Here is a 144,179-nt window from a genome sequence, read left to right as displayed (position 1 = left end):
TCTCTAAGCAGTTTACACAATCAGCATATTGCTCTCACCCCCCAGCAAACTGGGTCTTCATTTTACTCACTTTGGTAGGATGGAAGTCCAAGTCAACCTTGAGCCAGTGAGACTCGAACTGCAGAACTGCTTGCAGCTGGCAGTCAGCAGAATTAGCTTGCAATACTGCATTCTAACTACTGTGCTACCAAAGATCTTGGTGGTGGGGTGGAAGTTCCTACCCAAGATGGAATTTTTTAAAAAGGCAGGAGTCAAAACCTTTCATTTAAACAAAAATCTGGTACATCTAACTTACAGAATCAAAATATAACCATAGAAATGTGCACTAATATGATGTACTGATAAAACAAGACCATCAGCAAAAGGAGAGGCATCCAAGGGCTTAAAGCAAAAAAAATAAACCAGAAGGTAGATAGAGAGTAATAGCTTCAGTGCTCATCTTAATTCAGAGTTCTTCTATTTGATTGTGCGATGACCCCAATCTCCAGCAGAAACATTGTTAAACAATAATATTCTCATTTTTCCAAATTTTATAAAAGCTGCTGTCACGTCAAAAAGATAAGTACTAAAAATGCTTATATGCATAAGTTTCCACAGACTTTATATTACAGAAACCACTCCAAAAGTTTATAATGACGGATACACATAAAAGCACCAGAAATCAAATCTATGAGCTGCAGAGCAGCAGCTGCATTGAATGAGGATGGAATTTTTAAAAAAGAAAGAATCTGGGAAAGCCAGAAGAGAAGAGATTAGCATTTAGATTAGCATTTAGACTTATATACCACTTCACAGTGCTTTACAGCCCTCTCTAAGTGGTTTACAGAGAGTAAACATATTGCCCCCAACAATCTGGGTCCTCATTTTACTGAACTTGGAAGGGTGGAAGGATGAGTCAACCTTGAGCCTACTGTGATTCGATTTGTCAAACTGCTGGCATTTGGTGATCAGCAGAAGCAGCTTGTAGTACTGCACTCCAACCACTTGCCAACTGTTCTGTCTGGGTCACTCCGGAAGCCAAAACCAACCCAAAAAGAGAAGCCAGACACACTGGTAAAAGGCAAAGGCAGTTTTATAAAATTCAAGAAAAACACAGGTAACAGAAAATGTCCTTACAAACAGGAAAACGCTGTATCTTCAAATATATCCACGAAGGCAAAAGTCCATGCAGCAATACAGGATTCTTGCTGCCAAGACGAGGCTGTAGATAGCAGACCTACACCTCCCACGGGTCTTCCAAACTGCTGGGCCACAAGCCAGGAACAGAGACGCCGAGAACAAAGCAGGACACCGTAACTCCAACTGATAACACTCCACATGGCTTCAAGGGCTTGCCTGCCTTTTAACCCTGCTAAGGAGGACCACACCCAAGCCCAGCTGTTCCTAATTCAGTGCTGATAATACTTCTTTAATTGTTCCTTTCTTTGATCTGAACATCTCTGTCGCATGTCAATGATGGCTTGTGCTTCATCACCTAATGACTCCAAGCTACTGGCTGAGGAGAGGGCCCCCCCCCCCGGGGCTCTCATGCTGTTCTCCTTCGTCCCATTCCTCACTTTCCTCTCCCCCATCTGACTGTTCAGCCCCCTCCTCTTCGCTGTCATCCTCCTCCGGGCATGGAGCCAGCAGAGACACAGCCGGTGCCTGAGCAGCCTCAGGCTGAACCACAACACCAACGAAGCTCGTAACATCCCTCCATCCCTCAGAGACCTACGACCAACAAGTCTGAAGAAATCTAAAGCAGACATTGCTTTGGTCATCTCTAGTTTAGTGAAAAGAAGGACTAGAGGAGAAATGATAGCAGTCTTCCAATATCTTAAGGGGCTGCCACAAAGAAGGAGGAGTCAATCTATTCTCTAAAGCATCTGAAGGCAGGACAAGAAGCAATGTGTAGAAATTATTCAAGAAGACCACCAATCTAGAACTAAGGAGTAATTTCATGACAGCCAGAACAAATTAATTAGTAGAATGACTTGCTTCCAGAAGTTCTGAGTGCTCACTGGAGTTTTGAAAAATAAGTTGGACAGACATTTGTCTGAAATGGTATAGGGTTGCCTGTTTGAGCATAAGATTAGATTAGATGACCTTCAATGTCTCTTTTATTCCATTCTGTTACTCTGTTGAAATGGTGTTCAGCCGGTTTGGACCAATTCAGGCAAACTGGTAATAGCAATAGCATCTAGACTTATATATAACTTCATAGTGATTTCACAGCCCTCTCTAAGCAGTTTACAGAATCCTCATTTTACCCACCTTGGAAGCATGGAAGGCTGAGTCAACCTTGAGCCAGTGATGAGATTTGAACTGCTGAACTACAGCTAGCAGTTAGCTGAAATAGCCTGGAGTGCTGCACTCTAACCACTGCACCACCCTGGCTCCTCTATCAACTGGGTGGACTGCCCCTCCCCAGAAGAGAAGAAGAGAAGAGAAGAAGAGACGAGACGAGAAGAGAAGAGAAGAGAAGAGATAGAATAGAACAAACCCTGTCTTATTTATTTATTTATTTATTTATTTATTTATTTATTCTGAACCCTGACATAAGTGCTTGGCCTTATTGCCATGCATTCAAAAGCCCAGTTGGGTTTATTATCAGGATATGTCTTATTTTGGGGGAAACAGGTCAAATAGAATGTGTGTTCTGTGAATCTCCTAGCAATGTCCTACTGCTGGTATAAGACTTTGTGCTTCAACTCTACTCTACTCATGGATCTGGTTCCTAAGGTATGGTACTTAGGGGAAAGATAGACCAAATTGTACATGAGTTAGTTGTTCAAATGCTTTTCAAGGGAAATGGTGTATTGTAGCAAAATGACCTCTCCAGCCCATTTCTCCTAAGTAATGCATTCAGTAGAAGACAGACAGCAAAGAGATGTTTGTTTGTTTGTTTGTTTGTTTGTTTGTTTGTTTGTTTGTTATATATTTGTCATACAAGTATAGAATTATAGTTTGTATTAAAATAACAAAGTATAAAGAAGTGATAAAAAGGATAATAGGCTAGAAGGTCAGGTATGGTAGGCACAATAGTGTACTTATGCATGCCCTTTACAGACCTCTTAGAAAAGGGGAGAGGTCAACAGTAGATAATTTAAGGTTGAAGTTACATGAGATGCTGGTGAAAATAACCTCTGGTCCTGGTGAAATCAAGGACTGTGCAGGAATTCTAGACACGTAGCCCAGGAGGCTGAGCCAGATAACTAATTACTGCTCAACTGAGCAAGTATTATGGGGTGGTGGGAGAGGAGCTTCAGATCTGAAGGGGGTCCAAGGCACAAGGACACAATGGCCCTGGAGGAGTTTCAGACTGCAGGCAAAATTGGAGGAAGAAGGTCCTGACTCTACAGATAAAACTCAAGACCGATTTAATTGGTAAGTGCCGAAGTAGCAGAAATATCTATTTGCCTTTGTGGTCTTCAAGGGTAATTACTTCTGATATAGCTATCTTGCTAATTATCTACAATTTTACAGATTTAATAAGAGAGTGAAAGACACGCAACTACTTATAAAATTGTTTTTTTTTAAAAAACCTTAAAACCTTGTCATATCTCTTGTCATAATAATTTGGAATGTGGGAAAATTGCTGCTTTGTAATCTCCCTAAAACTATGAGGAACTTTGCAGCAAATGTCTCTGAGAACACTATTTAAAAAGCAGAAGAAATTCCATCTTATGGCATGTGATGTACTTGCAGAAGAGCCATCTGGGGTTGCTTCATTACAATTATTATTATTTTTTTGACCTTGAGGGACCTTTGGCACAAGCCATTATTTCCTTCCACTCCTGGCAAAAGAGATCAGCAAAAACGGAATTGTGATGCATGTTGGTAATACAATACAACCTTTGTTATGTAATTCTTATTTCTGTAACACCCACCCTGTCAGAGTTGCGTTTGGAAGCTTACGGGTTAGACGCAGAAAAATTACCAGGAACTGGAGACTTTGAAGAACGAAGGAAATGCAGCAGGAATTGTTTTGAAGAAGTTTTACTCTTCTTTGTATCAAAACTATATTCTCTATTTTCTATGTACAGAACACAATACTATCGTACTATACAACACTACCACTAACTGCAGACCACTAACCAACAACGAACCACTACAGACCAACCACAATAGCCTAGCTCTGTTAAAAAAGTGCTATTGCTCAATAATTACAGCTCAACGTGTTGGAAATGTAAAAACACTTAAGGCACCTTCTTTCACCTATGGTGGTTATGTCCAGAGACAAGAAAATACTGGAAAAAAACAAATAATTGGTTGTGTCAAATAACAAATACAAAAATAAAATATACGCCAGAATTTTTTCTATTGGGTATTATGAGAGGTAACTATTCTAAAAATGTAAAATATTTAAGCTTGCATATTACAACAGCTGCAAGGATTGTATTTGCACAGAACTGGAAAAATCCACAAATACCTGAAGACAATGAGATCATCAAGAAAATATATGACTGTGCAGAGATGGACAGATTGACAATGGAACTTAATAATCGAAAAGAATCGGACTTTTATGAAACCTGGACAAAATGGTACCAATGGACGCATTATTTGCTTTTACATTAATTCTTATGGGAAAAATTGCTTCTACTTACAAACGTTTCTGCTTAAGAACCTGGTCACGGAATGAATTAAGTTCTTAAGTAGAGGTACCACTGTATTTAAAATACCCAAGTAGAGAGGACCATTGTTGCTGAGCAAGCCTCACATGTGATTCTCTGGATAGAATTAGAAGTCTTTGTTTCGAGAAAAATTAGTTGCACTTAACAGCTTTGCGGATTTCAACCAACCTGCCAGTCCCCTCCCTAGATTCATTCTGATTAAATTTCTCACTTGACAATAAGATGCTTGGGCAGAAATCATCCCCTGACTATTTGTGAACAAAATATTTTGCAGCTGGTTCTCCACAGCATTGTTGAATCAGGTGCTGTTCTCTTCTCTTCACACACCTCCCAACACCCATAAACCCAAATGTCAGGTTTAAATCTTGGTGAGTTATGATATTGTGTTTCAGTCTTGGAAGGGATCCCATCTGACCAGAAGGAAGATTTTCTCCAGAGGTTGCTCACATTGTAATGCATCACTTTGCAATGGATGTCAAGTTTCCCACTTAGCAACCGTTCTGCGTTGATTCGGTTGCCATGATAACCAGGTGTCCCATTGTGGCTCTGTCCTGGGTCCAAAAGCAAACTAAACGGTTGTAATTTTAGTTTGTTCAGTCTTATAATTCTGGGTTAGCTGGAGAAGAGGAGAGGAGAGAAGAGAGAAGGGGAGGGGGGGAATAGAGATATGTAGGGGAGGGGAAGGGAGAAGGGGGAAGGGAGAAGGGGGGTGAAGGAAGGGAAGGTGAGGGAAGGGGAGAAGAGAGGAAAGGAGAGAAGAAGAAAAGAGAAGAGAAAAGAAGAGAAAACAGGATAAAGGAGAAGAGGACAGAGAGGAGAGGAGAAATAAGATGGGGAGAGGGGAGGAGAGGGGAGTGGAAGGGAAGGGAAGGGAGGGAAGAGAAGAGAAGAGAAGAGAGGAGAGGAATGTTAGAATGTCTAGGTAATATAATAAACCTTCAACAAACTTTAAGTAGAGTTAATATAGCAATGAGGGTTAGTCAGTCAATGAATCAGACTTAGTACAAAATCAAATAATATTATTATATACAGATAGGCAAAAACAATAATAGTTACAGAGTCCAATATCATACCCATATAATCCTAATAATGGTTTACAAACCAGGTTATCACACACAGCAAGTATACACACATCAAATATAAATCTCTCTAGTACAAACTCCCCCAAGAGTAACCTTGTTGGCTCCCTCTTGTGGCCAACCAGCACATGTCTCTTAAAGGTACAGTCTTAAACTTACATTGTTAGCCTATGTATTGAAACACCCAACATATATCCATACAGTATACTAACAGGAGAAGAGAGGAGAAGAGGAGAGGAGAAGAGAAGAGGAGAGGAGAGGAGAAGGGAAGGGAAGAGAAGAGAAGGGAAGAGGAGAGGAGAAGGGAAGGTAAGAGAAGAGGAGAAGAGAAGAGAAGAGAAGGGAAGGGAAGAGAAGAGAAGAGGAGAGGAGAAGAGAAGGGAAGAGAAGAGGAGAGGAGAGGAGAAGAGAAAAGAGAAGGGAAGAGAAGAGAAGGGAAGAGGAGAGGAGAAGAGAAGAGGAGAGAAGAGAAGAGAAGAGAAGGGAAGGGAAGGGAAGGGAAGAGAATGGAAGAGAAGAGGATAGGATAGGAGAAGAGAAGAGGAGAAGAGGAGAAGAGGAGAAGAGAAGAGAAGGATATTCCTTCACATTACACCCCCCAAGCCCCCCCCCCCCACATTAAACAGCTTTAAGAAGAAACCAAAAAGATACTGTCCAAGCCCTGATATCCTTACTTACTAAGGCTCTGGTAATGAAGAAAAACAAATTTCATAACACCCTCAATCTATGGGACTATTAGTGTTCTCCACTAATAAAGCAACTGATAAACTAATAAAACAAATTTATTTTTCTTTAATGCCTGTGTTCAACTCTACTTGAGTTGAAGCCTGCATCTGGGACTGTTTCCCAGCTTCCACAGAGCAATCACTGGAAGGTTTTGGCAGCTGCTGTTTAGAGATGTTGGTGGAATCGAAGAGGCCCCCCTGCAGGCATCTCAGGAGGGTTGCAGAGCTAAATGCCAGGATTTCTTCCCCAGCGTCAATTCTTCCACAAGCAGAAGAAAGAACATTCAAGGACTGCCCAGCTTTGGTTCTCTAATCCCAAGGATATTGTTGGAAAGCAAACCAAGGGCCAGACACAGGGTGTTTTGCACACACAACTCATTGCTGGAAGAAATGTCCTTTGGATTCATTTGAAAAGTGGGGAGAAAGACACTGGGAACATTGTAGGTGATTGGAAAGACGGTTTAATGATGAACAGGATCACAAGGCTTGAGATCCTGGGTAGAAAAGGAAAGAGATGCTGGGGGTACCTGGGTTTTATGGCCTTTCTTGGGTTTTGAATTTGAGCTTGTGTTCTGATTGGTTGTCAGACTCCCATGAGGCCATACAGTGGCAACTATATAGGCTGCCCTGAGTCCCAGGCTTGGTTGAACCTTGCTAGGTGCACATGCATAACAGATGGACTATTTTTTGACCATGATTTGAGCTGACTGATGTCGGAGGAGGGTGAAGATTAGATTAGATTAGATTTATTGGATTTATATGCCGCCCCTCTCCGCAAACTCGGGGCGGCTCACAACAATAATAAAAAAACAATACATAATAACAAATCCAATGCCCACCAATCCAATCACAATTTAAAATTAATAAACTCACAAAAACAGTCCCAATAAATATAAAAAACAGGCACACAATCAATCAGTCAAATGGCAAAAACAACATGGGCAAGGGGGAGATGTTTTAGTTCCCCCATGCCTGACGGCAGAGGTGGGTCTTAAGGAGTTTACGAAAGGCAGGGAGTGTGGGGGCAATCCTAATCTCAGGGGGGAGCTGGTTCCAGAGGGTCGGGGCCCCCACAGAGAAGGCTCTTCCCCTGGGTCCCGCCAGACGGCATTGTTTAGTCGACGGGACCCAAAGAAGGCCGACTCTGTGGGACCTAACCGGTCGCTGGGATTCGTGCAGTAGGAGGCGGTCCCGAAGATATTCTGGTGCAGGGTGGAGCATGCCAAACACTTAAAAAGGTGGCAGGAGTGCTGGGTGGTTGTTGCAGACAATATTATTATTATTATTATTATTATTATTATTATTATTATTATTATTATTATTATGTCAGTACAACACAGCAAACAAGATCACTATGCTGGATTTCGTATTTCATCACCAGTCAGGCGCTTCCCAAGCACCTAGGACTGCGTGATGTAGCAGCGAATTCTGTTTGCCGATCCTAGTAAAGCGGCCTTTTGCAATTGACAGATGGAGATTTTGTCAATTCCAATGGTTTTCAAATGTCCGCTGAGATCCTTTGGCACTGCGCCCAGCGTGCCAAGTACCACTGGGACCACTTTCACTGGTTTATGCCAGAGTCGTTGCAGCTCGATTTTTAGATCTTCGTATTTCACTAATTTCTCTAGCTGCTTCTCCTCAATTCTGCTGTCTCCTGGGACTGCGATGTCGATGATTCATACTTTCTTTTTCTCCATGATCACAATGTCTGGTGTGTTATGCTTCAGAATTCGGTCAGTCGGAAGTCCCACAGTAGTTTTGCTTGCTCATCTTCGACCACTTTTTCGGGCTTATGATCCCACCAGTTCTTTGCCACTAGTAAATGGTAGTTCCCGCACAAGTTCCAGTGGATCATCTGTGCCACAGCATCATGTCTATGCTTGTAGTCACAGCATCATGTCTATGCTTGTATTCTTATTCTTATTCTTATTCTTTTATTCTTATTCTTATTCTTATTCTTATTCTTATTCCTATTATTCCTATTATTCCTATTATTCCTATTATTCCTATTATTCCTATTATTCCTATTATTCCTATTATTCCTATTATTCCTATTATTCCTATTATTCCTATTATTCCTATTATTCCTATTATTCCTATTAATTATTCCTATTATTCCTATTATTCTTATTCTTCCTATTCTTCTTATTCTTCTTATTCTTCTTATTCTTCTTATTCTTCTTATTAATATTATTATTATTATTATTATTTAGATTTGTATGCCACCCTTCTCCGAAGACTCGGGGTGGCTCACAAGATACAATATAAAACAATGCGTACAATCAAATCTAATTAGTTAAAAACTACAAGCTAAAAATAGTTCTTTTGGACTGAAGAATGTTCTTTTGGATTGTTGAAGATTGCTAGTTCATGCTAGAAGGCGTTGGAATAAAGAAAAGAGCACACAAGTGGTCGAAGCTTTTCTTTTCTACTGCTCTTCTGGAACCTGACACTGTTTTGAATTTTAATAACATGAAATTCGTGTATTCTCGCCAAAAGAAGAGAAAATGATCTGATCTCTTACTGCTTCTTAATTTGAAACTGCAGCAGCTGTGGGGCAAAGGGACTTTTCTATTTCTCTTCTGATTCTCCTGTGCATAAACTGTCATCCGTTTCCAGGGGCTGATTTATAAGCAGAGAAGAAACCACACCTAATGAAATACATCTTAATAAAGACATCTCTTTCACACCAAGACATGTTTCTTCCTTCGTTATGGAAATAAATATTTGAACAAACACTCGGACAGTGGTTAACCCACAAGAAGTAAAAGACCTTGGAATACTAATATCAAATGACCTAAGTGCTAAAGCCCACTGCAACAATATCACCAAAAAGGCTTCTAGAGTTGTTAACCTGATCTTACGCAGCTTCTGCTCCAGCAATCTCACACTACTCACAAGAGCCTACAAAACTTTTGTCAGACCCATACTTGAATAGAGCTCATCTGTCTGGAACCCATACCACATCTTGGACATTAACACCCTTGAAAACGTCCAAAGATATTTCACCAGAAGAGCCCTTCACTCCTCCACTCGAAACAGAATACCCTACGAAAATAGACTAACAATCCTGGGTCCAGAAAGCTTAGAACTACGGCGCCTAAAACACGATTTAAGTATTGCCCACAAGATCATATGCTGCAACATCCAACCGGTCAATGACTACTTCAGCTTCAACCGCAACAACACAAGAGCACGCAACAGATTCAAACTTAATATTAACCGCTCCAAACTTGACTGTAAAAAATATGACTTTAACAATCGAGATGTCGAAGCGTGGAACTCATTACCGGACTCAATAGTGTCAACCCCAAACCCCCAACATTTCTCCCTTAGACTATCCATGATTGACCTCTCCAGGTTTCTAAGAGGTCAGTAAGGGGTGTACATAAGTGCAATAGTGTGCCTTTCGTCCCCTGTCCAATTGTCTTTCCTTTATCTCATATATCATATATATTTTCTTCCTTTCATATATCTTCTCCTCTATTTTTACATATTATCTTTATATATATTACTTCATGTCTATTCTGTTCCATATGTATTGTGTATTGGACAAATGAATAAATAATAATAATAAAAAAATAAGCACCCAAGTTCCTTCAGAAGGTTGCTTCGAAATGTGAGGATGACTGTAAAGAAGTCAATTGCCCAAATTCCCAGTGGTTCGGAGCAGTGAAGGACACCCAGCTCACAGATGAACATCCATATCATATACCAAAATATCCTTCCTGTTAATGACTACTTGACCTTCAACTGCAGCAATACATGAGAACGTAATAGATTCAAACTAAATGTAAACCGCTCCAAACTTGACTGCAGAAAACACTCAAATATCATCCTAGATCTGAATGAATGAAACATTCTCATTGAATACTTTGTTCTGTACAAAGTTGAATGTGCACAACAGCATGTGACATTGATGGTCAATCAGTGTTGCTTCCTAAGTGGACAGTTTGATTTCACAGAAGTTTGATTTATTTGGAGATATATTGTGCTCCCTTTATTTTTTTGAGCAGTGTATATTCTAACAGCGGTTTGAAATCATTACCTAGAAGATTTTATTGAAGCAACTTGAGAATAATGAAGCCTAATCAATGCATTGGAATGACTAGTGCATTCTGGAGAGCTCTCTGCAATTGAAAACCTTCGTATTTTTTAAAACCAGGGTATGTGCTGGTCTTATTTAAGGGGGCTCGCACATGCCCCAGGAGTTCACAGTGAACATTCAGTGCTCCCCTCCCCAAAAAACAGGGTTTCAGTAACCATGGAAACAAATAGTGACATCCTAAATGAGTTATACTTTGTGCGTCTGGAAGTAAAAATGGGAAGATGCACATATGTTGAAATCTAAGCTTAGAATTACGTTTTAGTAATGACGACCACTTATGTTTGTTTTTAGACTTCTCATAATGGTGGGCAATATGACATTTTGATTGCATTTCGTCCGTGCCAGGAAGGATATTTCAAAACCCATTTGCAACTAAATTTGATGACCCTGCTTTAAATGCATTAAATTGCATTTGAACAAGTCGTTTGGCTGGCATCTCAACCCAGCGCACAATTTAATTTCATACAATTCTTCCTGCACTGGCTAAATAATATTTTGATCGCCAAGCAGAAGTAATTAAAAGCATGAGTGTAACTGCATTTCTTTCCTTTAAAAAAAAAAAATTCCCTTTCTCTACCTTTATTAGTTCTGCAAAGAAGTCAAGGCTTTGATCTTCTGCTTTGGTTATTCCCTCAGTCCCAACACAATCAAAAGAACTTCTGAGAAAATATATGAAAATATTATTCTTCTTTTGTGGGGGAAAGGCTTACCTAGTAAACAAAAATAATTTAGATAATTTAAATGATTAAGGAACAGTTATTCTGTAATTTTAAACATTCATTGTAAATTGAAAATTAATTTTAAGAATGTAAATGTATATGTTAAATGGAAATGTACACAGGATGAAATAGTGAGATGCAAGAAGTTTCTGGCATTTAAGACTTAGAAGAAAGAAAATAGATCTTTCAGATCTGCCTCAGTTAGGTTATTTTCACTTACTAACAATAAAAAGTTCCTAGAAGTTCTGAGTCTGCACTAAGAAAGATCCTGGATCAAAAGAGCTAGAAACTTGGCGAAAAGCATTTAGACTAGACTAGACTAGACTAGACTGGACTGGACTGGACTGGACTGGACTGGACTAGGGTAGAATAGGATCATAGGATAGGAATAGACTATTTATTTTATTTTATTTATTTATTCATTTGTCCAATACACAAATACAAAGGAAGAAAAATAGACATGTAGTAATATATATAAGGGTAAAAGTGAACTTAGAGGAGAGGATATATGAAAGAAAGAGAATATATATGATAAGTGAGAGAAAGGAAAGATAATTGGACAGGGGACGAAAGGCACACCAGTGCACTTATGTATGCCCCTTACTGGTCTCTTAGGAACCTGGAGAGGTCAATTGCGGAGAGTGTAAGGGAGAAATGTTGGGGGTTAGGGGTTGACACAATTGAGGCTAGGCTAGGCTAGGCTAGGCTGGAATGGAATGGAATAGAATAGAATAGAATAGAATAGAATTCTTTATTGTCCAAGTGCGATTGGAGACACAAGGAATTTGTCTTTGGTGCAGATGCTCTCAGTGTACATAAAGAAAAAAAATATATGAATCAAGAATTATAAGATACTTAGTCATAGGTTACTAACAAGGAATCAAATCATAGTAGGAAACAAATAAAACAATATAAACTGTAAAGATACAAGTATGAGAAGAAGAATAGTAATACAGACTTCATAAATAATTTGACAGTGTTGTGGGAATTACCGTATTTTTCGCTCTATAAGACGCACCTGCTGATAAGACGCACCTAGTTTTTAGAGGAGGAAAATAGAAAAAAAATATTTTGAGCCAAAAAGTAGGCTAAAATATTTATTACAATAACACTGCCCTAGGGGAATTGGGAAAATATACAAACAAGCCCCCCTCTCTCTTTCTTTCTATCTCTCCCTCTTTCTCTCTACCTTTCTTTCTCTTTCTCTCTCTCCCTTTCTCTGTCCCTCTCTTTCTTTCTCTGTCCCTCTCTTTCTTTCTCTCTGTCCCTCTCTTTCTTTCTCTCTGTCCCTCTTTCTTTCTCTCTGTCCCTCTCTTTCTTTCTCTCTGTCCCTCTCTTTCTTTCTCTCTGTCCCTCTCTTTCTTTCTCTCTGTCCCTCTTTCTTTCTCTCTGTCCCTCTCTTTCTTTCTCTCTGTCCCTCTCTTTCTTTCTCTCTGTCCCTCTCTTTCTTTCTCTCTGTCCCTCTTTCTCTCTCTCTGTCCCTCTTTCTTTCTCTCTGTCCCTTTCTTTCTTTCTCTCTGTCCCTCTCTTTCTTTCTTTCTCTCTGTCCCTCTTTCTCTCTCTTATCTCTCCTTCTCTCACTCACTCTCTTTGTATCTCTCTCTTTCTCTCTCTCCTTCTCTATCTCTCCCTCTTTCTTTCTCCCCCTTTCTATCTCTCCTCTCCCTTTCTCTGTCCCTCTATTTCTTTCTCTCTGTTCTTCTCTTTCTTTCTCTCTGTCCCTCTTTCTTTCTCTCTCTTCTCTCTCCTTCTCTCACTCACTCTCTTTGTATCTCTCTCTTTCTCTCTCTCCTCTATCTCTCCCTCTTTCTCTCTCCCCCTTTCTATCTCTCCTCTTCCTTTCTCTCTCTTTCTTTCTCCCTTATTTTTTCTGTTTTTCTGGTGTGGGCGGTTTAGGGCCCCTCAAACCCCGACGACCTCGCCCCCGGATCCTGTCCGGGACAGGGCAGCTTCCTCTGACAGGCGCCCCGCGGGGCCGAGGGGGCTCAGCAGGAGGCGCAGCGGCGGGCGGAGAGAGGGAAGGGGGGGCAGCGGCGTCCCTCCTGGCCTTGGCGGGCCGCCCGACCCTCCCCACCTCCTGCAAATGCGGCGGGGGGGAGAGCGAGGAGCCGGCTCCGGCGGGCGCGGGGCTTGGCTGGCTGGCTGGCGTGGGGAGCGCTGCTGGTGGTGCGAAGGGAGACCCTCCTCCGGGAGGGAGGGGGCCAGGCAGCAGCTAGCCAGCCGAGTTCGCAGCCAAACTTTGCACAGGCGGCGGCCGGCTGCGAGCGACTGGCTGGGTTTTGGGTCTTAAGCGATTCCCGTAGCCTTCCCAAAGGCTCGGAATCGCCAACGCTCCTCCGGTGCCGCTCCGCCTCCTAAACCTGCGGGGTGGAGGCATCCCCCGGCCCAGCACTTCCGGAGGCCGAAAGGCGCGGCTCTCTTCGGGGTTGGGAAGAGGAGAGGCGGCGACAGAGGCGGCGGTCTCCAGATGAGTATATCGCCGCCGCCCCCCTCTGCTCCAGCGCCTCCCCCCCCCTCCCTGCCTGCATCTTCGCTCCATAAGACGTGGCTGATTTTTCATCCTACTTTGGGATGAAAAAAACTGCGTCTTATGGAGCGAAAAATACGGTAGTTTAGCAGAGTGATGGCATTTGGGAAAAAGCTGTCCCTCTTCTGGTGTGCAGAGCCCTGTAGTGTTATATATAAATATAACAGTGCCTAAACAGGACAGCGTAATACTGGGGAAGGCGAACCCACCTGAAGATTGCTACTACCAGTTCACCTGAACCAGTCAGAACCAGTTGAATACCACCTTTGGACCCTTCCCACTCTGCGGTTCTTCCATATATCATATTTAGCCCTTGAGCTTTTCCAGATCACCCCTAGCAATTACTGTCAACCTGAAAGATGTTTTACATTTTAAGCTGTCAAGCTTGTTTACATGGGTCTGTCATTTCTGGTGCTGCAGAAAGGAAACCGCACTGCCTCTCCTTCTCTCTCCTCCTCATCCCACCCCACGCAGTCTGATTATTTCATCTGCAGTTACAAGCCTGGCAAGACATGGTGTTGCTAATTATCTCTATTATTATGCCCTATTAATACCCTGAGAGACATTTGGCTGCTCATTCGAAGTAGGCGTCGAGCCACCCAGAACAATGCAGGCACAATCAGAAAGACAAAGTCCAGGGAGACAGGATCCTTTCCAAGAGGCTCCCATTTGGCTGTCCCAAAGGTGATTTTTTTTTCTAAAAAAAAGAGCAACTGAACATTGATTCTTCTGTTTTGTGTGTTTTCTGTGTGTGTGTAAACTAAAAGGTTTATACCCTCTCAGATAGGGTCCGCAACTTGGGTGTCCTCATAGATCCACAGCTGAGGCTAGAACAACATCTCTCGGCTGTGGCCATAGTTCCTTCTAAGCTGAGCAGTGAGCAATCGTTCACTTAAAAATCATCATCAACTCAGAGTTTTTCAAACCTGCCCAGAAGCTGAGAGGGAAAGAGTGAGAGGGAAGGAGAGAGAGAGGAAGAGAGGAAGAGAGAGAAACAGATAGAAAAAAGAGAGGAAGGAAAAGAGAAAGAAAAAGAATGGGGGTAAGGAAGAGAGAAAGAAAATCAAAATCTAGTTTGAAACTAGCTCAACTATTTAAGTGGCATTTTGATATTGATAGAGTTGCCCTATTATGAGCTCACTGTTATAGACACACAGTACAGTATTTTATTTTGAAATTTTCTGAGGCAAAACAGGGTGAGTTTTTTATTTGTTTGCTTGCTTGCTTGCTTGCTTGCTTGCTTGCTTGCTTGCTTGCTTGCTTGCTTGCTTGCTTGCTTGCTTGCTTGCTTATTTATTTATTTATCTATCTATCTATCTATCTATCTATTTATTTATTTAATATTTCTGTGCCGCCCAGTTCCGAAGGGACTGCCGCTCAGACACTATACTTTTCCGCCCACCCCCCAAAAAAATTAGAGGGAACACTGGCTGTGGCTAGGGGGGCTTTTGCACAAGTTCATCTTGTGGCCGGGGGTGGGCTACCCTCCCTGTGGTTTTCCCAATCGCATGCATTATTTGCTTTTTCATGGATTCCTATGGGAAAAATTACTTCTTCTTACAAACTTTTCTACTTAAGAACCTGGTCACGGAACGAATTACTTTTGTAAGTAGAGGTAGCACTGTAACTTGAAGGACAGCTTAGGTTAAAAGCATATAAATTCTGAATCCAGAGCATTAATTCTCACTGCTGGAATTTCTCCAATTATTTCAACTTTTTGGATTGATATTCCCACAACTATTAACGTGACTTTTGACTCAAAGATGCATATCTTTCGCTTCATCAAATCCCGGGAGCCTGAACCTATTAACTGTATACCATAAACTCAAACTCACATTACTTTCTTAACTCTGTTTATTGTCTTTTTCTCTGTAATCTTTTTTCTCTTGATTAGTTTGATGTAGGAGTTGAACTGCCGGTAGAACTGTTAAAAAGCTAATAAAATGAGATTGTTAAAAAGCTATGTGAAGATATGGAAAGCACAGCAGTGACCAAGGACTGGAAAAAAATATCAATTGATATTCCAATCCTCAAATAAACAGTGCTAAAAATAACATTTAAACCAACCTACAGTTCTGCTTATCTCAAATGCTGATGCTCAAGATTTTGTTAACTGATTTCCACAGTATGAGGATTGAGAACTGGCAGATGCTCCAGCTGAATACAGAAGAGGCACTTGAGATAACTGCTAACATCTCATGGAAAATGGAAAAAGTGAAGGGGCTTCAAAAAGAAATCTATTTTTGACTTTTGATTATGCAAGGGCTTTTGTCAGGGTAGACCAGAACTGCTACCAAAAGCCCTTAAAGACACACATTCAATACTACATCGTTGAAGGCATAAGAACATAAAAAGGCTCGACTACTGTAATGCTCTCTACATGGGGCTACCTTTGAAAAGTGTTCGGAAACTTCAGATCGTGCAGAATGCAGCTGCGAGAGCAATCATGGGCTTCCCTAAATATGCCCATGTCACACCAACACTCCGCAGTCTGCATTGGTTGCCGATCAGTTTCCGGTCACAATTCAAAGTGTTGGTTATGACCTATAAAGCCCTTCATGGCACCGGACCAGATTATCTCAGGGACCGTCTTCTGCCGCACGAATCCCAGCGACCAGTTAGGTCCCACAGAGTGGGTCTTCTCCGGGTCCCGTCAACTAAACAATGCCACTTGGCGGGACCCAGGGGAAGAGCCTTCTCTGTGGCGGCCCCAGCCCTCTGGAACCAACTCCCCCCAGAGATTAGAATTGCCCCCACCCTCCTTGTCTTTCACAAGCTACTTAAAACCCACCTCTGCCGCCAGGTATGGGGGAATTAAGATTCCTTCTCCCCCTAGACCTTTACAATTGTATGTATGGTATGCTTGTATGTATGTTTGGTTTTTTATATTAAGGGGTTTTTTAATTCGCTTTTAGTATTGGATTATTACTGTATATTGTTTATGATTGCTGTTAGGCGCCCCGAGTTTTCAGAGAGGGGCGGCGTATAAATCCAATAAAACTAAACTAAACTAAACTAAACTAAAAAGAGCCATGCTGAATCAGTCCAAAGCCCATTGAGTCCAGCATTCTGTGTCACACAGTGGCCCACCAATTGTATATTTATTTTTTATTTATTAGATTTGTATGCCGCCCCTCTCCGAAGACTCGGGGCGGCTCACAACAGTAAAAACAATATTATAACAAAACAAATCTAATATTAAAAGAAGCATATAAAACCCTATAATATATTTAAAAACCAAACAGCACATTCGTACCAAACATGAAACAAAATATAAAGAAGCCTGGGGGGAAACGTGTCTCAACTCCCCCATGCCTGGCGGTATAAGTGAGTCTTGAGTAATTTACGAAAGACAAGGAGGGTGGGGGCAGTTCTAATCTCCAGGGAAAGTTGATTCCAGAGGACCGGGGCCTCCACAGAGAAGGCTCTTCCCCGGGGGCCCGCCAAATGACATTGTTTAGTCAACGGGACCCGGAGAAGGCCAACTCTGTGGGACCTTATCGGCCGCTGGGATTTGTGCGGTAGTAGGCGGTTCCAGAGGTACTCTGGTCCAATGCCATGTAGGGCTTTAAAGGTCATAACCAACACTTTGAATTGTGACCGGAAACTGATCGGCAGCCAATGTAGATCACGGAGTGTTGTAGAAACGTGGGCGAATCTGGGAAGCCCCACAATGGGGATCTTGAGCAGGAAGAGAAGGCAAAAGCTTCCCTTTCCCTTGACTCCCAACAAATGGTACCCAAGGGAATCCTGCCTGCCTCAACCAACATAGAGGTGGTACTTGGACATCTGTTTCAATTGGCACTGGCTGCTGATTAGTTTCCGGTCACAATTCAAAGTGTTGGTAATGACCTATAAAGCCCTACATGGCATTGGACGAGAATACCTTCGGGACTGCCTTCTGCCGCATGAATTCCAGCGGTCAATTAGGTCCCACAGAGTTGGCCTTCTCCAGGTTCCATCGACTAAACAATGTCGTCTGGCAGGCCCCAGGGGAAGGGCCTTCTCTGTGGTGGCCCCAGCCCTCTAGAATCAACTCCCCCCCAGAGATTAGAACCGCCCCCACCCTCCTTGCCTTTCGTAAGTTGCTGAAAACCTACCTATGTTGCCAGGCATGGGGAAATTGATTCCCCTTGGCTGTTCTGTTTTATGTATGGTTTGTTTGAGTTGTATGATTGTTTTTAATTAAGGGTTTTAAAACTGTTTTTGCTTTTAACATTGGATTTGTATATTGTATTACTGTTGTGAGCCGCTCCAAGTCCTTGGAGAGGGGCAGCATACAAATCTAATAAATTATTATTAATAATTATTATTGACATAAGAAGAGCCATGCTGAATCGGGCCAAAGCCCATCAAGTCCAGCACTGTATGTCACACAGTGGCCCATCAATTGTACATGGGTACCCAAGGGAATCCTGCCTGCCTCAACCCAACATAAAAGCGGCACTTGGACATCCGTTTCAATAACCATCGATACACTTGGCATCCATGAATCTGTCCAATCCTGCCTTGAAGCTATCCAGGCTGACAGCTGTCACAACCTCTTCTGGAAGTGAATTCCATAAATGACCCTCTGGGTGAAGAAATATTTCCCTTTATTTGTTCTCAACCTACAACAGTTTTGCTTACTGTCTCCTGCTTGAGCAGGGGGGTTGGACCTCCCTGGCTGCTTCCAATTCTGATATTCTGTATGACCTCTAGATCAGTGTTTTTCAACCAGTGTGCCGTGGCACACTAGTGTGCCGTGAGACATGGTCAGGTGTGCCGCAAAGCTCAGAGAGAGAGAAAAAAACAAGAGAGAAAGAAAGCAAGAGAGAGAGAAAAAAACAAGAGGGAAAGAAAGCAAGAGAGAGAGAAAGAAAGAGAGAGAAAGAGAAAGAAAGCAAGAGAGAGAGAAAGCGAGAGAGAGAAAGAAAGAGAGAGAAAGAGAAAGAAAGCAAGAGAGAGAAAGCAAGCAAGAGAGAGAAGGAAAACAAGAGAGAGAGAAAGAAAACAAGAGAGAGAGAGAAAGAAAGAAAGGGAGAGAAAAAGAAAGAGAAAGAGAGAGAGAGAAAGATTGCAAGAGAGAGAGAGAAAGAGAACAAGAGAGAGAAAGCAAGCAAGAGAGAGAGAAAGAGAGGGAGGGAGGGAAGGTGGGAGAGAGAAAGACAGAGGGAGGTAGGGAGGGAGAGAGAGAGCAAAAAAGAGGAAGGGAGAAAGAAAGGGATGGAGAGAGAGAAAAAAGAAGAAGGGAGAGAAAGAGGGAAGGAGAGAGAAATAGAGCGAAAGGGAGGAAAAGAGAGAGATAAATTTTTTTGTCCAAACTTTTTTTAGCCGCCCCCCCTCCCCACTCAATGTGCCCCATATTTTTGTAAATGTAAAAAATGTGCCGCAGCTCAAAAAAGGTTGAAAATCACTGCTCTAGATCAATGTTTCCCAATCATGCTAGCTCAGGAATTCTGGGAATTGAAGTCCACATGTCATAGAAGAGCCAACTTTGCCTACCCCTGGCCTAGCATGTCTCCTGTATACAGTCCATGTCTCACTGACATACAACAGGGTAGTTAGCACTATTGCTCGGTAGACTTTGAGCTTTGCAGCACTGGCAGAGAATCTTGCTGAACAACTTCCTTAGATTCCCAGAGTGACGAACTGAACAAGTGAATATCGGGAACCAAAACGGGTTTATGTGTGAGAGAGAAGGAGAGTCACAGGAAGGTGATCAGCCAAGCAGAAAGGTGATTTTGGCTTCTCTTAACTTAAAAAAAAACAGCCTCCCTGCCAAAGTGGCTCTTCGGGACAAGCTTACTTAAATCAAAGCAGAGAACATACGCTAGGAAGAATTCTGTTTTTATTTATTTGTGCCTTTATTTTATTTTCCTTTTCACGTTGCCAACATGTTTGATACACTTACGTTCCTAATGAGCGGAATTCTTCACAAACGCCTCCAGACAACAAATTAGAATTCAGTAATCAATGATCCCCAAAAGTCTGAAGCAGGCAGGAGATGCAGATACCTCCGAACTCGGAAAATAATTTCGAGATTACAAGAATCTCCTGCATTTAGATGCTTTGACTGCCTTCTTCAAACAAGCCTTCCCCACTTTGACCCCTTGATTTGCCTCTGCAATTACAGCATCCGGACTCTTGGTGTAAATTTTCTCTTAGGGTTTTTTTTTCCTCAGCTGAGGCCTTCTTTTCCAATTTGCTGGAAAATGGCAGTGAGAATGAGTCTGTGAAATGCTGCAGAAGAATGTTTTAGTGAGAAGCAAGTTGTTGAAGGGAGTAGTAGTAGTAGAATAGAATAGGATGTTTATGTTTGTTTATTTAGATTTGTATGCCGCCCCTCTCCGCAGACTCGGGGCGGCTCACAACAAAGTGCAAAAAATACAATTTATAACAAATCTAAATTTCTACTAAAAACATTTAAAAACCCCATTTCTAAACACACATACATACATACACACATACCATTCATAAATTGTATATGCCCGGGGGAGATGTCTCAGTTCCCCCATGCCTGGCGACACAGGTGGGTCTTAAGGAGCTTGCGAAAGGCAAGGAGAGTAGGGGCAGTTCTAATCTCCTGGGGGAGTTGGTTCCAGAGGGTCGGGGCCGCCACAGAGAAGGCTCTTCCCCTGGGGCCCGCCAACCGACATTGTTTAGTTGACGGGACTCGGAGAAGACCCACTCTGTGGGACCTAATTGGTCGCTGGGATTCGTGCGGCAGCAGGCGGTCTCGGAGATATTCTGGTCCAGTGCCATGAAGGGCTTTAAAGGTCATAACCAACACTTTGAATTGTGACCGGAAGTTGATCGGCAGCCAATGCAGACTGCGGAGTGTTGGTAAAACATGGGCATACCTAGGTAGGCCCATGACTGCTCTCGCAGCTGCATTCTGCACGATCTGAAGTTTCCGAACACTTTTCAAAGGTAGCCCCATGTAGAGAGCATTACAGTAGTCGAACCTCGAGGTGATGAGGGCATGAGTGACTGTGAGTAGCGAGTCCCGATCCAGATAGGGCCGCAACTGGTGCACCAGGCGAACCTGGGCAAACGCCCCCCTCGCCACAGCTGAAAGATGGTTCTCTAATGTGAGCTGTGGATCGAGGAGGACGCCCAAGTTGCGGACCCTCTCCGAGGTGGTCAATAATTCCCCCCCCAGGGTAATGGAAGGACAGATGGAATTGTCCTTGGGAGGCAAAACCCACAGCCACTCCGTCTTATCCAGGTTGAGTTTGAGTCTTTTGACACCCATCCAGGCCCCAACAGCCTCCAGGCACCGGCACATCACTTCCACTAGGATAGGATGGAACGGAATAGAATGGAATGGAATGGAATGGAATGGGATGGGATGGGATGGAGTAGAATAGAATAGAATAGAATAGAATAGAGTAGGATAGGATGGGATGGAATGGAATGGAATGAAATGGGATGGGATGGGATGGGATGGGATGGAGTAGAATAGAATAGAGTAGGATAGGATAGGATAGGATAGGATGGAATGGGATGGGATGGGATGGAATAGAATGGGATGGGATGGGATGGGATGGAGTAGAATAGGATAGAATAGAATAGAATAGAATAGGATAGGATAGGATAGGATGGGATGGGATGGGATGGGATGGAATAGAATAGAATAGAATAGAATTCTTTATAGGCTAAGTGTGATTAGACACAGAAGGAATTTCTCATTGGTGCATATGCTCTCAGTGTACATAAAATAAAAGATACATTTGTCAAGAATTATGAGATACAACACTTAATGACTGTCATGGGATACAAATAAACAATCAGGAAACAATCAATATTAATATAAATCGTAAGCATACAAGCAACAAGCTACAGTCATACAGTCTGAAATAAAAATGGATGATAGGATTTATAAAATAATATTTAGGCTGAGCCGGTCAGAATCGAACTTTTGGCAGTGGGCAGAATCAGCTTGCAATATTGCATTCTAACCACTGCACCACCATGGCTCTTCTTAGAATTAATTATATTTAAAGATACCTTGAATGTGTCTACTGTAGCAGAACAGAAATACTGTGTGAAAGTGGAACTGTATCACAAATGGTTTGGGGCCAGCAGGAGGCATAATCCATCTCGTCCTATCCTGTCCCATCCTCTCCTCCTCTTCTTTGTTTCAAATTAGATTTACACAGGCCTGGAGCATCTTTCAGAGACCAAAGCCACATCTTCCAAAGATGTTTCAGTCTCTCCTATATCAGATTAGGTCAATCATATGGCAGGATCAGATAGTCCAGAAACAGCAGGCATCCGATACAATTTGTACTTCACATTCATATTATTGTCTGCAGCTGTTATGATTCTACAGTAATCTCAGTGGTGTAATCCATTTCTTTTACTATCAGTTCTGTGTGTATGGTTTGGTGGGCGTGGCAGGGAAAGGATACTGCAAAATTCATATTCTCTCCCCACTCCTGGGGTAAGGATATTGCAAAATCTCCATTCCCTCCCCACTTCTGGGGCAGTGAAGGGCTGCAAAAAAATTTACTACTACACTGTGGGCGTAGCTTATTTTGTGGGTGTGCCTTGCCAGGCATGTGACCAGGAGGGAGTGGCTTGACTATCATGTGACCGGGGTGGCTTAAAGGTCATATGTCTGGCTTAAAGGTGGAAAATTTGACGTCACTCATGTCAAGGGTTTGGGTTAGGGTTAGGGTGCCTGGCCTCTCCTTGCCTCAAAGAGATATAATCTCCCTATCTATTTACTATTACTGAACATCCAAAATATACCATTTAATTTATGTATCTATGCCATATGTGTACATACATATTACACACAGGCACACAAAAATATATATTATCTACTATATAAACTTTATGTGTATGTACACACACACAGACGCATGCACAGCTCTTCTAAAATTATACACTTTCAACTGCGATAGGAAAAATATATCCAGAGCCCAGAAGGGAAAACAAGAAAAAAATTCAATATTTTTTTACTGGTTCTACATACCTGACTAAAATTTTTCTTCGGTTCTGCATATCCGACCATACCGGTCCTGGGGGAAGGATGTTGCAAAATCTCTACCCCATTCCTACCCCATTCTGAGGCCAGCCAGAGATGCTATTTGCCGGTTCTTTACTCAAAATTTTCACTACTGGTTCTCTGAATTACTCAAAATGTCCACTACCAGTTCTCTGAACTACTCAAAATGTCCACTACCGGTTCTCTGAACTACTCAAAATGTCCACTACCGGTTCTCTGAACTACTCAAAATTTCCACTACTGGTTCTCTGAACTAATCAAAATTTCTGCTACTGGTTCTCTGAAATACTCAAAATTTCCGCTACTGATTCTCTGAACTAATCAAAATTTTTGCTACTGGTTCTCTGAACTACTCAAAATTTCCACTACTGGTTCTCTGAACTAATCAAAATTTCTGCTACTGGTTCTCTGAAATACTCAAAATTTCCGCTACTGGTTCTCTGAACTACTCAAAATTTCCACTACTGGTTCTCTGAACTAATCAAAATTTTTGCTACTGGTTCTCCAGAACCTGTCAGAACCTGCTGAATTTCACCTCTGCTATACTTGTATGTTCCTTTCATTACCTTTTTAAATGATAAAATGCTCATTTATTCTCTCTCCCCCCCCACCCTCCCTCTCTTTCTCACACACAAATACACACACCCAAACAAGCACGCACATGCACACAAACTGTCCATAGCTACCAAAGAGCTAACAACTTACCAACTTGTATTTTCTAAGAGGAAAGGAATAGTAGAGAAATAACGGGCCTTTCTCTGTAAGACTTGATGTTACTAATTCTTTCTGTTAGGACAAGGGATCAACTCCTACCTTTGATTATGCTAATCTCACCTCCTCCTTAAATTAACTAAAATTAAACTGGTTGAGGGTAAGAAGCAGAAATACACAGTGTTTTGTTTTGTTTTAAATGAAGGCATTTGAGCAGGTGGCTATTTATATGAATTGTAACTAAGCCTCTCTGGGTCTAACCTGAATATTAGAACATATCCACCAACTGGGCCTTTTGTTAAGTCCTTTCCTCTCCCTTTATTTTAATAAAATGTCTACCTTTTAAAGGCAGAATTGCTAGTTATTAAAATACCATCTGTTACAGCACAGAGGAATTGTAATGACTGTGAATGTTTATTATCTCATCAGAAAAGATGGGGAAACGTCTGTATTCTTTGTTCAAAGGAAGATTATATATCTGAAGAGAAAAATATGCTAATGGTTTTGGAAAAACCGTGAGCACAATCCAGCCATGTAGCTTCATCCTGATAATTTATTCCCGAACAATACCATTTGTCCTTATTTGGAGAGTTTTAATGAGTTAGAAGCAAGTTACATAATATGAGAACAATACTTCTATATAAATCACAATGGGAAAAAATGCACAGTAGTTTGGGGACATTTAACAGTGTGTTCATAGGAAACAAATTATTATTTAAAATATCTAAGACATGCCAGCGAGTTTTGAAAAAGCACAGAGATGAAAAATGTGTAAGTATCCAATAGGCAACAGACTGGTGACTTTATTATAGTAATTTTCTGCAGAACATTAGCCATTAGCTGAGTCCTCGGAGAGGGGCGGCATACAAATCCCAATAAATAAGTAAGTAAGTAAGTAAGTAAGTAAGTAAGTAAGTAAGTAAGTAAGTAAGTAAGTAAGTAAATAAATAAATAAATACTCAGATTGTGCAGAATGCGGCCGCGAGAGCCATCGTGGGGCTTCCTAGATTCGCCCACGTTTCTGCAACACTCCGCAGCCTGCACTGGCTGCCGATCGGTTTCCGGTCACAATTCAAAGTGTTGGTAATGACCTTTAAAGCCCTACATGGCATTGGGCCAGAATACATCTGGAACCGCCTTCTACCGCACGAATCCCAGCGGCTGATAAGGTCCCACAGAGTTGGCCTTCTCCGGGTCCCATCGACCAAACAATGTCATTTGGCGGGCCCCAGGCGAAGAGCCTTCTCTGTGGCGGCCCCGGCCCTCTGGAATCAGCTCCCCCCAGAGATTAGAAAAGCCCCCACCCTCCTTGTCTTTCGCAAACTTGTTAAGACCCACCTTTGGTCGCCAGGCATGGGGGAGTTAAATTATTCTTTCCCCCAGGCCAGTACAAGTTATGCATGGTATGTTTGTGTGTTTGTTCGGTTTTTTATAATAAGGGTTTTTTAGTTGTTTTATTAAATTGTATTGTTACATGTTGTTTTACATTGTTGTTAGCCGCACCGAGTCTGCGGAAAGGGGCGGCATACAAATCTAAATAATAATAATAATAATAATAATAATAATAATAATAATAATAAAAAATAAATTCTTAATAGAACAGAATAGAATAGAATAGAGTAGAGTAGGATAGGATAGGATGGAATAGAATGGAATGGAATGGAATAGAATAGAATAGAATAGAATAGAATAGAATAGAACAGAACAGAACAGAATATAATTTTTTATAGGCCCAGATGGGGGGGGGGAACACAGTGGAGTAGCAAAAATGGGGCTCCACCCCAGAGCACCCAATTTGCACTGAAAGATGTTGAAAGAAAATGCATAAGCCACGCCCACAGTGTGGTAGTAAAAATTTTGGTAGCCCTTCACTGGCCAAGTGTGATTGGACACACAGTCTTTGGTGCATATACTCACAGTGTACATAAAAGAAAAGATACATTTGTCAAGAATCATGAGGTACAACACTTAATGATTGTCATAGGGTACAAATAATCAATCAGGAAACAATCAATATTAATATAAACCGTAAGGATACCCGCAATAAGTTACAATCATACAATCATACATGGGAGGACATGGGTGATAGGAATGATGAGAAGACTAATAGAAATCGCCTTAGTGAATAGTTTGACAGTGGTGATGGAATTATTTGTTTAGCAGAGTGATGGCATTCAGGAAAAAAAGCTGTTCTTGTGTCTAGTTGCCTTGGTGTGCAGTGTTTTATAGTGTCATTTCGAGGATAGGAGTTGAAACAATTTATGTCCAGGATGCTAGGGGTCAGTAAATATTTTTACTCCCCACCTTTCGACTCGTGCAGTATACAGGTTCTCAATGGAAGGCAGATCGGCAATAATTGTTTTTTCTGCAGTTCTCATTATCCTTTGAAGTTTGTGTCTGTCTTGTTGGGTTGCAGAACCAAACCAGACAGTTATAGAGATGCATATAATAGACTCAATGATTCCTCTGTAGAACTGTATCAGCAACAAGTTTGAGCTTCCTGAGTTGGCACAGAAAGAACATTCTTTGTTGTGCATTTTGGTTAATGTTTTTGATGTTAGGTGACCATATTAGGTCTTGAGATATGATAGAACCTAGAAATTTGAAGGTCTCTACTGTTGATACTGTGTTGTCTAGTATTGTAAGACATGAAGGAATGGGGAAGGGTTCTGCTAAGATCTACCACCATTTCTACAGTTTTGAGTGTGTTAAATTGTAGATTGTTCCGGTTGCACTGCTAAGCTGGTTATTCAACCTCCCATCTGTATGCAGCTTCATTGTTGTCCCGAATGAGACCAATCACGGTCATATTATCTGCAAAATTCTGAAGTTTAACAGATGGATTGTTTGAGATGCAGTCAGTGGTATACAGTTTATAGAGAAGAGGTGAGAATACACAGCCTTGGGTGGCTCCTGTGCTAATTGTACAGGTATCTGATGTGATTTTGCCTAGCTTTATCTGCTGCTTCCTGTTTTTTTAGTAAACTTCTGAACAATGTTGTCACTAAGCTAATTGTGTTCGAATTATAAATACAGGTTGAGACCATGATGGGGCTGCTCCTTATTTCATGTAAGGTAGAACAGAGCCTGGATGTCTTTATGGTGGTCCTGATTATGTTCTGTTGAAATCAACCATACTTACAATAAATGACTGAATGGGTTTTTGAGAAATGGAGACACCAAGAAAAGTGGGGTTGGGTGGGATTGATGAATTTGTCAGAAAGAAATAAGAAGTTGGCAGAGCGAAGGACACTACATGAATTGGCACATGAAAGCAAACATGGTTTGCAAAGCTAGAAAGCTATGGAGAAATCTAGTGAATACAATTGATCAAAATTGGAATTAGTTACATTTCTGCCTTTATCATCACCTTCTCCTCTTTCTTTCTTTCTCTTTCTCCTCCTCCTCCTTCTCTTTCTCTTCTTCCTCTTCTTCCTCCTCCTTTTTCTCTTTCTCATCTTCCTCTTCTTCCTCCTCCTCCTCTTTCTCTTTCTCCTCCTCTTCCTCTTTCTTCTCTTTCTCTTTCTCCTTCTCTTCCTCTTTCTCCTCTTCTTTCTCTTTCTCCTCCTTCTCTTTCTCATCTTCCTCCTGCTCCACCACCTTCTCTTTCTCCTCCTTCTCCTCCTCTTCCTCTTTCTCTTTGTCCTCCTCTTTCTCCTCTTTTACTGCTTCAGCTATTGAGGAAGATACAAAGTTAATTGATGTTGCTATAGTGTGTCTTTGATGTTGTCTCTCCATCTTCTTCTTGGTCTGCCTCCTGTTCATTGACCTTCTCTGCTTTTTAAAAATATGCCTTGCATTGTATGAAATCCCACAACATCTTCTCGAGATGAGAAAATCATTCTATCTGCTGTTTTTTGTATGTAATTTAAGTTTGGTTTTATGCCAATTCTTTCTCCTATGGTCTCATTTCTGATATTATCCCTTCTGGTTGTTCTGCCGGCGTGTCCCAACCGCTCGTAATTACAGGGTAATTAGTCCCAAACAGACACATACACCACGATAGAAGGAAAACCAAAAGTCTTTATCAACAGAAAAGCAGAAAAAACTCCCTTTTTAAATGTCAAAGGGATTTTCTGGTACACACAAGGCACAGGTTAAATGCAATCCAATTTCTCACCCAGTAACTGGGAAATTGAGTCCAATTCCAAAGTCCAGAAAATACACACACAGTCTTGAACAGGGAAACAGAAAATCACGATCTTGATGAAACTATGAATCAGATAAACTTCCACGAGGCTAAACCAGCACGCTGCTCTTTTTATCTGTAGCACTAATTACAGCAGCCCCACCCAACCACAGGTGGCCTCACTTATCTCCTGTAATAATCCTTCAGTTGTTTTCTCCTGTGCATCACTCTACGCATGTGTGGGTCCATCATAAGTTCTTGTTCAGAATCCAGGGATGATAAGGATGATTGATCTCCTCCTGGGCTGTCTGCCAAACTCCCCTCTTCTCTGTCACTCACGCTTCCTTGGTCAGATTCTATCGGGAGCAAAACAGACCTGTGGCATGTGGATGTTTCCCACACATCCACATCCACATTTCTTGGGGCAGGAGCTGGGCCAGAGCTAACCACACTGGTCAATTCAGCAGAGGCGGCGAGGAGGAGCACGAACCTCCCATACACCCGGTGCGAGGCTTCCTCCCATACTGCGCCAGAGAGAGAAACCCAGGGGGAATGGCAGGAAACTGGCCGGGCCTTCGTGCCGCTCTCAAATTTTCCTGGGAAATTTTTCCAGGCTCAGGTTCTTAAGTAGTAAATGGTTCTTAAGAAGAGGCAAAAAAATCTTGAACACCTGGTTCTTATCTAGAAAAGTTCTTAAGTAGAGGTACCACTGTAAATCCCCCAGGACAGAGTTGGGTTGCTTCTAGTTAGGACCAGTTTTACATACTGGTGGCGGAAATGTCCAACCACTTGCAAAAACGGTAGCAATGGCTGCGTGCAGTGAAGGGCCACTTGTCTTACCTCCTACCAGTGCACCCTCCAAGGCTGTTGGGGTGCACCCATGCCCATCGGTGTGAGATTTGGCTTCTATGCATGCTCAGAAAGCAAAATCTCACACAAGCAAGATTTTGGCAATTTTCACCAATATTTTTGCTTCCACACATGCGCAGAAGCAAAAAATAGATGAAAATCACAGAAATCTCATGAGCACAAGCGTCCTCATGCAAGGTTTCACATGCTGCACATGTGCAGAAGCCAAATATTGTTCGGGGATCCATGGGGGCACATTGGGGGCATGAAGTTGCACATGCACCCCGAAATTTAATTCCGGGAGAGAGCACCTGACGGCACTGGCTTTTCCCACCATGTCTATGACCCTGAACCAGTTCTCCAGTTGCTGTGGCTGACAAAAAACTTTCTGCATGTTTGGTCGAGCTCTCTGATAGAATCCTCCCAAAAATTCACAGGTACAAATTTGAGACCCACACACGTTTGAAAATTCAAAACAATGTTCTTTATAATGAAAATTCACTTAAACCAAGCCCTCTTTTGGTATAACAAAAAGCACTCGTCTCCAAACAAACTGGTAATTTGTACAAGTCCCTTATCAGTTCTGTGATACTTAGCTTGCAGCTGTGAGGCAATTCACAGTCCTTCTTCTTTCACAAAGTGACACACACTTTGCCCTGGTTTAGTTTCAAAGCGGGGAAAAATCAGCACACAAAAGGTCAAAGTCAGTAAAGCAGTCACGAAACACAACGATCAGATAATCCTCCACAATGGCCAAACCCACAGGCTGCTATTTATAGCAGCCTCACTAATTACCACAGCCCCACCCAACCACAGGTGGCCTCATTTTCTTTGATAATAATCTCTCAGTTGTTGCTGCCTATGCATCGCTCTCCGCATGCGTGGCTGTATCATTAACTCTTGTTCTGAATCCAAGGAGGAGCTAGATAATTGATCTCCTTCTGAGCTGTCTGCCACCCTCTCCTCCTCCCTGTCACTCATGTCTTCTTGGTCAGAGGAGCCTTCATCAGCAGATTCCACCGGGGGCAAAACAGGCCTGCAGCATGTGGATGTCTCCCCCACATCCACAGTCCTTGGGGCAGGAGCAGGGCCAGAGCTAACCACAACACTGCCCATGCACAGAGGCTTCCATGCATGCACAGAGGGTCATTTGCACGATGTGACTGAGGCACGCATGGGAGCAAAGAGTGTGCACATGCAGAAAATGTGCACTTCCATCGCAATCCAAACCGGTAGGGAAGGTAAAGGGAAGCCACGTCTGCTTCCGGAGCCTATGATTCAATTCAGCCACGCTCACCAAGATTCATCAAAATCAGTGGGTCTGGTGATTTATTATAAAATTGGATCTAATCCACGGCCATCTATCACTGAGAATTTTTATGCCTTTTCTTTCTCTGGGGCTATTCAAATTGAAATATACTTGAAGGAAAAAGAATTACTGCTGCTGCAACAACAATAAATTAGAACGCTCTATGAATTACAAACCTACTTCTAATCAAATCTGGCTGTTTATACATAACAATACATTGTTGGAAGGTGGCTGCTGGGGGTTTGCAGGGGTTTGGGAGACATTCTACAGGGTGCGTTCCAAAAGTAATGCAATTGAATTTCCTGTGCCGCTCCTATTGGTCAGAGTGGGATCGAAGCACTTGGAGTAGGGGGGGGGACACTAAGCTTTGCCATGAAACCAGTCTCAGTGCTCTCCAAGCTGTGGAAGTGGCAGGACGTCAGTTGTTATAAACCTCTGTGCGCCGACCGTGTCACGAAAGAAATGGAATCGACGATCGAGCAATGTTACGTGATTAAGTTTTGTGGGGGGACATGATTGAAACATTTAAATATATTAAAGGGTTAAATAAGGTCCAGGAGGGAAGTGTTTTTAATAGGAAAGTGAACACAAGAACAAGGGGGCACAATCTGAAGTTTGTTGGGGAAAAGATCAAAAGCAACATGAGAAAATATTATTTGACTGAAAGAGTAGTAGATCCTTGGAACAAACTTCCAGCAGACGTGGTAGATAAATCCACAGTAACTGAATTTAAACATGCCTGGGATAAACATATATCCATCCTAAGATAAAATACAGAAAATAGTATAAGGGCAGACTAGATGGACCATGAGGTCTTTTTCTGCCGTCAGACTTCTATGTTTCTATGTTTCTAAACTGAAATTGAACCTGATTATTTGGAGAATGTCATCATTGGTGATGAAATCTGGGTTTTTGAATATGACCCAGAAACAAAACGCCAAAGCTTTGAGTGACACACCGACCAGTCCCCCAAGCCCAAAAAGACAAGGATGAGCAAATCAAAAGTATGCCGCCCCGAGTCTGCGGAGAGGGGCGGCATACAAATCTAAATAATAATAATAATAATAATAATAATAATAATAATAATAATAATAATAATAAGTGAAAACAATGCTCATTGTCTTTTTTGACAGTAAAGGAGTGGTCCATAAGAAGTTTGTTCCTCAAGGACAGACAGTTAATGTTGCCTACTATATGGATGTGCTGGAAAGACTCCAAAAAAGAGTCATCAGGATGAGAAAAGACATCTCCGCTACTTGGCAACTCCATCATGACAATGCGCCTTGCCACAATGCGCTACGAGTCCATGAGTTCCTGGCCAAACACCAGGTGTCAACATTGCCCCACTCCCCCTATAGTCCTGATGTTGCCCCAGCAGACTTCTTTTTGTTCCCTCAGATTAAGGCAGCCCTGAAAGGAACCCGTTTTTCGTCCAATCAGCAGTGATGAAGACCTTGCGAGAGGTCCCCAAAGACGCCTTCCAGGGTGTGTACTGGTCACGGCAGAGTCACTGGAAAAAATGTGTAGAGGCCCAAGGACAGTACTTTGAAGAATTTTAAGTGTTTGTGCAAATCTGTTCAATAAATTACTTTTTTTAAAAGTGCATTATCTTTGGGATGCACCCTGTAGTTAAGATTCTGTGCAGTTAGGAGAACCCTCAAATCCAATTCTTAGCTGGTCCCACCCACTAGCAAAATCTTGTGAAGGGGATGTTCATGCACGAGAGATTTTGGCGATTTTCTGCTTCCGCACATGCACAGAAGCAAAAAAATTGTTGAAATCTCACATACATGTGTGTCCCCTCTTGAGATTTTGCTTCCTGCCCATCAGTGAAGGGCTGCAAAAAAATTTAATACCACACTGTGGGCGTGGCTTACTGTGTGGGTGTCTTGATGGTCATGTGACCAGGTAGGAGTGGCTTGACAATCCTGTGACTGGGGTGGCTTAAAGGTCACGTGACTGGGTGTAAGTGGCTTACCGACCAAGATAAGTTTTCAAATAGGTGCTTGGACTCTTTTTCAGTTGATTAAGTCACATTATTTGAATAGCCACAAAAAGGACAAATGATAGACAGCATGATTTGTTGAGGAGCACAGGAACATTTTAAGGTTTTTTACCGAACCCACAAGGTTTAGTAGGATAACAGACTAGGCAAGCAGCTCAATTTTCTTCCATTGCTATAAAAGTTCAGTTCTAGATCAGGATTAAAATGATTAAAGCGTTTATGGGTAAAAACATACGATTTAATTATTTCCTATTTTAAAAGTAATTTAGGATCACACTAAGGTACTAGAGAAAGAAAGACAATAAAAAAAACTATTAAAATCTTGCTCGGACGCATGCAGCACACGCTGGAAATACTGATAGGAACCCAATACGGCACCCACCCCACCTGTCCTGTCCCAGGAGTTCCCACAGGACTCATTTTGGATACAGGTAAGTGCAGGATTTGCAGGGAGGGTTAAGGAGGGTGAAAAATGGGCCTAACAGAAGTTTGGGAACGCTGGAAATGGGCCTGTTTCCGGCCTCCAGAGGGCCTCCAGAGCCTGGGGATGCCGTATGTCAAGCTGGACATCAGAGTCTGCACCTCAGTTAGCATCCCTGGCCTCCTTGTTGTTTGAACCACGGGCATTGCAGCAGGGCAGTGGGTGGGGCCTTCGACGGAGAATTCCTGGGCTCTGTTGCCTGGCAACAGAGAAGTTGGAGACCTTGGGGTGGGTGAGAAATGCTTTGAAAAAGAATTTAAGCAGCTGCTAAGAAGGCAAAGGCATCAGAGCTCCATTTGGAAGCGAGAGTCCACACCGGCTCCTTGTTTACAAAAGACAACAATCCACCGTAATCCCCAAAGCCCACCGACCAGTCAACCGCGAACTCTACCCACGTCTCTTGAATCCACGCAAATGAGGAGAAGCAGAAATATCCATCTTCTCAAATGCCGCCTTGCAATTGCTCTTAGTCATCCTTCCCATTTTTGTCAGGTGCATCTGACAAAACATCCTCCCCTCACCACCACAACCCCCCCCCCCAATAAAGTAGAATAACGAATTTATTTTGCCTTTTTTTCTTGAAGAGATTCAGTCCTTTTAGAGGCAGTTCGGGACTTCAATAAGATTTCACCTTGTATGAATCATGACAATTCCTCTTTCTTTAAGAATAGATGTTTTGTTGTTCTTTATATGACAGGGAGTAATATTTCACTTCTTTGTGATGGGAAGCTGCCAGTTAAGGGAAAATATTTTATATACCCTTTCCCATCAATGCTCCTGGGCTCCCCTGGCTTCTTGCAAGTACAGTGGTACCTCTACTTACGAACTTAATTCGTTCCGTGACCAGGTTCTTAAGTAATAAAGTTTGTAAGAAGAAGCCACTTTTCCCATAGGAATCAATGTAAAAGCAAATAATGTGTGCGATTGGGGAAACTACAGGGAGGGTGGAGGCCCTGTTTCCTCCCAGGAGATTCCTAGAGAGGCCCAACAGAGGTTTCTCCCCACCTTTTCTGGCCCTCCTTCCTCCCAGGAGCTTCCTAGAGAGGCCCCACAGAGGCTTTCCCCTGCCTTTTCTGGCCCTGTTTCCTCCCAGGAGCTTCCTAGAGAGGCCCCACAGAGGCTTTTCCCTGCCTTTTCTGGCCCTGTTTCCTCCCAGGAGCTTCCTAGAGAGGCCCCACAGAGGCTTTTCCCTGCCTTTTCTGGCCCTGTTTCCTCCCAGGAGCTTCCTAGAGAGGCCCCACGGAGGCTTCTCCTGCCTTTTCCGGTTACAGTTTTAGAGGCTCGGGTTTGTAAGTGGAAAATGTTTTTTGAGAAGAGGCAAAAAAATCTTGAACACCCAGTTCTTATCTAGAAAAGTTTGTAAGTAGAGGTACCACTGTATACAATTATAACAGTGTTCCAATTTTTGAGGGGTTTCCATAAGGAAGAAGGTATTTACCTATTCTCCAAAGCACCTGAAGGCAACATAAAAAACAATGGTTGTAAACTAAACAGGGAGAGGAGCAACTTAGAATTTAGGAGAAATTTCCTAAAAACGAGAACAATGGGGCTACCTTTGAAGAGTGTTCAGAAACTACAAATTGTGCAGAATGCAGCCGCGTGAGCGGTCATGGGCCTTCCTAGGCATGCCTATATTTCTCCAACACTCCACGGACTGCATTGGCTGCCGATTAATTTCTGGACTCAATTCAAAGTGTTGGTTTTGACCTATAAAGTCCTACATGGCATTGGACCAGATTACTTAGAGGATCGCCTTCTGCTGCATGAATCCCAGCAACCGGTTAGGTCCCACAGAGTCAGTCTTCTCCAGGTCCCATCAACTAGACATTGTCATTTGATGGGACCTAGGGGAAGAGCCTTCTCTGTGGGGGCCCCAGCCCTCTGAAACCAGTTCCCCTCAGAGATTCGTACTGCCCCCACCCTCTCGCCTTCCATAAAAGTCTAAAGACAAATTTATGCCACCAGGCTTGGGGCCATTAGACTCTACCCCCTGGCCGACAAAAGACACGTATGTTGCTGTTGAGTGGGTATGATTGATTTTTAATGGGGATTTAAGTTTAGATTAGTGGGTGCATATTAATTGGATTTGTATTGCATTGTTTTTATATATATTGTGAGCTGCCCTGTGTCCTTGGAGAGGGGCAGCATGTAAATCCGATAGATAGATAGATAGATAGATAGATAGATAGATAGATAGATAGATAGATAGATAGATAGATAAAATAACTAGCGGAATGGTTTGCCTTCAGTAGTTGTAAGTACTCCATTACTTTTAAGAAGAAACAGGGCAAACACTTGTCTGAAATGGCAAATGGTCTTCTTCTTGAGCAGGGGGTTAGACCAGAAGACTTCCAAGGTCCCTTCCAACTCTGATATTCTGTTAATATGAGTGGTTAGGACTGTATGCTATTTCTGCTGACTGCCATCTGCCAGCAGCTTGGCAGTTCGAGTCTCACCAACTCAGCTTTCCATCTTTCCAAGATGAGTGAAATGAGAACCCAGATTGTTAGGGCTGACTCTGTAAACTGCTTAGAGAGGGCTGTCAATTACTGTGAAGCAGTACAGAAGTCTAAGTGTTATTGCTAATGCTATTCTGATTCCCTGGGATCCAAAAATTCTTTTTTCTGTTCATTGTCCTCAGAGAAGGTAGGAGCTAAGACACATAAATCCCGCTGTATAGAGCACTGGTGAGACCACATTTGGAATACTGTGTTCAGTTCTGCAGACCTCACCTACAAAAAGATATTGATAAAATTGAACAAGTCTGAAGACAGGCTACAAAAATGTTGGAAGGTCTTGAGCATAAAACTTATCAAGAAAGACTTCATGAACTCAATCTGTATAGTCTGGAGGACAGAAGGGAAAGGGGGGAAATGATTGAAACATGTTCAGTTCTGGAGATCTCACCTACAAAAAGATATTGATAAAATTGAACGGCTCCAAAGACAGGCTACAAAAATGGTGGAAGGTCTTAAGCGTAAAACTTATCATGAAAGACTTAATGAATTCAATCTGTATAGTCTGGAGGGCAGAAGGAAAAGGGGGGACACGATCAAAACATTTAAATATGTTAAAGGGTTAAATAAGGTCCAGGAGGGAAGTGTTTTTAATAGGAAAGTGAACACAAGAACAAGAGGACACAATCTGAAGTTAGTTGGGGGAAAGATCAAAAGCAACATGAGAAAGTATTATTTTACTGAAAGAGTAGTAGATCCTTGGAACAAACTTCCAGCAGACGTGGTAGATAAATCCACAGTAACTGAATTTAAACATGCCCGGGATAAAACATCCTAAGATAAAATACAGGAAATGGTAGAAGGGCAGACTAGATGGACCATGAGGTCTTTTTCTGCCATCAGACTTCTATGTTTCTATGTTTCTAAATGCTAAAATTTTTGAAGCCCACTTCTGTACTCAGGGGTGGGCTATTGCCCGGACGTAGAGGGGGTAGTGAAAATGGAGCTCCACCCCAGAGTACCCAATTTGCACTGAAAGATGTTGGAAGAAAATGCAGGACGTCCTGCATAAGCCATGCCCACAGTGTGGTAGTAAAAATTTTGGTAGCCCTTCATTGCCTGTACTAAATACTATAATCATGACTCAAATCAAACATCACCTTCAGTTTTAGACGTAGGTGAAAATGTAATCCAAGGTCCTGTTCGGTTTTGCATTTTTCTTCTCAGTGGGCTCTGCCTATTGACTAATTAACACAAAGGTCATCGTTCTCATTTCAGAATACCAACAGATCATTAAAATAGCATGTCTGTTATTATGTTGATAGATGTAGAAGCTAATATCAAGGGAGAATTTTCCATTTCTCCTTCACCAAGGCTATAAACAATCTTCATAAACTTTAACAAGAGCATAATTTACGGAACAATGTGTTCAAAGTGTGTTTATTCCCTTGTTCTGAAGGATGAAGAGGAAGTATGAAGGTATAAACAGAACTAAACAGAGCGGGCTGGGTCTGAGTCTACCAAGATAATTTAAAAGCAATGGGGATGTTTTTTTCAGAGTTTATCCTAGGATGGGGAAATCTATCAGATGTCCTTTGGAGACCATCAATGAGAAGATCAGTCTTATTGGACAATTGGCTTACCTTCTAAGACAATAAATCATAGGAGAGAGCTCCATAAGGGGTAGTATTGCATTTAGAAAAATGAAGGCAACTCTAGATGTAAGATGAAGTCTAGAAAAAGTGCAGAGAAGATTGACAAATATGATTAGGGGACTGAAGGCTAAAACATATGAAGAACGGTTGCAGGAACTGGGCATGGGTAGTTCAATGAAAAGAAGGACCAGGGGAGACATGATAGCAGTGTTGCAATATCTCAGGGGTTGCCACAAAGAAGGAGTCAAGTGATTCTCCAAAGGACTTGAGGGTAGAACAAGAAGCAATGTGTGGAAACTAAACAAGGAGAGAAGTAATTTAGAACTAAGAAAAAATTTCCTGACAGTCAGAACAGTTAATCAGTGGAACAGCTTGCCTCCAGAAGTTGTGAATGCCCCAACACTGGAAGTTTTTAATCAGATGTTGGATAACCATTTGTCTGAAGCAGTTTCCTACATCAGAACAACTCTTATTTATTTTTTATTTATTTGTTTGTTTTGTCCAATGCACAATAATACACAATGAGGGTTATAGAGGATATAATCAGGTAGAATGTATTAAAGGGGGGATAGAGGAGAAAATAAAGGAGTGAAATATAACTATGAGAGAATAGCAGAAAAAAAGATATAGGTATAGAAGAGAAGATATAGGAGAGACAATAGGACAGGGGACGGTAGGCACTCTGGTGCACTTATGTACGCCCCTTACTGACCTCTTAGGAACTTGGAGAGGTCAACCGTGGATAGTCTAAGGGTAAAGTGTTGGGGGTTATGGGATGATACTACAGAGTCCAGTAGTGAATTCCACGCTTCGACAACTCAATTACTAAAGTCGTATTTTTTACAGTCAAATTTGGAGCGGTTAATATTAAGCTTGTAACTGTTGTGGGCTCTTGTGTTGTTGTGATTGAAGCTGAAGTAGTCTTAATGTGTGTTGAAGGTTTTGTACTGAGACATACTGACATGCACTATAATGCATACATGAGTGCCCACACCCATAATTCAATGCCTGGGGATGGCAAAAGCAGCTTCCCCCATCCCCCAGAGGCCCTCTGCAGGCTGGAAATGGCCTGTTTCCCAACTTCTGGTGGGCCCAGTAGGCTCATGTTTCACCCTCCCCAGGCTCCAAAGGCTTCCCTGGAGTTGGGGGAGGGTAAAAATGCCCTCCCCCGTCCCCCTGGAGGCTCTCTGGAAGCCCAAAATGCCGGTCGGCACACACATGCACGTTGGAGCTGAGCTAGGGCAATGGCTCACGTGCCAGCAGATATGGTTCCGTGTGCCACCTGTGGCACCCGTGCCATAGGTTCGCCACCACTATTGTAATCTATACCATTTCAGACAAATGGTTTTCCAATCTCTTCTTTAAAACTCCCAGTGATGGGTTTTTTCAACCACTAGCTTGCCTGGGGTACTAATTCCTATAAACTTATCTACCTGGAAACGTTTGTCTTTTCTTCTTTCTTGTTTTATGTTCTGAAAGTATAATTCATGTGCTTATCGTAAGACTAACAGTAAATAACAGAATCCCCAAACTGATTTTAGAGTGAGGAACATCTAATGGAAAAATTGAATAAATTGATTACACTTTTAAAAAAGCTCTCCTTTCTCTCTTTAGATGTGTGTTTGTTCATCAGGAACAGACAATGTTAGTTCATTCAGTTCTTGTACCTTCAATTCATTTTTAGGTGAAATTCTATTTTTTCCCCCCTGCAGTAAATGAATAGTTATGAAGACTGAGTGAATATGACACAGAACTGTGAAATGAACCAGTTTGTTAAGAATTCCTTAAAAACAACACAAACAGTTATTCATTGAGACTATCCAGTTGTTGAATAGATTTTAATTGTTCGGTCTATTGACCCTGATGTGTATTTAATGTGCAGCGTATTTATCAGAATGTTAGCAATCGTAGCGTGGGAATGTCTGCACATCGAATTATGTTTTCTTAAGAATTCATTCCTGATGCAGTGTGTGTATGTATAACGATATTTTTTCTTTTCTTTTTTTACAACCCCATAGTCTTTTTAATTCGGGTGGGCTTGGATTGATTGAATGGATCTGAGCATTTGCTGGCTGGACGCCCTTCCTGATGCCAATGTGGAGTTTGTAGCAGATTCTTTTTCTTTGTGCCCTGACAGAGAAACAACTGCCACTACCTTGGATTGAACTATCAACCTTCTGAATGAGAGGCAAGCATCTTCACCATTAGGCTATCACGCTCCTCATGTATATATACTGATAAAGGAGAAGATTTGTAGCTCACGTTTGAACTGCCCCCACCCTCCTTGTCTTTCACAAATTACTTAAGACCCACCTATATCGCCAGGCATGGGGGAACTGAGACACCTCCCCCAGGTTTTTATATTTTATGTTTGGTATGTGTGTGCTGTATGGTTTTAAATGATGGGGTTTTATATGTTTTTTAATATTAGATTTGTTCCACTGTACTATTGTTTTTTATTATTGTTGTGAGCCGCCCCGAGTCTTCGGAGAGGGGCGGCATACAAATCTAATAAATTATTATGATTGTGATTGTGATTGTGGTTGTGGTTGTGGTTGTGGTTGTGGTTGTGGTTGTGGTTGTGGTTGTGATTGTGATTGTGATTGTGATTATGATTATGATTATGATTATGATTGAAATGAGAGATTGTTGGTGCCCTTTAATCTTGGTTGTTTTCTTGTGGATGTTTCATTACCCAAACCAGGCAACATCATTGGTGCTCTCTCCCTCCCTCTCCCCCTCCTCTCCCTCTCTCTCCCTCTCCTTGTCTCTCTCCCCCTTTCCCCTCCCCTCCCTCTTTCTCTCCCTCTCTCCCCCTCCCTATCCTTCTCCCCTCCCTTCCCTCTCTCTCCCTCTCTCCCCCCCTTCCCCTCCCCTCACTCTTCCTCTCCCTCTCTCTCCCCCTCCCTATCCCTCTCCTCCCCCCCTCTCTTTCTCTGTGTTTCTGAAATTAGTGTATTTTTCAGAGTATAGGATGCACCTTTTTCGCCCATAAAAGAGGCTGAAAATTTGAGTGCATCTTATACTCTGAATGTAGCTTTCTACAAAGCTTTTTTCCCCAGCCCTAACAAGGTGCTAACAATTTTCCCGGCTCTTTATGGCTTGTAGGCTTGTTTCATTGCTACTCCCTCTGAAGAAGATTTTTTTCCGCAGCCCTAACAAGGTGTTAACAATCTTCCCAGCTCTTCTGTCTTGTAGGCTTGTTTTCATTGCTATTCTCTCTGAAGAAGGGTTTTTTAAAAAAATATATACTTTATTTATAAATATAAAGAAAAAGAAAAAGGGGAGTAGGGAGGGAAGGGAAGGATGAACAGAAGAGAAAGAAAAAAAGGGGGGAGGTGGGGAAGGGGGATACACAATCGAGAAATTTGGAAAAGTAATAACATTGTACATTGTACATTATAAGTCATAGCACATATATTTCTTAATATCGTTATTGTATTTCTTAAACAGTATAAATAAACAATATCCTTACTAATATCAACTATATCTTAAGTTATAATAATGAATCTTACGTCTCGTTTCAATAATTTATCAATTTCTAATATTTGTATATATCTATATACGTTAGGTAATAGCAAATAAATGAAAATATTTTATAAATGTGAAAAGTAAAGACAAAAAGGTACGAGATTAGTACAGAGGGGGGTTGGTAAAGCGAGGGGGGGAATAAAAGTATGAAAAGAAAAAAGAGAAAATGTGAGAAGAAAAGAAATCGGGTTTTTTAACAGCTCTAACAAGGTGCTAACAATTTTCCCAGCTCTTCCTGCTTGTAGGCTTGTTTTCATTGCTACTCCCTCCAAAGAATGTTTTTTTTCACAGCCCTAACAAGGTGTTAACAATCTTCCCAGCTCTTCCTGTCTTGTAGGCTTGTTTTCATTGCTACTCCCCCTGAAGAAGGTTTTTTTTCCCCCAGCCCTAACAAGGTGCTAACGATCTTCCCTGCTTGCAGGACTTTTTCATTGCTACTCCAAAGAAGATTTTTTTTCCAGCCCTAACCAGAGGATAAAATAATGTTCTGAAGCTGACCAGCCTAAGGACGCTAGCTAAATTAATACCTGGTAGGTAGATTTTCTTCCCCTATTTTCCTCCCCCAAAATTAATACGGTATTTTGCTACATCTTCTTTCTGAACACTGAAAAATCTAGGAAGTGAGATGCCGCTGCCCAGAGAACCCTTTCCACAGGGTGTTCAATTTTCCTACTTCTTTTTCGCACCAGATTCATCAGCCAGCTGTCATTTGCAAGCAGCCTTCGGCTCCTCGATGCGATGACGATGATGGGGACACAATCAGCCATCATTATCTTCCTGTGCTCTTCTATTGAACCGAGCACTTTGTAATTACTCTAGGCCTCCGTTCCACATCTTTCCAATGCCATTGATGGGATTAATGAATATCCCTAGGAAAAAGGAAAAAAGGAGGAGAAGAGGAAGCGCTCATCGTGTTCTACAGACGGGCCAAAATCCCAGGAGTAATTAAGCTTGTTTCTTGTCGCAGCAGATGTGCAGAGCTTTTTGCTGAATACTGAGCACACCAGAAGGAATTCGGAGGGAGACAGAGCAGCGGGCATGGATGGAAATGAACATTGGGACATGCTACTCGCTTGTAGGAACACAGAGGCAATTGATGTTGTGGTAGCTCCTGGTTGACCTCTTTCTTGTTTGTTGTTGGTTTGTTTGTTTACTGATTGACTGATTGACTGATTGACTGATTGACTGATTGACTGATTGACTGATTGACTGATTGACTGATTGACTGATTGACTGATTGACTGATTGACTGATTGACTGATTGACTGATCGACTGATCGACTGATCGACTGATCGACTGATCGACTGATCGACTGATCGACTGATCGACTGATCGACTGATCGACTGATCGACTGATCGACTGATCGACTGATCGACTGATCGACTGACTGACTGACTGACTGAATGAATGATTGACCGACTGACCGACTGATCGACTGACCGACTGACCGACTGACCGACTGACCGACTGACCGACTGACCGACTGATCGACTGACCGACTGACCGACTGATCGACTGATCGACTGACTGACTGACTGACTGACTGATTGACTGACCAACTGACTGACTGACTGACTGACTGACTGATTGATTGATTGATTGATTGACTGACTGACTTACTGACTGACTTATTGATTGATTGATTGATTGATTGATTGATTGATTTGGCAAATCATTCCCGCAACACTGTCAGACTTTTTACTACATCTGCACCTCTATTTCTACTAGTTTTTTCTCATCACTCCTATCATCCTTTTCTTCCCACTTAGGACTGTATGACTGTAACTTGTTGCTGGTATCCTAAGATTTTTATTAATATTGATTGTTCCTTCATTGCTTATTTGACCCCTGTGACAATCATTAAGTGTTGTACCGCATGATTCTTGACAAATGTATCTTTTTCTTTTACGTACGCTGAGAGCATCTGCACCAAGACAAATTCCTTGTGTGTCCAATCAAACTTGGCCAATAAAATTCTATTCTATTCTATTCTATTCTATTCTTTCATTCGATTTCTATGCTGCCCTTCTCCTGAGACTCAGGGCAGCTCACAGGAAACTTATGCAAAACACGCTAGAAATCTACAATAAAATCTACGTTAAAATACTGTCTTAAAACTCCAATGCTTAAAATTAATCTATCACATCTATACATCATTGGGCAGGGCTAGATATTAGCAGCCCAGTGGCCTCAACCTGTTGGCAAAGTTTACGTAGGATGATCCTCCCATGACCTTACTTTGGGCAAACCAATTGTTAAATTAAATCACTCACACACACAATTCCCCCCACCCCCCAGGGTGATGGACGGACAGATGGAATTGTCCTTGGGAGGCAAAACCCACAGCCACTCCGTCTTATCAGGGTTGAGTTTGATCCTGGGTGCCGCGCTGCAATGGAAAAATAGGTAATGGAGTGGCTGGCACGAGGGGAGGAGGAGGAGGAGAAAAAGCAGGAGCAGGATGAAGAATGAGGGAAAGCGGCCATCTCCTTCCCTCGCAATGGCTGCTCTGTTGCCTGTTTCTCCTTTGCAGGCTATAAATTTTGCTGTACAGCGCTCAGAATTCACTTCAATAGCAGATTTGATAGAAGGTCTAATTTAACAACCGGTTTGCCTGAACCAGTCTGAACCAGCTGAATTCTACCACTACAGCTGGTGCTTTTGCATTCCTATGGCTGCTGCTGCTCCATGTTGTAGTCGACTCCTTTCTCTAATTTACTGTTAATTGATCTGACAGTAAATTCAGTCAAAACCAATGCCACTCGAGAATTGCACTTTTTTACTGCTATATTCTTCCTTTGGCTATGGGGAGGAGCTTGGAGTAAATATACCGCAAGAGCGGAAACTTCCTCATTAAATACACTGCTCACAGTCACTCATGTCCTCATCACCTCGAGGCTCGACTACTGTAACACTCTCTACATGCGGCTACCCTTGAAAAGTGTTCGGAAACTTCAGATCGTGCAGAATGCAGCTGCGAGAGCTATCATGGGCTTCCCTAAATAGGCCCATGTCACACCAACACTCCACAGTCTGCATTGGTTGCCGATCAGTTTCCGGTCACAATTCAAAGTGTTGGTTATGACCTAGAAAGCCCTGCATGGCACCGGACCAGATTATCTCAGGGACCGCCTTCTGCTGCACGAATCCCAGCGACCAGTTAGGTCCCACAGAGTGGGTCTTCTCCGGGTCCCGTCAACTAAACAATGTCACTTGGCGGGACCCAGGGAAAGAGCCTTCTCTGTGGCGGCCCCGGTCCTCTGGAACCAACTCCCCCCAGAGATTAGAATTGCCCCCACCCTCCTTGCCTTTCGTAAGCTACTTAAAACCCACCTCTTTTCGGAGAGGGGTGGCATATAAATCCAATAAAACTTGAAACTTGAAATACAAGTTTAAAATTACCCCAAACAACATGTATCAGAAACCCAGACAGCCATGTAATAAACCACAGAATGAAGTCGATTTAAAATTTGTAGCCCAAAGGTATGTTGCCTCGTGGTGACAGATTGTGGTTAATTTTTCTCTAGACTCGGAAATAAAGTAAAGTGTGGCTTATTTCATGGCACAAGGAAACAGCATGAATGAACACAACTGTACAACTTGTCGGAGCTCCAGTGGGGCATCTCCTGGCCCTGTGCATCTCCTAAGCAGAGGCGGGTTGCTCCCAGTTCAGACTGGTTCTATAGAACCAGCAATGGGAATTTTGCCCCGCTTGTTGAACTAGGAGTGATCATTGGTTGGCCATGCCCACCAAACCGATTGTTTTTGGCTTCTGTTGAAACAGTTTGTGTCTAGGATGCGAGGGGTCAGTAAATAAATAAATAAAGTTCTCTCTCAATGGTCTCATTATGGCCATTTCTTAGCCTTGACTAGCCTCCCATCACCAGTTTGGCACTGCTAGCAGAGTTCACTGGAAAGAAGTCAGGGCCCGTTCACTTGCTGCTGTTGCTTTTCTTTCAGGTTACAAGTTAAAGAGGGCCTGTTCTATCCATGTCTCCCATGGGACGTCTGAATCACCTACCGACCATTTCTCATTTCTTTCTGGGTTGTTTCAAGGTCACAGGGCTCACCACTCAATGTCTTCCCGAGGCTCCTCTGCCGTACCTCTTGTTGCAGAGAAAAAGGTCAGATCTCTGTGTTTCCTGCTGTCAGCTTTGCAAGCTGGAAGCCTCTGACCTTTAATATTTTTCGGTTGTTTGTTTTAAACTTTATATATTTATTTCGCTATTTATCAGAACCACACTTGGTGTGCTAAGAGGAAGAGGCTCAAAGCAAGGGTTCACCTGGAGTAGTAGCTTATGTAAGGTGCAATTTGTAAATTGATGCACGTAAGGAAATGGTTTTTAGGAGGCATGTTGCGTCGTTGTCTAGGGCAGTGTTTTTCAACCAGTGTGCCGTGGCACACTAGTGTGCCGCGAGACATGGTCAGGTGTGCCGCGAAGCTCAGAGAAAGAAAACAAGAGAGAGAGAGAGAAAGAGAGAAAGGAAGAGCAAGAGAGAGAGAGAGCAAGAGAGAGAAAGAAAGCAAGAGAGAAAGAAAGAGAGGGAGGAAAGGTGGGAGAGAGAAAGACATAGAGGGAGGTAGGGAGGGAGAAAGAGCAAAAAAGAGGAGAGAAGGAAGAAAGAAAGAAGGTGGAGAGAGAAAAAAGGAGAGAAAGAGGGAGAGAGAAATAGAGCAAAAGGGAGGGAGATAATTTTTTTGTCCAAACTTTTTTTAGCTGCCCCCCCCCCCTCAATGTGCCCCATGGTTCTGTAAATGTAAAAAATGTGCCGCGGCTCAGAAAAGGTTGAAAATCACTGGTCTAGGGAAGGGGAAATTTTATTTAGATTTAATTTCATACTGGATTCAGGACAAACTAACTGAATCACAACTTTGCAGGAGTTGTATAGCTTTGAATAAATGGAAAATCCTATACCTAAAACAATTGCTTTGTTTGTTTGTTTATTTATTAGTTTTGTTTGTTTGACACATTCAGTAATGTTTAGGGTATTTACTGTGATGACTTTGAAGTCATAATGACCTCTCCTGATATAATAGACACCAGATAATGATTATGAAGAAGAGGAGGAAGAGGAAGAGCAAGAGGAGGAGGAGGGGTAGTAGGAGTAGAAGGAGAAGGGGGAGAAAGGGGAGGAGGAGGTTGAGATGAGGAAGAGGAGAATAGGGAGGAGGAGGTTGAGATTGGGAGGATTGTACATAGAACAATATCGGACTTCATCTGCTGGTATTTATCCACTGTGCTTCATTGAAGCATCCTGGTCTTCTTTAACACTTCAGCAGTGCCACAGGCTAATACATCAATGTTCCGTGACCAGGTTCTTAAGTAGAAAGGTTTGTAAGAAGAAGCAATTTTTCCCATAGGAACCAATGTAAAAGCAAATAATGCATGCGGTTGGGGAAACCACAGGGAGGGTGGAGGCTCTGTTTCCTCCCAGGAGATTTCTAGAGAGACCCCACAGAGAATTCTCTCCACCTTTTCTGGCCTTTTCCTCCCAGGAGATTCCTAGAGAGACCCCACAGAGAATTCTCTCCACCTTTTCTGGCCTTTTCCTCCCAGGAGATTCCTAGAGAGACCCCACAGAGAATTCTCTCCACCTTTTCTGGCCTTTTCCTCCCAGGAGATTCCTAGAGAGGTCCCACAGAGGCTTCTCTCCACCTTTTCTGGTCCTGTTTCCTCCCAGGAGATTCCTAGAGAGGGAGGCTTCCCCATGCCTTTTCTGGTTACAGTTTCGGAGGCTCTGGTTTGTAAGTGGAAAATTATTCTTGAGAAGAGGCAAAAAATTATTGAACACCCAGTTCTTATCTAGAAAAGTTCGTAAGTAGAGGTGTTCTTAGGTAGAGATACCTCTGTACTACTGTACTTGTTTCATAGAAATTCGTTCCAACAATGAATTCCAACAACTTGTTTGTCTGGGCTGGGAAATTGAACTTCAGATAGAACTGTGACTGAGAAGCTGGCAGAGCTCCGAATCTACTTTGCAGGATTTTCAATCCCGACAGTGAAGGGTCCTTGGTGCTCTCTGAGCTTGGTTGTTTATAAACTTAGAGAATTTGGAGAGCACCAAGGGCTCTTCATTTCATCCCCGAACTACAAATATTCCCCTTCATTAGTCATGAAAGCTCTCAGCTTTCTGACATGCCAAGTTCACCCGATGCAACCAGTTGGGAGCAGAACTCCAAAACTGGCACATATACTCAGCAGGGAGTGAGTGAAGGAAGGAGTAAAAAGAACACACACACACAAGTGTGGTGTTTTGTTTTTGTTTTTTTCTTATCGCAGAGAACACCTGCTTCCTGAAATGCTTCAGAAAACTTATCTGGGCTTGTACTGGCAGCATTAGTTGTATCCCTCCACAAAAGATGGACAAACTCCAACTCCCCTTAAAAACCTCTCAACATTAAAGACCTCGCAAAATAGCAGCTGTGCCTATTGGTCTAAAAATATAGCTGCATTCAATCCAGAAAGGATACACACAGTGCTTATAAAGTTGATTCAGTTTTGCCAAAAAATACGTAATAATGATGGGGAGAGGAGGGGAAGGAGGGGAAGAGAAAGAGAATCCATAGAGTTATTTGCAGATTTTTTTCCATTACAGGGAATGGCGAGTCAATCCAAACCTTGAAAAATAGTGACAAAGACCCCACCCGCTCCAAAATAAGTGAAAGGAGTTTATTTAAAGCACACACAAAAAATTGTCTTCCATCCAAATTTGCTGTTCTTTCTACAGTCCTATTAGGAAGCCAGTGGGAATATAGAAGTGGATATGAAGCAGTGGAAGTGATGTGCTGGTGCCAGGAGGCTGTTGGGTGTCAACAAACTCAAACTCAACCCAGACCCAGAGGGGGAAACTATTGACCCCCTCAGAGAGGGTCCGCAACTTGGGCGTCCTCCTCGATCCACAGCTGACAATGGAACATCATCTTTCGGCTGTGGCGGGGGGGGGGGGGGGGCGTTTGCCCAGGTTCGCCTGGTGCACCAGTTACGGCCCTATTTGGACAGGGAGTCACTGCTCACAGTCACTCATGCCCTCATCACCTCGAGGTTCGATTACTGCAACGCTCTCTACATGGGGCTACCTTTGAAAAGTGTTCGGAAACTTCAGATCGTGCAGAATGCGGCCTCGAGAGCCATCGTGGTGCTTCCTAGATTCACCCACGTTTCTGCAACACTCCGTGGCCTGCACTGGCTGCCGATCGGTTTCCGGTCACAATTCAAAATCTTGGTAATGACCTTTAAAGCCCTACATGGCATTAGGCCAGAATACATCCGGAACCGCCTTCTACTGCACGAATCCCAGCAGCCGATAAGGCCCCACAGAGTTGGCCTTCTCTGGGTCCCGTCGACCAAACAATGTCATTTGGCGGGCCCCAGGGGAAGAGGCTTCTCTGTGGCGGCCCTGGCCCTCTGGAACCAACTCCCCCCAGAGATTAGAACGGCCCCCAGCCTCCTTGTCTTTCGCAAATTACTTAAGACCCACCTTTGTCGCCAGGCATGGGGGTGTTAAGTTATCCTTTCCCCCTAGGCTATTACAAGTTATGCATGGTATGTTTGTGTGTATGTTTAGTTTTTTTATAATAAGGGTTTTTTAGTTGTTTTTATTAATTGGATTGTTCATGTTGTTTTACCACTGTTGTTAGCCGCCCAGAGTCTGCGGAGAGGGGCGGCATACAAATCCAATAAATAATAACAATAATAATATATTGTAATGAAGGAACTAGTTGCAATTCTATCCTACAATAGTGTATTGATTTGATGTTGCCCTTGTGTGACTGACTTGTGACCTGGTCCTTCAGGGTATGTCCTGAAGATGTGGTGAGAGGGAGTCCCACTTTCAATCTTTGTCAATTCTCTCGTGTTTTTTCTTTCTTCTACACAACAGCCCTGAGGCCTTCACAGAAGCATTATTAGGGCAATAGGGCCCTGCCATCATACTCACCTGCCCCCCTAACCAGCCCTTCTTATTTCCCCATAGAAAAACAATCCATATGATCGTGTTGACAAATACATTCCTGCTCTTTTGATCTGTGCTTGAAATAATGGCTTTCTTCTTAGTGGAAAGTCTGTAGAGATTCTCAGACATCCAGGCAGTGATGGGCTGCTATGGATACGGTCAGGTACGCAAAACCGGTAGAAAAGTTTTTGTCAGGTACGCAGAACGGGTAGAAAAAATTGATTTTTTTTTCTTTCCCCCCGCTTCTGGGCTCTGGATATGTTTTTCCTATCGCAGTAAATGCGGTTGAATGTGTATCATTTTAGAAGAGCTGTGCGTTCATGTGGATCTCCAAAGCTGTTTTCCCCATGATTCCTCACTTGTATAATGTCTGGGTATGGTCAACTGTTTCCTAGAGCAGTGATTTTCAACCTTTTTTGAGCCGGGGCACATTTTTTACATTTACAAAATTCTGGGGCACACCACCAACCAAAATGACACAAAATGACACTCTAAGACACTCTCCTCTCTTTTTCCATCCCTGTCTCCTCCCCCCTTGTGTGTGTGTGTGTGGATACACACTCTTGAACCATTTCCAAAAACAGGTGAGGGCTGGGGGGTTTTCTCTTAATCAAGAGTCACTTCTCTCTCTTTTGTTTCTCTCTCTTTCCTCTCATTCTCTGTCTCAATCATTTTCTCATTTCTCTTTTTTTTCCTCCCCTTTTTGCTCATTTCTCTCTCTCTCTTTCCCTTCCTCTCCTTTTCTCTCTCTTGCTTTCTTTCTCTCTCTTTCTCTCTCTCTCTCTTGCTTTCTTTCTCTCTCACTCTTTCTCTCTCTCTTTTCTTTCTCTCTTGCTTTCTCTCTCTCTCACTCTTTCTCTCTCGCTTTCTTTCTTTCTCTCTCTCTTGCTTTCTTTCTCACACTCTTTCTCTCTCTCTCTCTCAGCAAAAAGTTGCGAGAACGGAACCTGAGCTTCCTTCTTCACGGCACACTTGACCATGTCTCACGGCACATTAATGTGCCACGGCACACTGGTTGAAAAACACTGTCCTAGAGATATAACTGCCTAGACTTTCTTTCATAGACTCACTGTTAGTACATGGTACTCAACTACTTTGGAGTTGCCATGTAGTAAACTACCAAAGGTAGTCTGTGACTGTAAAAATGTAATATGTCTTTAAGAGATTTGGCTAGTTTAGCCATAAGAGGGCGCCAGTACCGCCCCCCTGTGGGGGGAGTTATCTTTGAGAGTCTATTCTTTGCTGTGTGTGGTTTGTGAGCTATTGCTACTATTTGTATATATTTGTAAATAATACTTTGTTAAGTACTAAGTCTGTGTCTTTTACTGGCTAGCCCACACATCTACCCCACTGCAACAGCTCTGCTGTGTGTATGTCAAAGGTTTCGCCAGGGCTGCACCGAGACATACTAACACTCACCTTCTGTAACTTTTCCTGTAAAGCTATTCCTGCCTACTTCGTAACCTTCTGACCCAGGCATCTAATAGGGGATCCTGATCTCCAATATCTTCCTCCTCCTCTGACTCAAACATTACCATAATTGGGTTTTTTAGAGTCTCTGGAGTTTCCTCAGATTCCAATTCTTCCTCGCTCTCACTATCTGATTCAGTTGTCAAAAACACTGGCCTAGGGTACCAAACAGGCCTGATTCATCCTTCTCAGAATCTGTGACTAACTGAGCTGGTTGTGGACCACTCACAACAGCACCGGAAGTAGATTTTTTTTTAAAGGCCCAACCTTCCTTTTCAAAGGCAACCTGTTCATTTGGATCAAATGTGCCCTTTAGCTCAGTGACGGCGAACATGGGCGCATGCTATCGCACATGAGCGAGTGCTCACACCCATAATTCAATGCCTGGGTAGGATGAGTACAGCTTCCCCCGTGCCCTGGAGGCCCTCTGGAAGCTAGAAACAGCCTGTTTCCCAACATTTGGTGGGCCCAGTAGGATCGTTGTTTCACCCTCCCCTGGCTCCAAAGCAGTGAAGAGCTACCAAACTTTTTACTACCACACTGTGGGCATGGCTTATGCAACACGCCTTGCATTTTCTTTCAACATCTTTCAGTACAAATTGGGTGCTCTGGGGTGGAGCTCCATTTTCACTAGCCCACTGCCCCACCCCCATCCAGGCAGTAGTCCACCCCAAAGGCTTCCCTGGAGCCTGGAGATGGTAAAAAAGCCCTCTCCCATCCCACCAGAGGCTCTCTGGAAGCCAAAAACGCCCTCCCAGAGCCTCTGTGCAAGCCAAAAATCAGCTGGCCGGAACACATGCACATTGGAGCTGTGGCACCCGTGCCATAGGCTCGCCATCGCTGCTTTAACTAATTCTGCAGAAAAGAAGCCCCCTTTTTTTCTCGCCCTTTGCCTGCATCAGAGAACGCATCCTGTCTACATCAAACAATTCCCAGGGGAGGGGAAAGAATCATCTGTAGAGAGAACAACAGAGAGATGGAAATCTCCAAATCAGAAATGTCATGATAGCCTTTCAAAGCTGCCAACCTTTGCAGCAATTCCATGCTAATGAACAAAGTCAGGTGAGCCTCTGTTCCCCTTTAATAAAGGCTCAAAAGTAGATTCTTTCTCCTGAAACATTTAAGATGAGGCAGGACAAGGTTTCTGCAAAGAGGCCCTCGACATTCACATATTACTTCCTTATCTTATAAGCAGTAATAATGGGCTGCTGCTCCCATGGGTGGGGTGGGGGAAACACAGTGGGGGTAATCTGTCTGGAACCCATACCACATCTCAGACATCAACACCCTTAAAAATGTCCAAAGATATTTCACCAGAAGAGCCCTTCACTCCTCCACTCGAAACAGAATATCCTACGAAAATAGACTAACAATCCTGGGCCTAGAAAGCCTAGAACTACGGCGCCTAAAACACAATTTGAGTATTGCCCACAAGATCATATGCTGCAACGTCCTACCGGTCAATGACTACTTCAGCTTCAACCACAATAACACAAGAGCACGCAACAGATTCAAACTTAATACGAACCGCTCCAAACTTGACTGTAAAAAATATGATTTCAACAATCGAGTTATCGAAGCGTGGAACTCATTACCAGACTCAATTGTGTCAACCCCTAACCCCCAACATTTCTCCCTTAGACTCTCCACGATTGACCTCTCCAGGTTCCTAAGAGGCCAGTAAGGGGCGTACATAAGTGCACTAGTGTGCCTTTTGTCCCCTGTCCAATTGTCTTTCCTTTCTTTCACCTATCATATATATTCTCTTCCTTTCATATATCCTCTCCTCTAAGTTCACTTTTACCCTTATATATATTACCACATGTCTATTTTTCTTCCTATTTGTGTATTGGACAAATGAATGAATGAATGAATGAATAAATAAACAAACAAACAAATAAATAAATAAATTATTTATTTTTATTTATTTATTAGTTGGACTTGTATGCCGCCCCTCTCCGAAGACTCGGGGCAGCTCACAACAAGTAAAACAGTCACAACAATGCAATTAATTAAAATATTTAACGATTTAAGAAAAACCCCATGTAATAGCAAACACACTCACAAACATACCATGTATAAATTAACGTGCCCAGGGGAGATGTTTAGTTTCCCCATGCCTGACGGCAAAGGTGGGTCTTAAGGAGTTTTCGGAAGGCAGGAAGAGTAGGGGCAGTTCTAATCTCCGGGGGGAGTTTGTTCCAGAGAGCCGGTGCCGCCCAAGAGAAGGCTCTTCCCCTGGGACCCGCCAACCGGCATTGTTTAGTTGACGTGACCCGGAGAAGGCCCACTCTGTGGGACCTAATCGGTCGCTGGGATTCGTGCGGCAGAAGGCGGTCTCGGAGATATTCTGGTCCGATGCCATGAAGGGCATAAAATATGTTTATGCACTACTTATTGAATACTTAATATATTTTTTAAATTGTCCCTCCTTCTCTTAGTATGATACTTAATTACATTTAAAATAGGAAATAATTAAATATTCAGTTCTGACTGGAGGCTTTCTCCTCTTCTCTCCTCTCCTCTCTAAGATTGTGATTACCATATTTTTCGGAGTACAAGACACACCTATTTCCCCCATAAAAGAGGCTGATAATTTGGGTGTGTCTTATACTCTGAATGTAGCTTCCTCCACCCCACCCCCAACCCTAACTAGCTGCTAACGATCTTCCCAGCTCTTACCTTGCAGGCTCTTTCATTGTTACTGTCTGAGACGAATGTTTTCCAAACCCTGTCTTTGTAGGGTTTTTTTCCCCATTCTCTACTTGCTCTGAGTGTTTCTTTCTAGCCCTAACCAGGTGCTAACAATATTCCCAGCTCTTACCGGCTTGCAAGCTCTTTCATTGTTACTCTCTGCGAATAATGTTTTCCAAACCCAAAGTCTTTCCAGGCTTTTTTTCATTGCTCTACCTTGCTCTGAATAAGTTTCTTTCCAGCCCTAACCAGGTGCTAACAATGTTCCCAGTTCTTACCATCTTGCAAGCTTTTTCATTGTTACTCTCTCTGAAGAATGTTTTCCAAACTTGCCTTTATAGGGTTTTTTTTTTCATTGCTCTAACTTGCTCTGAATAAATTTCTTTCCAACCCTAATCAGGTGCTAACAATGTTCCCAGCTCTTACTGGCTTGCAAGCTCTTTCATTGTTACTCTCTCCAAATAAAGTTTTTTTAAAGCTCTAATCAGGGGATAAAATAATGTGCTGGCTAAGGACGCTAGCCAGAAGAATACCTGGTAAGCAGATTCTTTTCCCTATTTTCCTCCCCCAAAACTAAGGTGTGACTTATACTCTGAAAAATACGGTAGCTTCGGGCCAGCAAAATGAAAGAGAAAAATTTCATAGAAGAATGAACATTCACATCTGCATCTGCAAGTGTTCTCCAGAGTTCAATCTTAATGCAAACAACAATGCTCGCTTCTACTAATTTAGTAAGCTGTACCATAGTTGCCCCTTAAAGTAGGTGTGTTCATATTGTACAATTTGCAAATCAACAACAGCTGGCCTTCTCTAATATACTTTAGGCTTAAGGAGCCACATGTGGAAACAGCCAAGAAGAACAAAGTAAGCAAAATGGAGATTAAATTATACTCCGAAGTGACTTTTAAAGTTTTGTTATAACTATCAAGTATATTTCAGACCCGTGATTCTTTTTTTCAAGGGCTCCAGGAGTGAAAATTCAAAACAGAAGCTTGAAGTTATAGTTCATAAGGGTTGCAAGATTTATTTGCAGCTAAATATTTAAACCCATTAAATCCTACTGTTGGCTTGTCTCGGTTAACTATGCTATGAAACCTTCGACAATACCGAGCAGAGAATTTTAACAGAGCGTGGATGTGTGATAAAGCCAAGACACAGACTTAGTTAAATAAGTATTATTTACATATAAACAAAATATAAGCAATCCAAAATATGCACTTAGCAAATACAGAGCAAAACAGAATATAGATAACAAGCAGAAAGCTAAAATATAATATAGATAAAGCACAAAGCTTATACAATACAGATAAAGCACGCAGCTTCTACAAGCACAGAGCTTAGACACGACTCACTCGTCTCAGGCAAAAGTAAAGTAACAAGGAAGTGACTGGGTAAAATCATGAGCTTTTATAGCTTCAATGACGAAATAGCCTTGAACATTAACTCTTCAAGTAAATGTTAACTCTTTGAGTGCACATTAACCCTTTAAGTACAAGTTTGGTACAATTTACAATATACAGTTTATAATGGCAATCCCTAACACACATGTACCCTGTACTAACACCTACTATAATATGGCTGCGGGGAGAATGGCAAAAGATCTTGGAATCACAGTGGAAATAATAACAAAAAACCATATGTTTTTTCATGGACCATTCACCAACTTCTCTTGAGCATTGCAGTAGATTGCCATGTAAAAATGGGGGGCTCCACACCCATTGGTCTCTGTGCCCATCAGGATGGAGAGCTTGGACCAGTATTGGGTTGCTACCTGGTACATGCCACACTGCGTACTGGTAGCGAAAATGGGTGACAGGCGGGCACGTCCGAGCGAGATTTGGTTTCTGAGCATGTGCAGGAAGTTAAATCTTTCAAGAGGATGTGCAAGTGTGTGAGATTTCGGCACAAATCCCAGCAACTGGTGAGATCCCACAGAGTTGGTCTCCTTAGGGTCCCGTCGACCAAACAATGTCGGCTGGCGGGACCTAGGAGAAGAGCCTTCTCTGTGGGGGGCCCGGTCTTCTGGAATCAGCTCCCTCCGGAGAATCGCACTGCCCGCACCCTCCTCGCCTTCCGGAAGAGTTTAAAAACTCATCTTTGCCGCCAGGCCTGGGATTCCTTAGATCTTCCCCCTGACCAATGAATGCTTTAGTTTGATTGTTGAATGAATGATATTGATGGTTTTTTATTAGAACTTTAAAGGCTTTTTTTTATTTAATAATTTTTATTGAATTTTTTAAAATGTAAGACAAACAGAACTAACAACATTTAACATATATAGGAGCTATCATTGCTCCTCTTATTATAGAAGTCTTCCTAATACAAAAATGAAAAACTAATTCTATTTCAGATCAATACAGAAAAGTAAACATCAATAAAATATCTGTTTGTATACAATACTCATATACAAAGAAAAATAACCCTAAAATTTCAAACATTTTCTATTGATTGTATAATTATGATTAAATAGTTAAATGCAGTTAATAGAAATAGTGTTATCCATTAAATTTCAGTATGAGTTGTATTCAAAAATATACATTTTACTGTTTCATACTTTATTTTGTTATCTTCAATAATCTTTTTTTTCAAATTCCACCATTTATACACTTTTTCCCAAATTTTATAAAATTCAGATTTAGCTTGATTATTTAACTTTTTTTAAAAAAATGTATTAATTGGATTGCTATTATTATTTTTTGTTTTTTCTGTACATGCTGTGAGACGCCCCGAGTCCTCGGAGAGGGGCGGCATACAAATCCAATTAAATAAATAAAAATAAAATAAAATAAAATAAAATAAATTTTCAGCATTGTTTTGCGTTTGCACATGTGCGGAAGCAAAAAAATTGCTGAAATCTTGTGCGGCCACATGTCCTCCCACAGATTTCACTTTCTGTGCATGCACAAAAGTAAAGTCTTGTTTGGATGCATGCCTGTGCTCACTGGAGCTGCGAGGACATCGCACCAGTAGGCGGTAAGTAGGAACCCCCTCCTGCTCTGGACTGTTGGTAGCAGACTCAGGCCATTCCTGGATCTTCAAGAACCATGAAGTTCTGCCCAGGACCTAAGCATAGTACACAAAATTGTCTGCTACAACATCCTACCTGTCAATGACTACTTCAGCTTCAACCACAACAAAATACGAGCGCACAATAAATACAAAGTTAAGGTGAACCGCTCCAAATTCAATTGCAGAAAATACGACTTCAGCAATGCCTGAAATGCACTACCTGACTTTGTGGTTTCATCCCCAAACCCCCAAAACTTTAACCTTAGACTGTCACCCCATTCCTAAGAGGTCTGTAAGGGGCGTGCATAAGCACACCAATATGCCTACCATCCATGTCCTATTGTCCCTATTTATTCATTCCCATTTCTTGTATTCATAGTCATGTTTATATTTATATTTGTGACAAATAAATAAATAAATAAAAATAAGAGGGGTAGATCCATCCACCAATGTCGTTTGGCGGGCCCCAGGGGAAGAGCCTTCTCTGTGGTGGCCCCGGCCCTCTGGAACCAACTCCCCCCGGAGATTAGAACTGCCCCCACCCTTCCTGTCTTTCGTAAACTACTCAAGACTCACTTATACCACCAGGCATGGGGGAGTTGAGACACCTTCCCCCCAGGCTTTTTTTTATACTTTGTTTTATGTTTGGTATGAATGTGCTGTTTGGTTTTTTCAAATAATGATAGGGTTTTATATGTTTTTAATATTAGATTTGTTCCACTGCTATATTGTTTTTATTACTGTTGTGAGCCGCCCCGAGTCTTCGGAGAGGGGCGGCATACAAATCTAATTAATAATAATAATAATAATAATAATAATAATAATAATAATAATAATAATAAAAGTTGGTCGTCTCCTATCCCTGGATTAGCAAACGCTTCTGGGTTGTGTTTTGGATTTACATTCAATATATTTGCCTTCAGCAACATATCAGTGGATAAAAGTGCAGAATCTTCTCAGGGCAAGAGGATAAAATGTTCTCATCATAGTTTGGCTGTCAGTCAGGATGGCTAACTCTGCTGCAGACATTGTGTTACTTTGCAGAATGATATGGGTACTATTCTGCAACAGGGAGCTTTATCTGTAAAGCAAGAATTTGACCCTGGTGAGCCAGGATTTCATTGTGCATCAAGAGAGAAGCTTATTAATAAAATTGTGTGCAGCATCTCAGATTTACTCAGTCTACAGAGATGTTGAATTAGCATCATGCTGTTTTAGTGTCATGGGATTGGGGATGCTGGAAGTCATACTTTCAATTTATCTGGAGGACATCCAGTTGGGGAATTTACAACACAAAGAGAAAGAGAAAAAGGGAAACAGATTGCATTGCTGATGCAGAATTGAGGTTTGTGTCACTGAATGTACAGTACAGAACAGAACCGACATTCTCCATTTGAGATAGGTTTGCTTGTTTATTCGTTCAATTTCTAGGTCAATTTGTATCTATCTATCTATCTATCTATCTATCTATCTATCTATCTATCTATCTATCTATCTGTTCTGTCTGGGTCCCTCTGGAAGCTATGACCAACCCAAAAAGAATCCAAACACAGTTTTATAATGGTAAAGAGAAAAGAAGCCAACATAAAATGTCCTTACAAGTCAGGAAAGCACTGGAACTCCAAATAGATACACGAAGGCAATTGTTCATACATAAACACAGGATCCTCAATGCCAAACGAGGCTGTTGCTAACCGACACCAATCTCCCACAGGTCTTCAAGACTGCTGGGCCACGAGCCAGGAACAAAGATGCTGAGAGAAAATGCAGATAACAGCAACTCCACTTTGATAACACTCCACGCTGCCGAAAGGGTTTGCCTGCCTTATAAACCCTTCCCTGCTAATGAGGACCACACCCAACCCCCTGGTGTTCCTCATTCAACGCTGATAATATCTATTCAGTTGATTTCTCCTTTGATCTATGGGTCTCTGTCGCATACTAATGATAGCTTGTGCTTCGTCATCCAATTATTCCAGGGACTCCAGAGAATCCAAGCTACTTGCTTGAGAGAGCCCTGACCCAGGGCTCCCAGGCCTTTCTTCCTCGTCACTTTCCTGACTGCTATCTCCCCTGTGTGGCAGCCAAGAACTCTCCTCTCCGCTCTCAGCCTCCCCCGGGCATGGAGCCAGCAGAGACGCAGCTAGTCTTTGATCTGGCTCAGGCTGAACCACAACACTATCTATCTATCTATCTATCTATCTATCTATCTATCTATCTATCTATCACTATCTATCTATCTATCTATCTATCTAATCTAATCTAATCTACCTACCTACCTATCTACCTATCTAATCTATCTATCCTATCTATCTATCTATCTATCTATCTATCTATCTATCTATTTCATTTCTTTTACGACATAGTAATACACAATAACAATAGAAATCAAAATTTACTAAAACATAACCCATTTCCTATAAAACTTTAAAACAATTAAATTAGTCCATCAATCCATTCATCCCATACGAATCCTAATCACACTTCCATTCAACCAATCAATAATAGGGGCTGGAGAAAGATGATCAGACTCAACAGCCCCATGGATGTGTTTTTAAGCTCTTACAGAAAGCCAGGACAGTGGGGGCAGTATGAATCTCCAGGGGGAGTTGGTTCCAAAGGGCTGGGGCTACCACGGAGAAGGCTCTTCCCCTAGGGCCCGTCAGTCAGCATTGCTTGGCTGATGGGACCTGGAGAATGCCGACTCTGTGGGACCTAATTGGTCACTGGGGTACATGAGGCAAGAGATGGTCCTGTAAGTAATCATGTTCTTGTTTAATGTTTTTCTCCATTCCGTGGAAATGAAGAGTAATGTTTAGGTTTTTGAATCTAAAGTCCAAGGAGTATGATGGGTCATTGCTTAAAGACATTGAGCTGGTCAGCTGCAAAGGTTCAAAATCCAAATGCTGCATGATAAGGTGAGCTCCTACTCTCACTGCCCATAGCAATAGCAATAGCACTTACACTTATATACTGCTTTACAGCCCTCTCTAAGTGATTTTACAAAAGCAGCATATTGCCCCCAACAATCTGGGTCTCCATTTGACCCAACCCGGAAGGATGGAAGCCTGTGTCAACCTTGAGCCTGGTGAGATTTGAACTGCCAAATTGAAGGCTGCTGGAAGTCAGAAGAAGTAGCCTGCAGTTTTTCAGTCTCACCACTGCACCACCGAGGCCAACTTATAAGTTTAAAAACATGTAAATGCAAGTAGATAAATAGCCACCAGTTTTGTGGGATGATAAACAGCATTCCGTATGCCTTGGTATGCCTAGCCACATGTCCACGGAAGCATCTTCAGACAACATTGGCTCCCTCAGCTAAGAAGAGTCAGGCATGATTGGAAAAGGAAACCTTTTAAAATTGCATTTGTACACTGTTTATGTTGTTGTGAGCCGCCCCGAGTCCTCGGAGAGGGGCGGCATACAAATCTAATAAATTATTATTATTATGTCAGTACAACACAGCAAACAAGATCACTATGCTGAATTTCGTATTTCATCACCAGTCGGGCGCTTCCCAAGCACCTAGGACTGTGTAATGTAGCGGCAAATTATGTTTGCCGATCCCAGTAAAGCCGCCTTTTGCAATTGACAGATGGAGATTTTGTCAATTCCGATGGTTTTCAAATGTCCACTGAGATCCTTTGGTACTGCGCCCAGCGTGCCAAGTACCACTGGGACCACTTTCACTGGCTTATGCCAGAGTCGTTGCAGCTCATTTTTTTTTTTTATAAATCTTCATATTTCACTAATTTCTCTATCTGCTTCTCCTCAATTCTGCTGTCTCCTGGGATTGCGATGTCGATGATCCATACTTTCTTTTTCTCCACGATCACAATGTCTGGTGTGTTATGCTTCAGAATTCGTTCAGTCTGAAGTCAGAAGTCCCACAGTAGTTTTGCTTGCTCATTTTCGACCACTTTTTCGGGCTTATGATCCCACCTGTTCTTTGCCACTAGTAAATGGTAGTTCTGGCAACAAGTTCCAGTGGATCATCTGTGCCACAGCATCATGTCTATGCTTGTAGTCAGTCTGTGCGATCTTTTTGCAGCAGCTGAGTATGTGATCGATTGTTTCATCTGTTTCTTTACAGAGCCTGCACTTTGGATCATCTGTTGATTTTTCAATTCTGGCTTTGACAGCATTTGTTCTAATGGCCTGTTCTTGTGCCGCCAGTATTAGTCCTTCTGTCTCCTTTTTGAGTGTTCCACTTGTTAGCCATGACCAGGTCTTTTCTTTATCCACTTTGCCTTCAATCTTCTCCATGAACTGTCCATGCAATGCTTTGTTCCGCCAACCGTCCATACGACATTGAGTTACAATTATTATTATTATTATTATTATTATTATTATTATTATTATTATTATTATGGGGTTTGTTTTAATATTATATCCAACTTCTTATTATTGTATCTTTTTGTATTGTTTTATATTATTTTGTAAGCTTCCCTGAGTCCTTCGGGATTAGGCAGCATAGAAGCTGAATAAATAACAATAACAATAACTCTTTGTGTTTTACCGAAAAAAGGCAGCAGATTTGCTGAAAGTAATGGCCTCCATCCAATGAAAAATGAAATTTTGGCAACATCATGACCTCTTTTTTTTTTTCCAATTTTTTTATTAATTTTCTTGAAATAAACAGACACACATACAAACATTAAACATAAAGTGGGGGTGCATTTCCCCCGCTTCTTTTGAAAGTATACATTCAAGTACAGAAAAAGAATACCTAGTTGAATATATGTTAAATGTTAAAAGGTCTAATAATGTTGGGTTAAAGTTTTACAAATCTTAAATACAATGTAAATATTAGATAAAATTCTTAATATATTGCTTATACATAGACTAATATAACATAGTCATAAAAAAAAAATACCTTTAGTGTGGTTTTAACTACTATACTAATATACCATAATCATCAAACAAAACATTTAAGCTAATTTCAACTGCTATACGTATATAAACCAAAATTCTTAATATGTTACTTATACATAAACTACTATATCATAATCATCAAAAAATACATTTAAACTAATATTAATATTGTTATCACCTAGGTAAAAACAAATACAAAAAATTAACTAAAGATAAATTTATATATCTTATTTTTTCTTATCTATCCATTTATAAACATTGTTCCATGTTTCATAAAATTTAGTATCTTCTTGATCATTTAATCGTCATGACCTCTTTTGAGCCAAGGGGCACCATTATCACAACAAGAAGAGAAGACCAACAGATGTTAGCAAGTACAAATGAGGAAAGAACCGCATCAATTCCATCTCAGCAGCCTCTCGGATATGAAAAGCCACCAGTTCCTCTACTCTGGTTTTACATCACACAGGATGCAATGCAACAATGCCAGAGTGAACTGGTTTTCCCAAAGGTTTCTTCACAAATTATATGACTGGCTTCCCCATGCAGATAGTTCTCACGCCATCGCTTGCGTTTATGAGAAGTAGACATTGAAGAAAAAAAGAAGTGGGAAAAAACCCAAGACTCAAAATAGAAGGGTTTTGCAGGAATGGAAAAGACAAGTCCTTTTTCTTTCTTTCTTTCTTTCTTTCTTTCTTTCTTTCTTTCTTTCTTCCTTCCTTCCCTCCCTCCCTCCCTCCCTCCTTTCTTTCTTTCTTTCTTTCTTTCCCAACTCAGGAAGCTCAAACTGCCCAAGGACTGCTGATATAGCTCTACAGAGGAATTGTTGGGTCTGTCATCTGCACCTCTATAACTGCCTGGTTCAGTTCTGCAACTCAACAAGACACACAAAGACTCAACAAGACACACAAAGAGGATAATTAGAACTGCAGAAAAAACAATTACTGCTAACCTGCCTTCCGTGGAGGACCTGTATACTGCACAAGTCAAAAAGAGGGTGGGGAAATATTTACTGATCTCTCACATCCTGGTCATAAATTCTTTCAACTCCTATCCTCAAAATGACGCAATAGAGCACTGCAAATCAAGACAACTAGACACAAGAACAGTTTCCCCCCCCAAACACAATAACTCTGCTAAACAAATAATTCCCTCTCTACTGTATTCACTAAGGCTGCATTACTGTTTCTATTAGTCTTCTCATTGTTCCTATCACCAATCTCCTCCCACTTATGATTGCACAGGCGGGTGGGTAAAATGAGGACCCAGATTGTGGGGGCAATATTCTGGTTCTGTTAAGAAGTGCTATTGCTAACATGTTGTAAGCCGCCCTGAGTCTAAGGAGAAGGGCGGCATTAAAAAAAATTGAATAAATAAACAAACAAATAAATATTTCAGTAATGCAACTTAAAAGATGAAACTTAATATTATTATTGTATTATTATTATTATTTATTAGATTTGTATGCTGCCCCTCTCTGAAGACTCGGAGCGGCTCACAACAAGAAAACAGTACAAATCCAATAGTTAAAAACAATTTAAAACCCCTTAATATAAAAAACAGTCATACATCTCAGACAAACCATACATAAAACAGAAACGGCTCAGGGAAATCAATTTCCCCATGCCTGACAGCAGAGTTGGGTTTGCGAAAGGCAAGGAGGGTGAGGGTAATCCTAATCTCCGGGGGGAGTTGATTCAAGAGGGTCAGGGCCACCACAGAGAAGGCTCTTCCCCTGGGCCCTGCCAGACGACATTGTTTCGTCGACGGGACCTGGAGAAGGCCAACTCTGTGGGACCTAACCGGTCGCTGGGATTCGTGCGGCAGAAGGCAGTCCCGGAGATATATAAGAGAGACTCATTGTATGCAAGGCAAGATAGTTCAAGCCATGATTTATCATAATTCTGAAGATTATGGGGTGCAGCTCATGAAAACCCCAAGTCCACAATCTCAGAAAATTAGAATATTACACACATGCACACCGGAGACGCAGCTCTCCATGTGCAGCTCAATTTTCATTATCAGTGCAATGGTGTCAACCATACCGGTAGAAACCCGCTACTGCACCCTGGTCACATCCATCTGTTCCCCCCAGGTCGAGCACAACTAGGGTGGGCAGCAGGCAGGACGGGGTGGAACGCAGTTCCACTGGCGGAAATGAAGCTGTGTGCCCAGCTTTAGATGACCATCTGAAAATGGCAGGGAGACCAGCCCCAACAGGTGTTGCAGGGGGTCCATTTCCTCCCCCCTCTTTTCTCAACAGCTTATTGGTACCCGTTCGCCTTGCTACCCAGCCTGAGGCAGGGGGCGACCCAGGAAGGAGAGTGCGGGAAACACAAAGCAAATTGTCACCCCAGAGAGCGACACTGGTGAGGTTGTTAGTCGAGGACTTAACAGTTCACTTGAATGATGATGATCGTTCAAGCCACTCCCAACTGATCACATGGTCGGCAAGCCACTCCTACCCAATCACATGACCACCAAGCCACACCCACAAAATAAGCCACACCCACAGTGTGGCAGTAAAATATTTGGCTGCCCATTACTGAGCACAACCCGGATGTAGCCCTCAATGAAATTGAGTTTGATGCTCCCGATCTAGTACCTGGTGCCAGAAGAATTGTATGTGATGCTCTCAGCTTCCCTGCCCAGAACTGGCCTGCCTGGGCCTGAAGGACGAAGATAATTTGGATCTCCACGAACCTCACGGTGCCTCACTACATTATTTATATTTAAGAAATGAATTTTATAATAATACGCAACATGCTTCTCTTTGCAATATTCATCATGGATTTATTTTTAATGTATTCAAATTTTCAGTTACGAGAAGTCGCGTTTACACCCAGCTTCTCTCCCCGGTCTTTCTAGGCACTGAAAAAAAAAATCACATATTGTCCTTTTAGGACAACTGTGAGTAATCTTGACGTAGAAAGCACGAGTGAGTAAATCAAATTCTTGGCTCCTTGTCAAGTAGTTTGATTGTTTTGCTGCCCCTGCCTCTTTGCTCATGTCTTTCAGATCCTGTTAATAAATTTGGGTTTTATTTGACGGTTGAAATGCTTGGTTTGGTTTCGTTTTGGTGTGTGAACAATGAGGAACAAGGATCTCCTTCTCTACTATTCTTATATTCCATGGTTGTAATGGCTGTAAAGGCATCCATTAACATTTCACCAAATAAGGCATGCTTTCATCTTACAGGTCTAGCAGAAATTTATCAAAAGCAGGGACTGTCTCAGCCAATGTCTTTGCAGAGTATCTTTCAGTATATCAGACCATGGCTTCCTTAAGCTGACATGACCAGGTTTATGAAAATCAAGGCTAAGCAGAGGAGAATCCAAAGCACTTGGGGAATTTTGCCTCTATTCAGGTGCAAACAGAGGTAGGGAAGGAGAAGGAGAAGGAGGAGGAGGAAGAGGAGGAAGAGGAGGAGGAGGGGGGGAAGGGGAAGGGGGGAGGAAGGAAGAGAAAGGAAGGAAGGAAGGAAGGAAGGAAGGAAGGAAGGAAGGAAGGAAGTCTGATTTTTCCCTAATATTTCTCAGAATCTAATATGGAGAAAAGAAAGGGTTTGTTTTTTAACTTCTTTAAAAAATTCCAAATCTCCTTAATATGTTTATGTGGTGCAGAGTTGGCCATTCTGTACTACTTGATTTGCACAGAAAATATATTCACTAGTTGTTTTGCTTCTGCCTAGATTTACTCCAAATGCCATATTGTGAAGCTATTGTGTTTTTACAGATAATTTGCATGAGACACTGCAATATATATATATATTCCTAATTTTTAAAACTCACAGTGACATATTGAAAACATTTAAGTTAAGGCTTTGCCATAATCAGAAGGATTTATCTTTCTACAGAGGGATTAAAGTAGCTTTGTGGGAATTCTCTTCTCCAATTACAAATGCCGAAGCATGAATAAAAAGATAAAAAGGAAAAGGAAAAAGGAGGAAAGGGATTACAATCTAAGGACTGCGAGTGTGCAGAGACTGTGGGAAATGAGAAGGTTCCCAGAAGAATCATTTCCAAGAACACAACCCTGTCATTCGTTACATTTCGTAGAATTTCCCAAGGCTGCCTGGTGGGTAAGATATACTCCTTGTTTGGATTAAAAGCCTGGATGGAGATCAAGAGAAGATTGTTGCTCACAAATATATAATGTGCTGTGGAATTTCTATAGCACATTTTTCTCACAAAGCTATTGCAGATGACTTTGAAAGCATTAATGTAGTCCGTATCTTTTCAGCTATTTTCCATGCCAGCAAACATGTGCTACAAAAATGCCCCTGACAGTCTCAAATCAAACCCTCTGCTGGAATTGTGCATCTACTGGAATGCAATGGATTAATTTAATTAAATTGGGGGGGGGGGAATTGAAAATGCATTTCCTCGGCTCCTGCTTTTATTCCTAGTAGGTGTTGTGGTTGGCTCTGGGCTAGCTTCTGCAACGGGGAATTTGGACATTGCTTCAGGGGAATTCTCAGGTTCACAGAGATGTGTGTTATTGCCAGCAGATTCTGATAGTGAAGATTCACTGCCAAGGACAGACAGTGGAGAGATGGGTGCAGCCAGCCCATCAGTTAATACTCCCATTACTGAGATGTCAGAGTCAGAGGAGGATCTGCTTGTAGATGCCCATGTGCACAGGCTCATGGCAAGAAGGGACCAGCTGCGCAGGCGTTGTCGAAGATAAGGGAGAACACCTGTTGCAGAGGCAATGTGTTTGGTGATAAATTACGGGCATTGGGGAGTGTGCGTGTGGGCGTTTATGCGTTGGAGAAAGACCATTGCTGTTGTTTAGATTATTCCAGGACTTCTACTGACTTTTGGACACCATAGTTAAATAACTCTTGTGGGCTCATTGAAGGGGGTGGCTGTGAAGATTCACAGCTGCCTTAATTGCTCATTTGTTTTGTTTTTTGCCACATTCCAGGACTGTTATCTGGGTGAGAGAAATTTGGCTCTTTTTATAGTGTGTGCTCACAAAACTGTTTGGATAAACTTACTTTCTTTTCTTCTGTGACAGTGTGTGTGTGTTTGAATTTGCATTCCTAACTCACTGGAGGCTATTAGTGAAGGGCCTGGCATAACAGTAGGCTGCTGAAATTTGAGTGATGTGACACCAACAAAATGAAGTCTATCTGACTTATACCATTTTCATTCATTGATTGACATTTGTGGGTATCCGTTATTTTCTTGTTTAGTTGAGCTATTTTTGTGCCAGTTGCTTTGTGCTGTCCTTTTATTTATGCAGCTGTTATTTTCACTCAGAGACTCTGCACTTAAATTAACTGGGTTCTGTCTTCAAAGATGCTGGCTCTTTGTAGGGTTGGTTTTCACAGCACTGAAAAGGATTTAAGAATCCATTTTTGGAAAGAAAAAAAACCAATCAGGAAAGTTTATTTCTTTGATGTTCAGAGTTATTTAAAAGGGCTCCAGAGCCCTTTTAAATACTTCAAAGGTGGGAGCTTCAGGCAAACATTTGCCACCGAGACCTGGGCATCTAAGCAGTGGCACTAAGTGCGATGACTGGTTGAGGCTGATCAAAGCATGAAATTTTCACGATTTGTCTGGGCAATGCAGAGTGCATCTCCCTTGCCTGCTCTTCTGCATGTGGGAATGGTTACAAATGGGTGGTGGTGTGTCTCTAGCCACAGTTTAGTCTATAACCGTGATGGCGAACCTATGGCATGGGGGCCACAGGTGGCACATGGAGCCATATCTGCTGGCACGGGAGCCGTTGCCCTAGCTCAGCTCCAACGTGCATGTGTGTGCTGGCCACCTGATTTTTGCCTTGAACAGAGGCTCTGGGAGGGCATTTCTGGCTTCCAGAGAGTTTCCAGGTGTTCTGTCAGGCTCTCTCTGGTAGACTCCTCCCAAAAATTCACAGGTACAAATTTCAGACACACACACGTTTGAAAATTCCAAAACAATGTTCTTTATAATGAAAATTAACTTAACCTAAGCCCTCTTTTGGTATAGCAAAGAGCACTCGTCTCCAAACAAACTGGTAATTTGTACAAGTCCCTTATCAGTTCTGTGATACTTAGCTTGCAGCTGTGAGGCAATTCACAGTCCTTCTTCTTTCACAAAGTGAAACACACTTTGCTCTGGTTTAGTTTCAAAGTGGGGAAAAATCAGCACACAAAAGGTCAAAGTCAGTAAAGCAGTCACGAAACACAAGGATCAGATAATCCTCCACAATGGCCAAACCCACAGGCTGCTCTTTATATAGCAGCCTCACTAATTACCACAGCCCCACCCAACCACAGGTGGCCTCATTTTCTTTGATAATAATCTCTCAGTTGTTGTTGCCTATGCATCGTTCTCCACATGCGTGGCTGTATCATTAACTCTTGTTCTGAATCCAAGGAGGAGCTAGATAATTGATCTCCTTCTGAGCTGTCTGCCACACTCTCCTCCTCCCTGTTACTCATGTCTTCTTGGTCAGAGGAGCCTTCATCATCAGATTCCACTGGGTGGGGGGAACAGGCCTGCAGCATGTGGATGTCTCCCCCACATCCACAGTCCTTGGGGCAGGAGCTGGGCCAGTGCTAACCACAACACCAGGGGGGTGGGGGAGGCTGCTTTTATCCTCCCCTGGCACCAGGGAAGCCTTTGGAGCCTTGGGAGGGTGAAACAAGACCCTACTGGACCCATCAGAATTTGGGAAACACTCCGTTTCTTGCCTCCAGAGGGCCTCCAGGTAGTGGGGAAAGCTGTTTTTGTCCTTCCTAGGCATTGGATTATGGATGTGGGCACTCTTTCGGCACCCGAGGAAAAAAAGGTTCACCATCACTGCTCTAACCTGAGAACGGATTTCACTGTCTAGTCCAGAGGTGTCAAACTCGATTCCACATCAGGGTTGTGTTTGACCTTGGTGTGTGTGTGTGTTTGTGTGGCCATGGTGGGTGTGGCCAGCTCTATGTCTTTTGTGTCAGAAGCTCCTGTGTTGGCCAGCGAAAACAGGCTCCATTTTCAGCTATGACGCCTTTATGCAAGTGAAAATGGATTTGGGAGTTGCTATCCATGGTCCTCACAATCTCCGTTTTCAGCTGCGATGACCTCCTGCAAGCCTCTACCAGCAAAAATGGAAGTCGGGAGGGCTCCATTTTGACCAGCAGAAGCAACACAGGCTGGTCCTTTGCTGTTTCCAGGACAGCCCTGTGGGCCAGATCTAAGCACCGTGGGCCTTGACTATGACATCCCTGTGCTAGTCAATAAAATGAAGGTGGGAATCCTTATTCAGGAAGATTGAAACAAATACTGAGGCCTAAAAGCAGAAAGCAAAAATAAATTAAAAGAAGAAACCAAGGAGGAAAAGCCTTTGTTTCATATTGCGATGCTAAACTTGTCTTCCAATTTCTTTCAGGGACCTAATATACTAAGATATTCATTAATCCGCCTGAGGGAGTTAATTGCAGATGGTTCATATTCTCGCCTTAATGGATTACTGGAGTGATGGTGCTATCCACCCACACAAAGAAGCAGAAAATGTTTTATCATAAGCAAAACCTAGGCCAGAATACTTTGGTCCCCAGTTTCTGCTGTTAGATTATGATTATGATTCAAGAAAGGGAAGATGTCCTAGAAGAGTGGGCGGCTTATAAATCAAATTAATTAATCAATCAATCAACCAATTAATTAATTAATTAATGGGGCATCTCCTGAGCTTCACAGAAGAATCTTGCTCCCCTCTCTTTGTGAGATGATGTGGAGACTTTAAGTGGCCGCTAACAAATCAAACAAATTCCTTCAGATAAATCCAGGATCTGTGCTGGAAACACCAAAACAGATTTTTTTTCTCAGAGATGCTAGCTATTCGAAAGATGTTTGCATTCTTGTCTTTAACTCTTCCTGGTTGAAATTGGGATGAAAAGGTGGGGGACATTATTTTTAATGGTTGTACTTCTGTAACTGTCTGGTTTGGCTCTGCAACTTAACAAGACAGACACAAACTTCAATGGATAATTAGAACTGCAGGAAAAAAACAATGATTGCCAATCTGCCTTCCATTGGGGACCTGTATACTGAACAAGTCAAAAAGAGGTCCGTGAAAATATCTACAGACCCCTCCCATCCGGAACATAAATTGTTTCAACTTCTACCCTCAAAAAGACACTTTAGGGCACTGCACACCAAAATGACTAGACACAAGAACATTTTTCCCTAATGCCATCACTCTGCTAAACAAATAATTCCCACAACACTGTCAAACTATTTACTAAAACTGTATTACTATTATTCTTTTCATCTTTCCTACTGCCTATCTTCTTTGATTGATTGATTTGATTGCTTATTTAGTATCCTATGACTATCACTAAGTGTTGTGTCTTATGATGCTTGATGAATGTATCTTTTTTAATGTACACTGAGAGCATGGGCACTAAAGACAAATTCCTTGTGTGTCCAATCACACTTGGCCAATAAAGAATTCTATTCTATTCTATTCTATTCTATTCTATTCCATCCCATCCCATCCCATCCCATCCCATTCCATTCTATCCCATCCCATCCTATCCTATTCTATTCTATTCTATTCTATCCTATCCTATCCCATCCCATCCCATTCCATTCCATTCCATCCCATCCCATCCCATCCCATTCCATCCCATTCCATTCTATCCCATCCCATTCTATTCTATTCTATTCTATTCTATTCTATTCTACTCTATCCCATCCCATCCCATTCCATTCTATTCTATTCTATTCTTTGAATCACTGGTGTCTTTCATGTGTCGCAGTGATATGCAGAACAAAGAAATTTCCCCTTCTGGTTTTAAGGGATGAATTTATGATGTAGTTTTTCATCCATTTGTGAAAAATCCCTCTGTTCTAAAAATGAGAAGATGTTGCTATACAGACTAGATCTGATAATAAGCTTCAGGATTTAATTAATTCTATATCACTATCCATGGTTATTACGTGCAGCTTTTTTCAGATAATTAGTTTCCATTTTTGTCAGTTTATTTAAATCATTGCACAATAGCATAGAATAACTTCTTTCTTTACCCTATAATCACTTCCAATCTCTTTCTTCCCATTAGTATGGTGGGTTTATTTTAATTTCGCCATATTAAAAAAAAATCCTTCCATTATTTTAAGATATTTATCCTTTTCTTAGCTGTTCAAGGCAATATATGGAAAGTATAGAAGAACACAAGAGTGTAAACATTCCCTAAGTCACACTGAAATGAATGGTTTCTCAGAAGCAGGGATCCAGAAAATGACCCGTTGAAATGAGTACATCTATTCATATTTGATAACAATCTGAATAATTCATTTTTTTCCTGAGGATGAATTTTTATTATTTTTACTTCAGAAAAATAATTGAATTCACAGCTGAAGCCTCAGACTTTTTTTTTTTTACCAGCCAATGTTTTTATGGGCATTAAATAATTCATAATTCAATTTATAAATTCGCAAGAGGCGGAATGAAATGTGTGCTTCAAATTGGCAAACCCGATCAAAGTTCACTTCCATACACCCTTCCAAGAGAATGGGATTACCTTTCCTAAGACCTCTGATGACGAACAGCATCCGCCCCCACAGAAGTTCACATTTCATTTCTTCTCTTTCTTAAAAAAAAAACCCCAGAGACTCATACAGTAGTTCCACTGCAGTCTGGCACAACTTTGTTTGGCAAACTGACAACGAACTGATGCTGCAAAGCAGAGGAGAAGAAACAGAAGAGGTCTATGACAATTTGCCGCAGGCAACTCATCATAGCTAGCTTACCATGGCCCAATCGCCACCGCCAACTCAAGAGTTACACTAATATCAAAGAAACGGTGGAGTAGAATAATTAAATTGCCTGGAGGCTGTTGGGGCCTGGATGGGTGTCAACAAACTCAAACTCAACCCAGACAAGACAGAGTGGCTGTGGGTCTTGCCTCCCAAGGACAATTCCATCTGTCTGTCCATCACCCTGAGGGGGGAATTATTGACCCCCTCAGAGAGGGTGCGCAACTTGGGCGTCCTCCTCGATCCACAGCTGACATTGGAACATCATCTTTCAGCTGTGGTGAGGAGAGCGTTTGCCCAGGTTCGCTTGGTGCACCAGTTGCGGCCCTATTTGGACAGGGAGTCATTGCTCACAGTCACTCATGCCCTCATCACCTCGAGATTTGATTACTGCAACGCTCTCTACATGGGGCTACCTTTGAAAAGTGTTCGGAAACTCCAGATCGTGCAGAACGTGGCCGCAAGAGCCATCGTGGGGCTTCCCAGATTCACCCACGTATCTTCCACACTCCGTGGCCTGCATTGGCTGCCGATCAGTTTCCGGTCACAATTCAAAGTGTTGATCATGACCTTTAAAGCCCTACATGGCATTGGACCAGAGTACCTCTGGAACTGCCTGCTACTACACGAATCCCAGCGGCCGATAAGGTTCCACAGAGTTGGCCTTCTCCGGGTCCTGTCAACTAAACAATGTCGTCTGGCGGGCCCCAGGGGAAGAGTCTTCTCTGTGGCAGCCCCGGCCCTGTGGAATCAACTCCCCCCGGGAGATTAGAACTGCCCCCACCCTCCTTGCCTTTCGTAAACTACTTAAGACCCATTTATACCGCCAGGCATGGGGGATTTGAGACATCTTCCCCCAGGCTCATTATTATTTATGTTTGGTATGTATGTGCTGTTTGGTTTTTAATTATGATAGGGTTTTTAGTTATTTTTAATATTAGATTTGTGCCATCGTAATATTGTTTTTATTGTTGTTGTGAGCCGCCCTGAGTCTTCGGAGAGAGGCGGCATACAAATCTAATAAATTGAATTGAATTGAATTAAAAATGAAGGATGCAAAAGGAGGAACAGAATGGAATGTGAATGACAAAAATTAAAAACTTCTTTTTATTTAGAGCCGTAGAGCCAGGATGGCGCAGTGGTTTAAGTGCAGCACTGTAGGCTACTTCAGCTAACTGCTAACTGTAGTTCAGCAGTTCAAATCTCACCACCAGTTCAAGGTTGAGTCAGACTTCCATCCCTCCAAGGTGGGTAAAATGAGGACCCAGATTGTTGGGGGCGATATGCTGACTCTCTGCAAACCGCTTAGAGAGGGCAGTAAAGCACTGTGAAGTGGTATATAAGACTCAACCATAGATAAATGTCACATTATTAAAGATAAAAAGATAAAAAAGACATTAGGACAGGAACGGTAGGCACAAAGATGCACTTATGCACGCCCCTTACAGACCTCTTAGAAAAGGGGAGAGGTCTATTGTAGATAATGTAAGGTTGAAGGTTTTGGGATTGGGGGAAGAAACAACAGAGTCCGGTAGTGAATTCCAGGCGTTGACCACTCTATTGCTGAAATTGTATTTTCTAGTTTGAAGCAATTTACATTTAATTTGAATCTATTGCATGTTCTTGTGTTGTTGTTGTTAAAGGTGAAATAGTCGCTTACAGGGAGTACATTGTGATGTATGATTTCATGAACAACAGTTAAATCAGTTTGGAGGCGGCGTAGCTGTAAATTTTCTAAACATAGTACTGCAAGCCACTGAAGCTGACTGTAGATCTGTAGATCAGCGGTTCAAATCTCATCACCGGCTCAAGGTTGACTCAGCTTTCCATCCTTCCGAGGTGGGTAAAATGAGGACCCAGATTGTGGGGGCAATAGGCTGGCTTTGTTAAAAAGTGCTATTGCTAACATGTTGTAAGCCGCCCTGAGTCTAAGGAGAAGGGCTGCATAAAAATTGAATGAATGAATGAATGAATGAATGAATGAATGAATGAATAAATGAATAAACAAACAAATAAACAAATAAACAGATAGATAGATAGATAGATAGATAGATAGATAGATAGATAGATAGATAGATAGATAGATAGATAGAAGTCTGGAGGAGTAAGGTAATTTGTTGTGTGAGGAGGAGTGGTGGACTCTTCTTGTGAAGTATTTCTTATGGGTTCCAGCTTGGGATTGGACCCTCAAGTCTACTAATCACACTGAAGGGAAAGATGGTTTGTGCCACAGAAATCCTTTTCTTCCAGAGAAAGCATCAGTCACAGAAGTCAGGATATTACGGGATTCACCAGACATCACAATGAAGCACAAATCTCTCTCACACGCCCCAACCAGAGGTATAATGCAGACTGAACTTCCTTTTTCAGCTACTGTCTATTTCTGTTGTTTTCAAAGTGGGAAAAGGCATTTGCAAAGTAAAACAGTTGTGCAAAATGCTTCTTGTCTAATCTAGCCACCGGTGTTTCTGCAACGTCACCTTTGCCAACCTACCAAAGCTGGAAAGCAGGACCCAAACTACGGGCAGTCTTCCACTGTTCAGCTGATGCTTTTAAAAACTGAACCCTCTTAACTTCTATCGATTTGGATCTCCTGTGGCAGCTGCTTTCGTTCGCTTCCAAATTCATCTTGCCTTTCTCCCTGGAACCGAAAGCCTCATTCTGCTGTTTCCCGCGTCTACACTCTGATGTGCAACCACCAGAGCTTTTGCAATCTCTTCAAGGTTTGTATAAAGCATTTAAATCTTCCTGCTTTTGAGAAACAATGGGGCTCCCTGCTGCCTGGCTCAATGCAGCTGCTCCTTTGAACGCAATCTCCAAATCCGTGGGATGGATGCTCTTTTGCGTTGGCGCTTGTGAATCTCAACTCAAAGAAGGCAGGCATCCCGCAGCAGGAGGTCTGTGGGTGTGGTTTATTTTGTGGGTGTGGCTTGATGGTCATATGATGGGGTTTGAGTGGCTTGCCGACCATGTGACCAGGAGGGAGTGTCTTTACAATCATGTGACCAGAGGTGGCTTAATAGTCATGTAACTGGATGGGAGTGGCTTACCGACCAAGGAAAGTGTTCAAATAATTCTTGGAATCTTTTTCAGTTGATTAAGTCACATTATTTGAATAGCCACAAAAGGGAGTAATAATAATAATAACAATAATAATAATAGTAGTAGTAGTAGTAATAGTAATAATAGTAATAGTAATAGTAATAGAAGTAGTAGTAGTAGTAATAATAATAGTAGTAGTAGTAGTAGTAGTAGTAGTAGTAGTAGTAGTAGTAACAACCATAATAATAACAACAGAGTTGGAAGGGACTTTGCAGGTCTTCTAGTCCAACTCCCTGCTTAGGTAGGAAACCGTACCCTGCTTCAGACAGATGGTTATCCAACATCTGCTTAAAAACTTCCAGTGTTGGAGCATTCACAACTTCTGGAGGCAAGGTGTTCCACTGATTAATTGTTCTAACTGTCAGGAAATTGATAGACAGCATTATTTGTTGAGGAGCACAATACCATTTTAAGGTTTTGTACTGAACCCACAAGGTTCAGTGTGATAACAGATTAGGCAAGTAGCTCAATTTTCTTTAATTCCTAGATAATGATTAAAAAAGGGTTTATGGGTAAGAACATACTATTTAATTATTTCCTATTTTAAAAGTAATTAAGGATCATAATATGGTACGAGAGAAGGAAGGACAATAAAAAAAAACTATTAAGTATTAAGTAAATAGTCCATAAACTTACTATCACAAGCAATTGTGTCCTCTTCGGCAACGATGTAAAACTCTTCAACACCACCGATAACACAACTACTCTCCAAAAAGACCTTGACGCTGTTTCTGAGTGGTCTAACACATGGCAACTCCAAATCTCAACTAGCAAATGCTCTGTCCTACATATTGGGAAGAAGAATCTGAACTCCAAATACGAATTGAATAATCAAATTATCACAGATAATCCCCACTCGGTTAAAGACCTTGGTATACTAATAACAAAAGATTTAAATGCCAAAGCCCACTGCAACAATATAGCCAAGAAGGCTTCAAGAGTTGTAAACCTAATCCTACGTAGCTTCTGCTCTGGCAATCTCACACTACTTACCAGAGCTTACAAAACTTTTGCCAGACCCATCCTCGGATACAGCTCATCTGTTGGGAACCCATATCACATCTCAGACATTAACACCCTTGAAAATGTCCAAAGATACTTCACCAGAAGAGCCCTTCACTCCTCCACTCGAAATAAAATACCCTATGAGACTAGACTTTCAATCCTGGGCCTAGAAAGTTTAGAACTAAGACGCCTTAAACAAGATCTAAGTATTGCCCACAAGATCATATGCTGCAACGTCCTGCCTGTAAGCGACTACTTCAGCTTCAACCACAGCAACACAAGAGCACACAATAGATTTAAACTTAATATTAACCACTCCAAACTTGACTGTAAAAAATATGACTTCAGTAACCGAGTTGTCGAAGCGTGGAACTCATTACTGGACTCCATAGTGTCATCCCCAAACCCCCAACACTTTACCCTTAGATTATCTACGGTTGACCTATCCAGATTCCTAAGAGGTCAGTAAGGGGCAAGTACAAGTGCACTAGAGTGCCTTCTGTCCCCTGTCCTATTGCTCTCCTATATCTCCTATACCTTTTTTCTATTCCTATATCTCTTCTTCTATTCTTTCATTGATATGTTCTATTACTATACCTTCTTTTCTATTATTTCTTAGATATATTTTACTATGAGTATCTCCTCTATAACCTTCATCATGTATTTTACTATGTGTATATAGATATATACCCACTAAAACCCTCATTGTGTATTGGACAAAATAAATAAATAATTAAAAAATAAAAATATCCCCACTGTCCCCCACCCCTGGTGGGGGCAACAGCCCATCCCTGCCTACATCCCTGCAGATATGATCACAAACTCATTGCTTTCCACTCCTGCTTCCCTCTGCTTGCAATCTGTAGGTTGCACAATGTCCCTCTTCTGGTTATCTAGTCAGGATCAAACAAATCAGCTGTTGAGGGGAGAGGAAGTTATTTTGGCATCCCTCCCAACTTTTTATCGATTTGATGTCAGGCTGGGAAATTGAAGCTCAAAGATCCACTCCAACCACTTCCACACAAGTTATCTTTTTTAAGGCATCGCCCAGCCATCCCTGGAGTGAAAGAATGCTTATCTTCCTGCTGCTATTTTGGCCCACAAATGACTCTAGAAGATGCTATCAATTCCTAACAGGGATCCTGCGTAAACCACAAAGCTCTTCCTCTAACTGTAACAGGACTGGCTTCCTCCAAGTTCAGACTGGTTCAGGACAGTATTGGGTTCTTATTGGAACAAGAGGGATGCCATTCCCCCCCCTCTCGTTCCAATAGGAACCCGATACTGGCCTGAACCAGTCTGAACTGGGAGGAACCCAGTCCTGTTACAGTGTGACCAGTGCATGCGCGCATTGGAGCGAGATTTGGCTTCTGTGCATGCACAGAAAGAAAAATATCACAAGAGGAAGCATGGGTGCATAAGATTTCAGCATTTTGCTCTCCTATATCTCCTATACCTTTCCTCTATTCCTATATCTCTTCTTCTATTCTTTCATTGATATATTCTATTCCTATACCTTCTTTTCTATTATTTCTTAGATATATTTTACTATGAGTATCTCCTCTATAACCTTCATCGTGTATTTTACTATGTGTATATTGATATATACCCACTAAAACCCTCATTGTGTATTGGACAAAATAAATAAATAAATAAAATAAATAAAAAATGTTGGTGATTTTTTGGTTCTGTGCATGCGCTGAAGCGGGGGGGAAATCATTTGTTAGTGTCAAACTCTTTAAGGCAGCTTCGAATTGCATGAGTTCTGCAATTCAAAAGTAGTGTGGATTACTAACAGGTGTGGGAAAGTACACCCCAAAAGAACAGTGCCGGAAACCACTAAAGGAGTGCCAAAAGACTTAAAACACCCCCTTTAAGAAATTCAAACCCCAAGCAAAAGCACATAAATAAAAGTTGGAGCAGCCAAAAGCCATTAAAGGCTGTTACAGAAATAACAGAGCAGATTCTGAAAATACTTAAAACCAGCTAAAAATAACTCACCAAGAACTCCTCTTTTCCTTTTCCCTTACAGGATTAACCCCTAGGTTAGGAAAGTCAAAGGTCCAGGGACAGGATTAATCTATTAAGGCAGGAAGACGGAATTCAGGGCAATCAATTTAACCATAGCTTCTTGCCTTCCTACATTAAAAGAATTCTGCTTTCTGGCAGCTGGCTTCCGCATCCATTTCTTCACAGTGTCTGTGGCATGTCCCAGCTGGGGGAAAAACTCAGGAGTTTTTCTTCCAACACTGGTACCTGGAATTTTAACAATTTCAGAGCTATTACACTGCACCTAATAAGATTTGCATTATATATATGTACTTGTATATTGTTGTGCATTAGGGACACATTTCTTATCAATCTTGTGATATCATCTAGCTAGATTTTTCTCCAGGATGATTTACCACCCACCTTCAGGCCTTCCAATAGTGCACCAATCACTACTGTAACTGGGTTCATACATATTGCATTTCTTTATTGTCCGCCACCAAATACATCTGTGGCTTCTTGGGACAAGCAATTTAATAAAAGAGGTAACAAACACACACACACACACATACATAATCTTGACTGCATCAGACTTTTGTAGCAGCTGGTTTCTTTTCGCCATAGACAGAAGTAGATTGATTCTTTAAAGTTAAAAGATGTACATTCAATACAGCACACCCTGAAAGGAGAAATTCATCATCTTCATGCTTAGTGTGTCTTGTCTTTCTGGAACTGCTTTCCAATAGATTCTCAGTGCCTGCCTGTGTCTGGGGGGTTTGATTTTGACTTGAATCAATCAAATACACTGCAGGGCAAGAAACATTGTGTTGTGAAAACAGTTGACACAGCAAAGTTAAAACTGATTCTAGAACAACAGACAAGGAAACAGGCAAATTTCTTTTATTTTCTTTTTAAACATTTTTTTTATTAATTTTCCACTTTTAAAAAAGAAAACACAATAGTAAGTAAAGAAGAAAATAAAGAAAATTAAATTAATAGTAGTACATAGAGATATTAGTATTATATTAGCATTAAAGTAACTATATTTATATTATATTAATTATTCCCCAGACTATAATTTGTCTCAAGTATATCAATTAGTACATGCTTTTCTTCCATTAACAAATTAATTTCATATATACTTCAATAATTTAATTATAATAATAATTTATTAGATTTGTATGCTGCCCCTCTCCGAGGACTCGGGGGCTATATTGCCCCCCCAAAAAATTGTAAAGTCTAGATTTTATTTATTACATACTTCAAACTATTTAAAAAAGTAAAAATTAAAATTAAAAAAATAATAAGGCAAATTTCAAGGGGTGATACCAGTGGTGGACTGCAACCAGTTCGTATTTGAGCGAACTGGTAGTTCTGATGATCAGTTGGCCCCGCCCACCCGCACCTGCCCTATCCTGTCCTATATTTCCTTCTTTCCAGGTGGGGATTGCCACTCCCGCCACTACCAGTGCACTCCTTGTGCAGCTCTGCATTTCTGGTGTGCATTTGTGCACGTCCAAGTGACATTTTGCTTATGTGCATGCACAGGAAACAAAATCTTGTGAGGGGAATGCACACATACATGGGATTTTGGCAATTTTCTTTGCTTCCGTGCATGGAACTCATTACCTGACTGTAGTATCATCACCTAACCCCCAAAGCTTTACCCTTAGACTATCCACTGTTGACCTCTCCTGATTCCTAAAAGGTTAGTAAGGGGCGTGCATAAGTGCACCAGCGTGCCTTCCATCGCCTGTCCTAATGTTTCACTCTTATTTATTTTATTTATTATTTATTTATTGGATTTGTATGCCGCCCCTCTCTGCAGACTCGGGGTGGCTAACAACAGTGACAAAAAACAGCATGTAACCATCCAATACTAAACAACTACTTATGATTTGTTTCTACATGTTGTGAGCCGCCCCGAGTCTTCGGAGAGGGGCGGCATACAAATCCAAGTAATAAATAAATAAATAAAATAAAATAAAAAAAACCCCTTATTATAAAACCAAAGATACGTACAAACATACAATGCGTAAATTGTAAGGCCTAGGGGGAAAGAATATCTCAAGAATATGGCAGAGGTGGGTTTTAAGAAGCTTACGAAAGGCAAGGAGGGTGGGAGCAATTCGAATCTCTGGGGGGAGTTGCTTCCAAAGGGTTGGGGCCGCCACAGAGAAGGCTCTTCCCCTGGATCCCGCCAAATGACATTGTTTAGTCGACAGGAACCAGAGAAGGCCCACTCTGTGGGACCTAACTGGTTGCTGGGATTCGTGCAGCGAATACTTATTAGTATCGTTTATATAAACATTGTTATATCTTTGTATACTACCAACATGTACATTTCCTTCATAATTATTTTATTTTTTATTTTTTCTCCAACACAAAGTTAAAAAACAATACATAGTTTCCAACACCAAAATCCAGTTTATTGTCGAACATATACAAATTTTTCCTTTTTACTTTGTAATCTTTCAATGGAGGCTCTTATATCTCTTTCTTTCACAAAGTAATTGTAAAAACATAATCATATCTTATATATTCAAAAACCTCTTTTTACTATCTAATATTAAAACATCACAATACCCTTTACATTAATTGCTGGTCATCAAATGCATTTCTTATTTGAATCTTACAAATCTGTTAAGCTCATTATTCCAAAAAAACCAATTTTCTTGTAATCTTTTAAGCCAGGTAAATTATGTATAAAGTAATTTTCCGTATTACAGCAAAAAGAACTATAAAGCATAATTCTATATACCTAATAAATAGTTATTCTAATAAGAAAGTATATCATATTTTATACTAAAGTAAATTATATATAAGGTACATTTGAACATCACAACTAAAAGAAGCTAAATAACTTTTTTTAAATTTAATTAATTTGAATATGTTTACAGTAAATTATCCCAAAAGTATTTTTTGTGTGTGTGTTATATCAATACTTAGTACTACCACCATTATTCATCTTCTCCATCTGGGTTATAATATTTAAAACTCAATCTTCTTGTCTCAATTTTATCGACAGTATCTTATTATTAAAAACATCAAAACATCAATAAGTCTTAACTCTCTATCCATTCATAAAACTTTCCCCAAATTCAGTAATAATCAGAATCTTGTTTATCTTTAAGTTTTAAAGTCAGTCTATTCATCTCTGCATAATACGCATTTGACTGACTGAACGAAAGAACGAAAGAACGAAAGAACGAAAGAACGAAAGAATGAAAGAACGAAAGAACGAAAGAACGAAAGAACGAAAGAACGAAAGAACGAAAGAAAGAAAGAACGAAAGAACGAAAGAAAGAAAGAACGAAAGAACGAAAGAACGAAAGAACGAAAGAACGAAAGAACGAAAGAACGAAAGAACGAAAGAACGAAAGAACGAAAGAACGAAAGAACGAAAGAACGAAAGAACGAAAGAACGAAAGAACGAAAGAACGAAAGAACGAAAGAACGAAAGAACGAAAGAACGAATGAACAAACAAATGTTCCCCCAAACTTGACAACTTTAAGACTTGTGGACTTCAACTCCCAGAATTCTCCAGCCAGCATTCTGGGAGTTGAAGTCCACAAGTTTTAAAGTTGCCCACTTTGAAGACCTCTGCGTCTAGTTCTGTCTCCTTCTGCCTCCAGTGGGATGAAGGCTGCTAAGGAACTGGTCCCCCTGTCTGTCTGCATGTTCTCAGCCCCCCCTACCCTCATTTTCCCTGCCGTTCTGATCCTGCAATCCAGCACAAAGCATGCAGCCATTTCAGAAACATTTCGAGTCTTTCCTGCTGTGGAAATCAATCAGGCATTCTGCCGATTAATTTTTCATCCATCGTGCCTGTAACTAATCAACTCTGCTTAATTTTCAACAGCTCATACCCCTAATTGCAGAAAATGGGGAAAAGGAAGAGAAGAAAAGTACATTAAAATTATCTTTCTCCTTGATTTCCATAGTAATTAAGTTCTGTTATTCTTACAGGTTTCTTTCCCAAGGAAATTTCTTTCCTTGAGGGATCTTTCCACTCTTTCCCCCCCTCTTTTCCCCCCCAAGAAGAATCAAGCTAACTATATTCTGATTACACTTGATCTAAAGCCCATCTTTTTTGTCATTGCGAGGGCTGTTGTGTCAGTCCTCTTCGTAGCAAAAGGGCTGGAATGAAGGAAGGCATCCCATTGGGATGGAAGTCAAATAGGGCATCCACATATGAAGCAGTTCCCCTTCCATCCCCTCCTTTTTCTTCCCTTTCCCTTCTTTCCTTTCTCTCCCATCCTCTCTCTCTCTCTCTCCTTGCCTTCCCCTCCTTTCCCTTCCCTTCTCTTCCCCTCCTTTACCTTCCCTTCCTCTTCTGCCCTTCCCAGCCCTTTCCTTCTCCCACCCTCTTCCTTCCCGTACCTTCCCTTCTCTTTCCCTCCTTTCCATTCCCTTCCCCTCCTCTCCCTTCCCTTCCCCTCCCCTCCCTTCCCTTCCTTTCCTCTCCCTTCCCATCTCTCCCTTCCCTTCCTTTCTTCTCTCTTCCCTTACCCTCCCTTGCCTTGCCTTCTCCTCCTCTCCTCTCCCTTCCCTTCCTTTCTTCTCCCTTCCTCTCCCCTCCATTGCCTTGCCTTCCCCTCCTCTCCCTTCCCTTCCCCTCCCTTCCCTTCCCTTCTCTTCTCTTCCTTTTCTCTCCCTTCCCTTCCTCTCCCTTGTCTTCCCGTCCTTTCCCTTCCTTTCCTCTCCCTTCCATTCTCTTCCTTTTCTCTCCCTTCTCTTTCTGTCCTTTCCTTTCCTCTCCCTTCCTTTCCCTTCCTTTCCTCTCCCTTCCATTCTCTTCCTTTTCTCTCCCTTCCCTTCCCCTCCTCTCCCTTCACTTCCTGTCCTTTCCTTTCCTTTCTTCCCTTCCCTTCTTTTATTCTCCTTCCCTTCCCTTCCTTTCTTCTCCCTTCCCTTCTCTGCAACACGCCTGCAGAATCAGTGACTTCAATCTGATCTACTTGCCCTTCCCTCTTTGGAGCTTTTAAGCAGGACCCCATCCAGCTCTTCTTGGAGATGCTAAGGACTGAAAGACAATCTTTGGTATGCAAAGAATGTGCTTCTCTTTAAACTATGCATTGCAGAGATATCAGTGCCGAAATGTCACTGTCGGATAAATCCAGACTTTCTAGTTCCTGCTGGGGTCAGATCTGAGTCATCCAGAGCTTTGTTCTATTGTCTAACAAATAATTGTCTCACACAGGTTTTTTGGGGTGAAGATGGGGGAGGGTGCAATTAGAAAGCTAATACAATTGTACCTCTACCGACGAACGCCTCTACTTACGAACTTTTCTAGATAAGAACTGGATGTTCAAGATTTATTTGCCTCTTCTCAAGAGCCATTTTCCACTTACAAACCCGAGCCTCTGAAACTGTAACTGAAAAAGGCAGGGAGAAGCCTCCATGGGGCCCCTCTAGGAATCTCCTGGGAGGAAACAGGGCCAGAAAAGGCAGGGAGAAGTCTCCGTGGGGCCTCTCTAGGAATCTCCTGGGAGGAAACAGGGCCGGAAAAGGCAGGGAGAAGCCTCTGCAGGGCCTCTCTAGGAATCTCCTGGGAGGAAACAGGGCCGGAAAAGGCAGGGAGAAGCCTCTGCTGGGCCTCTCTAGGAATCTCCTGGGAGAAAACAGGACCAGAAAAGGCAGGGAGAAGCCTCTGCGGAGCCTCTCTAGGAATCTCTTGGGAGGAAACAGGGACGGAAAAGGCAGGGAGAAGCCTCTGCGGGGCCTCTCTAGGAATCTCCTGGGAGGAAACAGGGCCTCCAACCTCATTTTGTTTTCCCCAATTGCATGCATTACTTGCTTTTACATTGATTCCTATGGGAAAAATTGCTTCTTCTTACAAACTTTTCTACTTAAGAACCTGGTCACAGAATGAATTAAGTTCGTAAGTAGAGGTACCACTGTACTAGGGCATTTTTTAATAGGGCTCAATGGGAACGGGGAGAAACTGCATTTTTTCAGGACACCTGTCCATTTTTTTTTACTCTTTTCTGAAAGAGAGTAAAACCATGGTTGGTCTAGTGTGTGGATATCTCAGCAGGTTTCAGAGAGGGTTCTGCAAAACTAACAAATGTACAATTCAGAGCATCTCGATATGTTCAGGCAGCTGCAGGAAGGTGGCAGCTCAAATATTTCTGGGTCCAAAGGCTTTGCGGAGAATGCTAGAACCAGGCACACATTCATCTTTCTCCTTATTGTGCTGGGGGAGAATAATTTCAAGAATGTTCCCGTTTTCACGAGAGCCATGGGATTTGGAAATTTATAGCTCCTGCAGACTAGCGGTAAAATATATGAAAAGCTGCTCTTTCGGAGGAGAGAAATCTATAAAAAGCATCTCCATCACTTATTCAGTTTTATTTTTGTTATTCTTTTATGGACACTTACGTCTTCTTAACCATTTCAGAAAGAGCCAAAAACACCCTGTAGGAATAAACTTATTAAAGTAAAATTTAGAATAAGTGTTTTTCCAGCGAGACTGGTATATCAGGGCAACCCAGTCCACCCAAATATGGGACAGAGCATAAAGCTTCTGCTTTTTCCTTTTAGCCCCAATCCAGGAGCCTTCACAGGCAGTTGTTTCCACGACAAACTATTTTGTATTAAATTTAAATTTACCCAATGATGGCTTGTCTCGGTTAGGCTATGAAACCTTCGACAACACCGAGCAGAGAATCCACAGAGCGTGGATGTGTGATAAACAGTGCAGTCAGGCGGTAGGGAAAGTAAGTAGGATGCTTGGCTGCATAGCTAGAGGTATAACAAGCAGGAAGAGGGAGATTATGATCCCGCTATATAGAATGCTGGTGAGACCACATTTGGAATACTGTGTTCAGTTCTGGAGACCTCACCTACAAAAAGATATTGACAAAATTGAACGGGTCCAAAGACGGGCTACAAGAATGGTGGAAGGTCTTAAGCATAAAACGTATCAGGAAAGACTTAATGAACTCAATCTGTATAGTCTAGAGGACAGAAGGAAAAGGGGGGACATGATCGAAACATTTAAATGCCCAGTCAACGAAGCGGTGGAAGTGATGTGCCGGTGCCTGGAGGCTGTTGGGGCCTGGATGGGTGTCAACAGACTCAAGCTCAACCCGGATAAGACGGAGTGGCTGTGGGTTTTGCCTCCCAAGGACAACTCCATCTGTCCGTCCATTACCCTGGGGGGGGGAATTATTGACCCCCTCAGAGAGGGTCCGCAACTTGGGCGTCCTCCTCGATCCACAGCTCACATTAGAACAACATCTTTCAGCTGTGGCGAGGGGGGCGTTTGCCCAGGTTCGCCTGGTGCACCAGTTGCGGCCCTATTTGGACCGGGACTCATTGCTCACAGTCACTCATGCCCTCATCACCTCGAGGTTCGACTACTGTAATGCTCTCTACATGGGGCTACCTTTGAAAAGTGTTCGGAAACTTCAGATCGTGCAAAATGCAGCTGCGAGAGCAGTCATGGGCCTACCTAGGTATGCCCATGTTTCACCATCACTCCGCAGTCTGCATTGGCTGCCGATCAATTTCCGGTCACAATTCAAAGTGTTGGTTATGACCTTTAAAGCCCTTCATGGCATCGGACCAGAATATCTCCGAGACCGCCTCCTGCCGCACGAATCCCAGCGACCGATTAGGTCCCACAGAGTCGGCCTTCTCCGGGTCCCGTCAACTAAACAATGTCGGTTGGCAGGCGCCAGGGGAAGAGCCTTCTCTGTGGCGGCACCGGCCCTCTGGAACCAACTCCCCCCGGAGATTAGGACTGCCCCTACTCTTCCTGCCTTCCGTAAACTCCTTAAAACCCACCTTTGCCGTCAGGCATGGGGGAACTGAAACATCTCCCCCTGGGCACGTTTAATTTATGCATGGTATGTCTGTGTGTGTGTCTGTTAGCATATGGGGTTTTTTAAATATTTAAATATTTTAAATTGTCTGATTGCTTATGATTTGTTACTACATGTTGTGAGCCGCCCCGAGTCTTCGGAGAGGGGCGGCATACAAATCTAAGTAATAAATAAATAAATAAATAATAAAATAAATAAATATGTTAAAGGGTTAAATAAGGTCCAGGAGGGAAGTGTTTTTAATAGGAAAGTGAACACAAGAACAAGGGGACACAATCTGAAGTTAGTTGGGGGAAAGATCAAAAGCAACATGAGAAAATATTATTTTACTGAAAGAGTAGTAGATCCTTGGAACAAACTTCCAGCAGACGTGGTAGATAAATCCACAGTAACTGAATTTAAACATGCCCGGGATAACATATATCCATCCTAAGATAAAATACAGAAAATAGTATAAGGGCAGACTAGATGGACCATGAGGTCTTTTTCTGCCGTCAGACTTCTATGTTTCTATAAAGCCAAGACACAGACTTAGTTAAATAAGTATTATTTACATATAAACAAAATATAAACAATCCAGAATAAGCACGAAGCAAGTACAGAATAATATGCACTGAGCAATTACAAGATAGAAGCACAAAGCAAAATATAATATAGATAATAAGCACAAAGCTTATACAAGCACGAAGCTTAAACACGACTCCCCCATCTCAGGCAAAAGTAAAGGAAGTGACTGAGCAGAATAATGAGCTTTTATAGCTTCAATGAGGAAGTGACGAAACAGCCTTGAATATTAACTCTTCAAGTACAAGTTAACTCTTTAAGTGCACATTAACTCTTTAAGTACAAGTTTGGTACAAGTGTACAATATGCAGTTTACAATGGCAATCCCGAACAACCATGTACCCTGTACTAACACCCACCAAGAAATAAAGGGAGACTTGTACAGTGGTACCTCTATCTAAGAACTCCTCTACTTATTGTTGTGTATATTCCTGTTCAGTTTGGGGATTTTTCAGATTCTGATTCAGAAAGTGGTTATGAATTAGTGGTAGGGCCTGATTTAGAGGCAAAAGAAGTAGGAGACCATCTACATGGCATTTCTATGGGTTCAGATTCAAGTGAAGGAGAAGCAGATGCTAGATGGATAAATCCTTATTTTAGACGCTTGCAGAAGCGAAGAGAGCAAGTGTCAGGGAAGAAATATTAAGGAGAGGAACGGGTTAATTAAATAAGTAATTAATTCGTCACATCTGGATGTCAGAGGAAGAGAAGAATTGAGTCGTCAATCTGCGTTAAGAAAAATGGAGGTTTCTTTCAAGCAGCTCTGAATGTAAGCATGCCTTGTGTGCTTTTAATTGCAGTTTTTATGATTCTGGACTAACTCTGACTAGCCATAAATCTTAGAATGACTTGTGGAATGTGTTAATGATTTTGATGTTGCCTTGCATACCGAAGTTTAAGATAAGAGATTAGCGCTGCGTGCTGAGATGATTCAGTGTGGAACAAAGGAAAGAAAAATAAAGATGATGTGGTGTTTTACAAATATATGCATTTAGCAATCCTTTATTCCAATTACCAGTGGCCTTAGACAGAGATCAGAACACTTATGAACTTTTCTAAATAAGAACCGGGTGTTCAAGACTTTTTTGCCTCTTCTCAAGAACCATTTTCCATTTACAAACCCGAGCCTCCGAAACTGTAACCAGAAAAGGCAGGGAGAAGCCTCTGTGGGGCCTCTCTGGGAGGAAACAGAGCCAGAAAAGATGAGGAGAAGCCTCCATGAGGCCTCTCTAGGAATCTCCTGGAAGGAAACAGGGCCTCCACCCTCCCTGTGGTTTCCCCAATCGCAAGCATTATTTGCTTTTACATTGATTCCTATGGGGAAAAATGCTTCTTCTTACAAACTTTTCTACTTAAGAACCTGATCACAGAATGAATTAAGTTCGTAAGTAGAGGTACCACTGTATAGGTTTCTGAATGTCACTTTTCAATCAACAACATGATTTAATGTTTTCAAGCTTTCAAATATTTTGGGTTGAGTATCCTTGGCCATGTTGCATTCCTAGAGAACATAGCCAGGCCTCAGGAATAATCAGAATTGTTTTCCAACAACATTCGGGGGGTCGTTCTGAAGAACGGTTCCATATATTTATGTAACACACGATAGAAATCCAGTGTTTTGGAAGAAGGCACAACATGACATGAGTAATTTGTGCATGCCGCAGAGCAGCTACACCGTGTGTAGATACTACAGCTGGTAGTGGGTGGTTGGGAGGAAGACCAAAAGGATGAGAACATTCTGGAAACATTCAGTGGACTTTTTCCAGGAGATTGTTCTCCAATTTGAAGCCAGCCAGCCTGATCCAAGAAGGGGGAGAAAAGGTTGAAGATGCGACCGAACAGATACGGCAATTCCTCATGTTTGCCACCAACATTTCGGAAAATATCGAAGACATGTGTTCATTCTATGATGACTCCAATGCCTTGGGAAGTACCGTAGGAGGATGAGTGTGTATGAGTGTAAATATATGTGAGCATGAGCAATATGAGCTTTCCTACAACACCACATCTTCTGCTTTTCACTGGGGCAATGGAGATGGGGAGAAATCATGTGAATTCATCAAGAGTGAACTGAGATCATGGTTCTCCCCCATTCCCATTACAAAAACTCTTTCCCCAGTCTCTTTATCCTATCTTTGTGGCACCACAGACCTCAGAGGATAATCAGAACTGCAGAAAAACAATTGCTGTCAACCTGCCTTCCATGGAGGACCTATATACTGCATGAGTCAAAAAGAGGGCAGTGAATATTTTGTGGATGTGGCTTGATGGTCATATGACTGGATAGGAGTGGCTTGCTGGCCATGTGACCAGGTGGGAGTGGCTTGAACAATCATCATCGTTCAAGTGAACTGTTAAGTCTTCGGCTTACAACCTTAGCAGTGTTGCTTGCTGGGGTGACAATTTGCTTCTTGTTTCTCACACTTTCCTTCCTAGGTCAACTCCCCCTACCTCAAGCTGGGTAGATAGGTGAATGGGTGCTGCCAGAAGCATAAATGCTGCCAGCGCCGCTTCCACCCACACCTTCTGCTTGCACCTCAGGCACTAGGTGGCCATGTGAGCCTGGAGGGGAGCAGAGCAGGAGAGAGGAAAGCTCATCTGAGGCCAGGAAGGAGGAAAGAGGAAAAAAGCAAGGAGCGCAGCAGTAGCAGCAGAGAAAAAAAGGGGAGCCGAAACGAGACCAGTAATCCAGGAAGTGACAGCCGCTGATCAGCTGGAGCTGTGCACGCATCTTCATTTCCACCGGTGAAACTGCATTCTACCCCTTCCTGCCTGCTGCCCATCCCTGTGGTATCTGCAGGTAACAAGGAAAACAAAAATGCTCCAGGTAGGGAAGACCACCTGATCCCCTTCAGAGAAGCCACAGTTCTGCTATCCCCCCCAAGTGACCAATTTGAAGTTGAGGTGTCTGTGAAATTCTTCCTCCTGCAAAGAAAGTTGTTTTTTTTTTAAATTAATTTTTATTGATTTTTAATTTTTTTTTTACAAAAAGCAAAAACATAGAAGTGTACCATCACCAAACAAGAAAATAAAAATCCCCTTCACCAGGAAAGATTCAATTCTGTATCGTTCATTTGCTTTATCTCTGGATTACATTGTTCATTCTTTATAAAGTGATTGAATTTTATTTTTTACATTTGCATCACTTGCTGATATTGTTAATATATAATTCTTAACCTTCTCCCACCGCCTCATTGTTGCTGCTAATTTCTCTTCATTATAGTTGTGTAATCTAATTTCCATAATTTCATAGTGAATGTGGTCCACCATGTACCTGCACCAATTTTTTGTGGTCCATTTATTATCATCTTTCCACCCAAGCACTATGGTTGCCTGGGCACTTTCTATCGCTGCAATTTTGATTTCTTCGTATTCTTTTACCTCACTATTTTTTATCAATAATGCTGCTTCCTTGGTTATTTTCCAGTGACCATTCGTGATTTTATTCACCTCCGTTTGTACAGTGATACCTCATCTTACAAATGCCTCGTGATACAAACTTTTTGAGATACAAACCCGGGGTTTAAGATTTTTTTGCCTCTTCTTACAAACTATTTTCACCTTACAAACCCACCGCTGCCGCTGGGATGCCCCACCTCTGGACTTCCGTTGCCAACGAAGCACCCGTTTTTGCACTGCTGGGATTTCCCTGAGGCTCCCCTCCATGGGAAACCCCACCTCTGGACTTCCGTGTTTTTGTGATGCTGCAGGGGAATCCCAGCAGGGGAATCCCAGCAACGTAAAAATGGGTGCTTCGCTGGCAACGGAAGTCCGGAGGTGGGGTTTCCCAGTGAAAGGAGCCTCAGTGAAATCGCAGCATCACAAAAACACAGAGGTCCGGAGGTGGAGTTTCGGGGACTTCGGTGTTTTTGCGATGCTGCGATTTCACTGATGCTCCCTTCACTGGGAAACCCCACCTCTGGACTTCTGTTGCCAGCAAAGCACCCATTTTTGCACTGCTGGGATTCCCCTGCATCATCACAAAAACATGGAAGTCCGGAGGTGGGATTTCCCATGGAGGGGAGCCTCAGGGGAATCCCAGCAGCGCAAAAACGGGCGCTTCAGCTGGTAAAAGGGGTGAATTTTGGGCTTGCACGCATTAATCACTTTTCCATTGATTCCTATGGGAAATATTGTTTCGTCTTACAAACTTTTCACCTTAAGAACCTCGTCCCAGAACCAATTAAGTTTGTAAGACAAGGTATCACTGTATTTGCTTCCAAAATTTTTGAACTTTATTCTCCTGCAAAGAAAGTTGCTGCAAAGGACCTCCCTCAACATCAGGGAAGCTGGCATCTAATTGTTTGCCAAAACATAAGCAATGTTCCTTGTTTAATGTCCAAATCCTAAGGGTGCTTTTCGCTTGGACTTGAGCGGCCTTTGTTTTATTTTCAGAAAACAATTCAGTGATACACAACTACAAGAGAGTTAACTTCCCCAAAAGACCCTGAAGGGTAGTTGCGTTTCATTGACAAGGACTGTTAAGACTGTTTCCAATTCCAGCCCTAAAATGTGGCTACACTAAATTGTTATTAACACAGATGTGCAGCAATCTCAATGCTGGCTTCATTTACTAGATTTCCGTGCACATAACTCATGTTTTTCATATCAATGATAATTGGCCCCTTATTCTCGTTCTCACTGGAAGAACAACTGGTTTGCATTTGCACAGTTTATTACTTCTGATTATTTCATATTCCGCGGTGTATCTTTCAAAAATGAGTTCGAAAGCGTGGCGCTTGCGTGGAAATCTGAACAAAATGAGAGGGTGCTTTAAAGAATAATTAAGGGGTGCTGTGTGAGGTCCAAGGTACTTCCTCAATCAACAAGAATACAAGGTAAATATACAGTGGTACCTGTACTTACGAACTTAATTCGTTCCGTGACCCGGTTCTTAAGTAGAAAAGTTTGTAAGTAGAAGCCATTTTTCCGAGAGGAATCAATGTAAAAGCAAATAATGCGTGCAATTGGGGAAAGCACAGGGCGGGCGGAGGCCCTGTTTCCTCCCATGAGATTCCTAGAGAAGACTTCTCCCCTCCTTTTCTGGCCCTGTTTCCTCCCAGGAGCTAGTTAGAAAGGCCCCACAGAGGCTTCTCCCCAGCTTTTCCGGCCCTGTTTCCTACAAAGAGGAAATAATGTGTGCAATTGGGGAAACCACAGGGTGGGTGGAGGCCCTGTTTCCTCCCATGAGATTCCTGGGTGGGTGGGTGGGTAGATGGATGGATGGATGGATGGATGGATGGAGGAGTAGATGGATGGGTGGGTGGGTGGATGAATGAATAGATGGAAGAGTAAATGGATGGATGGATGGATGGATGGATGGATGGAGGAGTAGAAGATGGTTGGATGGATGGAGGAGTAGATGGATGGATGGATGGGTAAATGGATGGATGTATCTGCTTATTTGAAGTTCTTCTAACCTCCAGTGCTTGTTTCTCTTTTTCAAATCTATCCTGGGCAAAAGTCCATTTTACCAGCAAGAAAGTCAGTCATGGGTTGCTTATCTGTACATGTGCAGAAGCTTCATGTGCAGAAGCAGTGTGTGCATCTGTGACCGAAGTGAGTGAGTACCTGTGCACATCTCTGAACTTGTAGCAAAGATAAGGGAAACCAATTACTTGAGAGAGGCAAGGAAAAAATATGTTGTCAAACCATGTTTGTGCCATTGATAGGTGCAAATGGCCCATGGAGTTGTGGATTACTCCTTCGTGTAAGGAAGAAAGCAAGCATAAGTTCAACCTCCAGGGTTGGGAGCCATCCAGAGCCCAGGTTCTACTTCTAGGTTGCTCCATTTCTCTTCTCCCTAGGAAATGAATAATTGGTACCCTGGGGATGAGGCAGTAGACCGCAGTTCTGAAATGTGTTTTTCTCTGTGAACAGCAACGAGTTCCTAATTAAACCCTCCCTCAATTCATCTGTTTCCTTTCCAGAGAATTATTCTTGCTCTTTTGAGTTATAATTAATTCAGAACGCTATTAATTTTCCAACAGATCCTACTTTAATCTATACGAAGCGAACATTTTTCTTGAAGAACAACGTCGGCTGAAATAAAGCTGTCACAAGATTTGTCAATGTATGTCAAACAGGCAAATTAGAGACATTTTTAAATTTGTGACATCTTAAATTTAGATCATTTGGAGCAGATCCCACATTATCACCTTTGTAGCAATAAGCCAAAAGTCCCTCAGGTCAAACTGGCCCTCGACAGTTCCATCTCCACATAGTCAAAATTATGAAAGTGTTTTGTCATTGCTGTCTTCTTCTGGGACCCCAGAGTCCTAAAGGAGCTAGCAGGTGTCATTGCGGAACTACTGCACCACATCTTCCACAAATCCTGGAACACAGTGGAACTATCCAAGGACTTGAAAAGATCTGATGTGGTCCCCATATACAAAAAAGGTTAAATAACAGACCCAGGAAACTACAGACCAATCAGCCTAACATCAATACCTGGGAAAATGCTGGAAAAAAACAATTAAAAAGCAGATATCCCATCATCTAGAAACAAACCAAGTAATAACCAAAAGCCAACGTGGAATTGTTAAGAACAAGTCATACCAAAGCAACCTCATTTCATTATTCAACACTGTGACCAAATTAGTAGATCAGTGAAATGTAGTGGACATAGTATACCTGTTGTGATTCAGCCTGAGGCTGCTCAGGGACCAGCTGTGTCTCTGCTGGCTCCATGCCCTCCAGTAGCTTGGAGTCATTAGGTGATGACACACAAGCTGTCATTGACATGAGACAGCGACGTTCAGAGCAACGAAAGGAGCAGTTAAAGAGATATTTTCACCATTGAAGTAGAAACAGCTGGGTTTGGGTGTGGTACTCATCAGCAGGGTTTAAAAGGCAGGCAAGCCCTTTAAGCCATGTGGAGTGTTATCAGCTTGGCGTGGCGTTATCCTGTCTTGTTTCTCGGCGTCTCTGTTCCTGGCTTGTGGCCCAGCAGCTTTGGAAGATCCGTGGGAGGTATAGGTCTGCTATCTACAGCTTTGGTTTGGCAGCAAGAATTCTGTATTGCTGCATGGACTTTTGGCCTTCGTGAATATATCTGAATATACAGCATTTTCCTGTTTGTAAAGACATTTTCTGTTACCTGTGTTTTTCTTGGATTTTATAAAACTGCCTTTGCCTTTTACCAGTGTGCCTGGCTTCTCTTTTTGGGTTGGTATTGGCTTCTGGAGTGACCCAGACAGAACAATACCTAGACTTCAGCAAAGCATTTGTCAAAGTAGACCACAACGTACTTCTTCATAAGCTACACAACTAGACGGATTAACAATTGACTAACCAACTGTGCCCAGCGAGTAGTCCTCAATGGCTCTAAGTCCACATGGAGAGAAGTAAGCAATGGGGTACCACAAGGTTCTATCTTAGGCCCAATACTCTTTAATATCTTCATAAATAACCTAGATGAGGGCAGATCGTGCAGAATGCAGCTGCGAGAGCAGTCATGGGCTTCCCTAGGTATGTCCATGTTACACCAACACTCCGCAGTCTGCATTGGTTGCCAATCAACTTCCGGTCACAATTCAAAGTGTTGGTTATGACCTATAAAGCCCTTCATGGCATCGGACCAGAATATCTCCGGGACCGCCTTCTGCCGCACGAATCCCAGTGACTGGTTAGGTCCCACAGAGTTGGCCTTCCCCGGGTCTTGTCGACTAAACAATGCCATTTGGCGGGACCCAGGGGAAGAGCCTTCTCTGTGGCGGCCCCGACCCTCTGGAAACAGATCCCCCCGGAGATTAGAACTGCCCCCACCCTCCTTGCCTTTCGTAAAGTTCTTAAGACCCATCTCTGCCGTCAGGCATGGGGGAAACTGAGACATCTCCCCCGGGCCTGTACAGTTTATACATGGTATGTTTGTATGTATGTTTGCTTTTAATAATGGGGTTTTTAGTGTTTTTTAAATTATTAGATTTGTTCTTACATTGTCTTTGTTATTGTTGTGAGCCGCCCCGAGTCTATGGAGAGGGGCGGCATACAAATCTAATAAATGAATGAATGAATGAATGAATGAATGAATGAATGAATGAATAAATAAATTTAAAAAAAAAATAGCAGAAGAGCTAACCAGGTTTGCAGATGATACCAATCTGCAGGAGTTGCAAACACCCCAGAGGACAGACTCAGAATTCAGAGGGACCTTGACAGTCTTGAACACTGGGCCCAAACCAATAAAATGAAATTCAACACAGAGAAAAGTAAAATCTTACATCCTAAAAGCAAAATCCTACATCCTAAAAAATGCACATACAAACTGGGCGAAACCACACTCAATCACAGCGAGTGCAAGAGGGATCTCGGAGTCTTGGTAGACAGTCAGCTAAATATGAGCCAGCAATGTGCAGCAGCAGCCAAAAAGGCCAACGCAGTCCTGAGCTACATAAATAGAGGGATACACTCAAGGACCAGAGAGGAACTAGTACCACTCTATAAAGTCTTGGTCAGACCACACCTAGAGTACTGCATCCAGTTTTGCTCGCTACACTACTACAAAAAAAAGACATTGAAATTCTACAGAAAGTAATACTGAGTCCTCATTCAACAACTGCTGGGATCCCTTCTACTGTTGGTTAGAAAAAAAAGAATAACTTGCCTAATAAATGTTAAGAACTGTATATATTTAAACAGATACAAATCTGGTATCCAATCTTTCTTTTTTTTCAACAGATGTATGAGACATTGATATATATACTAAAATTAGACTGGCTTTTTTAAAACCTCTTTATTTTGATTTATTCAACACTTTCTCTTATTTATCTAAACTTTTAAATATTAGATATAAGGAAATGAGCTACTGAAAATATATCTAGTTCACAATTGTAACACAGATCTACCGTACACCCGCCTACCCTTTCCTTCCTTCTATTTTCTCTCTCTTCTTCTTTCTTTTCTTTTTTCTATATGTCTGTATGTCTGTCGACGTTCTGTGTTTATTTGTCTCTGTTCATTGTCAATGCATACCGTTTAAATTATAATTCGACAGGATTATTGCTTCAATCTGTAATTACCCACTATTCGCACCTTCAGTAATTTGACATATTGTTAATTGTAACCAATGTATTTAATGTATATTTGTAAATAAAAACTTTTTATTAAAAAAAAAAGAAATTATATAGAAAGTACAGAAGAGAGCAATGGAGGGAAAATTATGATGATTGGTTTTCTCAAGGAGACAGAATTGCTCTCCCTTGCGCCAATTATTTTAAAATTATGCCTGGTTTTAAATTGGGTTAGCTTTTGCACAATGCTTGTATTTCCCGGGCTGTTTTGTCAAAAGGTGAAAAAAGAGATGTACGTTTTTGAAAACAAGTGAAGTCTTGGGTGCTCTCCCAGCTTGGTTGAATCAACTTTGGTTGAACCAAGTTCAGAGACCATCAAGGACTTTACAGTTCAGCCTTGAGCTACATACATTCTCCTCTTTTAACAAGCTAGCTAACCAGCTATTAAAGATAGTAATGAAAAGCTGAACTTTCCGAGTGATTCAGGACTGATTCTATGATGCTTGAACTGGCTGAAGTCCTTCGTAAAAATGGAGATCAGGTTTTTGCTTAGCTCCACCGATTTCCATTTGCTTAAATGGATCGGCTGCCATCAAAGGTTCTCCCGTTGCATTGTAGAGGCTGGAATTGGGAGAGAAAAGTAGACATTAATTCCCACAAAACCGCTGGGGCTAAAGTTAAACAAAACGAACGCCACAGACTCAGAAAAGTAATAAGCTTAAATCCGAATGTTTTATCTTGATGGGATTATAGAATGGGCTCCCGGTCTATCAGTGTTACGAATGTAACGATCGGCATGAATTAATCCAGCAATTGGAACCCACAGTATGGTGCTGATGTGATTATTCAACATCTAGTCCCCTGATGCAATTTGCATTTGGGATCACATCTTTCACGCCAACTGAGGAAACAATTAGCATCAGGGTGGGGGAACTGCTTACTTATCTTAAAGAGAGAGAGAGAGAGCGCGGGAGGGAGGGAGGGAAAGAGAAAGAGACACGCTTAAGGAGATGCTCTGGGGAGGGGCATTTGTCAGGAACAAATTTTTAATTTGTGGAATTTTGTATTCTGTTGCCAATGTTTGGAGTTTCCTGGACTTCTTGCCTTATTCTTTGCTTCTTGGACTCCCAATTCCTTTGTTCCTTTGCTTTTTGGACTCACTGACTTATTCCTTTGCCCCACCAGATTTTTTCCTTTGAAGCCGTTGTGTTAACAGTATTTTGCTGGGCTACTGTTTGTGTGAGGGAGAGAGAGAGAGAGCATAGCTTTTGGGAGAAACGTGGAGGAATAAAAGGGCGTTTTGAACTATCATCAAACTATGTTGCCTCTGTGCCTTGCCCCGTGTTATCACAGGGGTCTCTCCAAGTGTTCATTCCTGCTGAGCTTCCACGCCCAAAGTCCTTAGGCTGTGCAAAGCAGGTGTGTTTTACATGTCTTCTTCTGATCTTAGAGGAGCATTCTCCATGTCTGCTCAGAAGGCTGGGAAAGAGCTTAAAAGCAAAAATCTTTAAGATTCACCTTCAAGATGTCGTCTTCAAGAAGAAGTTCAGCAGTTGTATGAAATGCCCCTCACCCCTACTTCACACAGAAACCTATTTCCATAATCACACTGCTGTAGGCACTCATAGACGTAATGTCAGCTGTCTTCCTGTCATCTGCTGGAGTTGAAAACACCGTTCCCCAGCAACGCTCCCAGGCCTTCTGCCTGCGGCCTTCCAAAATGGGAGGCAGAATGATTCTCCAGGGGATGGGTTGGCATCTGCATAGCCCTGGTGAAAACATACAGTTCTTAATGTCAAACACTCCCCTTCCTCTACCATCTTCTCCTTCCTCTACCTTCTTTCTCCTTCTCCCCGTTCTTCCTACTTCCCTCTTCTCCTTCCTCCCCTCTTCCCTGTTTCTCTCCTCCTCCTCTTCTGTACTTCCTCTTCCTCCCTCTTATTCCTTCCCTGCGTAAGTCCATTTATAATCAATTTGTAATTCAATGGTGAAAAAAAGTAAGGCAAGAAAAACAAAATGTTCAGTATTTGTGGTGCATTGCTCAATAGTAGTAATTGTGAGAGGGAGCTTGGAGTCTTAGTGGACAACCATTTAAATAGGAGCCAGCAGTGTGCAGCAGCTGCATTAACAGAGGGATAGAATCAAGATCATGAGAAGTGTTAATACCACTTTATAAAGCCACAGTTGGAATATTGCATTCAGTTTTGGTCACCGTGATGCAGAAAGGATATTGAGACTCTAGGAAAAGTGCAGAGAAGAGCAACAAAGATGACTAGGGCACTAGAGGCTAAAACATATGAAGAGCGGTTGCAGGAACTGGGCATGGCTAGTTTAATGAAAAGAAGGGCCAGGGGAGACATGATAGCAGTGTTCCGATATCTCAGGGGTTGCCACAAAGAAGAGGGAAGCAAGGTATTCTCCAAAGCTCCTGAAGGTAGAACAAGAAGCAATGGGTGGAAGCTAAATAAGGAGAGAAGTAACTTAGAACTAAGGAGAAATTTCCCTCTCTGTCAGAACGGTTGATCAGTGGAACAGCTTGCCTCCATAAGTTGTGAATGCCCCAACACTGGAAGTTTTTAAGCAGATGTTGGATAACTATCTGTCTGAAGTAGTGTAAGGTTTCCTGACTAAGCAGGGGGTTGGACTAGAAGACCTCCAAGGCCCCTTCCAACTCTGTTATTATTATTATAATCCCTCTTGTGGCTAACAGACAGGTAACTAATCTCAATAACGTCACTTACTTAACAGTACATCTATTAAACTTATATTTTTTTCTATATCCATATTTATATCCATATTATTTTTGTCTAGGTATATTCTTATTTCTATCTTAATGCTACCTCATTATAACTACCTATTTTTGTCACCTGGGCCTAACACCTTCGGCTGTTGTTTTCACCCAGGAGAGAAATCATTTGGAGAAGTATCTCAAAGACCTTTGCAATCGTGTTAAAATATATATCTTATAAAGCTGAAAAAGTGCAGGATGTGAAAGAAATGCCTGCAGGGTTTTTGTTTGTTTTTATGACATTTTGTCCCTCACACTCAATTTATCTCTCTACGTGATCTGGTTGCAGGGCACCCCTATTAATGGATCTTGGCAGAGCATCAAGCGTAGAAGATCAAAATGAGATGATAGAACCAAAATGTAAAAGTACTCAAGCTTTGGGGAGAGTAGAATGAGATCCAGAAGTGCGAAACGGATGGGTTTTCAGGCAGAATTGGACACTGTGCACCTTCTCCCTGCCCACTCATCATACTGGACACAACTGATAAGAGTTGTAATAATCTAACAATTGCAGCTAGAATAGATCCCTAGATCCACAGTAGGTGATGATGTGTCTTTAAGTACAGTGTTCCCTCGCGGGTTCAAACTTTGCGAAAAGTCTATACCACGGTTTTTCAAAAATATTAATTAAAAAATACTTAACGGTTTTCCCCCCTATACAACGGTTCTTCCCGCCCGATGACATCATATGTCACCACCAAACTTGAGTCCACCTTTAATAAATATTTTTTAATAAACTTTAATAAATAAACATGGTGAGTAATAATCTAAATGGTTGCTAAGGGAATCGAAAATTGCCATTTAGGGGTTTAAAGTGTTAAGGGAAGGCTTGTGATACTGTCCATAGCCAAAAATAGTGTATTTACTTCTGCATCTCTACTTCGCGGAAATTCGACTTTCGCGGGCGGTCTCGGAACGCATCCCCCGCGAAAATTGAGGGAACACTGTATTGTCAGGATTTGTGCATATAAACTGTAGTTGCAAGAGAGCATTTTGGCTAAAAGTCTCATGCTTCCAAGTAATAAATCCATTGCAAGCAAGACTCTGAGGCAATTGAATTCCTCAAAGATTACTTTTATTGGAAATATCATATTGGCACATATCTGGTGAAAAACTGACTCTGGAAACTCCCCTGGTTTTCACCATATTAAAAGGAAAAGATTTTCTACTTTCTCAAAGAAAACAGTCACATGGTCCAATCACTGTGCAGTCCGACAACTGGATGACATCACTCCATCTTCTTCTAACCAGGTGTGAAAATGTCCTTGGTTCTCAGGAGAAAGTACAGTGATACCTCATCTTACAAACCCCTCGTCATACAAACTTTTCGAGATACAAACCCGGGGTTTAAGATTTTTTTGCCTCTTCTTTCAAACTATTTTCACCTTACAAATCCAAGCCGCCACCACTGGGATGTCCCACCTCCGGACTTCTGTTGCCAGCGAAGCGCCCATTTTTGCGCTGCTGGGATTCCCCTGAGGCTCCCCTCCATGGGAAACACCACCTCCGGACTTCCGTGTTTTTGCGATGCTACAGGGGAATCCCAGCAGCGCATAATGGGTGCTTTGCTGGCAACGGAAGTCCGGAGGTGGGTTTTTGAGGACTTCTGTGGTTTTGCACTGCTGGGATTTCCCTGAGGCTCCCCTCCATGGGAAACCCCACCTCTGACTTCCGTTGCCAGCGAAGCACCTGTTTTTGCGCTGCTGGGATTCCCCGGCAGCATCATAAAAACATGGAAGTCCAGAGGTGGGGTTTCCCATGGAGGGGAGCCTCAGGGGAATCCCAGCAGCGCAAAAATAGATGCTTCGACTGTCAAAAGGGGTAAGTTTTGGGCTTGCACACATTAATTGCTTTTCCATTGATTCCTATGGGAAACATTGTTTCGTCTTACAAACCTTTCACCTTACAAACCTCATCCTGGAACCCATTAAGTTTGTAAGACGAGGTATCACTGTATATTGTTTTTGCTACAAAAATCCCTCTATCTCAACTCCCTCTCTCTGATCTTCTTTTCAGCTCCAGTGTGGCAACACTGAAGCGGATAAAATGGCCTCAGTCAGGACACCTTCAAGGTTTATGAAAGGTCATGTTGGTCAACTTGTTTTTCTTATTTTGTAGCAAATCATGAAATTATATAAAGGGCTCAAATGCCATCCATATGAGAAGGGGAGCCTTGAAAAAAAAAGCCTACCAAAAAAAGGCAGCTGATGTGTGAGATGTATTATAAAACATGCACAGCCTACAGAAAATGGTCAGGGAGAAATGATTCTTTAGAGATGAGGACTATTTAATGAAGCTGATGGAAAGGACGTTTAACACTCTTCTTCGCAGAGCACACAATTACTCTGTGGAATTCATAATCGCCACACATATCGAGGGCCATTAATCTGGACAGCTTTAGAAAGAATTGCATAAATACGTGGAGGACTCAGTCCTTCATTTGGGAGCTGCAGAGCAAGAAGGGAGGCAGAGGGGGGCCTTTGTGTCCTGCTGAATAGAAGAATAATGCAGTTGGAAAGGATCTTGGGGGTCCAACCCAATCAGGATCTTGGAGGTCCACCCCAATCAGGATCTTGGAGGTCCAACCTAATCAGGATCTTGGAGGTCCAACCCAATCAGGATCTTGGAGGTCCAACCCAATCAGGATCTTGGAGGTCCAACCTAATCAGGATCTTGGAGGTCCAACCCAATCAGGATCTTGGGGGTCCAACCCAATCAGGATCTTGGAGGTCCAACCCAATCAGGATCTTGGAGGTCCAACCCAATCAGGATCTTGGGGGTCCAACCCAATCAGGATCTTGGGGGTCCAACCCAATCAGGATCTTGGAGGTCCAACCAAATCAGGATCTTGGAGGTCCAACCCAATCAGGAGACCCCACACCATTACAGACAAGTTTTTGTTAGTACTCTGTACATAACTGCTTGGGTTTAGCAATATATAAACAAGCTAACAGTGAATGCTTGTATGTATTGAAGCACTATAGCTTTAAGAGTTAGTGGTGGAGATGACCATTAGAGGGAGCCAGAAGCATGATTCTCTCTGTGTGTCTCTGTTATTTCTCTGTTTGGTATTGCTAATTCATTATGATTGCTGTAGTAAGAACTGTGTGTTAAATGGTGGTTTGTGTATTTGTAAGCTACACAAGTAAGCCTTGTAGTATTGTTAATGTATTGGGATTTATTGACTGGTTTGATTGTGTATGACTCGACTGTTTAACTTGACTATGATATTTGCTAAAGTAAATACTATTTTATAGGCTTTTATGTATCTGGTTTGTATGACTGAACCATTGCTCATATCTCCTGACTATCTACTAGATATCCACTAGGCCTCCATGTTTCCCTTTGCGAGTATATATCCTTGATAAGTCAGAGATCACTCTGCATATTCCTTAACACTGGTGACCAGTTTCTTCTTAGAAGACTCCAATGATGGAGCACCTGAAACTTCTGAAGACAACCCATTCCACTGATTCATTCTTCTCGCTGTCAGGAAATTTCTCCTCGGTTCTAGGTTGCTTTTCTCCTTGATCCATTGTTTCTTGTCTTGGCTCCTGGTGTTTTGGAAATAGGCTGACTCCCTAGGCCAGGGGAAGGCAAAGTTGGCTCTTCTATGACTTGTGGACTTCAACTCCCAGAATTCCTGAGCCAAACATGCTAGCTCAGGAATTCTGGGAATTGAAGTTCACATGTCGTAGAAGAGCCAACTTTGCCTACCCCTGCCCTAGGCTAATATTAGAATCCTGGAGTTCCTCAGAAGCATCTGAGGAGGGCCTTCTTTGTGGTGGCTCCAGCTCTGTGGAACCAACTACCCCCAGAGACTAGTATTGCCTCCACCCTCCTGGCCTTGAAAACATGGCTCTGGGGACCGCTGAACTAGCCTGGCCTAAGAGATATGAATGTTTATCGAATGAATGTAGTATTTGAGGGCTCTTTTTCACTGTTTTATATCATTACTGTTTGACTACGTTGTTTATTATTGCTTGTTTTGTATTGTATTATATTATTTATGACTGTACGCTGCCCAGAATCTGCAAGGAGTTGGGCAGCTTAAAAGTTACTTAAATTAAATTAAAATTAAAATTCACCACCACCACGATGCACAATGTGGCTTGGCAAATATGCCATAGAGCACAGTCTTGCGGGAGAAGAGGAAGCTGTCAGCAATAAATGAGACCCCGGGGCATATTTATTGTTCAACATCCTGGTTGTATGAAAAGCAATAAAACACGCTGTCATTAACAATTAGATAGATACTCAAAGGTTGGGGGACCAATCACCAGGTTAGAATTTATGTATTTATTTATTTGTTTCTTTGTTGTCAAGTATGGATTGGTGGTATACAAAGATATAACAATATTTATATACATGATACAAGTAAGAGAGAAACATCTTACTAGGGGACGGAAGGCACGCTGGTGCACTTATGCATGCCCCTTACTGACCTCTTAGGAATCGGGAGAGGTCAACAGTGGATAGTCTAAGGAAGGGGTGGCCTGCTGCCCGGATAGGGGGGGGTGCAGTGGGGTAGCGAAAATGGAGCTCCACCCCAGAGCACCCAATTTGCACTGAAAGAAGTTGAAAGAAAATGGAGGGCGTCCTGCATAAGCCACGCCCACAGTGTGGTAGTAAAAATTTTGGTAGCCCATCACTGGTCTAAGGGTAAATTTTGGGGGGTTAGGTGATGATACTACAGAGTCTGCTAGTGAGTTCCATGCATCAAGTACTCAGTTACTAAAGTTGTATTTCCTGCAGTCGAGTTTATTTGAGGTTTGTATCTGTTGTGTGCTTATTGGGGTTGAAGCTGGGCCTCACTATAATTGCCTCACTATAATTCTTGAACCCTCAACATTAACATTATTCTAATCCTAGGAGTAATGTACAGTGGTACCTCTACCTAAGAATGCCTCTACTTACAAACTTCTCCAGCTAAGAACCAGGTGTTCATGATTTTTTTGCCTCTTCTCAAGAACCATTTTCCACTTACAAACCCGTCCCTCCGAAACTGTAACCGGAAAAGGCAGGGTTGTATGAAAAGCAAGTGTGCCTTCCGTCCCCTGTCCAATTGTCTCTCCTATATTTTATATATCTTTTCTCCCATTCCTATATCCTTCCTCTACTCTTCATTGGTGTATTCTATTCTCATATCTCTTCTTCTATCCCTTCCCTGATATTTACTACTACACGTTTTTATTTTCCTCAACTTTCCATTTGTATTGGACAAAATAAGTAAGTAAGTAAGTAAGTAAGTAAGTAAGTAAGTAAGTAAGTAAGTAAGTAAGTAAGTAAGTAAGTAATTAAGTAAGTAAGTAAGTAAGTAAACAAACAAACAAATAAATAAATAAATTTGCATCATTAACAGTGAATTTTTCACACAATCCTGATACTTGCTTGGGCTTTTCCTGGAGTCCAACAGGAAAGGGGTTTTTTTTCTTCTTCTTCCCATTAGCAGCATTTGAATGCCTGTGTTTTGCCATTTCTTCATCACCTCGGCTGTGAAATCTTAGAAAACAAGACTAAGCCCAGGAATGACAAAGATGGTTAACAATCACGCTGCATGTTTCTCAAAGTAATTATTACTTAGTAAGATCTGGAGGATTTGTAAATCAGGGCAGCAGCGTGTGATGGATTAAAGCCATCTCTTGTGGGGGGTTGGACTGATGGGCAGTGTTAGTTCCCCCAACAGGCTAGATAATTTTCCCATTAATCTTCTAATGTTTTCTACAGAGGGTGAAGCAGAATGTGCTTCATCAGGCGTCAATTAGTTTCATGTTTCCATAAGTCTTGTTTAAGTGCAGCGGCAGCCAAAAAACCCCAATACAATTCTAAATTGCATTAATAGAGGGCTACAATCTAGGACTAGGGAGTTTGCAGGTGATACCAAGCTGGCGGGATTAGTCTGCCCTTCCCCAGTTTGTTTGTTTGTTTGTTTGTTTGTTTGTTTGTTTGTTTATTCATTCATTCATTCATTCATTCATTTATTTATTTATTTATTTATTTATTGGATTTGTATGCTGCGCCTCTCCGCAGACTCGGGGCGGCTAACAACAGTAATAAAACAGTATATAACAATAATCCAATACTAAAAACAGTTAAAAACCCATTATATAAAAACCAATCATACATACAGACATACCATGCATAAAATTTTAAAGGCCTAGGGGGAAGTGTATCTCAGTTCCCCCATGCCTGCCGACAGAGGTGGGCTTTAAGCAGCTTACAAAAGGCAAGGAGGGTGGGGGCAATTCTAATCTCTGGGGGGAGTTGGTTCCAGAGGGCCGGGGCCGCCACAGAGAAGGCTCTTCCCCTGGGTCCCGCCAAGCAACATTGTTTGGTTGACGGGACCCGGAGAAGACCCATTCTGTGGGACCTAACTGGTCGCTGGGATTCGTGCAGCAGAAGGCAGTCCCTGAGGTAATCTCTTCCAAGGCCAGCAGAGCTGCCCTCTCACTCACTCACTCACTCACTCACTCAGTTGTTGTTCCATCTCAACTTCTACCACAGAGTCAGACCGGGGTGTGACCACGGGTGGGCAGCAGGCAGGACGGGGTGGAACGTAGTTGACGGAAATGAAATGGCAGAAATGAAGATGCATGCGCAGCTGTCACTTCCTGGATTACTGGTCTTGGCTCAGCTCTCCTTTTTTCCCCTGCTGCTGCTGTGTCTGTGCGCCTTGCTTTTTTTCTCTTTCCTCCTTCCTGGCCTCGGACGAGCTTCCCTCTCTCCTGCCCGGCTTCCCTCAAGCTTCACATGGCCACCTTGTGCCTGAGGTACAAGCAGAAGGCGTGGGTGGAAGCGGCGCTCGCAGCATTTATGCTTCTGGCAGCACCCGTTCACCTAGCTACCCATCCTGAGGTGGGGGGGGCAACCAGGAAGGAGAGCGTGGGAAATGTGAAGCAAATTGTCACTCCAGCGAGCGACACTGGTAAGGTTGTAAGTCACTTGAACAATGATGATCATTCAAGCCACTCCCACCTGGTCACATGGCCAGCAAGGCACTCCTACCCAGTCATGTGACCATTAAGCCACACCCACAAAATAAGCCACACCCACAAAATAAGCCACACCCACAGTGTGACAGAAAAAAAATTGGTTGCCCATTACTGGGCGTGACAAGTGACTACCTAACCAATAAGGTGGGGAATTGTAGCTCCATGACTCCATTAAAACCCCACTCAGGTTACCCTGCTGTAGAAATGCAGTTCCACAGTAGCCTTTTCAACTATCTGAGATGCCAAAATATATCTTCACTGCCCTTAACACAGAGTAAAAAGAAAGATGAAGACAATTCCATTAGAAAGTCAATGTCTTGTGCACTCTACCCAGTCTCCTGTCCTCTCCATCAAACCTTCCCGGCTGGACTGGTTGAGGCAGGCAGGATTCCCTTGGGTCCTATTTGTTGGGGGTAAAGGGAAAGGGAGGGTTTTGCCTTCTCTTTCTGCTCAAGATTTCCATGGACAATTGATGGGCCACTGTGTGACACAGAATGCTGGACTTGATGGGCTTTGGCCCAATTCAGCATGGCTCTTCTTATGTTCTTAGGAGTAACATTTGGGAGGAGAAGGATTGGGCTGAAGGGAGACTTGGTCAGCAGCAATCCATCTGCCTGATCCTTTCACTCAAGCAGGCATCCCTCAATTGATCTAAGTCCACCTCGAAAGACCGAGGGAGCTTAATCTTTCATTCAGACCAGCCAGTTTTATTCTTTCTGACTAATGAAAGGCTTGTTGAATGGCTCGAAAGGTGAGTGCCCATTAATCACAGGCATTAGTGCCACCTTCAGAAAGACTCAGGGCTGGAAAAGAGAAGGGAAGAAAAGCTTGAGAAAATTAGGAAGGGGCTGCAGAAGTAGACTATAAGCACACCGAGCACATCTTCTTTATTGCGAGGGCTGCAATTTTATGCATGTGGCAGATGGCCCCAAAGTAAATCTGAGTTTTGCGGAGTGCTTGGAATAAAAGATGAGGCTCTTAAAAGAGAAATGGCTTTCCTTTCTTCCCTCTTCATCTTCTCCAATTCAGAATAGCAAACTCATTCCTCCAATTTCTACCAAAAAAAAATCCTGGGTCTTGAAAATGATCCAGCACAGAGAATTGCGTGTGCATCTGAGTATCTATAGAGCTTCTCAATCATCCAGGTTATTGCTGGCCCAAATATGATTTTCAGCAAGCAACCGACTGAGTAGACTGACTGTGTTTTATCTAATGGGATTTTAGTTACTGTTTTTTTAACTATTAGATTAAACCGGACCTTCTTGGTTTTTCTCACTCTGCTAAACAAATAATCCCTTCAACACTATCAAGCTATTTACTAAGTCTGCAGTGCTATTAATCTTCTCATTGTTCCCATCACCCATCTTCTCCCACTAATGACTGTAAGACTGTAACTTTTGCCAGACCCATCCTGGACTACTGCTCATCTCTCTGGAACCCATACCACATCTCAGACATCAACACCCTTGAAAATGTCCAAAGATATTTCACCAGAAGAGCCCTTCACTCCTCCACTCGAAACAGAATATCCTACGAAAATAGACTAACAATCCTGGGCCTAGAAAGCCTAGAACTACGGCACCTAAAACACAATTTGAGTATTGCCCACAAGATCATATGCTGCAACGTCCTACTGGTCAATGACTACTTCAGCTTCAACCGCAATAACACAAGAGCACACAACAGATTCAAACTTAATACGAACCGCTCCAAACTTGACTGTAAAAAATATGATTTCAACAATTGAGTTATCAAAGCGTGGAACTCATTACTGGACTCAATTGTGTCAACCCCTAACCCCCAACATTTCTCCCTTAGACTCTCCACGATTGACCTCTCCAGGTTTCTAAGAGGCCAGTAAGGGGCATACATAAATGCACTAGTGTGCCTTTCGTCCCCTGTCCAATTGTCTTTCCTTTCTCTCACTTATCATATATATTTTCTTTCTTTCATATATCCTCTCCTCTAAGTTCACTTTCACCCTCATTTATATTACCACATGTCTATTTTTCTTCCTATGTATTTGTGTATTGGACAAATGAATGAATAAATAAATAAAATAAATAAATTGCTTGTATCTTTACAATTTATATTGACAGGTTTCTAACATGATTTAATTGCTTATTTGTACCCAGACTATCATTAGGTGTTGTATCTTATGATCCTTGATGAACATATCTTTTATTTTAGGTACACTGAGAGCATATACACCAAGACATTATTTGGGTGTCCAATCACATTTGGCCAATAAAGCTATTCTATTCTATTCTATTCTATTCTATTCTAGTCTATTCTAGTCTATTCTAGTCTATTCTAGTCTATTCTAGTCTATTCTATTGAAAACATTTTGCTTCTCATCCAGGAAGCAGAAATAAAGAAGCTTCTTGGATGAAAAGCAAAATATTTTCTTTTTAATTTTTTTTTAAAATTTTCATTAGGAAAAGTAAATTCATATACAACATAGATAACAAACAAAAATACATCTATTAATGTACACATCATAAATAAAATAATGGAATTTGCACAAATGAATTGATTAACCATGTGTATTAAAGAGAAAGAAGACTCTGTCTTTTACAAAATATACCCTGCTTTCTCTTCCCTTACATATTATCTCTTATATAAATTTACATAGTTTGCAGATTTTCATTTCGGTCATTTTTCATGCTATTCCAGTTTAGCTCTATTTCTTTTGTAATTGGTAGTAGTTACTTAAATTCACAATATATAAGAAAAAAAGGATCAGAAAAGAAAACTAAAATATTTGTTACAAATAACAATCGCTCTAAATCAAATACGTATATCTTACCAAATCATAAAGGAACGAAATCTAGCATTACCTATGTAGTTTTCCATTTTTGTTCTTATCGTATCTCCTCTTTGTGCTGTAAATAAATTAATTATTCCCCTTTTTTGTTCTTTTTTGCAACCGGTTATACTATTTTTCCCAAATTTTGTAAAAGAGAGAGTCTTCTTTCTCTTTAATATGCATGGTTAATCTATTCATTTCTGCCAATTCCATTATTTTATTTATGATGTGTACGTTAATAGGCATGGAGTCTTTTTTTCCAGTTTTGGGCATAGCAAATTCTTGCGGCAGTAACCAAATGTATAATTCGGTATCTATCATCTGTCACGCCCACCAAGCCACACCCATAGAACTGGTAGTAAACAAAATGGATTTCAACACTGTTTCTGATTGTTCTTCCTACAGTAGTTTGATATTAAAATCAGTCAACCAGAAATCCCAGCTAATCTCCAGGCATGACATGTTTATCTGTAAGACTCGATTCATTTTCCAGCCTTTCCTTGTAGCACAATAACTTGAAATTAAGCAGATTCATTCTCAGAAGAGACCCTCCCTAAATTCTAATCGAATGACAAAATGCATACAACATGTGCTTAATTACAAAATGCATTCACAAACCAGTGAATCTTCCAGAATAAAATCAATAGATCAGATAAATCTGTACCAAAGAGATCTTTTTTGCAACCAGTTATACCATTTTCCCCAAATTTTGTAAAAGACAGAGTCTTCTTTCTCTTTAATATGCATGGTTAATCTATTCATATCAAATTTGGTATACCAATTTATCTCAGGGACCTCCTTCTGCTGCACGAATCCCAGCGACCAGTTAGGTCCCACAGAGTGGATCTTCTCCGGGTCCCATCAACTAAACAATGTTGCTTGGCGGGACCCAGGGGAAGAGCCTTCTCTGTGGCGGCCCCGGCCCTCTGGAACCAACTCCCCTCAGAGATTAGAACTACCCCCACCCTCCTTGCCTTTCATAAGCTACTTAAAACCCACCTCTGTCGTCAGGCATGGGGGAATTGAGATCCTCTTTCCCCCTAGGCTTTTACAATTCTATGCATGGTATGTATGTGTGTATGTTTGGTTTCTATAATAATGGGGTTTTAATTGTTTTTAGTATTAGATTACTATTGTACACTGTTTTATTGTTGCTGTTAGCCGCCCCGAGTTTCCGGAGAGGGGCGGCATACAAATCCAATAAATAAATAAATAAAATAAATAAATAAATACCAGGACATCTTGTGGCTAGATCCATGGATGTTAAGTCGGTAAGCCTACATAGACACAAATTGCACTGTTACCAACTATACACGGGAGTCTTCTCTAAGCTTGTTTAAACTTCATTTTAGATATATATTTTTATTGTAGAAAGACTCTAATTGGAAAGTTCCTCCCCCTCTTTTTTAAGCTGATTTTAAAATGTTGCTTCTCAGGAAAATGAATTGAGTACAAGAAAGAAAGATAAAAGTCTTATCAGACAAAAAGCAATTTCATTTTTTAAAAATGCTTTGGGTCTTGCTGTTTATTTTATTTTATTTTTAATGGGAAGGTCTTTATAATACATGACTTCACCTCAATTCTCTAGGAAATCATTTGAGCTGCACTTAAGAGGCTAATAATATTGAAATATTCAAAGAACGCTCCCTAAGATAATTGCTCTTACAAATATACAAAATGTAAAAGTTATTTCCTAGTAATCTTTGATCAGAGTGTTTACAGACCCTTTTGAACTCTGCTGTTCATCCCTAAAATAAGAATTAAAGAAATTAGAAGTGCAAGGAATGAGATAAGGATTTTAGACATTTAAAGTCTACAATAGATGTCTAAAGTAGAGAGCTAAAGACATTAATGCAAGGCAAAAAAAATGGATTTATTTAGTTTCTTTCACTTTTCTTTAGTTTGTAATATATGATACAAAAATACAAAGAGAATAGTAGGAAAACAAGGGAGAAGGGAAAGGGGAAAAGTGTAGGTCAGTGGTGTCAAACTCAAAGCCTGTGGATCAGATCTGCTTGCCTTGCTAGGACAACTCTGCAGGTCTCCTAAATCCCCTGTGCACCCCATTTTTGCAAAAACCAGGTGCAAATAGGCAGTTTTTTACAAAAATTGGGGCATTTATGCGTCCCCCATCTCCCAGGAGCACTCTGCAGGCCTCCCAAACCCTTTGTGCACTCCATTTTTGCAAAAAATAAAAGCCAAGTTTTCGCAAACGTGGGACATGGGATAGAGCTTCTGGGAGGCCAAAAATGACTGTATTCTCTATATAAGATGTAGCGACATTTCCATGCTTTTTTAGCAAGGGGGGGAGGCAGGTGTCTTACATTAGTAGAGATATGATTTAAGTGTTATATTAGAATTAGTAGGGATAAGATTTTAAAATTATGTTAGAATTAGTTCATGCATGAAGACCTATTATAAAAAGTCAAACAAATTTCTTCTTTTCATTTATAATAATAAGTTGACTTTAAGTATTTTTTTTAAGTATTCTTTTTTCTGTATTGAAATTTTTACTTTTAGAATAAGCGGGGAAGATGCAACCCCATTTTTATGTTTAATGTTATGTTTGTCAGTTTTGTCTATTTTATGAAAATTAATAAAATTTATTGGGAAAAAAAAAGAAAGAAAAATACGGTACTTCTTTGAAATATCAGTGCGTCTTATACACCAGTGTGTCTTATAGTCTGAAAAATACAGTAATTGTACTTTTTTTCTTTTAACAAAGCAGTAGCTTTAGTCACTTCTTCTAACTCCGTCAACTTTTGCAGCCATTCATCCATGATAGGAATCAAAGTGTCCTTCCACACCTCTTCCTTCATTTTAATAAGTTTATAAAAAACAAGCAGAGAAAAGCTTCCCTTTGCATTGAGTGGCAGCAATTCAGGCCTGCCTTTCCACAGCTTCTGAGCTCAGAATCTTAATTCTTATTAGCCCCTTCTGGATAACCAGAGCAGGAGGAAGATTTACTGCAAATAGTTTCCCAAAATTGTAGGACACCATGCTTTCCAGAGGAGAACATTGGCAGAAAATAAAGGAAAGTTTATACCAGATGGATGAGAAGAGGAGGAGAAGAAGAAGAAGAAGAAGAAGAAGAAGAAGAAGAAGAAGAAGAAGAAGAAGAAGAAGAAGAAGAAGGGGACGAAGAGAAAGAGGAGGAGGAAGAGGAAAAAGAAACAGAAGAAGAAGAAAAAAGAAAAACAGGAAGAAGAAGAAGAAGAAGAAGAAGAAGAAGAAGAAGAAGAAGAAGAAGAAAAAGAAGAAGAAGAAGAAGAAGAAGAAAAAGAAGGGAAAGGGGAAGAAGAGGAAGAGGAGGAGGAGGAAGAAGAAGAAGAAGAAGAGGAGGAGGAGGAGGAGGAGGAGAAGAAGAAAAAGAAGAAGAAGAAGAGGAGGAGGAGAAAAAGAAGGAGAAGAAGAAGGAGAAGAAGAAGAAGAGGAAGAGGAGGAGGAGGAAGAGGAGGAGAAAAAGAAGGAGAAGAAGAAAAAGGAGGAGAAGAAGAAGAAGGAGAAGAAGAAGAAGAAGACCAACAACAACAACAGCAGCAGCAGCAGCAGCAGCAGCAACAACAACAACAACAAGAGGAAACCATCATGTAGCCCACAGTTATTGAGTTCAAGCTCTTTTGAACCAGTTAGTTTTTTAACAGCAAGAGTCCAAGTCTTTTATGAAGAGAATATTGACTATTGTATACAGAGAGACTAAGCTGGCTAGCTATTCTGTTGATTTTATCTGGTCAAAGGGGCTGATAGCACATTGTCTGTCCATGCCTTCTTTCATGTCAACACCGCCTATAGGCATGGCTCAAGAAACGGGCTGCCCAAACCAGAGGACAAAAGGTTTCTAGCATTCTCCTTCCTTTCTCTTGGGGTGAAGTCTTGGGGTGAATCTTAAGGCTGTCTTCCATTGCTCTTCCAGGAAACAAAATTGGTCGAAGGACACAAATGGGTTGTGTTGAATATTCATTAACCTGATGTAAATAGTTGTATATTGAATGTTTGAATTTGATTGGTTTAAAAATGACCGGGAAATTTAAGTGACCGTCAGTTACGTTTGAGCGGGAAGAAACAAAGTATAAAAAGTTGTAAACCAACATTGTTATTCATTCGCGTCTGGAGTAGAGTTATCAGAACAACATTGTGTTCCCGATATATGGAGAAATAAAGTATCTAGCGATTCAACAGTCTCAGTTTATTTCACTGATGATGGAGGAGGTCTTACCTATGTGCCTCCAACATGGAAAACCTACCTGTGGGAAAAGCACGTGACCATTTCGATCCTGAGAAATATACATGGGACGAATACATGGGAAAATTCGAAGTGTTCCTTCAGGTGGCAGGTATGAAAAACGCCGACAGCGGATGAAAAAGAGCCATTTTTAAAATTACTGCGGCTCACAGATTTACGATTTAGCTCAGACTTTAACTGATCGTTGTTCCTCAAAACTGATGAGCAGTGTGTGGGGACCCATGGAAAATGAAGAGGGTGATGCCTTTGTCTTGCCCCTCACTCCAATTTATGAGAGAGACAGAGAGACAAAAAGAGAGAGACAAAAAGAGACACAGTGAGAGAGAGGCACAGAGAGAGAGAGGCAGAGAGAGAGAGAGGCAGAAAGAGAGAGAGTGAGAAGCAGAAAGAGAGAGAGGCAGAAAGAGAGAGAGTGAGAAGCAGAAAGAGAAAGAGAGGTAAAAAGAGAGAGAGTGAGAAGCAGAAAGAGAGAGAGGCAGAAAGAGAGAGAGTGAGAAGCAGAAAGAGAGAGAGAGAGGCAGAAAGAGAGAGAGGCAGAAAGAGAGAGAGAGGCAGAAAGAGAGAGAGTGAGAAGCAGAAAGAGAGAGAGAGGCAAAAAGAGAGAGAGTGAGAAGCAGAAAGAGAGAGAGGCAGAAAGAGAGAGAGTGAGAAGCAGAAAGAGAGAGGCAGAAAGAGAGAGAGTGAGAAGCAGAAAGAGAGAGAGAGGCAAAAAGAGAGAGAGGCAGAAAGAGAGAGAGAGGCAGAAAGAGAGAGAGTGAGAAGCAGAAAGAGAGAGAGAGGCAGAAAGAGAGAGAGGCAGAAAGAGAGAGAGTGAGAAGCAGAAAGAGAGAGAGAGGCAGAAAGAGAGAGAGGCAGAAAAAGAGAGAGAGTGAGAAGCAGAAAGAGAGAGAGAGGCAGAAAGAGAGAGAATGAGAAGCAGAAAGAGGGAGAGAGGGAGAGTGGCAGACACACACACACAGAGAGAGAGAGAAATAGAGACACACAGAAAGAGAGAGAGGCAGAAAGAGAGGCAGAAAGAGAGAGAGGAAGAGGGAGGGAGGGAGGGAGAGTGGCAGAGACAGAGAGAGTGAGAGAGGGAAACAGAGACACACAGAAAATGAGAGAGGCAGAGAGAGAGACACAGAAAGAGAGAGGGGGCAGAAAGAGAGACAGAGACAGAAAGAGACACAGAGAGAGAGAGAGAGAGAGAGGAGGCCCAAAGAGAGAGGGGAGACACACAGAGAGAGGGAGGGAAAGAGGGAGAGGAGGAAGAGGAAAAGGAAGATGGAGAAAGCAATTGCCCCAACATAGGATCTAAAAAGATGTAAATCCCCGTTCCTCAGAATAAACTACTGCATAAGATTTTATGCTTCGAGTTTCACTTCTTTCTTCTCTCTTTTCAAGTGGCAGCATCTCCCCAATTATAAGAAAGTCAGCCTCCCCATCCCCCAGCATCAAAGAGAGATGAACTTGTAATGAGATTTGCTTTGCTTTCTTATTCTGCATGTACCTCTTTCTTCTGCGAAGGAAAGCATAAAAGTCTCGAAACATAAAAGAGCAACTTCGGGATGCCTTCAAAGAAGAAAGAAGATAAAATAAAATTTCCTGCTTAAGTCGTTCTCTGTATTTGCCAAGAAGCTTCCACTCAAAGGTTAAATCTTGACAGTGCCAACCTAAATCTTCTCCGAGAGGGACAATCCCTTGCAATGAAAATCGTTAACACGGAGGGAATTTTGTAACTTCATTTCATTTGGTCTGCACAGAAGGACGATGACAGGTTCTGTCACAAGGCTTTTGCAAGCGGCCCCTGTTCCTGACAATCTCCTTGAGTGAAGACATATAATAGTAATGAATTTCAGCACAAAAGAAATGTCTGGTGTAATGATAAAAGCGCAACCTTGTGCATCTGGCTGCGACGTGCAACAACTACAATTGCAAATGTGTTAAGGGCCGCTCTTCTTCCTGATGCAGAAGAAAATCTCAGTCAACCCAATCTTGTGAGGACAGGAAAGAAGACTCACAATAAAAGTCTGAGGATCAGACTGGGGATCTTTAAGCTTCCCATTGCTTTTTTAACAGATTAAGAGAGTTAGTCCAACCCCCACTATGCCATGTCTGACAAATGGCAGTCTGAGCTCTTTTTAAAAGCCTCAAGTGATGAAACTCCTACAACTTCTGAAGCCAAAGCTCACTGTCAGATTATTCATTCATTCATTCATTCATTCATTCATTCATTCATTCATTCATTCATTCTTCTGTTTGTCTGTCTATCTAGCTAGCTAGCTAGCTAGCTATCTGTTTGTTTGTTTGTTTGTTTGTTTGTTTGTGTGTTTGTTTGTCTGTTTGTCCAATACACAATACATATAGAAGAGAATAGACATGAAGTACCGTAATATATATAAAGAAAATATATAAAAATAGAGGAGAAGATATATGAAAGGAAGAAAATATATATGATATATGAGATAAAGGAAAGACAATTGGACAGGGGACGAAAGGCACACTAGTGCACTTATGTACGCCCCTTACTGACCTCTTAGGAACCTGGAGAGGTCAATCGTGGAGAGTCTAAGGGAGAAATGTTGGGGGTTAGGGGTTGACACTATTGAGTCCGGTAATGAGTTCCACGCTTCGACAACTCGATTGTTAAAGTCATATTTTTTACAGTCAAGTTTGGAGCGGTTAATATTAAGTTTGAATCTGTTGCGTGCTCTTGTGTTGTTGCGGTTGAAGCTGAAGTAGTCATTGACAGGTAGGACGTTGCAGCATATGATCTTGTGGGCAATACTTAAATCGTGTTTTAGGCGTCGTAGTTCTAAGCTTTCTAGACTCAGGATTGTTAGTCTATTTTCGTAGGGTATTCTGTTTTTTCTGGAGGAGTTAAGAGCTCTTCTGGTGAAGTATCTTTGGACGTTTTCAAGAGTGTTGATGTCCGAGATGTGGTATGGGTTCCAGACAGATGAGCTGTATTCAAGGATGGGTCTGGCAAAATTTCTCCTTGTTTCCTGATTGAATCTCCCCTTGTTCAATTTTCATCCATTATTCCTTGTCTGGCCTTCAGGTATCTTGAAAAATAGCTTGATGCCCCCCCCACACACACACACTCTGTGGCAGCCCCTCAAACATTGGAACACTGCTATTATGTCTCCCCTGTTCCTTCTCTTCACTAGACTAACCATATCCAGTTCCTGCAACTACTCTTCATATGTTTCAGTCTCCAGTCCCCTAATTATCTTGGTTGCTCTTCTCTGCACTTTTTCCAGAGTCTAAATATCTTTTAAATAATGTGGTGACCAAAATTGGATACAATATTCTAGGCACGATCTAACTAAGGCTTTGTAGAGGGATATTAGAACCTCACTTGATCTAGATTGTATCCAGTGAAGGGCTGCAAAAAAAAAAAATTATTACCACACTGTGGGCATGGCTTATTTTGTGGGTATGGCTTGCTGGCCATGTGACCAAGTGGGAGTAGCTTGACAATCATGTGACCAGGGGTGGTGGCTTAATTTATTTATTTATTTATTTATTTAGATTTGTATGCCGCCCCTCTCCGCAGACTTAATGGTCATGTGACTGGCTTAAAGGCGGCCAACTTGACATCACTCACGTCAAGGGTTTGGGTTAGGGTGCCTGGCCTCTCCTCACCTCAAAGAGATATCTATTTACTATTCCTGATCATCCAAAATATACTATTTAATTCTATGTATATATAATAATAATTTAATAATAATAATTTATTAGATTTGTATGCCGTCCCTCTCTGAAGACTCGGGGTGGCTCACAACAATAATAAACAGTCTACAAATATTTTAAAAAAACAATTTAAAAACCCTTATAGTAAAATAATCACACAACCCATTCAAACCATACACAAACCAAGATAGTTGGGAGATGCCATATGCGTACATACATATTTCACATAGTCACACAAAAATATACATTATGTGCTGTTGTGGTTAGCTTTGGCCCAGCTCCTGCCCCAAGGACTGTGGATGTGGGGGAGACATCCACATGCTGCAGGCCTGTTTTGCCCCCGGTGGAATCTGCTGATGAAAGCTCCTCTGACCAAGAAGACATGAGTGACAGGGAGGAGGAGAGTGTGGCAGACATCTCAGAAGGAGATCAATTATCTAGCTTCTCCTTGGATTCAGAACAAGAGTTAATGATACAGCCACGCATGCGGAGAGCGATGCATAGGCAACAACAACTGAGAGATTATTATCAAAGAAAATGAGGCCACCTGTGGTTGGGTGGGGCTGTAGTAATTAGTGAGGCTACTATAAAGAGCAGCCTGTGGGTTTGGCCATTGTGGAGGATTATCTGATCGTTGTGTTTCGTGACTGCTTTACTGACTTTGACCTTTTGTGTGCTGATTTTTCCCCGCTTTGAAACTAAACCAGAGCAAAGTGTGTTTCACTTTGTGAAAGAAGAAGGACTCTGAATTGCCTCACAGCTGCAAGCTAAGTATCACAGAACTGATAAGGGGCTTGTACATATTACCAGTTTGTTTGGAGACGAGTGCTCTTTGCTATACCAAAAGAGGGCTTAGGTTAAGTGAATTTTCATTATTAAGAACATTGTTTTGAATTTTCAAACGTGTGTGTGTGTCTGAAATTTGTACCTGTGAATTTTTGGGAGGAGTCTACCAGACAGCCTGACAGAACAATCTACTATATAAACTATATGTGTATGTACACACACACACATGCACAACTATTCTAAAATTATACACATTCCACTTATTTACTTAATAGGAAAAACATATTAAGAGACCAGAAGGGGAAAAAAAAGAAAAAAATCATTTTTTTTTCCACCAGTTCTACGTACCTGACCATACCCATAGGAGTGCTTCATCCACTATCTAGAGGGGGTTATTATTATTATTAAATTTATTTGTGGTTCGAGGCAGCACTAAACATCTTACTCCAATTGACCTGAAATTGCCCTATCACTGTCTTTTTATTTGATGTTTTCTGAGGCCAATAAAACATCTTCTGCCTGAGAGGCCATGAATATATTGCAACTCCAGCCGCTACATATCACAACAAGTGAAATATATTGTCCCGACATTTCAGCCTTTTGACTACTCCTCCCTTGTACATCCTTGAGGGTGTCATTTCTGGACATTGATTTAAAGTCCAGACATGCACAGTGACATTATCTGGGAGACATAATCGCTAAAAGGGAATCTGGTATTCACATGTCACCCTTGATGGGAGCAATTTTCAGAGCTTAAAAGAATATTACAGACTGCTTAATAGCAGACTGATGAATGCTATTATAATTTGCGAGATCGCATAATGAGATAGGGTAGCAACAGGATAGCAATTGCATTTTGGTTTATATGCCATGCCATTGTGCTTTATAGCATTTTCTGGGTGATTTATAAGCATTGTTGCTTATTGCCCCCAACAATCTGGGTCATTTTACCGACATCGGAAGGATGGAAGGCTAAGTCAACTTTGAGCCCCATCAAGACTGACATTTAGGCTGTGAGTAGAGTTTGTTTGCAATATTGCACTTTAACCACTGTACCAACTGGGCTCAGTAAGGTAAGATAATAAGTAAAAGCATTAGTGGATTCTAAAACCTTTTGCACAGACACACATGAAGAGAAAGAGAGACACACACACAGAGAGAGAGAGAGAGAGAGAGGCAAAGAGAGAGAGACAGAGAGACAGAGACAGAGAGAGAGACAGACAGAGAGACAGACAGAGAGACAGACAGAGAGAGACAGAGAGAGAGAGAGACAGACAGAGAGAGAGAGACAGAGACAGAGAGAGACAGAGAGAGACAGAGAGACAGACAGAGAGAGACAGACAGAGAGACAGACAGAGAGACAGACAGAGAGAGACAGAGAGAGAGAGAGACAGACAGAGAGACAGAGACAGAGACAGAGAGAGACAGAGAGAGACAGAGAGACAGACAGAGAGAGACAGACAGAGAGACAGAGAGACAGAGAGAGAGACAGAGAGAGAGACAGAGAGAGAGACACAGAGAGAGACACAGAGAGAGACAGAGAGAGAGAGAGACAGAGAGAGAGACACAGAGAGAGAGAGACACAGAGAGAGAGACACACACAGAGAGACACACACAAGAAAGACACAGAGAGAGACACACAGAGACAGAGACAGAGACAGAGAGAGCCTCAGCTAGTCTTGATCAGGACCATGAGTAAAGTCACATATGGAGCACATGTGGGTAATTTGAATGGGCCAATTCACTTCCAACCATGAAAGATACCATTCAGTCCAAATTTGAAGGGCTGGATCCATATCTTCCTTGCCTTCTGGAGCCAATGACTTAGATATTCGGCTGAAAGGTTAGCCGAACACAGGAGACACGAAACAGGAAAAATAGGTGAAAAAACATTGTTGAGGCTCTCAGTCAACATGCTTGATGTTCATCACCTTGCTGGAGACACTTCATGGAGGGGAAGACGTTTGTGGAGAAGTCCACTTCAGGATCCAATCTTCTGCAAGATTGGCCTCATAAACAGATTTGAGAAGTTTAGTGAAGAGTCAGACAGGAGCCACTTTCCACTTTGTTGGAAAGAGCTTGTTTTTTTAAAAAAAAAAGGGAAAAAAAGAAAGGTGAAGGGAAAGAAAGGAAAGGAAAGGAAAAGACAAAAGGAAAGGAAAGGAAGGAGAAATGAAAGAAGAAAGTGAGGGGAAGGGAAGGAAAGGGAGGGGAAGGGAGGGGAAGGGAAGGAGAAAGGAAAGAAGAAAGGAAAGGAAGGGGAAGGGAGGGAAGGAAAGGAAAGGAAGGAGAAAGGAAAGAAGAAAGGAAAGGAAGAGGAAGGGGAGGGGAGGGAAGGAAGGAGAAAGAAAAGAAGAAAGGAAAGGGAGGGGAAGGGAAGGGAAGGAAGGAAAGGAAAGGAAAGGAAGGAGAAAGGAAAGAAGAAAGGAAAGGAAGGGGAAAGGAAGGGAAGGGAAGGAAAGGAAGGAGAAAGAAAAGAAGAAAGGAAAGGGAGGGGAAGGGAAGGAAGGGAAGGAAAGGAAAGGAAAGGAAAGGAAGGAGAAAGAAAAGAAGAAAGGAAAGGGAGGGGAAGGGGAGGGGAGGGAAGGAAGGAAAGGAAAGGAAGGAGAAAGGAAAGAAGAAAGGAAAGGAAGGGGAAAGGAAGGGAAGGGAAGGAAAGGAAAGGAAGGAGAAAGAAAAGAAGAAAGGAAAGGGAGGGGAAGGGAGGGAAGGAAAGGAAAGGAAAGGAAAGGAAGGGGAAAGGAAAGAAGAAAGGAAAGGAAGGGGAAAGGAAGGGAAGGGAAGGAAAGGAAAGGAAGGAGAAAGGAAAGGAAGGGGAAAGGAAGGGAAGGGAAGGGAAGGGAAGGAAAGGAAGGAGAAAGAAAAGAAGAAAGGAAAGGAAGGGGAAGGGAGGGAAGGGAAGGAAAGGAAGGAAAGGAAAGAAGAGGAGAGGAGATCAGGGGAGGGGAGGAGAGGAGAGTAAAGGAAAGGAAAGGAAAAAGAGGAAAGAGAAGGGAAGTCAGAATTTCTTCAGAAAAACCTTCCGAAAATGCATATTGAAATGGTGTTCAAACTATCTCTACAGGGCCTAGGCAACTATGAGGGTTCCTCCTTTCCTCCCTCATCATTACTCTTTCAGTAATGGCTGGAACTGAGCTCCGACCTATTCAGCATGCAAATCGCGTCCTGAGGAACAGAGCAAGAAGTCCAAGCTGTGCTGAGCAGCGGTGCAGCGTCTCACATAAAAATTGCCAACCGAGTAATCAAACCGTCCTTGCAGAGGGAAGTGCCGCCTGCCACAGCCACCGCTTCAGGCCCGGTAGTGTAAATTTGTCATGGCATATTTTCTACCTGGTTTCCTCTTCGCAAGCACTTCAGGTAGTGGTGTGAGCTTCATTCCCTTCGCCCAAAATCTTTGGGATTTGCTCAATTCATTAATTCCAAACCACTGCTCATATGGAAGACCACAGCAACGGGAATGAGCACAGTCTGTTACCCGCTTTTATGCTTCCCAAAGCTGGAGTGGTTGCCGGGGCCTTGGATCTGCCATGTCAGATTATTTATTTATTTTTATTTATTTATTTACTGCGATAGGAAAAACACACCCAGAGCCCAGAAGGGAAAAAAAAGAAAAAAATTCAAAATTTTTCTACCACTTCTGCATACCTGACTGTATAGGTAGGAGCCCATCAATGCCGGAAATCCTGCAAAACTAACATTTAGCCAAGTGCAACTATCTTCCACTGGGGACTTCAGATCCATGTATTATTTCCATCTGCTGTACAGCAGTGCAGAAGCTTGAGCCTGTTGCGACCTTAGCAACAGCTGTGGTTGCTCCTGATTGGCCAGTTAAGGGAGCGGGAGTTTCTGGAGTCCTGATTGGCTGCCGTGCCTGACAGCCAATATAAAAAGCTGTCAGGCGTGGCTGAGGCATTCTAATTCAGTTTCTATTTTGTTGTTCAGATCTAGTTCGTGCCTGCTCTGTAGTTCTTTGTTAAGTCAATAAAGAGTTATTTCAGAGTTACGGTTGTGATATATAACAGAGCCCTCACCTCAACTCCACTGAAAACTGCCCTTTGGCGCTTTTGCATGTTAACGCTGCAAATGAGTTGGTGGCTGCTTAAAGGGGTCTTATCATATTTTATTTCTGTGTGTGAATTGTACGGCATTGCTCATACTGCATCGGGAGATGTGTTGTGTAAGATTTTGCTTCTGCGCATGTGCACGAAGCAAAATATATGAATTTTTTTTAAAAAAATGGCGGCACCCTGCCACTGGACTGATTATGCGCAAATTGCACAATGTGGCATCCGCTACTGCACTGGTAGCAACCCACTAGTGCACCTTAGGCATGGAAACCAACAGGGTGACCTTGGCTGTTGCGTCCATAGCAACAACCAAAGTGCCCCTGATTGGCTAGCTCAGGAAGCGGGAGTTTCCTGCAACCGGATTGGCTGTTCCTGTTGACAGGTCATATAAAAGAGCTGTCAGGGTTCTCTGAGGCATTCTGCTTGTGCTTTTTCCATTCTGATTTCTACTACTCTGTTGTTGTTGCTGTTCTACTGTTAATTCTGAAATACTACTGCATTTTTCTCTCTCAGTCCAATCCACCAATCCAATCATTGCTGGTAGGAAAACAGTAAGAGGAAGGTACATTTGAGATGTTCACCACCATGAGTTGTTTTTTTAAAAATAATAATAATAATAATAATAATAATAATAATAATAATAATAATAATGGCAATAAATAAATAAATGATCAAACAAATAAATAAATATCCTCAGGAGAACATGTGTTGGTGGCAGTCAGGGGGTTTGGAAGGTAGCTTCCCGCTGTGAGAAGATGGCAAGTCTTGAGCAAAAACAAAGTTGTTAGGCTTCAAAATGAAGAGTTCCTTTCCACCGTCTGGTGAATCGTGGTAAACAAGTGGTGCTTGGGCAGCGTCTGCTGCCTCACCGCCACATTATCCCAGCTTCTTGTTTCAAAGGCCAATCAAAAGACAATCAAGCGCAGGAAGCGTTCATTGTCTATATGGCATCCTGCATCTTTCCCCAGATCAGACATTGTCATTGGAAGAGGCACCAGTAAAATATTCAGGTTGAAATAATTCATTTTGGGAATGGGGGAACGGAGAGGAGGCTGGGGGGAAAAATCAGGAGAAGCCTACCACTGAGAAGATATACATTTTGAAAGGACTTCAGATATGAAGGTCCCCAAAGAGTTCCCTCTGAGATGTTCTATATCTATCTTAGGTTATTATTGCTCTGAAGGTCTGAATGGATAGTTAAGAGATGCACTCATTGATTTCACAACAGGGCATCGGAGTCCTTAATGCTTGGTTGCACTTTTTCATCCAGCTGGTAAGTGCGCCATTCAATAGACCAGCTGGGATTTCTCTGAAGGCCACAACTACCCCGGGATTTGCTCCTCTGCTGGAAGCAGTCAGATGGACCACCTGCTGGGAAGAGAATTTCAGGTAGGAGAGTCTGCAAACATTCCGTTGAGCCTGATAAACTCTCCTGCAACAAGCTGCACTCTCCTGCAACAGCTCTCCTGCAACAATCTGCAATCGGAAATAGGTGTACTTGAAGCAAAGATTCCTCTACATCAGTGCTTCTCAAATAAAGATCATATGCTGCAATGTCCTACCGGTCAATGACTACTTCACCTTCAACTGCAATAACACAAGAGCACGAAACAGATTCAAACTTAATACGAACCGCTCCAAACTTGACTGTAAAAAATATGATTTCAACAATCAAGTTATCGAAGCGTGGAACTCCTTACCGGACTCAATTGTGTCAACCCCTAACCCCCAACACTTCTCCCTTGGACTCTCCACGAGGCCAGTAAAGGGCGTACATAAGTGCACTGGTGTGCCTTTCGTCCCCTGTCCAATTGTCTTTCCTTTCTTTCACCTATCCTATATATTCTCTTCCTTTCATATATCCTCTCCTCTAAGTTCACTTTCACCCTCTTTTATATTATCACATGTCAATCTTTCTTCCTATGTATTTGTGTATTGGACAAATGAATGAATAAATAAATAAAATAAATAAAAATAAAAAGGAGGAACATCCTCTGCAGCTGGGTGAAAGCTTCAAACCACACCCTAAAGCCTCCTTCGCTGTGAGTGCCCGGCAGAGGTGGGGATTATGGGTCAGGCTGGTGACCCAAAAAAGCAGCTTGATTTAAGCTGGCCTGGCCCTGTGTCAAAAGAGGGTCCCAACCACGGTGGACTATGCTTGCCTAACTGAAAACAGACATTGAGTTCAGTGTGACTTACTCCCAGGTAAGTGGGTAGAACAGCCTTTCCCAGCCAATAGTTTGCTTGCAGCTTATAATAAGTAAAATGATAAATATTAACACTAAAATTCCATCGGGGCCCAGATCGGAGAGTTGGGGAAGTGCAAAAAGTTTACTTCTTCTTTCTTCCATAACAGAAAATAATCGAGAGCTACTGCTCTACATACATAGTAGGCATCCTCCAGAGGTCCTGATAGTTCCTGGTTTTGACAGAATGATCTGACTTGGGATATGAAAACATCAAGAAATGGTTTTTCTCAAAAATCTCAAAAATGGGTTTTCTTACCGAAATCTCAATCAGCAGAATAAAAGAATAACAAGAGTTATAAGGGACCTTGAAGATTTTCTAGTCCAACCCCCACTTAAGCGGGAGATCTATACCAGTGATGGTGAAGCTTTTTTTGCTCTGGTGCCAAAAGGGTGCGTTCATGCGCGATAGTGCACACACATGTGTGTAATGTGTAATGCTTTAGTTTGACTGTTGAATGAATGATATTGATAGTTTTTAATTAGAATTTTAAGATTGTTTTTTGTTCTGTCGGGCTCTCTGGTAGAATCCTCCCAAAAATTCACAGGTACAAATTTTACACACACATTTGAAAATTCAAAACAATGTTCTTTATAATGAAAATTCACTTAACCTAAGCCCTCTTTTGGTACAGCAAACAGAACTCGTCTCCAAATAAACTGGTAATTTGTACAAGTCCCTTATCAGTTCTGTGATACTTAGCTTGCAGCTGTGAGGCAATTCACAGTCCTTCTTCTTTCACAAAGTGAAACACACTTTGCCCTGGTTTAGTTTCAAAACGGGGAAAAATCAGCACACAAAAAGTCAAAGTCAGTAAAGCAGTCACAAAATACAATGATCAGATAATCCTCCACAATTGCCAAACCCATAGGCTGCTATTTATAGCAGCCTCACTAATTACCACAGCCCCACCCAACCACAGGTGGCCTCATTTTTTTTAATAATAATCTCTCAGTTGTTGTTGCCTATGCATCGCTCTCCGCATGCGTGGCTGTATCATTAACTCTTGTTCTGAATCCAAGGAGGAGCTAGATAATTGATCTCCTTCTGAGCTGTCTGCCACACTCTCCTCCTCCCTGTCACTCATGTCTTCTTGGTCAGAGGAGCCTTCATCAGCAGATTCCACCGGGGGCAAAACAGGCCTGCAGCATGTGGATGTCTCCCCCACATCCACAGTCCTTGGGACAGGAGCAGGGCCAGAGCTAACCACAACAGTTTTTGAAGGTATAAATTGGATTGTTATTATTGTTTCCTGTTTTCTATACATGCTGTGAGCTGCCCCAAGTCCTTGGAGAGGGGCGGCATACATATCCAATTAAATCTAAATCTAAAACCTAATGCAATGTCCTCTCCCCCACATGCATCCCTGAAGCCAATGGACTTCCCACTGGGTCATTTGTCGCCCTCCCCAGGCTTCAGGAAAGCCTCTGGAACCTGTACATTGGGGGGGGGGGGGAAATCGGCTCAACGGGCCAACCAGAAGTTCAAAAACAAAATTCCAGTTGGCCCATTGGGCCATTTTTCTGGAGGCTTTCCTAAAGCACAAGGAAGGCAAAAACGCCCCCCCCACCCCCCAGAAGGCCTGGGAGGGTAAAAAAACAGCCAAACTGGAAGTTCAGAAAAACAGACTTCCGGTTTGCCCATTGTGCTGTTTTTTGCACAAGCTTCCTGAAGCTCTGGACTGCGAAAAACAGCACAACGGGCAATTTGCAAGCCTGTTTTTCTGAACTTCCGGTTTGCCCATTGGGCAGTTTTTTGCATTCCAGGACTTCAGGGAAGCGGAGATTGAAATGGAGGGTGAAACGGCCTTCCCCAAGGCCAAAAATCAGCTGACTAGGGTGCATATACAAGCTAGACCTGACATAGGGCAAAGCCTCTGTGCCTTCAGATATGGCTGCACACAGTAATGGGCAGACAAAATTTTTACTGCCACACCGTGGATGTGGCTTATTTTATGGGTGTGGCTTGATTACCATGTGCCTGGGTAGGAGTGACTTGCCGGTCATGTGACCAGGTGGGAGTGGCTTAAACGATCATCATCGTTCAAGTGAACTGTTAAATCCTCGACTTCCAACCTCCCCAGTGTCGCTCTCTGGCGTGACAATTTGCTTCGCGTTTCCCGTGCTCTCCTTCCTGGGTCGCCCCTTGCCTCAGGCTGGGTAGCTAGGCGAATGGATACCAATCAACTGTTGAGGAAAGAGGGGGGAGGAAATGGCCCCCCTGTAATTCCTACCGGTGTTGGTCTCCCTGCTGCTTTCCGAGGAGGATGAGGAGGATGGGAGGGAGGGATGGTCAGCTGGAGCAGAGCACACAGCTTCATTTATGTTTTGAGGTGCCCCGAGTCCTCAGAGAGGGATGGCATACAAATCCAATAAACAAATAAATAAATTTCCACTGGTGGAACTGTGTTCCACCCCGTGCTGCCTGCTGCCCACCCCTGGTTCCACATAGCTGCTCCGAGTCTTCGGAGAGGGGCAGCATACAAATCTAATAAATAATAATCCAATTCAATTCAATTTATTAGATTTGTATGCCGCCCCTCTCCGAAGACTCGGGGCAGCTCACAACAACGATAAAAACAATATTATAATGGCACAAGTCTAATATTAAAAATAACTAAAAACCCTATCATGATTACAAACCAAACAGCTGATACATACCGAACATAAATTATAATGAGCCTGGGGGAAAGATGTCTCAAATCCCCCATGCCTGGCGGTATAGGTGGGTCTTAAGTAGTTTACGGAAGACAAGGAGGGTGGGAGCAGTTCTAATCTCCGGGGGGAGTTGATTCCAGAGGGCCGGGGCCGCCACAGAGAAGGCTCTTCCCCTGGGCCCACCAGATGACATTGTTTAGTCAACGGGACCTGGAGAAGGCCAACTCTGTGGGACTTTATTGGCTGCTGGGATTCGTGCGGTAGCAGGCGGTTCCGGAGGTACTCTGGATAATAATAATAATAATAATAATAATAATAATAATAATAATAATAATAGCCACCTATGGCACCCGTGGCATAGGTTCACCATCATGGCCCTATACCATTTCAGACAAATGGTTGTCCAATCTCTTCTTGAAACTTCCTGTGTTAACACTACCCACAATTTCTGAAGGCAAGTCATTCCATTGATCGATTGTTCTCACTGTCAGGAAATTTCTCCTCACCTCTAGGTTACATCTCTCCTTGATAAGTTTCCATCCATTGCTTCTTGTCCCAACCTTCTGGTGCTTTGTAGAATAGTTTGACTCCTTCTTCTTTGTGGCAGCTCCTTAGATATTAGAACACCGCTATCATGTCACCATTAATCCTCCTTTTCATTAAACTAGGCATACCCAGTTCCTGCAACCCTTCTTCGCTATTATGCAAATACTGTAGATCTTCTTTCTCTGTGGAATTCAATCCAATACCTGGCTTCAGGCCTGGGCCACTGAGTGCAGATTTTTCCTCCTGTAGAACAGGACTCAATAATATCAAATGATGACCAAAATCTTCAGGATCAGCTGCAATGCAGCAAAACCTGTAAACAAGTCATGGTCTCATTTCTGAAAAAACATCTTTCTGAGATTAACAGACAATAGATCAGCTTTGTACTCAAGTGCTTCATAAAGAGCACCCTAAAAGTTTGAAGATTAGAACATTAAAAGTTTAGAAACAGCTTTAGAAAAGGTAATTGTTACATTTGATTTTGCTGATTCTATTTTATTCTTCTAATCTTAAATTTGTTTAAGTTGTATGTGGCCATTAATAAAATAATGCCCATATGTTTTCTTATACATTTGTCCTCATTTCCAAATTGTTGTACATGTTTTTCTTAGTCTATCCTCTTACTGCAATTTATTTCTCCCAAAATATCCATATGTGGGATTTTAGAATATATTTTTCTGGCTGGTTTTTTTTTTCCCCCTTGGGATCTGCAATGCAACAATCTGAAAATACCAATTTCAGTTTGTAATTACATTTCAGTTCACAGATGGGTTCAGGAAATGTCTTTATAAAATTGCAGACGAACAATTCTTTCCTCCCTTAATACAGTTAAATCAGAATCTCTCCTGAACTCATTCTTCATACCTTCTTCCTCTACGTTAAGGGCCCCAAAGCAATACACATGCATACATTTGGGTAGTGGCGTGCTACTTGCAACTAGAATAGAATTCTTTCCTTCCTTCCTTCCTTCCTTCCTTCCTTCCTTCCTTCATTCATTCATTCATTCATTCATTCATTCATTCTTTATTGGCCAAATGTGATTGGACACCCAAGGAATTTGTCTTTGGTGCATATGCTCTCAATGTACATAAAAGAATAGATAGATTTGTCAAGAATCATGAGGTACAAAACTACATGATTGCCATAGGGGTCAAAGAAGCAACAAGGAAACAAACAATATTAATAAAAATCTTAAGGATACAGGCAACAAGTTACAGTCATACAGTTGTAAGTGGGAGGAGATGGGTGATAAGAATGATGAGAAAAAACTAGCAGTAATAATACTAGTTCAGTAAGTCTGCACTGCTTACTAAGTAGTTTGACAGTGTTGAAGGAATTATTTGTTTAGCACAGTAATGGCTTTCGGGGGAAAAACTGTTCTTGTGTCTAGTTGTCTTGGTGTGCAGTGCTCTGCAGCAATGTTTGGAGGGTAGGAGTTGAAAAAGTTTATGTCCAGGATGTGAGGGGTCAGCAAATATTTTCACAGCCCTCTTTTTGATTCATGCAGTGTACAAGTAATGCATTTTGTAAAGAAATGTTTCGTTGTGGGGATGATAATTGTTGGTGCTGTTGCTGGTGGAGCATTCTACAAAACCAAGGAAGACCTTAAGCAGAAGTCGAATTTTAGAAGACCAACGTAGGAATATTATTATTTATTTATTTATTTATTTATTAATCAAATTTGTATGCCGCCCCTCTCCGCAGACTCAGGGTGGCTAACAACAGCAACAAAACAATATAAACAAATCTAATATTTAAGTTAATTTTAAAAAGAAACCCCAATTTAAGAGACCAATCATACATACAGACATACCATGCATACATTTTTTATAAGCCTATGGGAAGGGAATACAGTGGTACCTCGAGATACGAGTTTAATTCGTTCCGGACCTGCGCTCTTAAGTCGAGCAGCTCTTATCTCGAATGACTTTTCCCCATAGGAATTAATGTAAATAATTTTAATTGGTTCCAGCCCTCAAAAAACTCACAAAGTTAGTCTAAATTATGCAAAAAGACATTGCAAGAATAAATGTAACTTTACTTATTAATAAGATGATAAGCTGAGAGCTTTCCTTCCCTTCCTCTTTTTACCCAAAACAATCAACATGGCAAACTTTTATTTTTATTCATTAAACTGTAGTTATTTATTCAACTTCACTGCCACCCAATCCTGTAGAGGGAGGAAAGAAGGGAGGAAGGAAAAGGAAAGCAAGAAATGGAGGGAGGAAAGGAAGGAAGGAAAGAAAGAAAGAAAGGAAGGAAGAAAGGAAGGAAGAAAGAAAGAAAGGGTGAAGGAACAGGAACAGAGGAAGGAAGCAAGGAAACTTATGAAAGGGGAGAGTAACTTCACTGCCACCCAATCCTGTAGAGGGAGGAAAGAAGGGAGGAAGGAAAAGGAAAGCAAGAAATAGAGGAAGGGAAGGTAAAAGAGAGAAAGAAAAAGAGCAAGAAAGAAAGCAAGCAAGAGAGAAAGAAAGAAAATGAAAGAGAAATAAAAATAGAGAGGGAGAATGAAAGAAATGGAAGGAGGGAAGGAAGGAGAGAAAGCAAGAGAAAGAAAGAAAGAGAAAGAAAGAAAGAAAGAAAGAGAAAGAAAGAAAGAAAGAGAAAGAAAAAAGAATGAAAGAGCAAGAGAGCAAGAGAGAAAAAGAAAGAGAGAGAGAAAGAAAGAAAGAAAGAAAGAAAGGCAACTTCAAAGAAAGGCTCACTGAGCATCTCTCACTCTCTCTCTCTTTCTATCCCTCTCTCTTTCTCTCCCCCCTCTCCCCCCTTTCCCTCTCTCTTTCTCTCTCTCCCTCTCTCTTTCTCTCCCCCCTCTCCCCCCTTTCCCTCTCCCCCCCAGGCCGGCAGCGATGTTTTAAAACAGCCGCGCCGTTTGCGAGCTAACTCCTGAGGTGCGGAAGTTCGCCTTTGGCGTTTGGGCCACTCGGAATGTGAAATTCAAAACAGCGTTCGGATCCCCCCACCCCCAGCAGAAGCCAAGGACCCCCAGAGTGGGGCGGCAGGGGAGGCGACCGCCTCTCCACTCACCAAGTGCCGGGATACGAGCCGAGAAGAGCCGGGCTGGCTTACTTTCCTTCCTTCCCGCGCTGATGCAGAGCCACTCGAACAAAGCGTCACGCCCCCCTGACGCTTTTGGCGGCAAAAGAGCCCAGCGTCGCTTCGGAAGCCGCCAAAAGCATCAGAGGGGTGCGACGCTTTGTTCGAGTGGCTTTGCATCAGCGCGGGAAGGAAGGAAAGTAAGCCAGCCCGGCTCTTCTCGGCTCGTATCGCGGAGAGGGGCGGCATACAAATCCAAGTAATAAATAAAATAAAATAAAAAAATGTCTCTCCTCTCCCAGCTCTTATCTCGAGTAGCTCTTAAGTCGAGCAGCTCTTATGTCGGGGTTCCACTGTATATCAATTCCCCCATGCCTGCGACAGAAGTGGGTTTTAAGGAGCTTACGAAAGGCAAGGAGGGTGGGGGCAAATCTGATATCTGGGGGGAGTTGGTTCCAGAGGGCCGGGGCCGCCACAGAGAAGGCTCTTCCCCTGGGTCCCGCCAAATGACATTGTTTAGTCGACGGGACCCGGAGAAGGCCAACTCTGTGGGACCTAACTGGTCGCTGGGATTCGTGCGGCAGAAGGCGGTCCCGGAGATATTCTGGTCCGATGCCATGAAGGGTGAATAATGGGTGGTGAGAATGCAGTTGTTATTTGTTTTAGTATTGGATTGTTACATGCTGTTTTTATCACTGTTCTTAGCTGCCTCAAGTCCACGGAGAGGGGCGGCATACAAATCCAATAAATAAATAACTAAATAAATAAATTGCAGACTAACCTTGTCCACTGCCAGGTGCTTGATCCTGAGCAGCTCAAGGTTGACCTCCTTCTGAGTTAGGCAAAGTGAGGACCCAGACTCAGAGGTAGGTTCTTCCCAGTTCACACCAGGTCTATAGAACCAGTGATGTCACAGAGCCAGTTCTGTCAATGATAGTCCATGGACACTACCATTTTGGGGGAGGGGGGTATATATATATATATATATTGCAATTTTGGGGGGGGGAACTGAGTTTTTGGCAACTGTGCATACATTGCCATCTTGTTTTTCATGTTTTCATTTTTGAATTTTTTCTTGAAGTATCATTATAAAATTATCAAGAGCCAAATGAAAGGATTCCACCGTCTGGTGTCCCAAATCCCTTTCCTGGGATTTGAAAAAAAAATTTTTTTTGTTCTTTTCTGTTTTAACAGTTGCAATTATTGGGCCTCACAACTCTTGCTCCTTGGCTTTCGTGCAGAAGGTATTAATAATTCACCACCCCCACATTATGTCGCCATTACGATGATTTCTAGTTTCTCTTTAGAAGGTTGTAGCTTCGGTTTAGCAATTCTCATGAGAAGCCGAGGAAAATTTAAAAGTTTAACCGGTTTTTTCGTTTCTGCCTGCCCTGCTTCCTGCTTGCTATCTTTGCATCTCCAAAACCACCATTCTCTGCAAAGTGTAGATAGCTTATTTTTCCTAAGCCTGCTCCGGCTCTACTGAAATCTGAACCCACAATGCACATCCTTCATTTTGTGGGAAGCTACCTCCCTTCCTAGAAGAATGAAATATTTTGAGAAATACAGTGGTACCTCTACCTAAGAGCGCCTCTACTTAAGAACTTTTCTGTTGTGGTTAGCTCTGGCCAGCTCCTGCCCCAAGGACTGTGGATGTGGGGGAGACAGCCACATGCTGCAGGCCTGTTTTGCCCCCGGTGGAATCTGCTGATGAAGGCTCCTCTGACCAAGAAGACGTGAGTGACAGGGAGGAGGAGAGTGTGGCAGACAGCTCAGAAGGAGATCAATTATCTAGCTCCTCCTTGGATTCAGAACAAGAGTTAATGATACAGCCACGCATGCGGAGAGTGATGCATAGGCAACAACAACTGAGAGATTATTATCAAAGAAAATGAGGCCACCTGTGGTTGGGTGGGGCTTTGGTAATTAGTGAGGCTGCTATAAATAGCAGCCTGTGGGTTTGGCCATTGTGGAGGATTATATGATCGTTGTGTTTTCGTGACTGCTTTACTAACTTTGACTTTTTGTGTGCTGATTTTTCCCTGCTTTGAAACTAAACCAGAGCAAAGTGTGTTTCACTTTGTGAAAGAAGAAGGACTGTGAATTGCCTCACAGCTGCAAGCTAAGTATCACAGAACTGATAAGGGACTTGTATAAATTACCAGTTTGTTTGGAGACGAGTGCTCTTTGCTATACCAAAAGAGGGCTTGGTTTAAGTGAATTTTCATTATAAAGAACATTGTTTTGAATTTTCAAATGTGTGTGTGTCTGAAATTTGTACCTGTGAATTTTTGGGAGGATTCTACCAGAGAGCCCGACAGAACATTTTCTAGATAAGAACTGGGTGTTCAAGATTTTTTTTGCATCTTCTTAAGAACTATTTTTTAAGAACCGAAGCCTTAAAAATTTCCCAGGAAATTTGAGAGCAGCACAAAGGCCCGGCCAGTTTCCTGCCATTCCCCCTGGGTTTCTCTCTCTGGCACATTGTATGGGAGGCAGTCTCGCGCCAGGTGTATGGGAGGCACATGCTCCTCCTCGCCGCATCAGAGTCCCTCTTTTTTTAAACCTTAAACTTTTGGATTTTTTTGATTCCCCTCACCTTTGTTCCTTCGGCAGCGACTGACTGTCTTCCTCCTCTTCTTCCTCCTCCTCCTCCCATCCAAATTCCAAGCTTTTATTTCTTTCCTAACGGGTTTGCACACATTAATTGCTTTTACATTGATTCCTATGGGAAAAATTGCTTCTACTTACAAACTTTTCTACTTAAGTACCTGGCTACAGAATAAATTAAGTTCTTCAGTAGAGGTACCACTGTATTAAAAAAAGGCAGGATAAAATATTTCTCCTAATAGAGAAATAAAAATCTTAAGAGAGACAGACACTCAGAGCCTTAGCTTCCTCTCCCCCACCCCCTGGCCAGGAGATATTTTGTGCTATTAAAGACTGGGCCAAAACAAAAGACCTTCAGCTCCAGGGTGATGGGATTAAGACATGACCCTCCAAGATATAATTGGATTAGCTCACTAGCAGCAGAGCTCACTACATTGCACAATCTTGCATCAGTCTCCAAACCTCAACCACGCTTGGCTCAGACAAAGAGCTTGGTAGCACAGTGGTTAGAGTGCAGTACTGCAAGCTGCTTTGCTGACTGCTGGCTGTAGTTCACCAGTTCAAATCTCAGCAGGCTCAAGGTTGACTCAGCCTTCCATCCTTCCAAGGTGGGTAAAATGAGGATGCCGATTGTTGGGGGCGATAGGCTGACTCTGTAAACCACTTAGAGAGGGCTATAAAGCACTATGAAGTGGTATATAAGTCTAAGTGCTATTGCTAAACTCCTAGGACAGTGATGGCGAACCTTTTTTCCCTCGGGTGCCAAAAGAGGGTGTGTGTGCATGTGTGAGTGCCCACACCGATAATTTAATGCCTGGAGAGGGCAAAAACAGCTTCTCCCACCCCAGGAGGCCTTCTGGAAGCCCCTGTTTCACCCTGTTTCCCAACTTCTGGTGGGTCCAGTAGGCTCGTGTTTCACCCTCCCCAGGCTCTAAAGGCTTCCGTGGAGTGGGGGGGGGGGGTTAGAGGAAGGTAAAAAAAAAACCTCCCCCATCCCTTTGGGGGCTTCCTGAAAGCCAAAAATGTTCTCCCAGAGCCTCTGTTTGAGTCAAAAATCAGCTGGCCGGCACAGACATTCACGTTGGAGCTGAGGTAGGGCAACAGCTCACGCGCCAACAGATTATTATTATTATTTATTATTATTTATTATTATTTATTAGATTTGTATGCCGCCCCTCTCTGCAGACTCGGGGTGGCTCACAGCAGTGATAAAAACAGTATACAATGACAAATCTAATATTAAAAGTCTATAATAATAAATCTAACATTAAAAGTCTAAAAAACCCCATTGTTTAAAAAATCATATATACAACATATCGTACATAAACCTACATAGGCAAGGGGAGATATCTCAGTTCCCCCATGCCTGAAGGCAAAGGTGGGTTTTAAGGAGTTTACGAAAGGCAAGGATTGTGGGGTCAATCCTAATCTCTGGGGGGAGCTGGTTCCAGAGGGTTGGGGCTGCCACAGAGAAGGCTCTTCCCCTGGGTCCCACCAGCCGACATTGTTTAGTCGATGGGACCCGGAGAAGGCCAACTCTGTGGGACCTAACCGGCCACTGGGATTCGTGCGGCAGAAGGCGGTCTCACAGATATGGCTCCATGTGCCACCTATGGCACCTGTGCCATAGGTTTGCCATCACTGTCCTGGGATTTGTACAATAGAATAGAATAGAATACAATAGAATATATGTTCTTGCACAGGAAGAGGAAGCTCAAGTGCAAAGCCCAGGAGAAGGTATAAATACTCACTCTCAGCTCTATGTGTTCAGCTGCACCAGAGGACCATGTGCTTGGTGGTTCTGCTTCACCATTAAAACACATTGTTCTGTGCATGCACGGAAGCAAAAAAATTGCTGAAATCACACACATGTGCATGTTCCCTGCACAGAAAGACCCAAAATGCTCGCGCAGCGCACAGATAGCAGTGGTAGCAATAACCCCCTCCTGCATTAAATAAATAATTTTAAGTTGAAGATTACTTGCAATTACCATATTTTTCAGAGAATAAGACACAGTTTTCCTCTCTAAAAGAGGGTGGAAATGTTGATGCATCTTATACACGAAATACAGTCATTTTTGGCCTCACCTACCCCACACAAAAACAGGTGTGCAGCGAGTTTGGGAGGTCTGCAGAGTGCTCCTGGAGGCTGGGGAAGGGCAAAAACCTTTTTTTCCTTATTTAACTCTTCGGAATCTTGGTGCGTCTTATACACCGGTGTGTCTTATAGTCCGAAAAATACAGTATTTATTTTTCTGTGTGTTTTACACTATTTGAGCCTGTCTTGGCTTTGACGCCTGTATTTTTAATTTTTGTCCCTCTTTTTCTAATTTTTCTCCCATCTTCCATGTTAGTACTATGTACATAACTAGTTGGGTTTGGCAATATATTAAATAAACCAACAGTATATGCTTACATGTGTTAGAACACTGTTGCTTTAAGAGCTAGTGCTACGGATGGCCACAAGAGGGAGCCAGAAGTGTGACTGTCTCTCTCTCTCTCTCTCTCGACTATTCTCTGCTATTTCTGTTTTGTCTTTGTGACTATGCTGCAGTAAGAACTGTGTGTTCAAATGATGGTTTGTGTATTTGTAAGCCAGAAAAGAAAGCTTATAGTATTATTATTATTATTTTTATTATTTATTATTAATTAGATTTGTATGCCGCCCCTCTCCGTAGACTTGGGACGGCTCACAGCAATGATAAAAACAATATACAATGACAAATCTAATAGTTAGAATCTAAAATAACAATAATACATTTTAAAAGTCTAAAAAACAAGAAACCCCAAAATATAAAAAACATACATACAGTCATATCATACACAAAAAAAACCTACATAGGCAGGGGGAGATGTTTCAGTTCCCCCACATTTGATGACAGAGGTGGGTTTTGAGGAGTTTACGAAAGACAAGGAGGGTGGGGGCAGTTCTAATCTCTGGAGAGAGCTGACTCCAGAGGGTCGTAGCCACCACAGAGAAGGCTCTTCTTCTGGGGCCTGCCAAACAACATTGTTTAGTTGACGGGACCCGGAGGAGACCAACTCTGTGGGACCTAACCGGTCGCTGGGATTCGTGCGGCAGAAGGCAGTCTCGTAGATAACCTGGTCCGGGACCATGAAGGGCTTTATAGGTGATGACCAACACTTTGAATTGTGACCGGAAACTGATTGGCAACCAATGCAGACTGCGGAGTGTTGGAGTAACATGTGCATATTTGGGAAAGCCTACGATTGCTCTCGCAGCTGCATTCTGCACGATCTGAAGTTTCCGAACAGTCTTCAAAGGTAGCCCCATGTAGAGAATGTTACAGTAGTCGAGCCTCGAGGTGATGAGGGCATGAGTGACTGTGAGCAGTGACTCCCGGTCCAAATAGGGCCGCAACTGGTGCACCAGGCGGACCTGGGCAAACGCCCTCCTCGCCACAGCTGAAAGATGTTTCTCCAATGTGAGCTGTGGATCGAGGAGGACACCCAAGTGGCGGACCCTCTCCGAGGGGGTCAATAATTCCCCCCCCCCAGGGTGATGGACGGACAGATGGAATTGTCCTTGGGAGGCAAAAACCCACAGCCACTCTGCCTTATCAGGGTTGAGTTTGAGTCTGTTGACACCCATCCAGGCCCCAACAGCCTCCAGGCACCGGCACATCACTTCCACTGCTTCGTTGACTGGACATGGGGTGGAGATGTAAAGCTGGGTATCATCAGCGTTGTATGTTTACTGTTCTTCACTAAGATATTTGCCAAAGTAAATAATATTTTATACACTTAATGCATCTGGTTTATCTGACTGAACTATTACTCATATCTCTGGGCTATCAGCTTGATATCTGCTAGAACTCTACATTTCCTCTGCGTACATGTAATTTTGACCACTCTGAGATAACTCTGCACACTCCTTAACACTCCATCTCTATCTCCTTCCTCTGTTTCCCCTGGGCTATTTATGCTTCGATTGTATTCATATCCAACTTCAGGTTTAGAAACAGACAAGGCTGTATCTATATATCTATTTATTTTTTTCTCTATCCTTGAACTTCCTTCCCCGATTCTCCTCTTGTCTTCACTGTTACTCTAATATCCTTCATCTTTACTGAATTTCCCCCCCTGACACTTCAGAAGGAGTTAAGAGATTGAGTCTCTCAGACAGAGCCCAATTAAAACTGACTGGCCGACATTCTTTGAAAATTTTCTTCCTTATGAAGTGCCTATCACTCAATAAATACTGTGGAATTCTCATCTCTATCTTTAATTAATGCTAATTGATGGATCTCGTGTCATCATAACTCATCTAGATGTTCTGGTATAAATTCCCCTCCAAGGTTTGCAATGTTTTATTGAAACAAGAAAATGCATTTAAACTTGCATTAAAATGTTGTACAGGGGAAAAGAGCATAGTGGGACAAGAAAGACTTAGTTGCGCAGGACTTTTGCTGATTTCAATTTTATTTTTATTTTTTTTAAATGAAGTCCTGTTGCCCTTTGCTCTGCCCATTTTCTCAGGAAAAATGCACCTTTTCACTGTGCAGATTTTTGTCATCTGTCTGGAGATGATGGCGTAGGGGAGAGAAATAAAATTACACACATCAGTCTGCAGAAATTTTGTGTAGTTTGGAAAACCGGTAAATACCACCTCTGACTGGCTCTGCCTCCATCTATTCTCTGTCTTCCAAGTCCCACGTGATTGAGAGAACATGGGGATTTTGCAATATCCTTCCCCTGGAGTGGGGAGGGAATGGAGATTTTGCAGTATCCTTCCCTTGCAGTCAGGAGGGAATGGAGATTTTGTATAAACCTTCCCCTGGAGTAGGGAGGGATTGGAGATTTTGCAGTATCCTTCCTCTGGAGTGGGGACTGAATGGAGATTTTACAGTATCCTTCCCCTGCCATGTCCAATGGAATCCCAACGCTGTTGCTGGTCCAAAAGAATATTTCTCTCTCTCTCTCTCTCTCTCTGTCTTTGTCTCTCTCTCTCTCTCTCTCTCACACACACACACACACAAACACACACACCCCAAGTATGTTAATCTCCACAGGTACTGTAACAATACATAGTTATTTTCATTTGTTAGTCATCCATTGTAATGGAAAACTGTGTTCCTTAAAAAAACTAGGTTTCAGGGAAGGTTTGCATAAAAGCTGAACATCGCCCAGTTAGCAGAAGGTTCCAAAATATTTGTGAAGAAAGCAGTACCCTTTCAACCCATCTTTTCATATCTTCGTGTAAGCGACATTTTTTTTAAAAAAAAATTCTGTAATTTACATAATAATTACTGAATCTATTCTTGACAAAACTGTTAAGTGGCTTTTTCTACCAGAATTGAAATAAATAAGCATCTCTACTCAAAGGCCTTTCTTTAGCTATGCACATCAACAGAATAACAGAATGAGAAGGTTAGAAGGGTCCTTTGAGATCTTATAGTCCAAACCTTTGCTCAAACAAGAGACTTTTACCATTTCCAACAAATGGTTGCCCAATCTCTTCTTAAAAACTTTCAGTGATGGAGCTTCCACAACTTCTGAAGGCAAGCTGTTCCATCACTGATTAATGATTCTCACTGTCGGGAAATTTATCCTTAGTTCTAGATTGGTTCTCTCCTTGATAAGTTTCCATTTGGGGGAAAGATCAAAGGCAACATGAGAAAATATTATTTTACTGAAAGAGGAGTAGATCCTTGGAACAAACTTCCAGCAGACGTGGTTGGTAAATCCACAGTAACTGAATTTAAACATGCCTGGGATAAACATAGATCCACCCTAAGATAAAATACAAAAAATAGCATAAGGGCAGACTAGATGGACCATGAGGTCTTTTTCTGCTGTCAGTCTTCTATGTTTCTATGTTTCCATCTATTGCTTCTTGCTTGCTTTGAGGTGCTTTGGATAATAGGTTGGTCCCTCTACATTGTGGCATCCCCTTGGCATCCTAGAAGAATGAAATATTTTGGAATTATATTTCCCCAAAGGAGATTATGTCAGAAATAAGTTTATTTCTGGAGGTAATATGACAATGCAAATACTGTAAATGTTTTGTAACCATAGGAAAGGCTGATGTAAGCCATGATCAGTATGTAATCATGGGTTTGCTAATTGTGCTGCAACCTAATTGGCTGTAACCTATATAAGGAGTAACACCCTTGTTTTAGAGGGGTTTGTTATAGTGAGTTGGTGGTTTAGTGCTTAGTGGTTTGTGGATGGTTGCAGTGGTGGATGTAGTAGCAGTGAATGATAGTATTGTGATAGTTTATTTAGAGAAGCATGAAATACTGTATTTCACAATTTTTAATAAGCTGTCTGCATTAAAAATTTGTAAAAGTGGTTAGTATTTCCTTTATTTGTTTATATTTCATGTATTTTTGTATATCTTGTTTATATGTTGTTTGTTTTTAACTAAAAAACTCAATAAAGATTATAAAAATAAAAGAAAATACAACTGTTCCGACCTTTAGAGACAAGCCAGGAATTTTTTAACTTGAGTGACATCTCAAAGGCAAAGGGGAAGTTGGGGTGCCAGGTCCAGGGGCAGCTCCTGTATAAAGCCTTAGAGAAACCATGCACATCTATGTTCTTTTAAGATTAAACCAGGGATTTAATCAAAGAACATAACTGTTAAGTCCTCACAGTTATGACCACGCCAGCTGCTAGTTGAGCCTGATTGGCTCTGACGCAAGCAGCCAACGTCTGGAAAATTGGAGCCCTGTTATTGGCTCAGGATTTGACAGCTCCAGTATAAAAGGAGCTGTCAAGCTGCCAGTACTCTGTTCTGTTCTGTGGTGTTGAATAAAGCTTTGCTGTTTGCTGTTCACCTCTGTGTCTGCTTCCGTTCCTGTCAGCCCTGACCCCACTGATTTAATAATAATATTCATTACTTTGAGAAGTCAAGAGAGGCAGTGGATTAATATTCCTCATTTCTGCACCTCTGCAGTAAAACCCGAGAATTCAAAGCTATTTCTTCAGAGCGGAAAAACCTTCTCTTATTCTTCTCCAGTCAGTTATGGAAGCAAAGGAGATGAGAAAAGGGATTTTGGAGTATTAATTTATGTTTCCAGAACAACAGCTAAGGTAGCAAGAGAAATTATTAGACAGGGGAGATGCTTTTATTCCATTTTCATCAAGAAAAAAAAATTAAGATGAATTATGCTTTGTCAATTCCTGTTTATTTAAAGAAACCATGCATTGGAAGCAGAGATGGAATTTAGCCGGTTTGGATCGGTTCAGGTGAACCAGCGGTAATGACCCACCCTGGCACTATGCCATCCTATTTAGGCATATTTTGAAGCTGCATGCATGTGTGCTGGTCATGCACATGAGCATGCGCAGAAGGCTGTGTGTGGAATGTCAGAGTTATTTTGAATTTGCGTTGGAAATGTGGTAAATACCAGACACAAGGTAGTTTTCTCAATAAAGACAAGACAGCAGGAGTTCTTTCTTCAGAAAGCTCTTTTACTTCTTCAGTAGCAATTATTTACTGTACATTATATTACAGAATAAACCACCAACCAACCCCTAACAGATTACATTATACTGAACCACTAAACCAGGGATAGGCAAAGTTGGCTCTTCTATGACTTGTGGACTTCAACTCCCAGAATTCCTAACCCAATCGTGCTAGCTCAGGAATTCTGGGAGTTGAAGTCCACATGTCATAGACCCGTGCACTAAATCAAACCATCAAACCAAACCACACCCACACAAAAGGTGTATCACATTATATACATGTACTGACCAATCAAACCATAGAACAGAGTGCATCATTCTGCTGAAGCACCATGACTCAGCATTCACTTTACTTCTACTGTACTTGTAATATTACTTCAGGTTTCTATCCTGACATGGAAGGCCGCACATGCTCATATTTACGAACTGGTAAGGAAAGTAAATGAATACTACCTCTGACTGGAATACGACAAGGGTCACAGCTGCTTGTTCTGTTTGGATTCCCAGTAAGAAATGGCTTCCTAGAGACTCTTCATCATTGACTAATGAGAATTCTTTTTTTCTACCTCCAAACTTCCATCTCCTGTTTCACTAGAGAGTTAAATATAAATAAAGGCTTTGATATTTCCACACTGCGGGGGGAGGGAGAGCAAGTAAATTTCTTACCTCGGGAAAAACTGAGGTCTGGGGCAGTGTTCCCTCTATTTTTGGGGGTGGGCGGGCATAAAAGTATAGTGTCTGAGCGGCAGTCCCTTCGGGACTGGGCGGCACAGAAATAATAAATAGATAGATAGATAGATAGATAGATAGATAGATAGATAGATAGATAGATAGATAGATAGACAGACAGACAGACAGACAGACAGACAGACAGACAGACAGACAGACAGACAGACAAACAAACAAACAAATAAATAAATAAAAAACCCACCCTGTTTTGCCTCAGAGAATTTCAAAATAAAATACTGTACTGTGTGTCTATAACAGTGAGCTCATAATAGGGCAACTCTATCAATATCAAAATGCCACTTAAATAGTTGAGCTAGTTTCAAACTAGATTTTGATTTTCTTTCTCTCTTCCTTACTCCCATTCTTTTTCTTTCTCTTTTCCTTCCTCTCTTTTTTCTATCTGTTTCTCTCTCTTCCTCTCTTCCTCTCTCTCTCATTCCCTCTCACTCTTTCCCTCTCGGCTTCTGGGCAGGTTTGGAAAACTCTGAGTTGATTATGATTTTTAAGTGAGCGACTGCTCAGCTTAGAGGGAACTATGGTCTGGGGTACAACCCGGTAATAAGAGGTACTTGAAAGATAACCATGCCTACCAAAAACAGCCTTTTAAATCAAGAAACCCAAAATATTTTTTCAAGCTAGTCTCTTTTCCTCAAGATGTGGAGGATTTTTGGAAATTTGTTTGTTCTTATTTGATTTTAGTCTTTAACGCTTATATAGGGATTTTTAATTTTTATAAAAATGTAAAGAGACAGGTAGGAGTGTTTAATAAGTTAGAAATATTGTTTGTATTATACCTTTGAAGGAATATCAATCATGGAATTTAATTAGAAGATAATTGGTTTATCTGGATGACAAAATTAGAAAGTTTGCAGTGTGCAAAAATTATTTAAATAGATATGAATTAAGATTTTTTTGGTGATTATACATGAGTTTCTAACAAAATATTGCATTTTGTTGTATTGAAAATAGAAGGTATATTGCATTGTATGAATGTCTGTGGAGAGAAACACACACACAAAAAAAAGATGTGGAGGATTTTTTGACCTCAGAATAGGAAATTAAGGTCTGTCTATAAATAGTGAAAGCCCCCTGGGATAACAGGATAAAACTATGGTCTATAAATAATCTAAATAAATTATTTGGATTGGTCAGCAGAGAAGTTGAAGAGGGAGAAAGACCTGTTCTGTTCATTGGTTGCTCTGACTCTTATTATAAAATCTCAGGGGACTTCAAATTTTGAGTCGGCGATTTATGACATATCTGGGCATGGCAAGCAATATGGGACTATGGGAAGTGTAGAGATATTCAGAAACCCATTATGTCTGGAGTCTGTGAGGGACTTGAACTTCAGGCACAGATCCTTGATGAATCCATGCCTGAAAAGATGGAGTGGTGGTTATTGAAACGGATGTTCAAGCGCCACCTCTATGACCTAAGTGCGAAAGCCCACTGCAACAATATAGCCAAGAAGGCTTCAAGAGTTGTAAACCTAATCCTGCGCAGTTTCTGCTCAGGCAATCTCACACTACTCACAAGAGCCTACAAAACTTTTGCCAGACCCATCCTAGACTACTGCTCATCTGTCTGGAACCCATACCACATCTCAGACATCAACACTCTTGAAAATGTCCAAAGATATTTCACCAGAAGAGCCCTTCACTCCTCCACTCGAAACAGAATATCCTACGAAAATAGACTAGAAAGCCTAGAACTACGGCGCCTAAAACACGATTTGAGTATTGCCCACAAGATCATATGCTGCAACGTCCTACCGGTCAATGACTACTTTAGCTTCAACCGCAACAACACAAGAGTACACAACAGATTCAAACTTAATACGAACCACTCCAAACTTGACTGTTAAAAATATGATTTCAACAATCGAGTTATCGAAGCGTGGAACTCATTACCGGACTCAATTGTGTAAATCCCTAACCCCCAACATTTCTCCCTTAGACTCTCCACAATTGACCTCTCCAGGTTCCTAAGAGGCCAGTAAGGGGCGTACATAAGTGCACTGGTGTGCCTTTCGTCCCCTGTCCAATTGTCTTTCCTTTCTCTCACTTATCATATATATTTTCTTTCATTCGTATATCCTCTCCTCTAAGTTCACTTTACCCTTATATATATTACTACATGTCTATTTTTCTTCCTATGTATTTGTGTATTGGACAAATGAATAAATAAAATAAAAAACGTTGCAGGCAGGCAGGATTCCCTTGAGTACCATTTGCTGGGGGTCAAGGGGAAGGGAGGGTTTTGCCTTCTCTTTCTGCTCAAGATCCCCATGGACAATTGGTGGGCCACTGTGTGACACAGAATGCTGGACTCGATGGGCTTTGGCCCAATTCAGCATGGCTTTTCTTATGTTCTTATGTTCTTATGACCCCAACTAAAACTTCTTCAGCCTGAAAACATGTACATTTGGAAATTGCCATTAATCTGACCCTCTCCATCACCAGATCTCCCCTCCCATTGATGGGCTCCTATGGGTATGGTCATGTATGCAGAACCAGTAGAAAAATTTTGATTAGCTATGCAGAACCGGTAGAAAAATGTTGAATTTTTTTTCTTTTCTTCCCTTCTGGGCTCTGGTATATTTTTCCTTTGCAGTAAATGAGGTTGAATGTGTATAATTTTAAAAGAGCTGTGCGTGTGTATACATACACATACATTTATATAGTAGATAATGTATATTTTGGTGTGCCTGTGTGTAATATGTATGTAAACATATGGCATATGTACATAGAATTAAATGGTATATTTTGGATGTTCAGTAATAGCAAATAGATAGGGAAATTGTACCTCTTTGAGGCGAGGAGAGGCCAGGCACCCTAATCCAAACCTTTGACGTAAGTGATGTCAAGTTGCCCACTTTTAAGCCAGTCACATGATCGTGAAGCCACTCCCCCGTGGTCACATGGCCAGCAAGCCACACCCCACAAAATAAGCCACACCCACAGTGTGGCAGTAAAAATAATTGCAGCCCTTCATTGTCCCCTCCTCTTTTTTAAAAAAATCATGTCCCATGACGCAGCAAAAGGCCTGAATATGTTTTGGGGCCTATGATATTCTGTAGGAAGGAAGGGAAAATAAAAACTCTTCTCCATCAGCTGTGGAAATTCCAGTTCAACTAGAAATGTAAATGGTTTTTTTTCCCCCTAGTAGAATTCTCTTCCTCTAAATCCCAGTTGAAAAATTATGTTCGGTTTTTTATGGTATGTTGGGGGCACCCTTTAAAAATGTACTTTTTACTTTACTGCAAAATGAGTAAAGAGCAAGGCCAGAGCAAAGAGTTAATAAGAGGCCTCTGGTAGCGATTTTCCATCTGTTAATTTTAATCAAGTTATAAAATCTGTGGGCAGACCCATTTGGCAAGGCACTGCTGTATTATTGAAATGTCTTAAAACATGTTCTTGTGGCAACGACAACTGAAGTGTGGAAACTCACTGAGCTACTGGGAGCACCAAACAGATGCAGGAAGAAATCTCAATCAAGCTTCCAATTTATTTCAGAGCCCATGAATAAATCCGTAATATATCAACCTCACACCCCACTGTGGTCCAAATTCACTTTATGAGCCATCCCGAAAGCGTTACATCGTGAATCTCTTTCAAATTAATTTAACTTTAAAGTCATCCTGAATAATAAACAAACTCGCAGCATGTTCCATCTCAAAAATGGTTTATTTGATTTTTGTCATGAACAGCTGGACTTGTGGGGGGGGGATGAAGACTGCAAGAAACGGTATGAAAGGGCAGGCTAGGATTCAGCTGGAACAATTTCTCCAAATATTTATTCACACATGTACTTTTAACCGCCCATTAGAGTGATAAGTGAAGGGGTCGTTTTATGGAAATATATCTTGGCCGTGTAGTTTTATTTATGCTCTTTATGAGTCCACTATCGTTTGTATAATGGCATCAAAATAAAACCGCTTCAGTCATTTAAAAAAATTACAATTCAAACAGCCTGTTTCTCATTATATTTGTAGAAATATCTTTGGATATTTTTTAGAATAGAATAGAATAGAATTTTTATTGGCCAAGTGTGATTGGACACACAAGGAATTTGTCTTGGTGCATATGCTCTCAACGTACATAAAATAAAATATACATTTGTCAAGAATCATGTGGTACAACACTTAATGATTGTCATAGGGGTCAAATAAGCAATGAAGAAGCAATATTTATAAAAATCTTAGGATATACGCAACAAGTTACAGTCATACAGTCAACATGGGAGGAAATGGGTGATAGGAATGATGAGAAAAGCTAGTAGAATAGAAGTGCAGATTTAATAGAAAGTCTGACAGTGTTGAGGGAATTATTTGTTTAGTAGAGTGATGGCGTTCGGGAAAAAACTGTTCTTGTGTCTAGTTGTCTTGGCGTGCAGTGCTCTGTAGCGACGTTTTGAGGGTAGGAGTTGAAACAATTTGTGTCCAGGATGTGAGGGGTCAGTAAATATTTTACCCGCCCTCTTTTTGACTCGTGCAGTATACAGGTCCTCAATGGAAGGCAGATTGGCAGCAATTGTTTTTTCTGAAATTCTGATTATCCTCTGAAGTCTGTGTCGGTCCTGTTGGGTTGCAGCACCAAACCAGACAGTTATAGAGGTGCAGATGACAGACTCAATGATTCCTCTGTAGAACTGAATCAGCAGCTCCTTGGGCAGTTCGAGCTTCCTGAGCTGGTGCAGAAAGAACATTCTTTGTTGTGCTTTTTTGATGATGTTTTTGATGTTAGGTGACCATTTTAGGTCTTGAGATATGATAGAACCTAGAAATTTGAAGGTCTCTACTGTTGATACTGTGTTGTCTAGTATTGTGAGAGATGGAAGGGTGCAAGGGTTTTTCTTAAAGTCTACCACCATTTCTACGGTTTTGAGTGTGTTCAGTTCTAGATTGGAAACAGTTAAAGGAGATTGATTACAACTTTTAAAATACAAAAGGCATGCTTTGAGTGAAAATCAGCCTGCAAAGGCTGTAATTTTTAGATTAGGTTTGCAACCTTATAATCAGAAACTGGACAGAGAATCCCATTGAAATGGACGGGGTTTGGTTTTGCAGAAGCTTGGCTAAAACTGCATGCAAAACAGTTTCCATCAGTGGTAGATTTTAACTGCTGAGTTTCAGGAATGGCACTCACTTCTGTTTTTTAACTTAATATTAATAGTTTACAATGCCAACAGCTTTCAATAGCAATAGCAGTTATACCACTTCATAGTGCTTTTAGTAACTCATTACCAGACTCCGTGGTGTCAACCCCCAACCCCCAACATTTTTCCTTTAGACTTTCCACAGTTGACTTTTCCAGGTTCCTTAGAGGTCAGTAAGGGACGGGCATAAGTGCACTAGTGTGCCTTCCGTCCCCTGTCCAATTGTCTCTCCTATATTTTATATATCTTTTCTCCCATCCATATATCCTTCCTCTACTCTTCATTGATGTATTCTATTCTCATATCTCTTCTTCTATCCCTTCCCTGATATTTACTGCTACACGTTTTTATTCTCCTTAACTTTCAATTTGTATTGGACAAAATAAATAAATAGATAGATAGATAGATAGATAGATAGATAGATAGATAGATAGATAGATAAATAAATAAAAATATGAAATGAAATATACTGTATATATCATAGAGCTATCTATGTGGGGTTCTCTATCTGTATGTGGGGTTCTATATGTCTATATGCAATTTAAAAATTAAAAAGCTTGACCCACCGTGATGCTATGGTTAGAATGCTGTACTGCAGGCTACTGACTGCCAGCTGCCTGCAATTTGGCAGTTCAAATCTCACCAGGCTGAAGGGAGACTCAGACTTCCATCCTTCTAAAACAAGGACCCAAATTGTTGGGGGCAATATGCTGACTTTATAAATTGCTTAGAGAGGTGTAAAGCACTATGAAGCGGTATATAAGTCTAAGTGCTATTGCTATTGAAAGCTGTTGGCATTGTAAACTATTAGTTATTAAACTATCAGGATTAGGACAGCCAAACTTCAAGGCCCTGTTGTCATGGTTTGTTCAATGTTACAGAATCCTGACCAGCTAGAATTATTGAGAATTTGGGCAGAACCCATTTTCAATAGATCTACTCTTTCTAAGCATATAGGAACATAGATTTTCTTCGGTGATAGACTGCTACCAGTTCAGACCGATTCAGATGAACTGGTAGTTTCAACAATCATGTGGCCCCGCCCATCTGCCCCTGCGCTATCCTGTCCTATATTTCCTACTTTCTGGCTGGGCTGATTCACGCAGCAAAGCTGTTCTACTTACCAGGGCTGCCTTAGAAGGTAAGCAGCTGAGCTTCAAATTGTTGTGTTTTGAATGGTGTGCGCAAGCACATTAAGTGCACTATCACCAAACTAGTTGTTAAGCCAGTTACAGCCTACCTTTCAAATTTTCTTGGT

The sequence above is a fragment of the Erythrolamprus reginae genome, chromosome 4 (assembly GCF_031021105.1).
Source record: "Erythrolamprus reginae isolate rEryReg1 chromosome 4, rEryReg1.hap1, whole genome shotgun sequence".
Lineage (NCBI taxonomy): Eukaryota > Metazoa > Chordata > Lepidosauria > Squamata > Dipsadidae > Erythrolamprus > Erythrolamprus reginae.
The sequence above is the reverse complement of the archived record's forward strand: the minus strand, read 5'-3'. Positions refer to the sequence as shown.